Source organism: Taudactylus pleione, unplaced genomic scaffold (genome assembly GCF_031769625.1).
Source record: "Taudactylus pleione unplaced genomic scaffold, aTauple2 ptg000121l, whole genome shotgun sequence".
Classification (NCBI taxonomy): domain Eukaryota; kingdom Metazoa; phylum Chordata; class Amphibia; order Anura; family Myobatrachidae; genus Taudactylus; species Taudactylus pleione.
In genome coordinates, this window is record NW_028284523.1 from 14,290,772 (window position 1) to 14,434,950 (window position 144,179).

The following is a 144,179-nucleotide window of genomic DNA, read 5'->3' on the forward strand; positions in this document are numbered from 1 at the left end:
GGGGGGCCCCACCTCCCCAGGGATCCCCAGCATGGGATGACTAGGCATGTTAGGTGTCAATGCTTTGGCCTGGGGACCCGGTGAGAGAGTCCCCTGGCTGTGGCATTACACCCCTGCTAGATAGAGTGTGGTGCTGGTAGCGGAGAATACGAGGGACATTTACTAATTTTGTCCCCCGTATTTCCACAACCAGGACCAGCTCACTGACCATACATGGTCCCAGTTGATGACCCCAACGTCATTTTTCCCCCCTATTTTCTCGCCCAGGACCACCTCAACGGAGCCTGGTGCTGGTTTTTAAAATACATTGGAACCCTATGCATTTTTTTCCCTGTATTTTAAAAACCGGGATAGGCTCAAAAGAGCCTAGGGCTGGTTATGCTCTTGGGGGGCACACAGAATTTTTTTTTACAGTTTACTATTTTTTTAAACACAGGAGCCTTTATGGATCTCACTGATCTGTGAAGGCTTCTGTATAACTCGGACTTTGTAATGAAAGTCACAAGTTTTCATAAAAGAAACTTGCTTAATGTAATAGTCTCAAACTTACAAGTTCACAGGCTATTACATTTGCTGAGTTGTGAGACATACTCATACCTTTAAATGTGTGAGAAGGTCTGAGTTCGTGTTGCTAACAAAACTCGGACCCTATTTCATCTCGCCCAATGTTTATGAGGGAGATGCAATCTCCTTGGTGTGCCCTGATTTGTAACAGTGTTGTGTTTTCGAGTGGGACACTAAAGGCAGAGGTCACTCTCAATAATTAATCACAACACAGTCTGAATCCATACATACTTCACTATTGGGTGCCTCTATTTTTGTTTTCACAGATTTATTACTTAGAAGAGGAATTTACCAAGGAATGGGTATGTAATACCGGCAGTTGGGATGCCTCCTGTCAAAATGCCGACAGCAGCATCCCAAGGGTCGGTATCCCGACAGGGGTTGGGTAAGTATACTTACCCTCCCCTTTCTCCCCCTAACCCTCCCTTCTTGTAGCCTAACACTAACCCTACCGACCCCACACCCTAACCCTCCCTGCTAGTCCCTAAACTTAAGTCTCTTCCTGCCTAAACCTAACCCTTCCCCCTTAGTGCCTAGCCCCCCTCCCAGTGGTGCCTAACACCCTCCCCCCTAGGGGTTGCCTAACCCTAACCTCCCACCCAAAACCTAATGCCAATCACGCTATGCTGCCTACACCTAACACCCCCCCCGCGACTAATAGCTAAGACACCCCCGGCTTACCTCATTTCGGCTGGCGTCTGTCTGTATTCTGGCATCAGGATTAAGATATTCATCAGTATTTCGATGCGTATCTTAAGTCACATGTCGGGCTTCCACCATCGAGATTCAGACCGGTGGCATTCCGTCTGCCAGACTGCTAACTACATCCCGTTTACCAAGGGTGGCTATCACCCTTCCATGATAAGGGGGTGAGATTTAATTTTGGTATATTGTATGAATACTCTTATTTTTGATCAATGAAATAATAGTGCCCATACCACTTTTCCTTCTCTCTTTGTACTCAGAAATAAAGATATCAGTACTCACCTAAGGCTACAAGTTGATTCAACATTTACAGTAGCTTGCATACTCTGGACATGCCTTTAGACTTTCGCTATTTTTTACCTTATTCCCAACTCAGAATCAGGCCATGTATGTGGAAGTCTCACCACAATCAATACCTGATCATTTAAAAAAAAAAAAACTTTATTAATTGAATAAATAACTTTTGTATAATCTCTAAAGATTTTTGAAAATGTTTTATTCGATTTAATATTTTCATTTATTTCATAACTTTTCTATTTTATATTATGTGTGTGTATAAGTGTATATACAGGACCCTTTCTAGGGGTGGGCGACCAGTGCAATCGTTCGGGGCGCTCCGCCTTTGACCCCTACTGTCGCTTACAGTCAGTCACAGTATATACGCTGGGACCGGCTGGTTGACATGCTGTGGCTGCACTCGCTGCTCCCCCTCCTTTCACATGACGTCATGATGTCACTTTGAGCAGCCACACAGAGGACAAAGTTATTTAAGGCACAGCCAGACGCCAAGGAGCTGGTGCGCCATTTCAGAGAGTGGGGACTGGGTGGGACAGACCCTGTAGCTGAGAGCAGCGCAGAGTGGGAAGGCAGCAATAAGCTGCAAGACCACGACCCTTATTGTGAGACCACGCCTCCAAATGCCTATACTTTGCTTGTAAGCGGATAGGGCGCGCATTTTCACTGTTCGCACTGGGAGCCCCCACCCCTAGAAACGGCACTGTGTATAAATATTACAAATGTGAGAAGATCCCCATGTTTTGGCTTTGCTTTTAAATTATTGTTGTGTTTTAGTTTTGGCAAAACTACACTCAAGTGTTTTAGTTTGGTTTTGGTTTTAGATTTTTTTTACAAAACTGCTAAACTTGGACCTGATTTTGTTCTATAGTATTATTATGATCAGTGAGTCATTTCCAGTCATTTCGAGTGAACTTATGATCACCTCACAGCACCTGAAATCACTAGGGAGGGACTTGAATACAATCCAAAATATGCAAGATCCAGTTTTTAGATCCGAGCTTTGAACTTGGAGAGAAGACACAAGTCGGGACTCGGTTCGACTCGCAACCCCAAAGTTCGGGTTTGTTTTGTTTTCATCAAAACCGAATCACTCATCTATAATATAATATATAAGTCTGATAAAAGTGGCAAGATATTGCAGCTATCATCATCATTATTGCGTATAATTGCTTCAGCCCTCCTGTGTTTTACTGTGTATCTGTGGATATGTCTATATGTCTCATTGTGTCACGTGATCATAGCCTTACTGTAAGCAGCCTATTCTTAACTCCAATACCTCAGTGTTCCCCTTGCCCCTGCACAGACAGTGTCTCTCTTCTTTGCCATTTAGACAAGAAGCTCCTCAGTGGTCTTGGGATATCTTAGAAGGATGGGCTGTGGTTTTGGGCTATTAACATTCCAAAGTATTTCTGCTCCTTACATCATATATCATGTGAGTATAGATGATATCTGCATAATACTTAAATTCAGCTGCAGCTCCTACCTTTCACAGGTGGCTGCAGGGCTGCAGTCCAGACTCCCTATGTAGCGGCACACCGTCCATATTCAATACGCATGCGTAGAAAAAGAACAGAAAAAAATAGCACATGTGCAGAAAAACGACATTGTCTAGGGGCTGCCGAATACCTCTGCCATAAAAAAAAAGCAGAAGCGGCATCCCATTGGAAGGGCTTTCTGCTAATGACAGTCCAGACTGGCAGTCCCAGGGGGAGGAAATACCTCCTCTGGGACTGCCTGTCTGACGTACGATTCCTATGGGAAGCCACTGATGCTATTTCACATACAGGAAGACTCGGAGATCACAGGGGAGTGGCAGATTTTACCTTGGTAAAATCCACCACTGCAAAAACTATACATTAATTATTATAATTAATAGAATCTTAAATCATAACTAGGGTGGTGTGGCCGGTGCAACCGCACAGAGCGCAGGATGTTCTAGGGGCAGCCCTAGCCGTCGCTGTAATCTCTATGTGCCGGGCGCCTGCTGTGATGTATATTAGCAGAGGTGCTCCTGACTGCCCTGACTGCTGTGAGCCTGTGAACTCCGCCTCCCCCAGCTCCCACACAGCACACTGGCTGTAGGGAGAGAAGTCATGACGTCTCTCCAGTGATCCAGTGTGAAGATCGAGGAGGAGCTGTTGGGCATGGGAAGCGGTGGCTAGCTACGGCACTGAGAGACCAGAATCTCTTGTCAGTGTTAGCTGGGTGAGTGCTGTGCACTTCATCTGTAATGTGAATGTGTGTGATGCGACAGAAGTCCCGGAAGGCAGGATGAGACATTGTCAATGTGGTCACATTGGCCAGGTGGGTGCTGTGCTCTGAACCGCATCTGGAATGTGTATGTGTGTGACATAGAAGTCCCGGGAGGGGAAGGGGGGTGGAATATAGAAATATGAAATAATAACAGCACAGCAATTGATGGAGCTTTTTTTTCTCTATCCCTATTTCCCTTTGTATTTGTTTAACGTGAATATTAATTGATGTATATATGTATATAAAAATGGCAGGGGGGAGGGACACCAAATCTTTTTCTCACACAGGGCACCAAAATGTCTAGTTATGGCACGTTAAAATCTGATTCTTTTTGTTTGCTGTATTACGTAAAATTGGTGATCTTTGCAGTTTGTAATAGAAAATGTTGTATGGTTTTGATATCTATTGCATCCAGACTTTTAAACAGACACTGCTGCTGGTGCTTCTATCTTTTAAGATTAAATTAAATTAAATATTTGCATATTGTAAGTAGCTTTTAAATGGGGTATCATTTAAGTAGTCAGCATAAGGAAAAAAATACATCACAAAAAACACATTGGTGACAAAAAGTCCAGAGATACAAAAGTTAACACTAAATTCTATTAAAAGATTGTAAGCACAGTAAATCATTCCCTCTCAATCCGTACTTTTTATGGTGACCTATACAAATCAATCAATGCATTTTAATGTACAATTAAATAGGAACATCTACATTTGGGAGCTCCTTCTCCTGTTTGTGTTTTAGTGTCAGTGGGTAAAAAAAAATGTCTTCAACAAGTTTTTCTAGTTTTAACTACTTTACTCTGGTACCTGACCAGTATTCCAGATGGCCCGATGAGATAAACGTCCAATAGATATGATGTGCCTTTTACCAGACCACTTATTCTTTCTGTAGTTACTGATCTTTGCACATTGATATCATGGAAGTATTTACACAAAACTTTCTCTGATTTTGGCCTAGATTCAGGTCCTGAGCAATTGTCAACACTGGACATTTCTCTCCAAACTTGGCTTTCTTGAAGTTTCTTCTTGTAGACACAGTACATGTTCCTTTCCTGTGTACCAAGCCAGGCGATAGTTATCGAGTTACATGTTCTCAGTTTGTTGAAAGACTTGATTTTCAGACTATTTGGAAAAAATGGGAATAAAGACTTGTGGATGTGAGATGATGCCTGAATCATTGCAGAGGTATTTGACAACGGTTCCCCTGGCTTTAGAACAGCCAAGTATTTATCCATCACTTTCCCTTTCAGAGTAATATGTCTTAAACCTTGAATAAATTCTGAAACTAAGAATTTACCATTTTTTGATATTTGAGCACGCATTTGGCCATTACATGTTTGTAGCGTAAATTGGACCTTTTTATGCAATGCCTGATATTGAAAGCTATATACTTTTTGTCTTCTGCCGTCAAACTTAATTTGAATTATTTTACCATCTTTTAGCAAGGTAACCTTAGGCTTTGGCTCCAACCAAGTCTTTGAAAATGTACCTGTGTAGGCCACACTGGCATTGGTTAAAAGATTAACTACAAATACATCAAAGTAATATTGGGTGTTTGAAGTCAGATTAGATACTGTGTAGGTATTCTTGTTGCCGATACACATCTGCCTCAGATCCATATTGCTGGATTTGTGAATAATCCTAAAATCAGTGTTTGAAAAGAGCATAACCCTTTGATGGTCATCAAGATGCTGCAAGATGGGGAAACTTGCTAACTCTGGCCATTTTCTGCCTGCGGATCGAATAGCAGTGTTAGCAGCGCACAAGCTTTTATAGTTATGTTTTTCATTGACCAGGAGGCAATATTCTATGTTCTCCTTCTGCTTCACTGCAGATGGACTTGGTTTCCAGACCAATGAAACAGAGTTATGGCTGACTGTGGTGACATCAATGCGAGGATCTCCTGGAAGCTCGGGGAATAGATTACCATGTGCTAAATCAGTTGAGAGGTATACTGATATGTGAGTGTCTCTTTCAGTTGAAAGAAATTCAAGAACAAAAAGTGAAGAATATGCTGAAGTGCCAACATAACTTTCAACAGAGTTTCCTTTGTAGTGGAAAAGCGTAGAGACAGTCTTGTAGTACGTTCGAGTTTTCAGGTCATCAAAGGTTTGATACTTTTCTAGAATAGAAATAGAAAAATATTATGTTAAATGAAGAGTAAAAATGGTTATTACAGTATGCAAATATTTTTTTTCATTCAACTGTTTTTTTACAGCAGTTAAATTGCAGTTTATAATGAGCCTTGAAATTAAATGGCCCAACATCGCGCTGTGCTCATCACATTGTGAAAGCTTGAGGTTTTCAAGGACATCTCTCTCCTGCCGCAGTGGGAATGGGTAAATGTTGATTAATTTTTAAAAGGTTATTTTTAATAGTGGAAATTACCTTACAATTGGAAGCGACACTTTAGTCATGTTGTATTTGTAACATTTCAGAGGGTTAAAATATCTCTCAGATAATGTCTTTAAGGAACTGAAAGTTGGGACTTGGAGACATCAGCTCTGGTTTGAATCATTCATTTGTTTGATCTATTATATGTGCCAATACAAATAAATAAGCCATTGCCATATCACGATTCTGGTAAATTAATACCTGCTGTTTTTCTGTAGAATGCATGTGATGCCTTATAGTGTAGAATACTCCATTCAATTGGTACATCACAGGGAGTCACAGTGATTGAGAAGTGTGGGGTAGAATTTTCTTCCATTGTAAAATAGTACCTGAAAAGAATACACAATTCCAGAATAATATTTCAGCCTTTGCAAACAGTAATATAAAAAGATATATCTACAGAATATACTCTTTTGTGATAGCTAATTTTTTGTATAATGCATATATAATTGGTCTCCGAATCAATGTAAACACACATAAAACATTCATTTTTTTTATGTAAGGATACTGAATTAAACTATTTAGTATTTTCTGAAGCACAGAGGCATTGTTTTAATATACTGCAGGCTTACCCGTGATACGCAATAAGAAAATAGATCATACTATGCAACTCATTATTTATTTAAATAAGTTAATAAATGATAGCTGTTTGCCCTCGAGATATAAGCCAGCCCAACACCAAATGCAAATGACCATAATTGGTATTGAAAATGCAAAGGATGTGATTTATAATAAGCATAAATTATAGGGTTCATGTTTCATCCAGTAACACACAGTTGAACATGTACAGTACAGAGGTTTGAAATTGGTGCAAATCGATGGTTGTTTTTGCCATTTCCAAAAATGGCAGCGGGTTAGTCAATATCAACAGAAGAACTGCTTCACAACATATAACAAATTGCCAGGAAAAACACCATAGCCGCATGGCCAATCAGCACATGAGAAGGCTCAATAGATTTAAGAAGGGCAATTATGTATTGATTAAGGCAAAACATATCATTAATATTTTGAAATATTTAGTGCACTATTGCGCTGCCTCCATAAATGCTCCATAACTGAAACATTCTTCTTTACCAAGATGGCAGCAGCTTGGTCTTCTGCACATGTGTAGCACCATCTTGCCACTGTGTTACACAGGTACAGTTAAACACGAACACGAAACCCTGTGTATTACCAGTAAATAATACACCTGTGCAGGGCCGCCATCAGGGGGGGACGTCCGGATCTGGAGTCCCGGGCCCGGGCAGGGAGGGGGCCTGCCCGCCCATGTACGGACCTACCAGCATAGCATCAGATTTCCCTTAGAATTATGGGCCTGCCGGTATCCAGCACATAGCGGATCTTTAAACTGAGGAACGATCCACGCTGCAGTCGTCACTGACTTTCTGAAGTTCCTGTGCTGGTGGTGAGTAGTGACTGTCGGTTGGCCCCCCTCCCCCGGATCAGCCACCTGACAAGGAGATGCGCTCAGAGCTGCTGATCAGCCCAGCATATGCCTGACTCCTGAGCAGCAGTGCAGCACACTCCTGTCTCCATCAGCTCATTTCATTACTCGGACAGTGGAACTCTCCTACCAAGGCGGCAAAAGATGGCAGTGAGGGCCCCACAGCAGCGCTGACAGAAGTAAATGGGGAGGCGAGGTGGGGGGGGGCACCACTGATAGACAGAATGGGGGGGTAAGTGTTTCTGACATACAGAGGTACAATAAAGGTTTTTTTTTTATTGAGGCAAGGCACTTGTGACATCATTACATCACACCACTGACAGATGATCCGGCCACAGCCCGAAGAGGAGCAGCCAGAAGACACAGGAGAAGGTAAATGTCTGTAGGGGACTGAAGGGGTGTTGGCGGGGGAGACGCTGACGGGCCGGAGTTGCAAAAACACAGGGGGGGAGCCTGCATATTTAGTCAGTCGTGGGCCCCACGATTTCTGGTGGCAGCCCTGTACCTGAGTATCCTGCATAGATCCGGCATATACATGTACCACTCCCATCATACATAATGGTCTAGTCCTCTGTATGCTCCACTCAAGGTCCATCCAGATCCACTAAGTGCGTAACTGTGAGTATGGGAGCATGGCCTCTACTACACTCCAATAAACCAAGCACATGGTTAGTTAAGTACTAAGGCTGCTTGCTGTATCTGGATTCTGCTGGTATCTACTATTATAACCTGCATGCCACCTCAAATACAGTAGTACACACATTTCAGCATAATAAACCTTTTATGGGGCAAGATTATTTTTTAAATATATTAGGAAGACAAAATGAATGTACAGTAAATTTATGATATTTACTAGCATATGCTGGGTGACCTCACCCACTGTACCCCACCCTGCCCCCTATTTGTCTGCTGCTACGACCTGCCCACCCCCTCTCTGTATGCTGCTCTGTCCAAACACACCCTCCATTTTGAGACTATTTTGAGTCTCAGCACCTACTGTATTCTTAGTGTGCAACTGTGCATGCGTGTTTTTCTGAGATCCGCGTGTTTTTCTTCTGTCTCAAGTCTGACTAGGGACCTTCTGCGACTATGGGTTTGGAATGGGCAGGAAATAGAGGGAAGTGGGAAAGAATGGGAATGCAGTGGGCATGCAATAGAATGAAAGTACAGTAAGTGTGCGTTCTGGGCATGTAGTCAGAAGTGAAAATGAACATGGCCACTGAAAAGTCTAAAACTCAGCATCTGGAGAAGTCAGATTTGCGACAGTTATGACCCTGGTGTAAAGTTGATAGTGATGACTGCATTCAATTGGCCGCAAACAGTGAAAACGGATGTAGTTGTGTTTTAAAAATGATTTTGCACTGCAGTGCACACTTGTTTTACACAAATATATAATTACTTTGACTCATTTGGGCATGGGGACACCTGCACATACAGTATATTCTAAAGCAGGTGTGGGGAACCTCCGGCCCGCGGGCTGTATACGGCCCACAAGGTGAAATCATCCGGCCCGGCCGGCTGTCAGTGGCAGCAGCAGAATCAGCGTAGTGTAGCATCTGTCAGCGGCGGCAGGTAGCGCTGCGGGAGAGCGGGGATGTCAGGATTGTTATCGGCAGCAGGTTGCGCAGCGGGGGAGAGGGGATGTCAGGACTGTCATCGGCGGCTGGTAGCCAATGACCGCCCTAACACACTCCTTCCTCCCGCTGCGCTATCAGCGGCAGCAGGTAGCACAGTTGGGGGATGGTGTGCGTGTCAGGGCTGTCATCAGCTATCAGCGGCGGGAGGTAGCGCAGCGTTGGAGGGTGTCAGAGCTGTCATCGGGCGGATTAGTGCAGGGGCTCTCTCCCTATCAGCGGCGGCAGGTAGCACAGGGGGGGGGGAATCAGGGCTGTAATTGAGTGGCATGCAGGGCTCTCTCCCCATCAGCGGTGACAGGCAGGCAGCGCACAAGGGGAGGGGGGGAATCAGGGCTGTCATATGGCTGCCATTGAGCTGGTTAGTGCAGAGGCGTGCAGGGTCTCACCCTAACAGCGTGGGTAAGCAGGCAGTGGTGGCAAAGCAGGGGGTGTGTACAGTCAGTGCTGTCAGGCTGGTTAGGACTGAGAGGACCCCAGGGCTGCCTTATCAATCTGCCTGTCACACATCCATAGGGACTGCCCCTCCAGACTCTGCCTGGCAACACACCAAAGAGAAGCAGTTACTTACAGCCATCGCATTAAGGGTGAGTTAATAACGTTTTTAACCAAATATAGGAGGCAAATTTTAAATTAATAATTTTGTATGGCCCCCGAATGATTTTCTAAAAATCAATATGGCCCTTGGCAGAAAAAAGGTTCCCCACCCCTGTTCTAAAGTGTTTAAAGTGTAATTAAAAAAATACAATTTTATATTTGCATATGCTTCGCTAAACATTGCAGATTAATTAATCCACTTAGATACTTCTGCTCTATCCAGCCATTAACTATAATGTGTTTCTCTGTGTACTGAGATTTTCAGTATTTTCTGTACCAACAGTGAATCTACACCTACAGTCACAATCTAGTCTCATATCAACCAGGTACAACAATGGGAGGGAGCTGCAGCCCAAGATTTACACCTAAGAATGAATCTATAAAGGTTGCAGAGATGCAACTTATAATTCAGACACAGGGCCTGATTCATCACGGATCGCAACTGCAACGGCGTATGCAGATTGGTCGATGGTGCATATAGCACATGCGTATGCTTCGCAGTGCTCGTGTGCGGGTTAGCATTGTGGTAGTTCTGCAAGTACTCACGCAGAAAGACAGCCATCGAAGAGTGAGTGATGGGAGGTCAGAGTTTGGGGGTGGTGATGGCTGGGTGGCCGATGACACACAGGCATGCCCGTCCGTTTGAACGCCGTTACATGGGCATGCATAAATTAGCCACTGTGACGGCATACGCAGCTTGAGTACTCACTGCGTGCAACGAGGTTAGCAATTTCTGAGTAAGGTCAGAGCTGCTGTAATTCTGCGGGAGCGGACGATTTTACCGATGTATAGACTACTGCAATGCCCTCTACCTTGGACTCCCAGCAAAAGAATTGTACCGCTTGCAGATGGTACAAAACGCAGCTGCCAGGCTATTAACCAACCAGCCCCGTTCCAGCCACATAACACCCACTCTCTACTTCCGTCACTGGCTGCCTGTCAGATGGCGAATTGTTTTCAAGATTGGATTACTAACTTACAAAGCTCTACATGACCATGACTGTCGACAAATGACTATTAACAGTACCTAGAATCTCCCGGAATTCGTCTAGGGGTCGAACTTTCAGTTTTGGGGCTCCAACCTTATGGAACTCACTTCCCCGCACAGTTTGAGAGGTCTCCACTCTAGAATCCTTCCAAAATAGACTCAAGACTCACCTATTCCCCCAAGCATTTCACTAATGTCCCTTGTTTAAGCTTATTTTGTATTTTGCACTATAAATGTAAAGCACTTTGAGTCCTTTAGTAGAAAAGCGCTATATAAATAAAATTATTATTATTATTATTATTATTATATGCAAGACTGCAAGGTATTACGGATGTGAGATAGTGGTAGTGAATTAGGCCCACATTTTGAGAGTCTGTTTGCGTCTAAAGCTCGATACACACTGTAATGTAAGGGAGCAAATGACAATTGACCATTTGTTCCCAAACACTGACAAAAATGGTAGTTCAGAGAAATTGGTTTAAACCATTTGATTTAACTAATTTGTGTAATGATCGTTTTTTCTCCATTTTCCGGCGTTTGGAAGCAAATGGTCGATTGACATTTGCTCCTGTACATTAACAGATTTTCATTTCAACCAGTCAGATTGAACATATAGGGGTCTATTTGCTAAGATTTGTTAGGAGATAAAGTGAACGGAGATAAAGTACCAGTCAATCAGCTCCTAACTGCCATTTTTTCAAACACAGACTGTGACATTGTAGTTAGCAGTTGATTGTCTGGTACCTTTTCACTGTTCACTTTATCTCCTAACAAAGCTTAGTAAATAGACCCCTTAATCTTATAGTGTGTACCTATCTTAACTCTGAATAAAGCTCATGATGAAACTGTTTCTGTCACATGCAGTCCAGTCCCTTCTTACACACTTAGATGACCAGGTCCTTGTTTCCATAAATGTCAGAACACTCATATCCTGAATTATTCTGTGTTGCAGTGTGCACTGATAATGTGTACATACAAAAAACGGGAGGTGTAAGTTTTTGTGACTCCATTTAAAATGCATTTTAGGTGTAGAGTTATAAGGGACCTACAAAGGGGATGTAGTTAGTATCACAGCTGTCAGGATGCCGGCGCTCAGAATACAGGTGCCGGAATCCCGACACTAGTCATAATCCTGGTGGCAGCATCCCGACCGCTGACATCCCGATGGTAAGTATTGGGGTTAGGAGGAGGGTTAAGGTTAGGGATAGGCACTAAGAGGGGGGTTACAGTTAGACTGCGGGAGAAAAGGTTAAGGGTAGGCTGCGAGGGGGGGGTAGGTTTAGGCTGCGGGAGGTGAGGGTTAGGTTAGGATGCAGGGAGAGAGGGTTAGGGGTAGGGTTAGGGTATTTATCGGCAGGTATCGTTATCCTTCCTAACACTGTTGGGATGCTGACGTCAGAATTCTGACTGCCGGGATCCAGAGCACCGGCATCCCATACCCATCGCCTACAAAGAATCCTGTGCAAATCCAAGGGACCCTCTGAAGATGGGCACACAAATCCAAGGGACCCTCATGAGCAGGGCACACATGTGCCCTGCTCATGAATGAACACTGATGCAGAATAGGAAAAGGTATTAATCTAGGTGACCGGGTTTAAAATATCCCAGGCATGACTCCCACCTCAGTACTTCCTACATTATTAAGAAGATGAATAACAGATTTCCTCATATAATATCAAATGTAATATCAAATGTGCATTACACAAAGCAATCACATGCACATTGCAGACCTGCTGGGGTGTAACACACAAATTCACACATCTATATGTCTTCATCGGGTGCAGATGGACAAAATTGAAACGGTTCTCCAACTATAATTCTAGAACAAGGTTTATGTGTACCTGACAGAAATCAAATCCCTTCAAAATCCAGCTGATTTCTGCTTTTATGGGAATAAAGGAGAAAAATAATAGTGCAAATGGAATGATGAATCTGAATTTCATTACATATATTATTAACAGGTAATTGGTAAGGAAGACATATGGCAAAATTTATATGAAACAATAAATATCCATCCTATAATAATGGGGGGCTTTTACTTTGATGTTTACTATTAAAACATTTTTCCATCCTGTGGAATTTATCTTGTGTGTTTAGTGTAATGATCACATCGCTGCTACAGAATAAGAAAAATCATATATTTCTTTCTGCTATATGCCCTTTTTATAAGGGAGTGCTAGTGACTGACTGTGTGTTACATAGATAATGCTTGTTCCTTGTGCATTACTGAAATTCGGAACAGAACAAGATGGGACCTAGTGTCAGGGCTGTAAGGAGGGTGGTGCGGCCAGTGCCATCACACATGGCTGGATGCCCTGGGGTGGTACCAGCCATGCTTACCTTAGGCAGCAACTAGCTCCCTGCTCTTGCTCACAGCTCCTGCACTGGACTGTGAGGGGAAAGACATTATGGGGTATATTTATTAAGGTGCAGGTTTTTAGAAGTGGAGCTGTTGCCCATAGCAACCAATCAGATTCCACTTAACTTTTATCTAGCGCCTTCTAGAAGATAATAGCTAGAATCTGATTGGTTACTATGGGCAACATCTCCAATTCTAAAAACCTGCATTTTTAGTAAATATACCCCTATGTCTTCTCCCACAGTGCCATGGGAACTGTCCTGCCACTCGGAGTGTTTGTAGGATGCTCTAAGCAGCAGGCTGGTGGTCCAGAGAAGGTGTTCCCACCTAACCACTCCTTGGGGAGATCAGTTATGACAACTTGAGAGCTATTTAGTGGGCAGGTGCAGCACAGGGCCAGTGGTATCCTGTTACGGTGAGACCTAGGCCTAGGGTAGAGAATAAGATTGGGACTCCTTAAACTAGTGAACCCTTATATACAAATTAATAATACATACAGAGAATGGAAACTGTTTGTCCAACTAAAATGTCTGTACAATGGTTTCCTCCCACACTCCAAAAATATACTGGTAGGTTAATTGGCTCCCAACACAAATTAACCCTAGTGTGTATGTGTGTGAGCATGTGTTAGGGAATATAGACTGTAAGCTCCACTGGGGCAGGGACTGATGTGAATGGCCAAATATTCTTTGTAAAGCACTGCGGAATATGTGTGTGCTATATAAATAACTGGTAATAAATAAATAAATACAATGGAGCTATAAGCAGACGTACAAAAGAGAAGCCACAATGTCCATGATTGTGACTTCTAATTGGGCCCCTGCTTACACATCTCTACAAATGTCACAGCCCCAGTTTTCAGCTGGGACTGTGACACAAACTATTGAGCTTTGGGAAAAGCATCTATTTGGAACTTTGCCCTGCTCCATGGGAAGAGCCATAATGCCTAGTGCAGCTTAAAAGTTGTGCAACACTGAATAATAAGGCATCGTTATAGCACAAGATAAATAATACTAGTTACTTTTGGCTAGTGTATGAAGCTTATTATTGTAGATGGAGATCCCATTCTGTTGGCTAGTATAAAAAGTTGTTACTATTGTGGCTGTAAGTATACGGAACAGATTCTGATGCAATGGGACCTATTTATCAAATAATTTGCATCTGCATCTACATTGAATGCTTGAAAATAGCTGCAGAATTCCACCAGATTTAGCTGGATCTATGTGACTGCAATACCCCATTACATCTGCTTTTTAGAGCAGCCATTATCACTAACAGTGTGATTTGCAAATAGAACTCCTATAGACTTCCATGCTATTTGTATAGCCCGCAGACTGACAGAGACACATACTTTAAGTACACCTTGAGGGCTCATGAGCATGTGCAGTGCAAAAAAAATTCAAATTCTGACATTTTGCGCTAGAGTCTGAATCAGACTCACAGACAGGGACAAAAATATTGAAGGCCCCTATCCCCTCCCAGTAGGTACATGCAGGTTGGCCATTGGCTTATTCCCAACTGTCTGTCCAGCCTCATTCCCAACTGTGTCTCTCAACCTTATCCCCTCCTGTGTCTCTCCAGCCTCATCCTCACCTGTGTTGTACAAACATCAGCCCTTGTCTCTCCAGCCTCATCCTCACCTGTGTTGTACAAACCTCAGCCCTTGTCTCTCCAGCCTCATCCTCACCTGTGTTGTACAAACCTCAGCCCTTGTCTCTCCAGCCTCATCCTTGCCTGTGTTGCTCCAGCACCATCCATATGTTTCCAGCCACTACCCCTTCACCCCTTCACTCCATCTCCAGCCTTCCACTCCTCTCCCTTTTGTCTCTGAGCATCATTATCCTCCCACCCATGACTCAGCTTCACTCCCCTCCAGTGGAGGCTCCAGAGGCGGGGCTGCAAAATTCAAACCAACTGCCACCACACTGGCAAATATTGCCTGGATTGGACTTACTGGCAGTTGGTGTGGTCCCCTGTTTGAATTTTGGATTGCGCTGCAGCCCCACCTCTGAAGTCACCACTTCTCCCCACCACACCCAGCTTCACTTCCCACCCTTCTCTCAGCTTCATTCCTCCATGTATCATAGCTTCATTCCGCCACCCTGTGTCTCTCAGCTTCATCCCTCCACCCTGTGTCCACCCTGTGTCTTTCAGCCTCATTCACTCTACTGTGTCTGTCAGCTTCATTCCCCACTCTATGTCTCTCAGCCTCACCCCAGCCCTGCATCTCTCAGCCTCACCCCACCCCATGTCTCACAGCCCCAGCCCGTATCTTCATCTCCACCCCCCCCTGCAACTTCCTTTCCAGCCCCCCCAACTACAGATCAAACTATGTCTCTCCAGCCCCCTAACCATCACCCGACCCATGTCTCTTCAAACCAGCAAGCACTTACCTTCTTCCTGCCGTTCCTCGTCCCTGATGGCTCAGGCCCAGCTCAGTGACGTCAAGCGTTGTGCCGGCACAAACAAAAACAACTTTATTCTGATGGGCTGATGGCCTCCCTCTTTCACTCTGACTGTGCCCTGCTGAATACAGCAGAGGGACACATGAACTATGCTCCAAAGATTACTGACGAGCCAGGGCCAGTACAAGTGCCCCTTTGGACCCCCCTCTCACCAGGCCTGCTCACAGACTACATTTCTGCTGATGATAAACTGCACAATGACTTAAGGACCATTAATACCTAGTCCAGAACAAATGTATCACTTTACACTATAATGCAATTGGAATGCTTTTTGAAGCCTTCGCTTACAAGCTGTGTTTAGCCTGCACTACAGTATAGTGTGAATGTGGCAGGTCACTGTGTGTTTTACAATTAGCATAGATGCAGTCAGCACATATTTGCAGTAAATCCTACAAAAGCAGAAGATTACTGCATTTTTTATTATAGTGGCCATTTACCATCAGAGTCTCTCTTTTTTCGATCACATAAGCAGTCCTCATAGCTTTATATGGAGTCTGGAAATATGGCCAATTTACCAAGCTCCAATAAAACTTTTTATAGATGCCATATAGTAGATTATGCCATGGTGCAAAATAGGCAGAACTATAACTTGGATGGGGTGTCGCTACCCCCGGTCCACAGTACCTGCATTTGGTTTAGAGCGTTCCTGGAATGTCACGTTTCAGCCATTAGAGCTGCTGCAGAGTGACCTGAAGCATCCAAATGACGCTCCAGCACTAAGCCTGTCATCCAGAGCGTCCTTAGGACACTCCGAGCAGTAATCTTCTTTCTATTGCCAGTGGCACTATCCCGTCAGTGTGACATCATGATGTCACATTTGGGGGCGGGGCCAGCACAGGGTGGAAAATCACCCTGCTCCAGCATTGCCTGGAGGCTACTTCTGCAGAAAGATTAAGGCAGGTTCTTATCGATTTTCTGCCCTGGACAGAAAATTATAATAAATAGGCACTCAAAATAATTACTTATTGTTGCAATATAAAAGTATAGTTAACACAAACATTTGAAGAAGACTGATAAATAAGTAAATTAGTATGTATTATTGTTTTGCAAACATGTATTCCCTGCTATTTGGTAAGAAATCCTATGAACTGTTTACCACCAATATCAATCCACTCCATAAGAGCATAATTATATATTGGTGTTGTTCAACAGCAGGAACTGAGAGGCTGCATCTGTAGTCAATGAGGAAGGAAACCAAACGCCTCTATTTGATATGAGTTCCCAGCTGATCACTGTGCATAGCACTTACAGTATATCCATGTTAGCATTGTTGTCCTTTCCCCTTCCTCTATGACGCAGGTTCTCAGGACCCCAAACAGTGCATGTTTTCCAAGTCTCCTCACAGAATCAAAAGTGACTTAATTATATGCACCTGTGGATCTTTTAAAATGTTGCAGTGAGTAATTAATACACCTGTGCACCTGCTGGGTGACCTAAAAACTGTGAACTGTGTGGGGTCCTGGGGACCGAGTTTGAGAACCTGTAGTCACAAATATGCTTGTAACTGAAATTCTCCCGTACAATATTGCAGGACTGTAACTAGGGTGGTGCGAGCTGTGCCATGGCACAGGGCACCGCAGGGCATGGGGCACTTTTTGGACCTGTCAATTAACCTGTTTATTGTCATTCTCACTTGTAGCTTCCTCTTCTTTTATCCCCAGCATCTCCTGGCCTCCCGTCTCTTCTCTGGCCCTTCCCCATGAGGCCATGGCCCTTTTTCAGGTGCACTGTGTCCCTATTTAAAAAATGGGGGGGCGCCAATGCTCTGTAATATTGGTTCTCTAGACAAGTACAAGTATATACATGAAGAAGGCCATATACAGTCAGGTCCATAAATATTGGGACATTGACAGAATTTTCAGATTTTGGCCTCTATTCACCACCACAATGGTTTTGAAATGAAACAAACAAGATGTGCTTTAACTGCAGACTTTCAGATTTAATTTAAGGGTAATTACATCCAAATCGGGTGAACGGTGTAGGAATTACATCAGTTTCAATATGTGCCTCCAATTTTTTAAGGGGCCAAAAGTAATGGGACTATCAACTCAAAAGCTATTTCATGGACAGGTGTGGGCTATTCCCTCGTTATTTCATTATCAATTAAGCAGGTAAAAGGTCTGGAGTTGATTCTAGGTGTGCCATTTGCATTTGGAATCAGTTGCTGTCAACTCTCAATATGAGATCCAAAGAGCTGTCACTATCAGTGAAGCAAGCCATCATTAGGCTGAAAAATCAAAACAAACCCATCAGAGAGATAGCAAAAACAATAGGTGTGGCCAAATCAACTGTTTGGAACATTCTTAAAAAGAAAGAACGCACCGGAGAGCTCAGCAACACCAAAAGACCCGGAAGACCACGGAAAACAACTGTGGTGGATTACAAAAGAATTATTTCCCTGGTGAAGAAAAACCCCTTCACAACAGTTGGCCAAATCAAGAACACTCTCCAGGAGGTAGATGTATATGTGTCAAAGTCAACAATCAAGAGAAGACTTCACAAGAGTGAATATAGAGGGTTCACCACAAGATGCAAACCATTGGTGAGCCACAAAAACAGGAAGACCAGATTAGAGTTTGCCAAACAACATCTAAAAAAGCCATTACAGTTCTGGAACAACATCCTATTGACAGATGAGACAAAGATCAACTTGTACCAGAGTGATGGGAAGAGAAGAGAAGGAAAGTAACTGTTCATGATACAAAACATACCACCTCATCAGTGAAGCATGGTGGTGGTAGTGTCATGGCGTGGGCATGTATGGCTTCCAATGGAACTGGTTCCCTTGTATTTATTGATGATGTGACTGTTGACAAAAGCAGCAGAATGAATTCTGAAGTGTTTCGGGCAATATTATATGCTCATATTCAGTCAAATGCTTCAGAACTCATTGGACGGCGCTTCACAGTGCAGATGGACAATGACCCGAAGCATACTGCAAAAGCAACCAAAGAGTTTTTTAAGGCTAAAATGTGGAATGTTATGCAATGGCCAAGTCAATCCCCTGACCTGAATCCGATTGAGCATGCATTTCACTTGATGAAGACAAAACTGAAGGGAAAATGCCCCCAAAACAAGCAGGAACTGAAGACATTTGCAGTAGAGGCCTGGCAGAGCATCACCAGGGATGAAACCCAGCGTCTGGTGATGTCTATGCATTCCAGACTTCAGGCTGTAATTGCCTGCAAAGGATTTGCAACAAAGTATTAAAAAGTGAAAGTTAAATTTAGGATTGTTTAGTTTGTCCCATTACTTTTGGCCCCTTAAAAAGTGGGAGGCACATATAGAAACCGTTGTAATTCCTACATCGTTCACCTGATTTGGAAGTAATTGCCCTCAAATTAAATCTGAAAGTCTGCAGTTAAATCACATCTTGTTTGTTTCATTTCAAAGCCATTGTGGTGGTGAGTAGAGGCCAAAATATGAAAATTCTGTCAATGTCCCAATATTTATGGACCTGACTGTACATATAATATAGATGAGAACTTATTTGCTGACAGGCTAAATACTATTAATAAATGATATCAGACATAAACTTTAATCTTTAGAGATCTCCAGAAATACAGATTTGTCCTCAGGCACCTAGCGTCTATGCACCATACGGCCCGAGATGCCCGGGGAGACTGAAGCTGTAGAGCATGCCATCTAAATATATTTTGTATCTTATTCACATTGTAGACTCAGCAAAACACAACTCAAAGTGTACTAGAGATGCTGGGCTGCAAATTTAACTGCACAGGAACTAGTTTTGAACACGTATAAAGGCATAGCTGAAGCACAACAGAACTTGTTGTGGGAAAAAGACGCAGCTGCTGCATCAGTATACAAAGTGCTACACTTTGTATACAGATTCCGACTCAGATTTCACACACAGATGTACGAATGTTACACATCAAATTGATCAGTGCAAGTCAGCAACTACGTTTTTTTGCTTCCTGTTGTTTCACTTATGCGAATAAGACTCGCATCTTGAGCGAGAAAGATGCTTGGCACGGCCAAGTTGCCCCGAACCTGGTGCACCGACAATGATTAATTGGCACACCTGAAGCCACAGTGTATGAGGACACATCTGTAGATGGGGACACAGATAATCCTTGGAGAAACACATCTGACCTTCAGATTAATGAGTCGCCATTTGGATAGTTCTCATATATACCGTTTCCATACCTTCTTATTTAATTCTATCTAGCCACTCTCTTCCCATCTCTAAGGCCTTTACTCCAACCTTTTCTGTACCCTTTATATTAAATTGCAGATAAGTTTTTCTACATGAGATGGAGATATCGAAAATAGGCATGGTTTTATTTGTGAAGAAGAACATCAGTATACTACATATACTGTTATTAACAACGCATTGAGGTTGCACCATATCTTTCTATTTTCTGTATGCTATTTCAAGTGCGGTGCTACTTTGTGTGCACTAGCCGAAGAGTCAAGATGTTTGGGTGCTTCTGTGAGTGCAAATCTTTATATATTATGACAGAGGTTCCCAAACTCGGTCCTCAAGGCACCCTAACAGTCGAGGCTGTAAGGATATCCATGCTTGACCACAGGTGACTTAATTAGAACTCAGCTAATTTGATTTTACCACCTGTGCTCAACCACTGATATCTTTAAAACCTGAACTGTTGGGGTGCCTTGAGGACCACGTTTGGGAACCTCTGTATTATGAGATGAAAAATTCTACCTGCCATAATAAAGTTTTATTAAAACCTAATAGTGAATGCTTATTTCATAGAAAAATGAATGGTTGACAACACAAGTACATGTGTATATGATGTATGTCTGATGTAAAACGTGTACATCTTTCATCCAATTTGCGCCCAGCTCATCATAGAGAGGGGGTGGCACACATATGCACACAGCTGATTATGTGGTTGGTACTTGAAATATTAGCTGGAAAATTTATGTCATGGGATTACATCCAAGAGAAACCAAAGCAAGCTGTGATTAGTAGAAAAATAACTCAATGATTAACTGAACTGGCAATAAAACAAATATGCTGAAAACCTTGCTAAAGACCTTGGTTCAAATCCCAGTGTTAGTTTCTTGCATTGGTGAAATTACTTTGGGACTTATTTAGAAATATGTTACTAGTTGATCAGCAACAATCAGATGCTTTATTTCATCTAAACTCTATTAGGCAGAATCTACTTAGTTTCTATGGCACCAGCACATATTGCACATAGTACCATTCTATTAAATAAGCACCTTTGTTTCCCTTGTTCACAGGGATCAACAATAATAATGTAAGTTCCTTATGTACTGTCCTTTCTCTCTCTCTCTCTCTCTCTCTCTCTCTCTCTCTCTCTCTCTCTCTCTCCCTCTCTCTCTCTATATATATATATATATACACACACACACACAACTCTCCTCTTGATGGTGATATTCATTGATTTCTGTCTTGTGCGAGATCAGTCGATTTGCCCCATTTATAATACACTCTGCTGAAAAATTAAAGCAAGAATCATCTGACAGCCGGAAGCGATTCAAACACTGCATAAGTATGATCTGTGCAGGCTTTGGTGTTTGAAAGATTAAATAAATGGTTAATTTATTTTAAAGTGTGTGGGATTCCCCTCCCCCGAAAAAAAAAAAAAAAGCATAACCAGCCCCAGACCTCTGAGCCCGGTCTGTAGTGGAACATTGTGAGAAAAACCGGTGTGGGGTCCCACATATTTTCCAGTAACTAGCACCTGGCTACACTAACACTGTGCTGAAATAGCCAGGGGGCATACACTACAGCGGGGAGACACGCAGCGTGGGGTTCCCCTGCCATATTGTAAAACCAGCCTCAAACTGGTCAGCTCAAAGCAGGAAATCATTGGAAAGATAGGTGATGGCTACTGGAAAATAGGGGGGGCACACCAGTTTTCCCCCAGACTTTCCAGTACCAGATCGGGTTCAGAGGTCCTTTGCTGGTTATGTTTGTTTGTTTGTTTGTTTGTTTTTTTTGGGGGGGGGCAAGCACCTTTTAAAAAAATATTAACCTTTATTTCATTCTTTAAACACCAATGCCTGTACAGATCAAACAGTTCAGTGCTTTGGTCAAACACGCTGCTCACAGGTAGGTCTATTGATTTTGTGCATTGTGCCACGATTTTGATCGTTTTGACAAACCCGATTATAAGTAAATTCCTGATTTCTATCTGAGTCTATGTAAATGATATGATGTTTGGTCCAGTGGTATCTTGTGCCGAATTTACCATTAAGTGGCAGCACTGAGACTTGTACCCTGTGATTAGGAGAAATATGAAGCAATAGTGACATTAAGGAGACTTTTATATAAAGGTAATACATATAGTATAATAATGTTTATAAAGTCCAAAACTTTTGAAGGCCAATTCTGTGCTTGAAGGTTCCCACATATATATAAAGTCAGAAATCCACTGCACTCACCACTCACAGATTTGGGGTGCAAACCTGCACTTGCCATTCCCAGGACTGGGGTACAAGTGGCTTGTCACCTGCAGAGAAATGGGGTCCCGTGATGAGGGCTGCAGTCTTAAATGCATTGATCAATCCATGAACCAAAACCCCAGTATTTATTCATTATTGTGAGCGATTTAACAATGGTGAGTGCTGAATTTTCTGGTTTTATTTATATATATATATATATATATATATATATATATATATATATATATAATCTCCAAAAGAAATGAGGGTGCACTCACTAGACTTCATAGAAATATCAAAAAGTGATGTTTATTTGCGTCATCATAAAAGTACAGCCATCGACGTTTCGGTCCAGTCCATGGACCATTGTCAAGATGCTAGTACATATAACACTGAACACATATAAGTACACACACTAATCACATAGTTAATGCAATTACCTTAATCAAACACCTCCCACTTAAAACACCAGCGTGGTATCTATCCCTTATTACAAATGCAATCAGCAGCCAGAGAGGCAACAAATGGGCTTAGATGATGAATATGATGGGCACATATTAAAGGGCACATATTAAATAGACATCCAAAAAACACTCACCAATCATGAAATAAACAAACATGAAAATGATCACTTAAATCAATCCCATAGATCAATAAACAATATATATACTGAAATATACTAAAAAAATACAGAGTGGAGAATTGCAATGACCACAGACCGACCTAGTCGCAAAATGCAAACTGCAAAAATGTAAATCATTGCAGTCAACAAAGACAAACTGTGACATCGATGGTGACATCGATGGTACCGCAACAAAGCATAATTTAGCAAAAACAATGTAACCCCAGACTCTCATTAAGACTACGGGGAACCATGGTATCTAATCTGATAATCCAGTTAGCTTCACACTGTAACAGCTTTTTACTCCGACTGCCAACTCTACTAAGAGGAGGCACATGGTCAATAATGCGGTAACGCAAAGAAGCAATGCTATGTTTAAACTCAGCGAAGTGTCTTGCTACTGGTTGCTCGCTAGAGCCCGTGGCAATCGCCGCCCTGATAGCGGAACGATGTTGAGCCATACGGACTCTAAGAGCCAAATGTAATAGGGTGAGAGTTTAGAAAATGTGAGAGTTTAGCAGTAAACTGTCACATTGGTTGAGTTTTATCTTCAAAATGGGAAAACATCTGAATGAGATTTTAAATCGTGAGAGTTTTTTAAGTCTGAAAAAACATGCACGTTCACTCTGTTACTTTGTAAAATGTAAATCATTGTAGTCAACAAAGACAAACTGTGACATCGATGGTGACATCGATTGTACCGCATCAAAGCATAATTTAGCAAAAACAATGTAGCGATCATTTTCATGTTTGTTTATTTCCACTTACGCACAGTTGTTTTTATTTTAGCTATAGCATTTCTATATGCGTTATTGGGTTTGCAGCTAGATGCACCTCTATTGACAGTTTGGATATTTACTGCCATTGATTATGTCATTTTAATGTATGTATGTATTTGTGTCATGTTTGTCATATGTACCAAAATGTTGTTTGGGTATGTTGCACATGCAGTTACCTGTTACATGGTGATATGCGATGTCTAATTCGTGTTGTGATCTCTGTATTCTTGACATTTATATTTATATTTACAATTGATTTTGTTTGTTGGGGTATCACCATGGTAACACGGGGCGGGCGTGACGCAGCTTCCTGTGCGACCGCTTTGCGGCATGGCACACGTGGCTGATTAATCACCGTGCACATGGGAGGCTGGCTATTTAAGGTTAGTCATTTGTTTATTGGTTTATTGTAAGCTTGACAAAAGCGCTTATGAAAGGCGCTGAAACGTTGCTAAACACAGCTCTACTTGTCTGAAGTTTTTTATCCGGAGTGCCGCCAGAGGGATTACTATGTGACAGTGTACTTGAGGACATCAGGCTCATTGAGGAGGGCACCCGGTGAAGTATACATTTTTACCATTGAGTGCCGGAATGTGGTTGGATATTTGTGACAGCATGTTGTAGCGGTGGGGTGTTGCCCTTCAGTTCTGACTGACTGTTACTTATCATGGCACCGTCGCTTTTAAGCAAGCTTTTCCATGAAATATTCACGCTGGTTTCCTAAAACAAAGTTCAAGTTACTGATGCAAGATAACATTTGTGCCACGTCAAGGATGGAGTGCCTGTAGACCCATCACTTTATTTTAACACAGTTGTGACATTTGGCTTGAAAGTGTGTTTGACTATGCTATAAAGTGGCCATCATTGTTGTTTCTAGACTGTAATTATGGCTGATGCAGCTGCAGAAGGTATACACCAGCGTATTATTCTTGAGCAGGGAGCAGTATTCAGTTTCTCTGAATCAGAGGCGGAGTCCATATTGTTTACTGAAAATCTGACTGATCATGTGTCTGTACCTTCTACAGTTGAGCTGTATTACGATTGGTTACGTCTCAAGAAGAAAGAGACAGATTTTTTCTACCATGGGCTCACATTATCTAATTATTATAAAGACAAGAAAATTCCACGGGGATTCAAAATAAAGAATGTGCCCACCATTGGCCGCTACAACATTGAGTTCTGCAAAAAATGGACTTCGGTCTTTAATAAATGTTCATTTGATCTTTTATTATTGGTCATTGATGAGTCCAAAAGAGAAATTTTGAACATTAAAGAGAAAACTAAGACCTTTGAGTCCAAACATCTAGTTACAATACAGGTTGATAAGCAATGTGATTGGGTGGCGAAATTAACGATGCAGGTGGAAACCTATAAGAACGAGCTAATTAAGTTCAAAGCTGAGAAAAGGGGAAAGGTCGATTTGGACTATGAACAGCAACGTGTTTACAATTGGCTGACGGGAGCTCATCCAACCATTGATAAAAGGCCACTGTTCAGACGTACTTACAACAGAGCTCGATTTGATACACCTGAAGATACAGTAACCACGGAAAGTGACACTGATACTTCTGCTAAATATAAATCCAGACAACGTAATTTATCTCCGGTTGGCAATTGCACTAGAGCTCGTTTTTTAGACTTAGGCCCAAGCGTACCCGCAGAGGCCAACAAGACAAGAGGGAGAGGAAGACCCCCAAAGGGTCGCAGGAACTGATTTTTAATTTGTCCAAAAGGTCTCTATCTCCTATGGAACTTTCTGTTTTAGTAAAAGGTCTCTCGTTTGTACCCACTGTTCCATTTAATCATACTCAGTGGAAGAAAGAATTATACCTGCTCAACAGGAGTTTGAAGATCAAAGAGTTTTTGCTGATAAACCCAGTGTTTCCTCTGATGTACCACCACAGCTGCTTAAATTACAAGAAAAATCTTCTTTTGATCCGATCAGTAGTAATGCGTCTATTAAAACGTATACGCGGTTACTTGATTGAGCAATTTGCGAGGATCCTAACAACAAGATGCCTAAGTTTTGGAATTTAAGCAAAGATGAACGGATGGCCCTCAAAAAGCTTGCTTCTTATGATGACATTGTATTTCGTCAGGCGGATAAGGGGGGCGCCATCGTCATCTTAAATTTAGTTGATTATAAAGAGGAAGCCTACAGACAACTTAGTGATCAGCACACGTATAAGAAATTGTCACAAGATCCAACTTTCATTTTCAAAAAAGAACTGGATCAACTACTGGAGACAGCTTGTTCTTCGGGTGCTCTTTCTGCCTCTATTAAAAAGGCTTGGTAGTAGCTTTTCCTATTAAACCTTTACTTATTTGATTCCAAAGATTCACAAGGACTCGGTCAAGCCTCCGGGTCGACCCATCATTGCCGCTCGCGTTTCCCTTTACCAGCCTATTTCCACTTACCTTGACGCTTTGCTTCAACCCTGTGTTCAGGCGAAACCAACCTATCTAAAAGATACCAATAGTCTACTGTTGACCCTTGCTGGTCTTCCAGATATGACTGATGGTTGTGTATTATGCTCTGTTGATGTGTGCAGCTTGTACACTTGTATGCCCCATGAGGAGGGGTTACAGGCGACCAAGAGGCTCATTTCAGATAATCCTTTGTTTAAGGGCACAAGTGTTGATGTATTTATGCAATTACTTGAGTTAACCTTGACACGTAATTACTTCATGTTCGATGGGTCCTATTTTCTACAGCTATCTGGTTGTGCGATGGGGTCCAATGTGGCCCCATCGTATGCCAACATGTTTGCCATCGAACAAGAAGTATTTTTCAGTGATCCTGATATTGCTAAAAATGTGCTGCCATTTTTTCGTTATATTGACGATTTGTTTATTGTATGGTATAGCAGCGTGCAGTCTTTTGTAGAGGTCATTGAGAGTTACAATTCATTAGGGAAACCAGTGAGGTTTACTTACACCACCAGTATCACTAATGTCAATTTTCTTGATGTGACTATCACTAAGCGGGAGGGGAGGTTGGTACCCTCGCTGTTTATTAAGGATACTGACAGGAACAATTTGCTACTGGCTAGTAGTGCACACCCAGGTCCATTGAAAAACGCTTTGCCTTTCTCGCAATTTTTGAGGGCATTGAGAATATCCAAAGATAGAGAGGAAGGTATTAAACAACTTGACACTATGTTGATCAAGTTTACTGAGAGAGGATACAGCGTGTTGGATTTGGAACGTGCCAAACAGAAAGCATTATCGGTCCCCATAGATAGGCTTTTGCGTGGAAATACTGTTAGTGCGGTTGAAAAACCTAATAGGCATATTTGGGTTAAAAAATTCAATCATATGAGCACCACTATTAACAGACATGCTAAAAAACTTTGGCCCATTGTTAGCACCGACAAGGAGTTACATCCACTCAAACATACATCTGTGATGTCTTGTTGTCGGAGGGGTAAAAACCTTTGTGATCTTTTAGTACGGAATGACATCTCGCAATTAGGCAAAACTAAGTCGAGTACGTTTTTAGGCACCCCTAAATTGGGCTGTTTTAAGTGCTCTAGTTGTACGACATGTAGTTTTTTGCAGACTGGTGCAGTGTTTTTTCATCCCTTTACAGGGGCGAAATATAATATTCGTTACCATTTGACTTGCACTAGCACATTTATTGTTTATGCGATTACTTGCCCGTGTTCAAAAATGTATGTTGGCAAAACTGAATGCACACTTAGGGCCAAATGTAATAGGGTGAGAATTTAGAAAAGTGAGAGTTTCTGACACTTTTTAAACTTTGCCAATGTATTAGAGTCCAAAATCAAAGTAACAGAGTGAACGTGCATGTTTTTTCAGACTTAAAAAACTCTCACGATTTAAAATCTCATTCAGATGTTTTCCCATTTTGAAGATAAAACTCAACCAATGTGACAGTTTACTGCTAAACTCTCACATTTTCTAAACTCTCACCCTATTACATTTGGCTCTTAGAGTCCGTATGGCTCAACATCGTTCCGCTATCAGGGCGGCGATTGCCACGGGCTCTAGCGAGCAACCAGTAGCAAGACACTTCGCTGAGTTTAAACATAGCATTGCTTCTTTGCGTTACCGCATTATTGACCATGTGCCTCCTCTTAGTAGAGTTGGCAGTCGGAGTAAAAAGCTGTTACAGTGTGAAGCTAACTGGATTATCAGATTAGATACCATGGTTCCCCGTGGTCTTAATGAGAGTCTGGGGTTACATTGTTTTTGCTAAATTATGCTTTGTTGCGGTACCATCGATGTCACCATCGATGTCACAGTTTGTCTTTGTTGACTGCAATGATTTACATTTTTGCAGTTTGCATTTTGCGACTAGGTCGGTCTGTGGTCATTGCAATTCTCCACTCTGTATTTTTTTAGTATATTTCAGTATATATATTGTTTATTGATCTATGGGATTGATTTAAGCGATCATTTTCATGTTTGTTTATTTCCACTTACGCACAGTTGTTTTTATTTTAGCTATAGCATTTGTATAAGCGTTATTGGGTTTGCATCTAGATGCACCTCTATTGACAGTTTGGATATTTACTGCCATTGATTATGTAATTTTTAATGTATGTATTTGTGTCATGTTTGTCATATGTACCAAGATGTTGTTTGGGTATGTTGCACATGCAGTTACCTGTTACATGGTGATATGCGATGTCTAATTCGTGTTGTGATCTCTGTATTCTTGACATTTATTTTAATATTTACAATTGATTTTGTTTGTTGGTGTATCACCATGGTAACACGGGGGCGGGCGTGACGCAGCTTCCTGTGCGACCGCTTTGCGGCGTGGCACATGTGGCTGATTGATCGCCGTGCACATGGGAGGCTGACTATTTAAGGTTAGTCATTTGTTTATTGGTTTATTGTAAGCTTGACAAAAGCGCTTATTAAAGGCGCTGAAACGTTGCTAAACACAGCTCTGCTTGTCTGAAGTTTTTTATCCGGAGTGCTATGTGACAGTGTGCTTGAGGACATCAGGCTCATTGAGGAGGGCACGCAGTGAAGTATACATTTTTACCATTGAGTGCCGGATTGTGGTTGGATATATATATATATATATATATAATATACATATATATAAAGTCAGAAATCTACTGCCCTCACCACTCACAGATTTGGGGTGCAAACCTGCACTCTCCATTCCCAGGATTGGGGTACAAGTAGCTTGTCACCTGCAGAGAAATGGGGTCCCGTGATGAGGGCTGCAGTCTTAAATGCATTGATCAATCCATGAACCAAAACCCCAGTATTTATTTATTATTGTGAGCGATTTAACAATGGTGAGTGCTGAGTTTTCTGTTTATATATATATATATATATATATATATATATACACACACACAGACGCAGTACTGGCCAACACCACTCTTTACCCCCTGTGTCCAGTGGGTACCCGCCCCTCTCCCAGCTAGAGTTTCAGTAGCTAAACACTGCATATGACTGGACCCTCACTCACCTGCCTGCCATAAATGTGCACTGCAGCACAGGTAATGCCACCTGGTCCGATGCTGGGCGGCTAGAAGGGAGGCGGAGCCGTGAGTTGTCATGGCTCTGCTCAGCAAAGGCCCACGGGAGGGGTGGCCGCGTCTGGGCATGTGCAGCATGCCCTCCCACGGCCATCTTAGTTCTGTAGTCAGAATGAGCTTCTGAGCAGAAGCTCATTCTGACCTGGCCGGGTGATCACGCACACAGTCACGTGACCGGCCAATCACTGCACTACCCTATCGGAACGGCAGCAGGCGGGATAGTTAGGCAGAGGGAGGTACTGGGAGTAGGGGGGGCAGCGTCAGAGAGCTGTTGAATGCCCCTAGGCATTTCAGTCGCCCCTAGGCATTTGCTTATTATGCCTATGCCTAGGGCCGGCTCTGCACTGCACAGTGCTGTGTATTATACTGGGTACACAGTGGCCGATATATTTGCCAATCAATTGTTCGGCCAATATATCGTGGCCCCTGTCGGCCAGTGTGTATAGACGATATGTCGTTCACAGACATATCGCATTGGCTGTACTGCACAGCTGATGAACAGATATGTCTACAGATCAGTCGATTGCCCATACACACACAGTGGCAGCCGCGGAGAGGGGGGTGGGACACGCACCCTATCCGCCCCCGGGCCGGTCGGACCAGCTGCAGCATGCAAATGATGGTTGTTCAGTATATATCACTCGATCTGCAGATATATCGCGATAGTGTGTCACATTAATTAGCAGTCACATCATATCAGGATGCCAGGGCTCTTGCACCAAGGTCAACCTGCGGAGACTATCAGGAGTTCACAAGTGACTATTCCTCTAATGGATTGGCCATACCAATGGACTACACTTGGGAACAGCAATCACATCTGTGATGCAACAGAAAGCACTTCAGAGCAGGGGCAGAACTATGGAAATGGAGGCACCTGCCACCGGGCTCCTGCTCTGAAAGAGCAACCGCTCCATTGTCCACAACATATTCACTCCACTTAGGACTGTAATTATGTACCCGGAGTATACCATCATGGCCGCCCAATACATGGCACCCCTTCCTTGCACCTGAGAAGCCACCATACATTAGTGGAGAGCTCCATGTCAGACCATCAGCTGCCGTCTTCCTCTATCTATAGCTTGTCTACATGCAAATTGCTACATTACATTGTCAGCGGCTGTGACGGGGAAGGGGCAACAAATTATAACTTGACTCCGGGCGTCTGGGATGAACTTACGCCACTGCTTCAGATGCCTTCTGTTGTGTTAGCATATTTAAGCATTGCTGCGCTAACTCTGGATCAGGTCATTGTTAGTAAATAATAAGCCTAGTTTTAAAATGGTATGCCTAGGTATAACAAACACACCCATAATCACAAGAATGGAAAAAAAATCATAAAAGGAGAAACCATAATTCCATCCATTGCTATTTCCATAAAGTTAGCAATATACTAAAAGTATTGCCTTACACTTGTTATGTGGCTTCATATTTATAGCAATGTTTGTTGGCTTCTCTGCTTCCTATGTAATAATGTAAGTATGGCTATTAGGTCTTTGTAATAAAGCCAGAAAGTCACTCCCAGAGGGTGAACTCACTCTGGTCTCTCTCAAGATATGGACCAATGTGGTAACAGGAGAATTTACTGGCTCAGAGAGTAACAGACTGACCAGAAGACTGTCCTGTCACTCCCAGGATATGAAGTACCTTTATAAAGATGCTCAGAGGCCAGGAACAGAGCCCACGAAAGAGATTGTGCTAAAACACTTTTGGGCTCACTAAACTCATAACTAAAGATAAGAAGAGTCACAATCACACTATGAGCAATCAGTCAGCTTCAAAATGTAGCAGCATCTGAGATGTGACTCTGGCAGTCACGGAATCCTGCACTGGTATTGAGTGAGCCAAGCAGCTATGCCCCTGACAGTGAAAGGTTTAGCTTTGATTTGACTAGTTTCAGAATTTGTTTGTGTATTTGTCTGTAGCAAATTTCAAGCTTCACCTTGTTTTAAGTCGTTCATGCAGTGATATACCTAATTTCCCATTCTTATTGACGCAATGTGTAGGAGAAAATGCCAATTGCCTCTGGACATCATCTTCTTGGCATCTATGTACTTCAGCCAGTTGTGAAATGCTTACTATATTAATAAATGTGGAGTGAATATAAAAGTGTCTATTACTGTTGTTATATGCTCACATGTGATCTATAGAAGGACCCCTGAAGAGTAGAATTCTGATTGATCTGAAGTGAAAACACTTCTGAGGCTGAGTATACAGCAGGGGATATTTACTTTGTTGATCAAGCAGAGAGGCAAGCCTTGATAGAAGCTATTCATAATGTAGAGGAATGTCAATCATCTCTATTGACATAGGCCAAACATTTGAACAATTTATTTTAGAAACATGAAAATTCTATGTCACAGGAGACCTACTTCCAGTATGCTGGTACATAAATGGCATTAAACAATAATAACCATAGGTGTATTAGATTCTCATTGATTTGTCTGGACATTCTGCCCAGATAATTTTGTTTCATAGTTAGTACAGAGCATTGTCAGTTTATTACTTTTCTTTTCATTTTATTCTTCCAGAAAGGAGTAATTTAGTATTAACAAGAGAACTTTTTGTTTCTTTACTTGATAACTAAGTGAAATATATTGCTGAGACAAACAGGGAATATTGATCAATTATAACATAGATTATGATCAGTGGCGGAACTTGTGAGTGGTGGGCTCAGGTGCAAAAATTTGCTTTGGGTCCCCCTCTTCCTCCATACTCCAACTTCAAAGTGCAGTGGGTGACAGAGAGAGGTAGAGGGTGACAGGGAGAGACAATAGGTAGACAAAGAGAGGCAAGAAGGTGACAAGGAGAGGGTGACAGAGAGAAGCAGTGGGTGATGGGGAGAGATAACAGGCAGTGGTTGACAGGGAGAGGGAAGAGGCAGTAGGTGAGAGGTAGTGGATTGCAGGGAGAAGTAGTGTGTGACAGGGAAAGGTGACAGGCAGTGGGTGACAGGGAGAGGGAAGAGGCAGTGGGTGACAGGAGAGAGGGTGAGAGATGACAGGGAGAAGCAATGGGTGACAGAGAGGGTGAAAGGGAGAGGGGATAGGCAGTGGATGACAGGGAGAGAGTGATAGGCAGTAGTTACAGGGAATAACAGTGGGTGAGAGGGAGAGGGTAGAGGCAGTGGGTGACAGGGAGATGCAGATGCAGTGGGTACCCGACACATTATACCACACTGTAGTACCCCCCACATTGTCACACTGTAGTGCCCCACACATTATGCTACACTGTAGTACCCTCCACATTTTGCCACCTGTAGTGCCCACACATAATGCTACACTGTAGTGCCCACACATTATGCCACCTCTAATGCCCACACATTATGTTACACTGTAGTCCCCACAGATTATGCCACCTGTAGTCCCCACACATTATGCCACCTCTAGTGCCCACACATTATGCTACACTGTAGTACCCTCCACATTATACCACCTGTAGTGCCCACACATAATGCTACACTGTAGTGCCCACACATTATGCCACCCGTAGTCCCCACACACACATTATACCACCTGTAGTGCCCACACATTATGCTACACTGTAGTGCCCACACATTATGCCACCTGTAGTGCCCACACATTATGCTACACTGTAGTCCCCACACATTATGCTACACTGTAGTCCCCACACATTATGCTGTGCTGCAGTGGTGTCACAAGGTGGGAGCGGGGGGTGTGGGCCGCACCCGGGTGTCACCCGCCGAGTGCAGACCCACAGTGAAAGGAGCCGGGTGCTGCACTGTAGTATTAAGTGCAGCACCCGGCTCCTGACACTGTGAGAGAGCTGGCATTGCAACACAAGCAGTCAGCACCCCCTGCACCCCCCCAGTAATATATAAAAAGGGACCACGGGGGATCGGGATCAGGCTGCGTGCTCAAAATATCCCTCCCCCCACTGGGTGACACCGCGGGGAGGGACAACACTGCTGTGCTGTAGTCCCAACACATTATGCCACCTGTAGTGCCCACAAATTATCTACACTGTAGTCCCCACACATTTTGCCACCTAAAGTTTTTTTTTTACTTTAAAAAATACATAATTCCATTATTTGTCAATTATCACCTTTTACACAATTTGTAAACATGATTAAACATTTCTATTCAAATTGTATCCTGCAACTTCAAATATTATAGACATAACTTGGAGGACAAATAGAGTTTAACATAAAATATACAAATTTTTGCATGCACAAATAAGTATCTGGACACTTATGATTCATCATCTGTATCTTGCGCTACATGCATCTTACAATACATGCAACATTAAATATAGCACCTGCATACATTCATACACTGTTGCTAGTTGTGTGCATGAGCAGTGTAATACCCTTTTCACACATATACTATAAACTCAGTTTTTGCCATGACTAGCGGCTAGACCCAGGTCTTGGCTTACATGTGAGCAGGAACAACCCGGGTCCATGTACCAGGTCTCCAACCCTGCTTGGTTATTCCTGGGATTGACCCGGGTCACCTGCAGTGTGAATGGCATGACCCAGGTCTTGATGACCCAGGTCATGCCTAAAAGGAGTTAATTGGTGGACACAGTAGCACTTGGAGATTATATAATTTCTGATTGTCCACTGTTAGACGGAAGACCCGGGTCACTGGAAGACCCGGGAATGGAGTGAAGGGTGATGACCAGGGAACTAACCCGGGACCATCATCCAGGTGTAATAGGAGGCAAGTGATGAAGCCTAGGATTCAACCTGCATTCAGTGTACAGGGTCGGTCCGAGCTGGGTTAGAGCCAGAGTTTATGTGTGAAAGGGGTATTAATAAAATATACATGTGCATAATTATATATATATATATATATATATAATATATATATAAACTATATCAAATTTGCAAAATAATAATTTGTCTAAAGTACATGCTTGTGTTGAAGCTACAGTATAGATGCCATTTCCTTACCTTTTTGTCATATCCTTCAGCAAATAGACTGTGGTTTCTCTGCCATCTGGTAGAACAAGCGAGTGATATGGGTTGAAAAAATTTCTTCTATAATAGTCAGATGGTGATACGTTTGAATAGCACATACAGCCAAACAGAAGAAAACTCTGGCAAACACTCCACAGAAGCCAATATGTTTTTATACCTATTAGAAGTGTAAGATAGGTTATTTTTAGATTAACTGTATTCTTAGAGTCGCTACTATATCAACATAGAAATATTATTAACTGAAAAATGCAAAACGTTTTTCTCTAACTGAAAATTACTGTTCTCTGTCTATAAGGTAGATCTAATAATGATTGATGTGACATCACTTGCATTTTATAGTTTATACTTTTATATTACATGTTTATGTTGATTTATATATTGTCAGATCAAAGATTACTTGTTATCTAATAAAAGTAAAATATCCTAGTCTATAAAAGAAACAGAAATTGTAAAAATAAAGGCATGATAAAAGTAGTACAAGCAATAGCGAATGAAAAAAAATCAAAATGTATCTCAGCTTGTATAGATAATAAACAGTATTCACATATTACATCACCTAGTAGTTTCAGTGCACTATGCAACAAAAATAATCTCTGATTTTCTGCAAATATGAATTAAAAATGTTATTACAACAATAGTTACATTGAAATGGGAACTTTTCACTACACCTTTAAAGTACTGTGTCTAGTAGGGTGGGTCGAAAAAAAACAAAATTGCGAGTTCGAAATTCAAATAGTTCGGAAAATTTGTGGGTACATAACAGTAACTCGTGTGCAAAATTTTAGCTCGATTGGATAATTTTTACTATCCCCAGTGGGCTTGAAGTTTTGAAAATTTTACACAAATTAGGATATTTGTAATCAGGTGAAGGCATGGTTTTGGGGCATATATTTTGGCAAAGAAGTTGTTTTTAGGTCAAAACTTCAATTGAACTCTGTTAGATACAAACCTTAATGGTAGACGTTTCAGACTGGGTCTGTGCTCCCCTGAAAAAAAGGTCAAAATATTGCAATTTTCCATGAAATGCCATCTTTGTCGCGTGTGTTCCTGAGATCGACTGGCACTATTTTCAGGCATTCTGACTAGACACAGGTGAAGGCACAGTTTTGGGTCACATATTTTGGCAATTAAGTTGTTTTTAGTTGAAAACTCTTCAATTGAACTCAGTTAGATACAAACCTTAATGGTTGATGTTTAAGAGGGGGTCTGTGCCCCTCTGAAAAAAAGGTCAAACTATTGCAATTTTCCACCAAATGCCATCTTTGCAGCATGTGCTCCGGAGATCAACTGGCACTATTTTCAGGTATTCTGACTTGTAAAATATTATTTTCTAGGAGGTAAGGAGTAGGGATGGACATCTGAAGCCCACTATCAAATGCTGGCTGGACTTCCACCATTAAAACTTTTGATACAATGGTAACTAACCATCGCATCAAAAGTATTCGATGGTAAAAACTATTTATATGTGGCGTGTTTAGGAGCGGGGCCTGGAGCAACATACATACATACTGTATCCTGTAGCTAGCAGCATTTCTGTGCTATGGGGACTGGAGGATACACTATATTTACATATACAGTCCAGCTCCAGAGTCCATCATGCCCGGCACTGGTGGGGAGGCCACTGAAGTTAGTCTAGTGTGTTACAGCCAGGCAGTGAGAAGCAGAGACACACCTGACACTGAAAGCGTGAGAGTGTGTCTCGTGCTGTGTGAGTGACTGCTGCTGGGCAAGGGCTGCACTCTGATTGGCTCTCTGAGACAGTATTGAAGTTTTCTTCACTTTGGAGTATCAATGACTGATCAGATATCATTGGGAGTGATGAGACCTAAGTCTTGCAAAACTGCAGTTGATATGGCAGCAGTTTCCTTATTTGACATACCATATCGATCACTAACGAGAGCAGTGTTTGGAAGACTAATGCGCATTTGCAATGAGGAGCTTTCAAGATTTTATGGCTTTAAATAATCTTCGCCAGTGTCTGAATCACTTTTAGATTCACTAGAAGAATGTTATTTGATATTGCAGCTTGCAAGTGCCAGCCCGTGGAATCTTGCACTTGCGATAAGACAAGGAATGTTCCTCCTTTTGAATGAGATTTTTTAATGACCAACGATCTTCCAGGCTTATGTCTATAGGAGGAATAGATGTTAAGGAGACTGAAGCACTGTGAAAGCATCTAAACAGGAAAGACACACATGTGCCAGCACAGACTGATGACTTAGCTCCTAGTCCTTTGCCTCGTTCTTCTGTTCTTGAACCTGCATGTGCATATATAGGCTATGTCACACAACATTCTTCTAGTGAATCTAGAAGTGATTCAGACACCGGAAAAGATGATTTTAAGCCATCAAAGCTTGAACACTCCTCATAGAAAATGCGCATTAGTCTTCCAAACACTGCTCTCGTTAGTGGTCAATATGTGGCCTCCCCACCAGTGCCGTGCATGATGGATTCTGGAGCCGAATGCTATATGTACATATAGTGTACCCTTCAGTCCCCATAGCACAGCAGGGCTGCTATCTACACTAGAGCGGACATAGTATGTATGTTGCTCTGGGCCCCGCTCCTAGCCACGCCCCGATCCCACACCCTGCCAACTGCGCTGCAGGGTTTTTACTGCATGCACAAATCATGTCAATAGTTTTTACCATCAAGTTCTTTTGATGCGATAGTTACCATTGCATCGAAGGCTTCAATGGTGGAAGTACTGCCAGCATTTGATGGTGGGCTTCCAATGTCCATCCCTACTCCCTACCTTCTAGAAAATAATATTTTACAAGCCAGAATACCTGAAAAAAGGGTCAGTTAATCTCAGGAACACACGCTGCAAACATGGCGTTTCCTGGAAATTTGCAATATTTTGACCTTTTTTTAGGGGGGTACAGACCCCGTCTGAACCGTCTACCCCAAAGGTTTGCATCTGAGGGCCTGATTCAGAGCCGGACGCTCTTTCAGAGTGCTCGCTCTGAATCAGGGCCGTCCTTCTTCATTTGTAGAGCGGCCTCCTGGCCGCTTGTATAGCTGTGGGTGACCACCCACAGCTATAGCGAGCGACCAGGAAGATGGTCGCGATGGTCAAGACCATCGCGACCATTGGGCTTGCGACGAGACCCTTGTGGTAGGGTCTCGTTGCCGCAAGCCCTGGAGTGCTTTTGGCTCTATCAGAGCCGAAAGCACTCCCACTGACATCACTTGCATGCGCACTGGGCCAACATCGACCCACTTGCGAGTGCTTAGCGCTCGCGAGCGGGTCTGAATTAGGCCCTGAGTTCAATTGAAGAGTTTTCACTTAAAAACAACTTAATTGCCAAAATATGTGCCCCAAAACCGTGCTTTCACCTAATTACAAAATATCCTAATTTGTGTCAAATTTTCTAAACTTCAAGCGCCCGCTGGGGATAGTAAAAATTATCCGACCGAGCTGAAATTTTGCACACAAGTTACTGTTATGGAGCCACAACTTTTACGCATTATTCGAATTTCAAACTCACAACTTAGTTTCTTTCGATAAGCCCTAGTGTCTAATCGTTCCACAACAGATCATCCATTTCTATCAAACAAAGTAAAGGATTTTAAAAAAAATTAAGAAGTCTTTTTGACCATACAAAGTGCTTATTACAGGTGCTCTCAAAGAAAATACATTATATTTGAGCAGGTGTCTGACCCAGAGCATGTTTTAAGTGCTCATTATTTGCTGTTCACTTTAAAAATTTAATATTTTTCCAGCTCCTCCTCTAAATCACATTGTCCTCAAATGATTGGTAGAAGAAGTACCCAGTCAATTAGTTATACAAAGCTATTGAAGGAAACTGCTTGTGATAGAATGATTGGCTATTGACTCTCCCAGTCCATTGAGTGCAATGTTATTGAAAGGTTCCTTAAGAAGCAGTTTTTTAATTTTATTTACAATTGAACTATGTCATGAATAAAGGCTCATATTGTACTACAATAGGAAAGAACATTTTGAAGTTGAATAAAATGGTGAAAAGAGGTTTTGGGTTGTCTTGATTTAACCACTTAAAAAAAAACTGCTCAGAAAATTTTGTGTTTGTAAAAAAAAAAAAAATTAGAACATATTTTAAAAAATATATTTATTTTTTATATTGAACAAAAATATGCCAAGAGGGTTCCCCCCTGCACCCCGAGGGCCTGATTCAGAGATGCCCACTAGATCGCTTGCACGATGTGTATGCAAATTGCGTAGGAAGTGCTATCGCACAGCAATGCATTAACACACCCAGTATTTCTTAGAGAGTGATCACATAGTGTATGCAGACACCCACCAGCCTGTTTTAAGATGCCCACTTGTAAACGTCATGTCCAGGAAGTGTATGCAACCATTGGTACATTGGATGCTATCGCAGCGCTTGAGGTTGACCATACCCTGCCGCAAGCACTGCGAGCATTTCAGTGTAAAACAAGTTAGGTGGCGTGTACTATTATGTTGTCTTATAATTATGCACAGCTCTAAAATGCCGTTGAGATGCTCAGGCACGACTGCGTTTGCACCTCCACTCCCCCGTTTTTAATGGCCAGCCCCTGTTATCACCTACAAACGGCTTCCCCTGTCTCTCACTCTGCTGGGCTGTCTATGCATTGTGAACTTTCGCAAAGGTATGCGCATGCGCACTTCGATGCATACACACTGCATACCATCGGCAGCAGCGAGAGTATGCATCTTAATGAGTGGCTCTGAATGAGCTCCTGAGTCCCTAGGACCTTACCTCCCACCACACATGTCTTCATCCTCCAGCAGCAACAGATTTCCAGTGGCATTACACCTTACCCCCTCACCCATGTGGAGTGATAGATCCCACCACCAGTGTCACTGGGTACAAACTGTTTGTACTTTTGAAGGTGCCACTAAGCATTGCGTAACCCCCCCCCCCCAGAGTAAATAAAACTTTGGGGGGGGCATCTCCCATTCCCTGCCCCCCCACCATGGCAATATATCATCCCTACCTTCATTACCCCGCCCTGATGTGGCATTGCCTCTCCCCCACCCCTAATACAGAGCGAAATGGAATGTGGGTCAAGGGGGACTTATCATTTGTCCCTTCTGCTGCAGCTGATCTCTGCATGTGTTAAGTTATAAGAGAAACAAAGTTGCCCTTCAGGCACTTTTAGAATTTGGCGCTGCGTCCCTGAGTGTCATTTGCACAGCTTTCTGGGGTGAAATTTTCGGAATGATGTCAGCAGTCACAGACCACTACATTACTGCTGGGGAGCCACATACTGTATGCAGAATAGACTTTCACATTCACAGTCAGGGATTGCAGCAGGACTACATGGTTACATGGGAAGTGACCGTGTCAGTGACAGCCCAGTTGGCTGCAGTCATATCTCATGTGACCATGCCAGGCAAGGAGTTATCAAAATATTATGTGTATCTTTATTTTTTTCTATCACAGCTATAATGCAAATACTTGCTCAGTGGCCTCTGCCAGTCAGCGAATGCAGGTACTAGTAAATAACCAGCTCTAGTATGCACAAGAGATGTGCACTGGCCCCCATGTTTTGGTTTTGGATCTTGATTAACTTTCGTGCTTTGGTTTTGCTTTTGCAAAACCACCCTCACGTGTTTTGTTTTTGGATCTGTATTTTTTTTTTATTATAACATCTTAAATCGTATAATTTTTGCCTGTTTTTGTTCCTACAGTATTATTAACCTTTTTTTAATCAAGTGTATTTTATTGTTTTTTCAATAAAGAAAAATACGTATAAACAACATATACAAGAACATAACATACTGTATGTGCGGTTATGCAGCAGTATACACACACACACATATATATATATATATATATATATATACAGTGGCGTCCTCACCTTTAGTTGCACCCGGTGCGGGTGTACAAGCAGGAGCGCGGCGTAGTCGCATGCGCCGGGGAAAGGGGTGGGGCCTCAGGACAAGTGGGCAGGGCCTCACATGTGGGGGCGGGGCCGCGCACCCGAACCCTGGTTTTAGTGTCTCCGGGGGGTCCAGGAGGTGCGGGCTGCCCCCGGGGACCAGTATGTTTGTAGTGCTGGCTCCTTCACTGTGACAGGAGCCGAGTGCTGCACGTAATTCTACAGTGCAGCACCCGGCTCCTGTCACCAGAGGCGGAGTCTGCACTTTGGTGTCACCCCTCGGACCCCCCTTGTGACGCAACTGTGTATATATATATGTATATATATATATAAAAATAAATATATATATACACACATACGGTACATACATACATACACAGACATATATATATATATATGCAAACCATATCAGTAGCAAAATAATAGTAAAGCAGTGTGGCAGCAAATAAAACAATACAAGAACAAGTGCCCCCCCTCCCCCCTCCCAATCAGCCAGTGTCAGATGATAACCTTTGATCATAGGTAGATGTGTACCATGGTGACCATATTTTGTGGAGAGATCATCTAGCTGTATAAAGAAATCTCTCATGGTTACCAGTATCATTGACCAGGGAGATCCAGCTATGAAAAAAAAGAGGATCTAACCCCAGCCATGCCCATGCTATAATAACCTTGGCCAGAGATAACAGTTTAAAAACATACTTATAGATTATAATATTAAACGATTCTTCAAGGCAGAAACCAAAAACACAAATAAATGGGTCAAGGGGGAGCAGAACAGGTAAAGTAATATAGACAATGTCCCACATCTGATTCCAAAAAAAGAGCACAACCTGGCATTCCTAAAGGAGATGCCAGAAAGTTGCCTTATTAGGGTCACATTTACAGCACGAGGAATCTTCTCGAAGCCCCATATTATGTATATTAACATTAAGTATATTAACATTAAGTTCCACTCATTTCCAGTAAATTTTTACCACCTCACAGCTCACAATATTGTTTTCACTAATTTTTACCAATACAGGCCAAAGGCTACAGTGAGCTGGCTAGGTAAAGTAAGCGACAGAGCAGCGGCACAAACACACAGCAGTTATTTCTGTTTAAAAATGTTCAGCAAATTATTCATGGATTAGCAATAACCAATCAAACTAATGTCAGGGTTCGGCCTATGATCGGCCATTACTCACCCCAGCACCGGCTTCCCCTGACTTCTCATGCGGTCAGACATCAGTGGCGGCGGGTGACGCACTGAGGATTCTGCCTTAGGTGCTTTCTGGACTTCCATGTGTGGCTCCATGTCTTGCTTTCCAAAGTTGTCGTCATGGGTGCCGCCATTATAGTCTTTCTCACCAGACTGTTCCCTTAACCAATGGTAGCGTAGTCTCGGTCAGCTGACGCCATCATCCAATGAACTGCTACTGTAGGTTATATAACTGGGCTCTGGACACCAGGAAGTTGCCTGTGCAACGTCATCACTTCCAGTGTATGCTGATCGTTATTCTGTTCCAGGTTCCTGTTCCTCATTCTCTAAGTTATTGCTATTGCATTCCGTTACTATCTTCCAGTGTGTCTGGAGTCGCACATTGTGTACACAGTACACACCACGGTGTACAATTACCAACTATCTTCCAGTGCGTCTGGAGTCGCACATTGTGTACACAGTACACACCACAGTGTACAATTACCCACTATCTTCTGGTGCGTCTGGAGTCGCACATTATGTACACAGCACACACCATGGTGTACAATTACCAACCATCTTCCGGTGCGTCTGAAGTCGCACATTGTGTACATAGTACACACCAAGGTGTACAATTGCCAACCATCTTCCGGTGTGTCTGGAGTCGCACATTGTGTACACAGGGCCTGATTCAGACCGGGACTCTATTTGCGGCCGCTCGCTGGCTAAAAGGGGCCGGCTATTTAAATCATGTGCTCGCACTGCGTCGCGTAAAGCCGCCCACTAAGTAATAGCGAGTGACCGCACTATGCACTCGCACCTGTATAAAGACGCCCCTTTGCCACTCGCAACACATGTCATCTCCGGCAGTTGTAGGATTAATCGGGAACATCGAGAGCCATCGGAGCTGCTCGCATCGCTTGTGGTAGCCTTTTCCCACCACAACATTGCGAGCAGTTCAGGCTAAAATACAACCCAGTCACGTGTGTAATGTCGCTACTTTGCTAATTATGCACACCCATTAAACGCCGTTCTGACGGTTGCGCATGCATGCGTTAGCACATCCACACCCCCGTTTTCAAGCACCTTCCCCTGTTACCACCCACAAATGGCACTATCTGTCATTCAAAATAGCGGCCCGACTGCGGGCTGTGGGCGAGCACTTTCCCATCGCAATGACTGGTTTGCGCATTGACTGTGCATTGCGACTCATACGCATGCGCAGATTGTGAAAAATCGCTCAATGCAAGCGATCGCAGCATAGCATCCGGGTCTGAATCAGGCCCACAGTACACACATCTGTGTACAAATTTACCCAACCATCCTCTGGTGTGTCTGGAGTCGCACCTCATGTACTCTGTACTCACCACAGAGTACAGTCACTGAACCACCTTATGTACCAAAGGGTATACAGTATTATACACATTAGTACTTCTCCCAAGTACTTCTCTCTGGGCCATAGTGGTGTATTTCTCTCCGTTTCCCACTTGTATCGGGTACCTGACCAAAGCACTGCGACCTGCTTGTCGGGAGCAGCTAAACCCATATCCCGCTTGAAGGGGTCATTGGTGAACACCTTCCGGCAGGTTAGACTCCGCGCCTTTGGTCAGGTCTCGCCAACACCCAATACTTGTGGATGGGGAGAAATTATATTCAGGCCCCTCACCTCTGATTCCTTCCTCAACACAGGACCTCAGCTTTCAACCCCTCTGAAAGGTATTCCTCAGAACCGAGTATGAAAATGTTATTTCTGCCTTCAAAAGAATCTTTGATGAGCCGGGTCGCACTGCCTCGGCCTCCTCTGATCTCCTTTGAGTCCGACAAGGGACCCGTACTGTAGGACAGTACGTGGTCCAATTCCAAATGATTTCCTCCAAACTGAAATGGAATGAAGAAGCCCTCAAGGCTGACTTCCTTCATGGTCTTTCTGAGAAAATGAAAGATGAATTAGCCTCTCAGGATCTTCCTGAATCTTTCACGGAAAAAATTTCTTTGTGTATCAAGATTGATTTACACCATATAGAGCAGTTGACAAGTAGAGGTCGAGAGGACTGCTTTCGGGACCATTTTTTTCCAGAGGCACATCCGCTTTCTGCTGCTACAAAGTAAAGAAGAGCCCATGCAGATCAACAAGTTTTGGTTAACTGTGGCTGAATGTACATGTCAGTTTCAGAACAAGCTCTGGGCCTGATTCAGACCCGGTCGCAAGCGCTGAGCGCTCGCAACTGGGTCGATAGTGGCCCAGAGCGCATGATGGAGCCGGCTCCATCGTGCGCATACGTGAGACCCAGATAGCGACGGGCAATCCGTCGCTCCGGGTCTTGTACCAAAGGGGACGTGCGGTCAATGTTGAGTGACAGCATGCCCCCTTTGGTGGGCGGGCCGGGGGGGTGGCTCCCCAGACGGAGGCATTCCCTTGAGAATGCCTACCATCTGGGGGCGGCCCCAGTGACATAACAAGTGATGTCAGTGGGAGAGCTTTTGGCTCTGTTTGAGCCAAAAGCTCTCTGGGGCTTGCGGCAATGAGACCCTACCACAAGGGTCTCGTGGCAAACCCGATGGTCGCGATGGTCTTGACCATCATGACCATCTTCCTGGCTGCTCGCTATAGCTGTGGGTGGTCACCCACAGCTATGCAAGTGGCCAGGAGGCCATTCTAAAAAAAAACAAAAAGCCGACCCTGATTCAGAGCCAGAGCTCTGTCAGAGTGTCCGGCTCTGAATCAGGGCCTCTGTCTTTACTGTGCAGCTCCAGATCATAACCTCAAAACTTTTCCTCTTCTTGTGGGAAATGCCAGACCCAAACTGGTCCTAGGGGTGTCTGCTATGCAAATCCTAGCTTGGGGTCCTGGCTGCTTTCATCGATGTCTGACTCGTGTACTTCCGGTGCATATCCATCAAGTGGATCAACCTCTCCTTGATTGATCAAGTGTCATCTCAGACTCCTGTTTACCTGCACCTTATCAATATTTTACTGATGTTTTTAATGAACAAGCAGCGGACCAGCTACTTCACCATCACTGCTGGGATTGTGTAATTGATCTCCTTCCTGGAAAATGCCACCCTGGGGTCGTATTTACCCGTTGTCTGTCCCAGAGACTGCGGAAATGTCCAACTACATCTAAGAAAACCTGGCTAAAGGCTTCATCAGACCATCCTCCTCTCCTGCTGGAGCTGGGTTCTTTTTTGTTGAAAAGAAGGACGGCGGGCTCAGACCCTGTATAGACTACCATGGTCTCAATTTGATCACCATCAAGAACTGTAACCTGCTTCCACTCATCTCTGAACTTTTTGATAAAGTAGGTGGTGCCCACTTTTTCATCAAGTTGGACCTCCAAGGTGCTTACAATTTAATTCACACTAAAGCTGGAGATAAATGGAAGACTGCATTCAACACCCAGGAGGGTCATTTTGAATATTTGGTCATGCCTGTCACAAGCCACCGCGCTGCAAATGCTATGCGGAGTGAACGCTGGACAAGCATTCGCTGAAGTCTCCTCCTTCCTCCTGTTAGGATCTGTGGTTGTAGCATACTGTTGGCAGTTCCAGCTTTAGTTGCCACTGAGGCTCTACAGTAATTGCTGCCTGTCTGTGTGCAGTATCAGGTGCAAACTAATTGATTCTATTGTCTATGCAAAGCCCAGATGCACACTAGTCTATCATTAAGGAGGCTCGTTCTGGTTGGGCTCTGTTTTTGTTACATTCCAGCCAGCCCTTCACTCCATGCTGGTGATAGCATTTCTCAAGTTCCCAGTTGTGCCCTGTCTCCTCAGTCGAGTTCCAGAATCCTGTTTTGCTGTGTTTAGCCATTTGTTCCATCCAGGCGGTCCGACTCACGCGCTATCTGCTAGTGTTGCTTGTATCATCTATGCGGCATGGCATGCATTCTCATCCTGGGGCGCATGCCAGGGTCCGGCGACTAGTGTCAACCCGGCGACATTGGCCGCACCTCAGTGTCCAAAGTGTGCAGTCCGGCACACCATCGCCAGTGTCAACACGGCGACATTGGCCGCACCTCAGAGTACAAAATGCACAGTCCGCACACCATTGCAATTGTCAACTCGGCGACATTGGACGCACCTCAGCATCCAAAGTGTGCAGTTCGGGGCACCATCCCCAGTGTCAACCCGGCGACATTGGCCGCACCTCAGTGTCCAAAGTGTGCAATCTGGTTCACCATCGCCAGTTTTAACCCAGCAGCATTGGTCTCATCTCAGCATCTAAAGTGCGCAATCCAGCGCATCACCATCACTGTTGACCCAGCAACACTGGTCTCACCTCCACACCCTTGGGCATATTACACCAGAGACTAACCAGCCCTCAAGGCTGTCTCCACAGCCCAAATTCTGCATCCATCCCTCAAGGCTGCCTCCACAGCCCAAAAGCTGCATCACACCCTTGGCTTTCAGGCCACAGCTAGTCAAGGCATATAAGCCCTCAAGGCTGCTCCCACAGCCCAAAGGCTGCATCTCACCATTGGCTTTTGGGCCACGACTAGCCAAGACATACCCAGCCCTCAAGGCTGCTGCATGGCCGCATCCAGCCAAGGTATACCAGCCCTCAAGGCTGTTGCAGGACTAATTCCTTATGGTCAAGCCTTAACAATGCCATTTGGGTTATGAAACGCACCAGCGATTTTTCTGGGATATGTGAACGAGATCTTCAGGGACATCCTTTACAAATTCGTCATGGTCTATCTAGACGACATCTTAATCTTTTGAAAGGACTTACAGTCTCACCAACTTCATGTCAGGGAGGTCCTTTCTCACCTTCAAGCTCACCATCTGCACGAGAAGATCTCCAAATGCCTCTTTGAATGATCCTCCAGTGTCATAGTACACGTCACCAGCTTTTTTTTCCCCTCTGTTTTCCTTGCAATGCTTTTATTGGTTAATAAAGTTTTCCCTATATAAGGAAGTAACCAGAGAGAAGGAAACTATCCTTGAAAAAGTACCTAGGCAGGTACGAAACGCGTTGGACCCCTGAGATAGTGTGGAGGAAGAACAGTGGAGCATTACTGGACTACAACTTGACGATCTTCCTGACTTGTTGACGTCATCCTGTGCCGCTGCTCACAACCACCGCTACCCCACTTACACTTCGTGCAGCTTCCTGTGCAGTGCAGGCAATTCAACATGCTGCCAGCACTAGAAGCCACAGATTAAGGTAGGGACAGCTAGGTCGCATTGGATTTAACATACCACTGCACGCTTGCTTGGACCTGCCATCAATTTTTCCTAAAAGAGCTTAAACATATGGTTTCAGTGTTTTATATTTGTTCATTTGTTTGTTTGTTTGTCCATATAATTTTTTTTTTTTTTATTGTTTCATTTTTTTTGTTCTCCCTGATCTAGTTTTAACAAGCGCTCGTTTTCCCTTTCCATTACTTGATGTTTTTTAATTGAGCAGCTGTATAGACATACCTAGCGCAGTTCATTTATTTTTATTCTTTCCTCGCAATGCTTGCGGTAAAAAAATGCTACAAGCACTGCATTCACATCCGATAGTGGTCGATGTACCAATGTTTTCATAAAATTCCAGGAGATGACGTGGGGCAGTGGGCGTCTCTGCATACACTAAGGGGAGTCTGCATACACAAAGTGAATGCTCGTACAGGTACGATGGGCGTGCTTATGCCTTGGCGAGCGATCGCTCCCCGCCGCGTCACTTTCAAATATTTGCATACGCATCATGCGAGCGTACGCTCATAGGTACCAGGTCTGAATCAGGCCCACAGTGTGGGTTGGATAGAGTATGGGTCAGATACAGTCGGGTTGGATACAGTGCGGAATACAGTGTGGGTTGGATACAGTGCAGGTCGGATACAGTGAGGGATACAGTGTGGGTTAGATACACTACAGGTCAGATACAGTGTGGGTTGCATACAGTGCAGGTTGGATACAGTGTTGGATGGATACAGTGCAGGTTGGATATAGTGTGGGTGACAGTGCAGGTCAGATACAGTGTGGGTTGGATACATCAATAGTGCACTTGCTGTGCAGGTGATGTTGGCAGTGTCGGTGGTGTCCTCAGTGCGGGGGTGCCAGCAGTGTACTCAGTTCGGGGGTGCTGGTGTTGTAGGCAGTGTGGTGGTGCCAGCAGTGCCCTCAGTGTGTGGGTTGCTGGGGGTGCCGGCGGTGTCCTCAGTGTGGGGGATGGCAGCGGTGTTGGCAGAGTGGGGGTGCTGATAGTGTCCTCAGTGCCATCGGTGTCCTCAGTGCAGGGGTGTCGGCAGTGTCCTCAGTGCAAGTGTGCCTGTGGTGTCCTCAGTGCAAGGGTGCTGGTGGATTCATGAGCGGGGGTTCCGGCAGTGGGTTAGCAAGTGCAGGCGGTGGTGTCCTCAGTGCAGTGGGGGCCGCCATCTTGCATACATCTTCCCCATTGAAGTCTATGAGGAAGCACTGATTGGCTGAGAGCTGTGACAGATGGCTCTCTCAGCCACCAGCAGTCAACCCATTGATTTTAATGGGACTTTTGAAATTGGCACCCCAGGCAAAACTGCAAGATCTGACAGCAGGATCTGGTGATTTTGCCTTGGATAGGGTTCCGGGGCAGGATTGGAGATCCGAGCTGTGTCTCAACTCCCCCCAGATTCTGGAAGTTAAGGTGAACTTGGTTCTATGAGAACTGAGCCCACTCATCTCTAGTATTCACAAACAGCCAATGGCTGCCAGGGCTTTCTGGAACATATAGTCATACTATATCAGAGGCCCCTGAGGTGATACTGTTTGCTTAAAATTGCTATTACCATGACACCTGTTGGTTCTCAGCACATAATTTGTTGTTTCTAGGGTAGGATCCCTATTTCTGTCTCCCTGCTAAATCATATATGGATCATAGGTAGGCTTACCATACTATCCCTAAACCAGGACACTCAAGAATTACACAGGTTCTGTGGCTTACTAAAACCAGACTTGAAATTGGGCGTGGTATAAGAGTAACGATACTGCCTTTGAACCTCTATACACCCCTGCCTATACCTTCTGATATCCTGCCTATAAACCTCTAAGGATAACGCTATTTTGCGTACGCAGTGATACAGTAAATAAAGACTCCAGACCTAGAACCTGTGGTTCCAAAGCACAAAGTATTATTCAAGTAAAAGTACAGTCAGTTACATGCTAGTTATAAGTACAATTTAGCGCAAAGGAATTATACAGACCCAAGTACAGTTATACATACACAGCGCTCTGGACCAGTTGTAGGCATCAGCAAGAAACCCCTCGTCAATCAGCATTCAGCACGAAGACTAGAAACCCAGGGTCAGAGCACACATATTTTTACCCCCCCAGAGATAGACAACACAATAGAGAAGTTTGTTGCTAATACCATTGGTCCTAAAAGAGTGGGCATATGTTACAAGGCATCTAACAGGTTGGTTCAAATAGACACAGTCCAGCCTCTAACAACTGGTGGTCTATGGTTTCCCACCTCATGCAAATCCTAACAGTTGGTCATATAATGTACATTTTGTTGCTTGAAGTCTCTGCGGTCCATAAGTTGAGAATGCATGTTGCGATCTCTACATCGATGTTACCGGAATACTGTTGAGAGAGTACGCATCAGTACAATACCAAACATGGCTTATTTATCACGTATAAAACCTTAGTTACAAAATAATCTTTATTTCATAGCAATTATAGTAAATGTGCATACTTGAATCTTATACCTTAAAGCTTATGGAACCTTGTATGTGAATATGTAATGTGTGAGTATGTGGGGTTTGATGTAAAGACGCTAGTTAACTTGGGGCAGATGCGTGTGCATGAAGCTAATATTCAGCGTTTTCATACAGGATCTTATGTATTCGCTAATATGCAACTAGTTAACTGCGCAATTGTGCGTATTAATGTGTGTATGAGAAATGGTGTAAAATGCAATCGCATGATGCTAATAGTAATATCGCCACATGTACTAAAGTGTGAGTTTATCTAAAATGGCGCTTGGGTGGCCATTCGCAAAATGTCGTCTTGAGATTTCATTTCCAAGATGGCGTCTTGCGGCCAGTCGCAAGATGGCATCGCTGTGATTAAATTTTAAACTGATCTTGTCTCAGCCAATAATCCAGTTTCGACCATCCACCCTTTGATAGCGAACAACATGCTATCACTATCTGATTTTAAAATATAATCTTTAGGCTTACATTTATATACTATTTAGTGTTATTATGGGATGGCACAAGGTGGTTCTTAATCCATCAATAATGTATCTCTGAGTAGGGACATAAAACTACTATTATACGCACACCGCGGATCTTGGAAGATCAAGTGAAAGGTGTGGGGATACACCAGTCCTATAAAGGCAGTCTTGAAGGGGAAATTTGAGACTTTACATTATCTGAGGTATTTTAAAAAATAACATTTCAATAATACATTCTATGCAGGTCTAAATATAATACATTAAATGATGGTATTTCCTAGTTCAGGGTTGTAATGCAGTTCTGTATTTACCTCAGTATTCATACTGACCACCATCATAATTTCATTCTTTCGTTTTACTCTATTTTAAAATTTTCCACACTTCAACACAATAGGAATATGCCGGACACATATGCCAATTATTATGATGACAATCAGTATAAGGATTAAGAATTTGCCTATGCTGGCGATCACTTCCTGGACCCATTCCCCTAGACCTGAGAACCATTTCACTGGGTTCAGCCATGAAACCCATCCTTCTATCTTCTCCCCTACTTCAGCCACTGAAGCATTATGGTTCTTACGAAATTCCCATTTTAGCTGCAGAATTTCATCCATCTTTCGGTCTATCACCTCCTTGGGGTCGCTGGTATCATTGGTGACATAGGTGCAGCATTTTACTCCAAATTGGGCGGCCAAGGTTACGCAGTACCCTCCAGTAACAGCAGTTAAATAATTTAACACTAGCCTGTGTTGCACCAGTTCTTTCTTGTATGCTTGCAATTCTCTTCCTGTATACCTGAATGTGTCATCGTACATCTGGGTGATATTATCTATCAATTTAGCAAGTTCCTGAATATATCTAAAGTTTAATGTACGCCAAGCGATCCTGGTGGGATCCAATGTGACTAAAACTTGAAAGCCAGTTGTCTCACTAATTAACTGAGTGGCTTTGTGCACGTCACCAGGTATCATATTTAGTTTGCCTCTGTGTTCATATTGTGTGTGAAGATATGGTGATGGTGTGTTTTTATGTATACCAAGCATTTCAACATGTGTGAAGGTCATAACTTCTGGGACTACTCTTCCCAGGTAACACAAACCTTCGGAACTCGGGCAGAGCCACTTATATGCTTTTCTCCCACATATAAAATATACATTATCAGGGAGAACATAAGGAATGGTATGCATCATTATCATTAAGCACATTTCCCTTACAAACAATCCTATTTCTGGGTCTTCCATCTGGTACATGCAAGTTTCTGGCTGTATTATTTTAGCACAATAACCATCTGGCACCTTACCAATAATTTCTTTGATGGAACTCAATGCATACCGGTACCTAAAATGTCTCCCACTAGATTTAATTGAGCGTAACAGATAATGGTTTATGGACTCATTATCAGCTCTTTGTGAGAAGTTCATCGTCTGATTATTCCGTGTCACTTCCCAACTCCCGGGTTTATTGGGGTTGGTTATGTTTAAACACAAAAGTGATCTATCTACTTGGAATTGATAGAGTTTGAAATGAGGTGGTTTGGATGAGAGGAATTTTCCATCCAATGTTTTCCCTTTTTGTAATTCTAAAATTTCCGTGATATTCAGCTGAAATGGCACCAACCCTACATTATGCTGTCCCTGTGGCACATGTGAACACACCCAGCAATCAGTTTGATTTAACACTTTGCCTACCATGCCATGATAATCCTCTAAAGGATACCCACCCCAGTACGGGTTATATTTAGGCTTGCACTGTTGGATACAGTTCTCATCAACTAGGGACCCACAAAGCTCACAAATACAGGAATCTTCAGACGATAAACCTCCACACCGTCCCCGAGTATCCGGAATAACAGCTCTCTTAACAATAACAGTACAAAGATTGGTCAGACACTCCCCTGATTGTCATTGCACTCCTCCTGATTCCACTCCATCAGCACTGCCATCAACTCCCCTCTCCACAATCGGTCCCCCTTCACAGAAACCGGACATTCCCGAACCAACCAGGATGGTGAACACTCTAAAAGAGAACATGAAAATGAACACAGCAGGCCCGTCCATTGCCACAACAAGACCTGCAGATTTCTTTTAATTCAGGTATCTCACTACAACCTTTTCAATCCTCCCGGAACAAGTTCGCGAGCGACAGGTCCACGCTATCAGCATTGTCTCCGACTTGTTTCTCCACCGGTTGATTGACCTTTTTGCAGTGAGTGGAATGGACCCAGGTATCTCTCTCAGCCACCTTCAAAGATGTAGTACTTGTCAGCACCACCTGGTATGGACCTTCCCATTGATCAGTCAAACAACCTGAACGCAAGAAATTTCTGATCATAACATATTCTCCTGGTTCAACATCATGACAGTTAGTTTCAGACATATCATTGGACAACAATTTCAGTTTCTGTTACTGTTGTTTTAACTGCTTACTCATTGATATAAAATACTTTACAGTTACCTCATTGTTACCCTTCAAGTCTTCCTGTGGACTTATAATCACATGAGGTTGTCTACCGAACAGTATTTCAAATGGGGACAGATTTAGAGGGGGTCTAGGAGTGGTCCTTATACTATGTAGGACCAAAGGTAACACTTCTGGCCATCCTAGTCCAGTCTCTGCCATGATTTTACTCAACTTATTTTTAATAGTCCCTTTCATCCTCTCTACCTTGGCACTGGCTTGCGGTCGGTAGGGGGTGTGAAGTCGACTATTAATACCCATCAGCTTACACATATTTTGAAAAACATCACCTGTGAAATGAGTACCCCTGTCACTCTCAATGATTTTAGGGAAACCATATCTGCATACAAATTCCTGAACTATTTTCCTGGCAGTAAACACAGCAGTATTAGTGGCCACTGGGTAGGCCTCAATCCAATTAGAAAATACATCAGTGCACACTAATACATACTTAAGATTCCTGCAGAGTGGTAATTGGATTAAATCAATTTGTATCACCTGGAAAGGTCCATCAGTCGGTGGAATGTGGGACAGTTCGGTAGGGATCGCTTTCCCTATGTTCTTCCTCAAGCAGGTCAGATAGGACATTGCTATCTTTTCTGCTTGTGAAGAAAAACCTGGTGCGCACCAGTATGCTCTCACCAACTTGCACATACCTTGCTTTCCCAGATGAGTCAGACCGTGTGCTGCCTCAGCCAGGCTGGGGTAATATGCCTTGGGGGCTACTGGCTTACCTTGTCCATCCCTGCAGAGCCCGGAGGACTCTTGCCCACATCTCTTGGACTTCCAAATGTACTTTTCTTGAATTGAACACAAATTTTGCATCTCAATTAATTTCGGCATATCAATTGTTTGGAAATACATCATTTTTAACCCTGCTGCCCATTTTTCAGCTTCATCGGCTCTGTTGTTGCCCAGTGACACCGGGTCATCCTCACATGTATGGGCTTTACACTTGATTACTGCCACCGCTTTGGGCAGTTGGATTGCTTCTAAAAGATGTTTTATGTGTCGGGAATGTGCAACTGGTGTGCCTGCTGCTGTCATAAAATTTCTCAGACGCCATAGAGCCCCGAAATCATGCACCACCCCGAACGCGTACCTCGAGTCAGTGTAAATGTTTTGCCTGCTGCCAGTTCACATGCTCTAGTTAGTGCTACTAATTGTGCCACCTGGGCTGAGTGAGGAGGACTAAGAGGTTTAGCTTCTATGATGTCTGTGTCATTTACAACAGCATAACCTGTACATAATTCACCTGTGTCTGTTTGTCTATGACAACTCCCATTAATATAAAAAGTCACATCTACATTCTCTAAAGGTGTGTCGTGTATTTTATTATCATTATTATTATTATCGTTTATTTATATGGCCCAACAAGTGTTCCGCAGTGCCTTACAAAGTACATAAACAAATAGATTGATTTACAGTGACTTACAGTACAGTACAATACAATACATTACAGGACATGGATAATATAATTTGCTACATTCATGACCATAACACCAGGTAAGCAACAATGCAAAGCAATCAAGTGTTAGGTGCCCTGGTAGAGAGTAAGAAGTAGATGAAGGTATAGTAAGGAGATGCACAAGAGGGTAGAGGGCCCTGCTCATAGGAGCTTACATTCTAAGGGGGAGGGACAGACAAACAGGGGTGAAAGATGGGGAAGGCAGGGAGGAAGGAGTATGTAGCAGCAAGTTAAGATGAGAGCTGGAAGGCTTTGATGAAATAGTGGGTCTTGAGAGCCCGTTTGAAGGATTGTAGAGAGGTGGAGAGTCTGATGGGAAGCGGGAGAGAGTTCCAAAGGTGGGGAGCAGTGCAGGCAAAATCTTGGAGGTGGGAGTGGGAGGAAGTAATCAATTGGCATGAGATGCGGCGTGCAATTGTTGAACGAAGAGGGCGGATGAGATGAGATCAGAGATGTAAATGGGAGAGGAATGGCTGAGGGCTTTGTAAGTGAGTGTGAGAACCTTAAATTGGGTTCTAAAGGGGAAGGGGAGCCAGTGGAGGGCTTGTAGGAGAGAGGAGGCAGATGCAGAGCATTTTGAGAGGAAGATGAGCCTAGTAGCAGCATTGAGGACAGACTGGAGAGGGGAGAGAAGGGATTTGGGGAGGCCAGATAGGAGAAGGTTACAGTAGTCCAATCTGGAGATGACCAATGAGTGTATGAGGGTTTTAGTGGCATCCTGGGTGAGAAAGGGTCTAATCTTGGAAATATTTTTAAGATGAAAGCGACAGGACTGTGAGAGATTCTGGATATGTGGTTTGAAGGAGAGGGAGGAGTCCCGGATAACTCCAAGACAGCGCACTTTGGGGCTAGAGGAGATAGTTGTGCCATCAATTGATAAAGAAATGGTGGGAAGTGTGGTTATGTAGGGGGGAGGGAAGATGATTAGCTCAGTTGTTAGACATATTAAGTTTAAGAAATCGCTGGGACATCCAAGAAGAAATGGCAGAGAGACAGTTGGAGACACGAGTGAGGAGAGAGGTAGAGAGGTCAGCGGAGTAAAGGCAGATCTGAGTATCATCAGCACAGAGATGATATTGGAGGTCAAAAGAGCTGATGAGTTCTCCTAGTGAGGATGTATAGAGTGAGAAAAGGAGAGGTCCAAGAACAGAACCTTGGGGAACACCCACTGCAAAAGACTGTGGGGGAGAAGAGGAGTCATGAGAGGAGACAGAGAAGGATCGGTCAGAGAGGTAGGAGGATAGCCAGGAGAGGGCAGTGTCACGCAGACCAAGGGAGTGAAGGATTTGCAGAAGGAGAGGGTGGTCCACAGTGTCAAAAGCAGTAGAAAGGTCAAGGAGAATGAGCAGAGAGTAGTGGCCCTTGGATTTAGCAGCAAGGAGGTCATTGCTGACTTTTGTGAGGGCAGTTTCAGTGGAGTGGAGAGAACGGAAGCCAGACTGAAAAGGGTCAAGGAGGGAATGAGAGGAAATAAATGTGGTAAGGCGCTTGAAAACAGCACGCTCAAGGAGCTTGGAAGCAAAAGGGAGGAGAGAGATGAGACGGTAGTTGGAGAGAGTGTTAGAATCAAGGGTTGTTTTTTTTAGTATGGGGGAGACAAGGGCATGTTTGAATGCAGACGGGACAGTGCCTGATAGGGAGAGATTAAGGAGGTGGGCAAGATGGGAGCAGGCAGAAGGAGAGAGGTAGCAGAGGAGATGTGAAGGGATAGGGTCAAGGGGGGAGGTGGAAGGGGGGGAGGACTGGTTGAGGGACATGACTTCCTTTCCAGATACGGGGGAGAAGAAAGTTAGAGTCGGTAAAATTGAAGGAGAGGGGTGATCTGGGAAGAGAGGAGATGGATAGCAGGGGGACTGGTGGGATATGATGTCCTGACATATGGAGTCAATTTTAGATGTAAAGTAGGTAGCAAAATCAAGGGCAGAGAGCGAGGAGGGGAGGTGAGGAGGGGGTGGGCGGAGGAGGGAGTTGAAGGTGGTGAAGAGATGTTGTGGATTTGAGGACTGAGAGGAGATGAGGTTCTTGAAATATGACTGTTTAGAGAGGGAAAGGGCAGCACTGTATGATGAGAGCATAAATTTGAAATGGAGAAAATCAGCCTTAGAGCGTGATCTTCTCCGCTGTTGCTCGGCAGTTCGCGAACACTTTTGCAGGTATCTGGTGCATTTGGAATGCCAGGGTTGAGGTCTAAATCTGCGAGGGTGAATAGTGATCGCCGGAGCAACAGAGTCCAGAGCAGAAGTAAGGGAGGTATTGTATAGAGAAATGGCTTGTTCAGGGCAGGAGAGAGAGAGGATAGGGGAGAGAAGTGAGTCAAGCTGGGAAGAAAAAGAAACGATGTCAATAGCGTCAATGTTACGCTTAGTGATAGTGGCCTTAGGAGGTAGAGGAAGGGAAGGAGAGAGGGATAGGTTAAATGAGAGAAGGTGATGGTCTGAGAGGGGGAATGGGGAATTGTAGTAATCAGAAATATCACAACGGTGAGTGAAGACCAGGTCAAGCGAATGCCCACTCACATGGGAGGGTGAGGAGGTCCATTGGGAGAGACCAAATGAAGACATGAGGGTGAGGAGTTTGGAGGCAGAGGCTTCTGTGGGGATATCAATAGGAATATTGAAGTCACCTAGGATAATAGAGGGAAGTTCAGAGGAGAGAAAGTGAGGAAGCCAGGAAGTGAAGTTGTTAATGAATTTGGAAGGACGGTAAATGACAGCTACTCTAAGGTGAACTGGTTGGAAGAGGCGTATAGCATGAACCTCAAATGTAGAGAAAGTAAGAGATAGTTCAGAGGGTAGGAGTTATTAGGAGTAACCGGGGGATAGAAGGACCCCTACCCCACCACCATGGCGACCCCCAGGCCGAGGGGTATGAGAGAAGATGAGGCCCCCAGAGGAGAGAGCAGCAGGGGAAGTGGTGTCAGAGGGTGAAATCCAGGTTTCAGTAATGGCTAGGAGATGCAAGTTTTTAGAGATGAAAAGAACATGGGTGGGTACGAGTTTGTTACATACTGATCTGGCATTCCAGAGGATAGAGGATAGAGGGACAGTGTTTGTGGGAGAAATGTGAATTAGATTATTTGGGTTGCTGTAGCGAGAAGGTGAGTTTAATATGGGTGGCCGAGATGAATGTAGTGGAGAGATTATGCGGGGACCAGTGCTGGGAAGGGAACCTGTAGGTGGTTGGCAGGGAGGGAGTTTAATATGATGGGGGTGGTATGGGGTGACATGGAGAGGAGGTTTGGAGGAAGGATTATCAGTGGGGTAGTAGGAAAAACACTGTGTTAGGCAGTGTCCTAAATATTTTATTCTGGATTGGCATGGCTGTAGTTTGTCCTTAGCCACCTTGTGTCCTGTATGCAAGAGATGAAGCAACAAAAGTTTAGTATCATTCAAACATGACATAAATGAATCAGAACACAGCAATAAATCGTCCACATATTGAATTAGAACAGATCCATTGGCAGGTTGAAAAGATTGTAAACAGTCATGCAATGCCTGGGAAAAGATACTGGGGCTGTCTATGAAACCTTGGGGCAACCGTGTCCATGTATATTGCACACCTCTGTATGTAAATGCGAATAGATACTGACAGTCAGGGTGGAGAGGCACAGAGAAGAAAGCAGAACAGAGGTCAATGACAGTGAAATGGGTTGCATTTGGTAGGATCTGCATCAGGATGACAGCTGGATTTGGCACTACGGGGAATTGGCTCTCTACGACCTTAATAACACCACTAAGGTCTTGTACCAGCCTATAACCCCTCCCACCACTCTTATTCACCGGAAAGATGGGACTGTTGGCTACACTAGCTGTACAGACTAAAATTCCCTGTTGCAATAATCATTCAATTATTGGAAAAACCCCTAATTCTACCTCCTGTTTTAGTGGGTACTGGGGAATTTTTGGAGCTTGCCTACCACTTTTCAAATTTACCATTATGGGGCTTACATTTGCCATTAATCCAGTGTCCTGTCCATCCTTAGTCCAAAGGGAATCTGGAATTTGGGACAACATTTGATCTATCTGGGATGGATTTTCATTTAAACTTGTAGAGTGATACATTATCCTTTGGGGAGTGTCCAACATATCCCGCACCTCGTGCGCAACCCTCTCGGGGATATCTAAAAATATACCATCAGGATTGCAATATATAACACATCTCATCTTACATAACAAGTCTCTGCCCAGCAGGATAGTAGGAGCCGCAGCAGCCAATAGAAAAGAATGCCTGGTATGCAACGGCCCAATAGTAACCTCTGTGGACTTTGTTAAAGGATAATGTTCCACTTTACCTGTTACACCCATTGTTGGTACTGTCTCGTTGGTCACCTGTAAATTAACGGGAGATTTTATCACTGACCTGGTCGCCCCTGTGTCTACAAGAAAAGGATATTCAGTACCAGCTACATCAACCATCATGACCGGTTCTTCCCTAGTACTTCCCGTTAACCTGGCTATCTGTAGACTACAGGTATGAGCTGACCCCTAGCGTTGGCTACCATTCTCCAATAAAGCATTAATGGCCACAATTGGAGCTGGTGCCTTCTGGACATTTGCTGTTCTCTGTGCATATCCCTTATGGGGATATCCAGGTACTCTCTGGTTTGGGGGTCCTACCCTTTTTACTCTGCAGTTTTTAATTAAATGTCCTTGCTGGTTACAATTAAAACATATTCGTGGATCGGATGAAGACACAGGGCCTGATTCAGAGCCGGACGCTCTGAATGAGCGCCCGCTCTGAATCAGGGCGTTTTTTTTTTTTTTGTGCATCCTCACCCACAGCTTATGCGAGCGTCCATGATGATGGTTGCGATGGTCAAGACCATCACGACCATCGGGCTTGTGACGATACCCTTGCGGTAGGGTCTCGTTGCCACAAGCCCTGGAGTGATTTTGGCCAAAATCACTCCCAATGACATCACTAGTGATGTCAGTGGGGCCGGACCCAGATGGTAGGCTTTCCCATGGGAACGCCTCCGTCTGGGCAGCCATGCCACCAGCACGCCCACCAAAGGGGGTGTGCTGTCACTCACCATCAACAGCACGCCCCCTTTGGTACAAGTCCCATAACGACGGCTTGTCCGTCGCTATGTGGGTCTCGCGCATGCAAACTAGGGCACCATTGACCCGCTTGTGAGTGCTCAGCGCTCGCAAGCGGGTCTGAATCAGGCCCACAGGTTGTTGTAAGGTTTGAGCAGGGGGAAAAGGTGGTGGATATGGGTAGGGATATGTAGGATAAGGGTATTGTGGGGGATATGAAGATTGTGAGTAGTGTGGGACCTGTGGTTGTGTAGGGTTAGTAGAATAGAGCTGTGTTTACTGTTGCGTGGGATTAGTGAGGGCATATAACTGTTCAGGTGTAGGTGTGTGTGTAGATGCAAGTGTGTCTGTTGGCTGTGATGTTACTGTCATTCCTTCCAGAGCTTGAATACTGACAGCCATTAGTTTTTCACTCTGGGTCTCTCTCTTCTTTGAGATGTTCTTATCATGTTCTATGGCAGATTCTATGAGTGTATCTATTGTGACTCCCCTCCAGCCAGGTTGTGAGGTCTGAACCCGAGTCTTTAAGTTTTCCTTAAGACCGTCCATCAGTACCGTGACTATCATTCCCCTGTGGTGAGTGCTATCTTTAATATCTTCTATCCCAGTGTACTGGGTGATAGCCTGCAGAGCCCGGTCGCAATACTCTTCTGCAGATTCACTCTCCTTTTGCTTTATGGTGAAAATTTTGTTCCAGTTAACTACTACCAGAAAATATATATCCAATTGAGTTACAATGCGAGAAATGTTACCTTGGTTTCCTTGGTCTGTTAAGGGAATGTCACCATCCAATACACAATCCATGATAAATTTTGTCACGTCGATATTGCGTGGTAGAATGGCCCTTAACACCACACGCCAATCTTATTAGCTGGCTCATGAGAACTACCCAAATTCCTCAAAAATCTCTGACATTTGGCTAGTTCCTTTTTGGGATCGGTGAAATCTTTTATGATGGAATTTAGTTCTGCTCTTGTCCAAGGACAATGCATTACAACTTCCCTCGTGGGCACTACACCATTCGCATCTGCATTTCCATTCGGAACAGTTATTGTCCGAATGGGATGCAGACTGGTAGCGCTGCTACCTTTGACCTTGTTTCCTTGCTGGGTGTTTAATCTGTTGCTGCTACGTATGGTATTAACAACTTCCTCTATGGGCGCAGAGGGTGTTAGCACTTCCCTTGCTGTCACCGATGGAGATGGCGGCACCACTCGTGATTGTCGTGGTGTAGCATCTATCATTTGTACAGCATGGGAAATGGCAGACATTACATTAGGCTCATCATCCACATCATGAACATTTTCTTTATAGTTGCTTAAGAGAGGGTACAAATTGCTTTTTACATTTTTATGGGTATTTTTGATAACTGTACTTGCACCTCCATCCACATAAGGTGGGGGTGGTGCGCGTGAACTGCTGGCAATACCTTCCGCAATGCTACCTTGCTGCACGTGCGCGCCATTTTGCGGCTCGCCCGCATTGCAATTCAGCATCGCAGATGTATTCTCTGGCAATGCACTCGCAACGCTAGTTTGCGTCGCTTGCGCATTTTTAAGCCACGCATCCCCTTCCTGCTGCCACAATTTTAAACATTCATAATATTTGACATTTTTCTCTCGGGAGCGCATCAGACTGATGTGATCCCTGACATTATCTAATACATCTTTATCAATACTACCAATTCTGGGAAACGGTCTAACACTCTTCATCGTCATTTTAAACCATACATCACAATACCTTATTGCATAAGTACCGTACTTAGTATGCATAATACGACGGGCCGATCCAAGTGGCGCTTCCATTAGCAGCACATCATTGTCTAACATCTCTATTGTTTGCGTGGCTCCCATTCTGAGACAACTCCTATGTTTTTCAATAAAGATTTAAACTGGTGAAAGACAGTCAAGATACTTTCACTTACCTGCGAACGTCTTGGAAAAAAGGCTTATGGAGGACTTCTAGAAGCTTCCACTCACCTACGGAAGTAAAGGCCGCTTCCACTCAGCAATCACTTTTTGACTACCTTTCAACTGCTAGGGGGCAGCAAAGTACCCATTGTGTTCCAGTTGATTTCGTCCACTCTCCCACCAGCTCCCAAACACAATCTAGCCAAGATTATGTGGTTCAATTATAGTGTTCAAATAAGCCTAACAGATCACACACATTAATTACTGAACGCTATAATCAAACTGGGGGCTGAACCCTAACAAAAATAACACACCATACACCTGCTTTGTGTAAAGTAAACGGTAAGCTGCTACCGAGTTACTAGGCCAACTCCTGCGCCTAGCACTTAAGGGTCCTACGATATCCTTTACATTTAGGTCCCGTGTTACACCCTAAACAAACACAGTTACACACTTTTTTCCTGCGCAGAAAAATACACGTTAACCCAGATATTTAGCAACAATTGGTAATGTAAACTCAATGGCTTTGTTTAAACACGTGGCAGCACAACCGGAAGTACGTATACGCTATTGTGCGACCAGTCGCATACACAATAATGCGACTACCACACAACCGTATGACAACCATTAGCAGCGTACACAAAATTGCGTCTTTACTGTGCGCAAAACTGCGACTCAGCCGCATGTTCAATACTGCGGCACCCCTTTAAATGTTAGGTTCTATCAACAAAGGAAAACAAACTTTTTCCTCTCTTGTCCCTGGATTCTAGTCAGCGTCCCTGGCCCTGCCTATACCTTCTGATATCCTGCCTATAAACCTCTAAGGATGACGCTATTTTGTGTACGCAGTTATACAGTAAATAAAGACTCCAGACCTAGAACCTGTGGTTCCAAAGCACAAAGTATTATTCAAGTAAAAGTACAGTCAGTTACATGCTAGTTATAAGTACAATTTAGCGCAAAGGAATTATACAGACCCAAGTACAGTTATACATACGCAGCACTCTGGACAGATGTAGGCATCAGCAAGAAACCCCTCGTCAATCAGCATTCAGCACGAAGACTAGAAACCCAGGGTCAGAGCACACATATTTATACCCCCCAGAGATAGACAACACAATAGAGAAGTTTGTTGCTAATACCATTGGTCCTAAAGGAGAGGGCATATGTTACAAGGCATCTAACAGGTTGGTTCAAATAGACACAGTCCAGCCTCTAACAACTGGTGGTCTCTGGTTTCCCACCTCATGCAAATCCTAACAGTTGGTCATATAATGTACATTTTGTTGCTTGAAGTCTCTGCGGTCCATAAGTTGAGAATGCATGTTGCGATCTCTACATCGATGTTACCGGAATACTGTTGAGAGAGTACACATCAGTGCAATACCAAACATGGCTTATTTATCACGTATAAAACCTTAGTTACAAAATAATCTTTATTTCATAGCAATTATAGTAAATGTGCATACTTGAATCTTATACCTTAAAGCTTATGGAACCTTGTATGTGAATATGTAATGTGTGAGTATGTGGGGTTTGATGTAAAGACGCTAGTTAACTTGGGGCAGATGCGTGTGCATGAAGCTAATATTCAGCGTTTTCATACAGGATCTTATGTATTCGCTAATATGCAACTAGTTAACTGCGCAATTGTGCGTATTAATGTGTGTATGAGAAATGGTGTAAGATGCAATCGCATAATGCTAATAGTAATATCACCACATGTACTAAAGTGTGAGTTTATCTAAAATGGCGCATGGGCATCCATTCACAAAATGGCGTCTTGCGATTTCATTTCCAAGATGGCGTCTTGCGGCCAGTCGCAAGATGGCGTCGCTGCGATTAAATTTTAAACTGATCTTGTCTCAGCCAATAATCCAGCTTCGACAAGAGATAGACAGTACTAATTAGTTATACAATGTCTAGATAGACACCAGATGTTAGACAGTCAATAGTTAGACAGGGAAAAAAGTTCTACATAAACAAATGTCAGACACATTAAAGTTAGACATGTAAAAAGATCGACAGGTACAAAAGGTCGACTGGGTCAAAAGTTCGACACTTTACATTGATATTTATTATTTCTGCAACTTTGAGATGTCTGGAGATTTTGTTTTTCGGAAGAAAATTGCCATAAAAAAATATTGTAAATAGATTTCCCCAATAATTTACTGCCACAATGCTTTGAGCATCATTCAAAATATGAACTGCTGTGAACTGTTGAAAAAAATTAGAGTTTAACACCTGATCCGGTGAAACAAATGCATGAATTGCAGCTGCTCATTTAACACAAAGCAATCAAAATCATGGAGATTCTTGTCCTTGATGCTAAATTGTGTTTATTCGTATTTGAAAAACATCAGTACAGCTCCCTTTTAAAGTTACTCTTCTGTCTTATATGATGCACAGCATTACAACCATCTTGTGTTGTCATTTGATTAATTTCTGCACTAATTACATCTGTCACTGCCCCAGCTTTGTGTATACTTTAGGCATTTCCTTAACGAGATTACAAAGTGTTGATTTGCCACCTTCAGGATGTATGTGCAAGTATTTTACCATACAATTCAACTACTCAAATGAATGTTACCAATTTAATCATGTTGACTCTTGAAAACTCTCCAAATACAAGTATATGCAAACCTAAGGTTTTTGGACCTCTCATTTATTATTTATATATATATATTATCAAATGTCCTGACTAACTGACTGACTGACTCATCAATGCCCAGCCCAAACCCATGGGCTTAGAAACATAAATATCAGGGAGTATATGCCATCCATGACACAGGTGCTCACTAAGACGGGATTTTTCAAAATTCGACTCCTAAGGGGTGAAAAGGGCTAAAATGTTTCTTCCCCCTGTGCAATGTCCTGACTGACTGTCTCATCGTGGCTGTAGCACATTTCAATATTCAAACATCAACTGTCATCAAAAGTGGTGCCAAACATCACTGGCAGTTGGTGTGGCTCCCCTATTTAAATACTGAGGGAAGGGAATATGTTACTACAGGGGTGAAAGGAAAATGTGTTACAACAGCAGTGAGAGGGGAATGTGTTACTATAGAGGTGAGAGAGGGGAATGCATTACTACACAGATGAGGAAGGGGAATATGTTACTATAGAGGTGAGGGAGGGGAGCGTGTTACTACACAGATGAGGGAGGGAAATGTGTAACTATAAAGGTGAGGGAGGGGAATGTGATACTATAGAGGTGAGGGAAGGTAATGTGTTGCTACACAGTTATGGGAGGGGAATGTGTTACTACACAGTTGAGGGAGGGAAATGTCAAATGTCTTACTATAGGGTGAGAGAAGGGAATGTGTTACAACACGAGCTAGGGAGGGGAATTTGCAGCTACAGGAGTGAGCGGGTGTAATGTGTTACTTCAGAGGTGATGGAGGGGAATAAGTTATTACAGGTGTGAGTGAGGGTAATGTGTTACTACATATGTGAGGGAAGGATTGTATTTCTACACATGTGAGGGAGGGGAATGTCGAAAGTGCTACAACATGATTGAGGAAGGGAAACGCATTACTACTAGAGATGAGCGGATCCAGTTCTCCGAGAACCGGATCCACCCGAATATCCAGAGGCGAGATCCAAGTCCGGCTTGGGTTTTCCCATCTGACTCGGATCTCAAAGCAAGGCAAAACATCATCATCCCACTGTATTGGATTCTTACGGGTTTTGAATTGTATAAAAGTCCCTCCCCCACTGTGATTGGCGCCATTTGCTTGCAAAGTCCCAGGTTGTCAGGACTGTGCTTCATCCAAGAGGGTCTTCTATGTCCATCCATGGGCTGCTGCTTCATCGAGGGCAGGGGCTACTGTGTCCATCCAGGGGCAGGGTCTGCTGTGTCCATCCAGGGGTTTCTGTGTCCATCCAGGGGCAGGGGCTGCTGTGTCCATCCAGGGCAGGGGCTGCTGTGTCCACCTAGGGGCAGGGGCTGCTGTGTTCACCTAGGGGCAGGGGCTGCTGTGACCATCCAGGGCAGGGGTTGTTGTGTCAATCCAGGAGTTTCTGTGTCCATCCAGGGGCAGGGGCTGTAGAGGTGCACTCGTAAGTAATACTGTCGCACTGTAAGTGGAAAACGCAGAACACAGTGTATTCATAAAAAATATTGTCACACTGTAAGTGGAAAACGCAGTGAATGAGTAAAAAATATTATCACACTGTCAGTGGAAAATGCAGTTTATTCGTAAAAAATATTGTGACACGGTAAGTGGAAAATGCAGTGAATTCGTAAAAAATATAGTCACACTGTAAGTGTAAAACTCAGTGAATTCGTAAAAAATATTGTCACACTGTAAGTGGAAAACGTAGTGTATGCGTAAAAAAATATTGTGACACTGTAAGTGGAAACGCAGTGTATTCGTAAAAAATATAGTCACACTAAGTGGAAAACAGTGTGTATTTGTAAAAAATGTTGTCACACTGTAAGTGAAAATGCAGTGTATTTGTAAAAAATATTGTCACACACTAAGTAGAAAAAAACAGCGTATTTGTAAATAATATTATCACACTGTAAGTGGAAAATGCAGTGTATTCGTTAAAAAAATATTGTCACACTGTAAGTGGAAAACAGTGTATTTGTAAAAAATATTGTGACACTAAGTGAAACGCAGTGTATTTGAAAAAAATATCACACTGTAAAAGTGGAAAACGCAGTGAATTGGTAAAATTTTTGTCACACTGTAAGTGGAAAACAGTGTATTCGTAAAAAATATTGTCACACTGTTAGTGGAGAACGCAGTGTATTCATAAAAAATATTGTCACACTGTTAGTGGAAAGAAATGCAGTGTATTCGTAAAAAATATTGTCACACTGTTAGTGGAAAATGCTGTGTTTTCATTAAAAATATTGTCACACTGTTAGTGGAAAGAAATGCCGTGTATTCGTTAAAAATATTGTCACACTGTTAGTGGAAACCCAGTGTATTCGTAAAAAATATTGCTAGACTGTAAGTGGAAAACACAGTGTATTCGTAAAAAATATTGTCACACCGTAAGTAGAAAATACAGTGTATTCGTAAATAATATTGTCACACTATAAGTGGAAAATGCAGTTTATTCGTAAAAAATATTGACACGGTTAGTGGAAACGCAGTGTATTTGTAAAAAATGTTGACACTGTTAGTGGAAATGCAGTGTATTCGTAAAAAATATTGTCACACTGTAAGTGGAGAACGCAGTGTATTCGTAAAAAATATTGTCACACTGTAAGTGGAAAACAGTGTATTTGTAAAAAATATTGTCACACTGTAGGTCATTGTTACCGCAGTGTAATATTTAAAATTGGTACAAATTGACGTAGGTGCTGTACCCCACTTCATTCGTGTTCGTGTTTGTTATGAAGAACGATCACTTGAGACTGCAGGAACCACATACTAGTGGTGTAGCTGCTGCCAAGTGCCACCAAGTCATGATGATACTAGTCCATCTACATTATCTACTAAAGTCGATGCCCAAGGGCATACAGGGCTTAAGTCAATGCATCTAAAATCAAGCAAGCAATGTTTTACAGTGTTAAAGAAAAAAATTATTGAAAGCTAAGTTAGCTGCAGAGAAAGAAAAAGTTGGCAATATGCCATTTACTACACAAATAGGCAAGGAAAGGATAAGGCGTTGGCCTTTATTTATGACTGGTGGTTCTGCATCTTATGATGATGTATTCCCTTCTCCCTGTATAAGTGTCAAAAAACTTAAGATCGCTAAGGCACATGAACCAGCTGTGTGCTCAGAAAACTCACAGATCCCGAGGAGAGTCCAAGTATATCCGCAGTTGCCATGTGTGAGCCTGACCTTTCTAATACTTTACTTGAAAATGATCCTCCTTCCACCATTTGTGTGCCCTCTGCAAATGTGGGGATGAGCAGCACAAGTCAACATGCTGACATAGAAATTGAGGATGCTTCTGTGGAATTTCACCAGGAGGATGAGGAGGATATTTCTGTAATTGGCGCTAACAAGGGTGATGAGGATGTTGATGATCATGAGGATGTTGATGAAAAACTAAATCAGGCAACAGTTGTTGCCCATGGTGGGAAAAAGCCCACTGTTGTCATGTCTGGGCAAAGGACCAAAAAATCCACTTTTCATGTGGGGAATTATTTCCACCCGGACAACAGCTGTCAAGCCATCTTTAACCATTGCCAAGTAACAGTGAGTAGAGGTAAGGACCTTAACCATCTAGGAACTTCCTCCATGTTACTTCACTTGCAGCACATTCATCAAATTGAAAAGGGTTTTTCAAGTTCAGAAACTTTGGCTAAAATTTTTTTAACAACAATCAGTCCATTATCACCTAGCTGCTCTCTTCTCTCTGGATCCAAGTGCCTGCAATCTCCACCACCAACATCTGCATCATCCTCAACATCCTCAATCGTGATTGGAAGTAGTCCTGCATCCAGTTTCATAAGAATGACTGACTCCTCTTCTATCCATGGTTCCTCAGAAGGATCCTTAACTTCTATGCCTGTTGCTGCTGCTGCTGCTGAGAGTGGATCTTTATCCCAGAAGGGGACCAGGAAGAAGTCTACTTTTAGTTTACCCAAACAATTGACTGACAAACAATCCTTTGCAATGGGGAAAAAGTATGACATCATACACCCAGTTGCAAAGCGGATTACTGATGCCGTAACAGCTATGCTGGTACTAGATGTGCATCCAGTATCCTCCGTTAATGCAGTGGGTTTTAGACAGTTAATTGAGGTCATGTGTCCCCATACCATGTCTCTTCTAGATTCCACTCCTCTAGAATAGCAATTCCCAATATGTATAAAGGACATTAAAAAAAACCTTATTAATGTGCTCCGTAAATGCCATTGTGCCCATTGTCTACTTAACCACAGATATATGGACAAGTGGGAGAGGGCAAACAAAAGATTACATGACTGTGACAGCCCACTGGGTAGGTGTATTGCCTTCAACAGTGTAAACAGCAGCAACATCTAACAAATGCCAGCTCATTCAGAGGCAGGCTACTCTATGTATCACTGGTTTCACTAAGAGGCATACCGCTGGTAACCTCTTAGAAAACTCAGGGAAATCATTGCAAAATGGCTTACCCCACTTCAACTCTCCTCAGGATTTGTGATTTCTGACAATGCCAACAATATTGTGGGAGCATTACATGTGGGCAAATTCAAACACATCCCATGTTTTGGTCACACAATTAATTTGGTGATGCAACATTTTTTTAAAAATGACAGGGGTGTGCAGGAGATGCACTCGGTTGCCAAAAAGATTTTGGGACATTTTCAACATTCAGCAACTATTTGTTGAAGATTGCAGCACCAGCAAGTACTATTGAATTTGCCCTACCATCAGCTGAAGCAAGAGTTAGTAACTAGGTGGAATTCTACTCTATATGCTTCAGCAGATGGAGGAGCAGTTAAAGGCCATCGAAGGCTACACTATTGCCTTTGACATAGGGAAAGGAGTGGGAATGCACCTTAGTCAAGGGCAGTGGAGAATAATATTTGTGTTGTGCAGGGTCTTCAAACCCTTTGAACTTGCCACATGTGAAGTTAGTTCAGACACTGCCAGCTTGAGTCAGGTCATTCCCCTAATCAGACTTTTGCAAAAGCAGCTGGAGAACCTGACGGAGGAGCTGAAACTGAGTGATTCCACTAAGTATGTCGGACTTGTAGATCAAGCCCTTCATTTGCTTCACCAGGATCCAAGGGTTGTCAATCTCTTGAAATCAGATCACTATATTTTGGCGATCATACTTGATACATAAATCTGAATAGATGCAAAGAGCTGTTGGTGAAAAAATTGTCAGCTCAAGCAGCACGTGACACAGCAGCATCTCCTCCTTCAGTTCCTGCGGCTGCCAGGAAAAAAAAAATTCCTAAGAGACCCACTGCTGGTGGTGATGCAGATCAGTCAGCAAAACCTAATGATATCTGGTTGGGTCTAAAAGAACTGCCTACAATGAGTGACATGTCTACCAAGACTTTGTCTGACACTGTCACCATTCAGAGAATGGTGGATGATTATTTTAGGGATAGCATCCAAATAGGCATGTCAGACAGTCTGTTTCAGTACTGGCAGGAAAAAGAAACAAACAAACCAATCATTTCAGCCATAAGTTGCACACGCTGAAGTGATTGGTTTGTTAAACTCTGAATGTCCTGTTTCATATATACAACATAAGGGTGGGTTGGAGGGCCCAAGGACAATTCCATCTTGCACCTCTTTTCTTTGCATTATGTGCTGTTTGGGGCATTGCTGCCTGCCTTTTTTAATTTTATGGTTTATGAATATCCAGAAATTGAATTGGCCACAGACAGCATCTCCTGCATGCCCCTTTAATATTTTTAAAGAAAATTCTGAACCACCAAATTGATGGGGTGGGCAAATATGAGCAGCAGCACAGAGCATCTTCCTGCCAGGATGTGTGGAATAAAGTGCACTGCAAATAAGTTTAATACAATAATTACTTGTGTTTATTGTTCACATACAAATATATTTACTAGAGATGTGCGCCGACCCTCGTGTTTTGGTTTTGGATCTGGATCTCCCCTGGTTTTGGATCTGAATCTGGTTTGGGATTTTTTTCCTTGGTGTTTTGTTTTCATGTTTTGGTTTTGGATCTGGATTTTTTTCTTAAAAAATTAACAAAAACAGCTAAAATCACATAAAATGGGCCTTTTTTTGTTCCTACAGTATTAATAACCTCAATAACATTTATTTCCACTCACTTCCAGTCAATTTTCGTTACCTCACAGCTCACAATATTGATTTTTTTCATCTAGTTAAAGGGCCAAAAGGTTGCATCCAGCTTGTTGGTTCAAAACTGATTGATATAATTATTAATAGAGTTGAGGACTGTGCAAAGATAATGGTTGGGATACCCTTGAGGATTGAAGGCATGGGCCTTCATAGAGGACAAGGAAGTTGACGGCCTTGCATTATCATGATGACTGCTGGCGGTAGCTACAACATGTGGTTCTTGGCCTTGCTCTCCTGTCATGTGACAGCCCTCCATATTTTCTGCGGTCTTGAAGCAGTGTCACAAGAACCAATAGTGTAGCCAAGGTGCGGTTACAAAATTCACACACATGCAGTCGTGCGCACACAGAAAATAAATATACAAAAGACACTTTTATTTTTCGGGTCCAGAACTTGGGCCCAGAGCACAGATTGGTGACGACTGGAGTCGGGCAGCACTAGGTTGCGTTGCTGTATCTTGTGTGGCTAAGCCTAACACGCATACACACACAGAAAATAAATAGACAAAATACATTATTTTTTTTGGGGGGGGTTCGGGTCCAGAACTTGGGCCCAGAGCACAGATTGATGACGGCTGGAGTCGGGCAGCACTAGCATGCAACTTGCGTTGCTGGCTGGATCTTGTGCGGTACTGCGGTTAAGCCTAACATACACGCACACACACACAGAAAAATATAAAAGACACTTTGATTTTTTTTGTTTTTAGCAGAACTGGAGTTGGGCTGGATCTTGTGCGGTACTGCGGTTAAGCCTAACACGCACACACACACAGAAAAATATAAAAGACACTTTGATTGATTTTTTTTGTTCATAGCATGACTGGAGTTGGGCTGGATCTTGTGCGGTACTGTGGTTAAGCCTAACACGCACACACACACAGAAAAATATAACAGACACTTTGATTTTTTTTTTTTTTACTTTTTTTCTCTTTTTGGAGTCCAGAACTTGGGCCCAGAGATGGACACAGCACAAGCCCAGGACACAGCAGACAGCACAGTGACAGTGACAGCACCGTGACCAGAGACCAGAATGGATCAGCAGTCACCAGCTCAGGACACAGCAGACAGCCCAGATGGATCAGCAGACAGCACAGTGACAGTGACAGCACCGTGACCAGAGACCAGAACGGATCAGCAGTCACCAGCCCAGAACACAGCAGACAGCCCAGATGGATCAGAAGACAGCACAATGACAGCGACAGCACTGTGACCAGAGACCAGAATGGATCAGCAGTCACCAGCCCAGGACACAGCAGATAGCACCAGCACCTCTCCCAGCCCTACACTACCCACCCTCCCTGTTCAGTCTCCACAGCCAGAGTGAAATGGCGTCCGTCGCGTGGTCCCTTATATACTACATTGATCATAGAGACGAAAGCTTGAGAACTGCGAGATTTAAGACTCTATCATTTTGTCTCAGTTTCGAGATCCGACCAGGTGGGAAAGTGGGAAAGCCTGCATGGATCAAACTCGGTTATGCTAAATTCGGGTGGGTTTGGCTCTCTGGAATCCGAAGCCGCTCATCTCTAACATTTACATTGTACATATAGTGCATAAAGCAGGCTGAGGTAACCTGAAGCACGCCACCTGTTGACAAATCACTTCCAGTAGGCCCAGCAAACATCACAGATGCTGGGAGTTCTAATCAGCCTGAGAACTACATGCTGCTTTCCTCTGATGTAAACAGCAAGTCTTGGTCCTATTATCCCTAACAACCTCCCTGAGTACAAACCAGTAAACGTCTGTTTACAGTATGTTCGAGCAGCACCTCCACAAGCAAGGCCACCTCATTTTTTTTATTAGATCATGATGTATAAGAAAAATTAAAAAACCTCCTCCAGATCAAAGATGTCTTTTAGGAACAGAAGAACTTGATCTTAGATTGATCTTCCCTCATAATTTTTTTTGAGAATCAAAATATTACATTGAATAAATTAAAAACGAATCAATCCTTCCGTCCTTTCCCTGTCTTCAGTCCATAAACATTCCAACTCCGTCGGGCCTCTGACCTAGTTAAGGAAAACATTCTTGGTTTTTAAAATTCCTAGGGGTCATATAGTTTATTAAACTGCCATGCTGTCTACCACTGCAATGCCACTCTGTGCCATGTTCGAAGTTGAACTGCCATATGTTAGTGACGGTCACTGCTGTCGCTTAGCTTAGTCAGCCAGCTAGTTGGATGCAACCTTTTGGCCCTTAACTAGATGAAAAAATCAATATTGTGACCTGTGAGGTGGTAAAAATTGACTGCAAACAAGTGGAAATAAATGTTATTGAGGTTAATAATACTGTAGGAACAAAAACAGGCCCAAATTATGTGATTTTAGCTGTTTTTATGATTTTTTAGTAAATAATACAGATCCAAAATCAAAAACCAAAACATGCAAGGGCGGTTTTGGCAAAACCAATCCAGATCCAAAACAAGAGGAGATACAGATCCAAAACCAAAACACGAGGGTCGGAGCATATCTCTAGTTACTACAGAGGTGAGGGAGTGAAATGTGCTAGTACACAGGTGAGGGAGGATAATGTCTTACTATAGCAGTGAGTATATATATATATATATATATATACATACATACACACACACATACACATCACCATTTATAACCAATACATATAATAATTGGGATTCATTTAAAAAAAAACAAAAGAAAAAATATTTGGGCCATCCTATGTTGCATAAGGCAGTGGTTCCCAAACTGTGCGCCGTGGAACCCTGGGGTGCCTCGGGACACTTACAGGGGTGCCTCAGGATGTTGGTCTAGCACCAAATCAAATTATTTATGATCAATATAATGTAAATATGTTGTCAAACAAAAGCACAAACCTGTCCACCAACACATAACTGAACCTAAGGATGACAGGTAAGCACTTTACAACATTTTTTTTTATTTCTCAATAACAAGCTTTTGGCTTAGGGGTGACTTGAAAACAATGCTGATACTCTAGGGCGCTGTTATTCTAAAAAGTTTGGGAACCACTGACATAAGGGACATAATTGTTAATTCATCTCAATTCTTTGTATTAAGAGCCTGTGTTAGTTTTTTAAGATAATATATCAGAGAGTTTAACTTGTCAAAACTCAAAAAAACTCAAAAGATACACAGCTACAGATTTCTTTTACAGTGTCATGTATGGGACATTTCATGGAATAGCCCATTTGTACATTTTAAATAAAGGTGAAATACAATTATTTTGTAGTGAAATATTTTATTATTACATGATAAATCAATAAATTCATTCAAAATATCATGCTAGCATTGGGATCATTGATCCTTGTGCCTGCATGCCCCTGCTGTTCAGATTCACAGTGGGTGAAGAAGTTGGAGATCAATATTCTGAAAAGTTTGTGAGTCTGATTCTGAGTTAGGAGCAAAACAAAACAGAAAAAAGTAACTTTGTACCAGAACCAAGGTGCGCAAATACTCTTTTTGTATGCATGATCAACACTGGCTACTTCATGTATACCACAAATGCTGAACAGCTTTATTTTTACAAATTTAGATTTGATCTAGGATAGACCCATCCTAAATCTAAGGTCTATATTACATTTAAAGCAACCCTCACATTCAGTGCAAAGCACACCTGACTTTACACTGAATTCGAGTGGCAATTACATTTTTAGATCCAACACGTTGAGTAATGGCGGCTTACAAAGCCGTTGCTTCATTATAATAGCCCAAAATCTCTCTGTGCATTTTAAATCTGCCCCTCCTGCTGTACAAAAATGTTTTTGCCAAGGTGCAAAGTTGCTCCTTTTTATCTTTGCTCCCAACTCATAATGTAAGCAAGGCCCTCTTACCTGTCTGTCTGTTTGTCAATACCCAGTTTATTTTTGGTACTGTGTTTAATCCCAAATGTAAAGCCCTGTGGATCATGCTGAATCTATATAAATAGATTAATAATAATAATAATAATAATAATAATAATAATAATAATAATAATAATCTGAACAGCAGGGGCATGCAGGTGATTCCGATACCTATGTGATACTGAGAGTTAATAAACACCCATGTATTGCTATTCCGAATAAGTCCTTAGACTTCTTATAAACAATCAGCTTCATAGAACAAACATTATGCAAACGTCTTAAACCAAATGATTGTTTGACTCAATCTGCCACTTATTTAAAGAGACAGTGCATGTTTCCTCTTTGTAGGGTGTATATGTATAAGATCATCAGTGTTATATCCCTACAGTCAGTTATAAATGATGCATGCATAACATTATTATATTATATTGATCCATATAACATGCTGTATATTTTATGACAGAAAATGTACTTACCTTCCATCATCTTATGATTGCTGTCAGACTTTATTTCTCTCCTCAGTAAATTAGAAGTACTTTATTCTTCTAGGAGTAGGTAACAGGAAGACACATACTTTTTCATGGTGATAATGCTGTTATGCTTCCTCCTGATCGAAAGATGTCTATTTTTATATATGAAGCTTTGTTCACTGTACCATGAAAGGATCCTGAGATTCATCTGTTGTGTAACTAAGACTCCGTATCCCCTGTTACTTTGTGACTAGCCTGCTCTCCTCTACACTGCATTAAAGAGTTGGTTGTTGGCAGATTTGCAGATGGATAAGGTTTTGAATGAGAGACAGCGAGGGAGAGAGAGGGGACACCCATTTAACTCTTCTAGAGTCCTGCACAATAGGGATGAAGGGTGTCTGGCCTCAAAATATCAATAATCTGGTATTACTGTGCAGTAAGACATTGTAGATCATGTGTAATACCCTAGAGTGATGCGATTGACCCCCCTCCTCTCTGTGCAATCTCATTAAAATGTGATATCTAAAAAGGAATGTGCTGGCTGAATACATTGAAGCAAATGGGGGCTGTCAGAAGAGGCGCTTAGAATATATTTACATTATATGGAAGGCATTCAGAATACAGTGTCTTAACAATTTATGTTTGTGGCAGCTCACAACTTGCCTCCAGTAAACAATGTAAAGCTATGTTATGGTGGGATAACTTTAACCCAACAACAATAAACTGTCCTCAAATTGCGACTAGTAGAGGGTTAATTTTGAACATAGCATTTGTAACTTTCTAGTTTATGTCATCTGACTTGTAATTGTAATACATTTTGATGTTAAAAATGCTTTTATTTTTTCTTCTACTCTTTTGGAATTTATAGACTTATTGATCCCATAAGAAGTACTTTGTAGGTCATGATACCTTTTAGTGGACTGGCATTTGAGTCATATGATTCATTATACTGCACAGGTGTTTTTAGTTGACCTTCAACTACTATGTCACTGCATAATATGCATTTCCATCTCCTTAAATTGAAATCATAATAAGCTATACGTTGATCCTATGCAGAAGAGCACTTTACAACATTCACTTAATTGTTACTGTACTCAAAGGTTCCCACATTTATGACATTTTAGATTTGTCAGAGAATTGTATTCATTGGGTAAAGTTAAGGGAAACTGAAAACACAGCTATGTCTAATTTTTATCTGTTTTAAGAAGTGCATAATCTTTAGCTGTTACCTTTGGGAACAGTTTTGCATAAATATTGAGGTCTAACTGATGTGCACGGATCTTCTAGAGTAGGAGTGGGGAACCTTTTTTCTGCCAAGGGCCATTTTGATATATTTTAACATTATTCGTGGGCCTTATCCAGGCCACGCCCCCTCTGTGTGACATCACAAGGGATGGGGTCACAATCGTTGGTGATTACAGTATTGCCCGTAGCATCCTGAGGATGCTCCGGGGAGCTGTAAGAGCAGCGGTGTGACCATCTGAAGCGTCCTAAGGACTACTGCATATATTCTGGCTGCAGGGTTCCATTCTAGGCACCGTGCTAGCCAGATGAGGCTAGACGAAAAAAAGCTCAGAGGGCCAGACCAAATTATTCCGCGGGCCTTATATGGCCCCCGGGCCTGAGGTTCCCCATCCCTGTTCTAGAGGTATATTGTACTGCACACAGTCATCCATAACATTATTTAACACAATCAACTGGGAGACTTGGCAGCAGTGGATTGTTACAGATGTGTCTTTAAACACCTCATACAGGGGTGGGCAATAAGTAGCCCTCCAGCTGCTGTTGAACTACACATCCCAGCATGTCCTGAAACAGTTTCATCATCACTAAATAGCAAAACTGTGTCAGGGCATAAGCTGGAGGGCCGCTTAATGCCACCCCAGACCTAGGGTCTATACGCAAATTATATGCTCCAAGAGGAGTAGTGTACCATATGTTTCTTTAAATGTTGTGTCTTATATGCATTGCAGAAACAGCAAAAAAGCCACTCATTGCGCTTTAGAGATGCGAGGCTGTGTCATTTACCTTGTGCGGTACTGCGGTTAAGCCTAACACGCACAAACACACACACACACACAGAAAAATATAAAAGACACTTTGATTTTTTTTGTTTTTAGCACAACTGTTGTTTTTAGCACAACACCCATGAGTACACACAGAAGAAAAAAATTTAAAAACGTATTGTTTTTTTTTGGAGAACGACTGGAATCAGGCAGCACAAGGTTGCAACTTGCGTTGCTGGCTGGATCTTGTGCGGTACTGCGGTTAAGCCTAACACACACGAGCATGCACACACAGAAAAATATTAAAGACACTTTGATTGATTTTTTTTGTTTTTAGCACAACTGGAGTTGGGCTGGATCTTGTGCGGTACTGCGGTTAAGCCTAACACGCACGCACATACAGAAAAATATAAAGGACACTTTGATTAATTTTTTTTGTTTTTAGCACGACTGCTAAAAGTGCAGATTAAGCACAACAGAACTTGGTGTGAGAAAAAGCCACAGTTGCTCACTTCTGAGCCCTTTTTAGAGACATTCAGAACCAATTGTTTTGGAGTTCTGTAAAATGTACAAAAACACCTAAATCATGTAATTTTGACCTTTTTCTGTTCCTACAATATTATTAACATCTTTAATATTAAATTCCAGTCATTTTCAGTCAATTTTGACCACCTCACTATATTTTTTCACCAATATTGGCCAAAGGCTGCAGCTAAGCGACAGAATGAGGCACAAACACATGGCAGTTTAAATAAAAGAATATCACACATCTATGAAACAAAGTGGCACAGTAATTGCAGACAGCATGGCAGTTAATACACTATACAACCCTATAGAAGCAAGAACTAATAGCCTAAAGTAAAAGCATAGTAGAAAATATAATATATTACCAACACACTTCTCCAAACAGCAAATCACATGCCTCAGGCCAATACATGTGATTGCTGCCAGAGAAAAGTTTAGTAGAAAACTAGATCACCATCAAACTTACTCTAAACAGCAAAACACAGGCCGGAGGCTGGTAAAGGTGATTGTATGTGGAGGATTTATGGGAGAGTTATGCATTTATTTCCAGGAAAAGTAAATTGGAAACATGGAACAAAGTAATAAAAGCCAAGCTTCCAAGTGTGAGTTTTCAAATGCAAACTGAATCCAAGCAGAAAATTACAGGCCCATACAGGTAATTTAAGCCAGAGTAATAGCCTAATAGAATTGAGAAAAATAAACTTCTCCAACCAGCAAATCACAGGCCTCAGGCCAGTACAGGTAAATAGAGACAGAGTAACAGACTTGTAGTCTTTACACCGAAATAGCAACGTGGGCAAAGCCCATATTAAAAAGTGGTGCATGAAGGCATTGTTATTGACCCACCCACCCTTACGTTGTATATTAAATAGCACCTATACAGTTTAACAAGCCAAGCATTTTAGCAATTGGGACTGCCACTTTTGTGAATGAAATGCTTAGTATGTTTGTACAGCACAAAAAAAAACACTTTGGTGGTTTGGTTAAACCAGGTAACAATGGGCTTAAGGCTACAGCAGTGTTGATCAAACTCAATGTTAAAGATGTTATCACCCTCATAACTGTTATTAATATCATATTTACATAATATTAACTAATCCTCACTGGACTCCGCCATTACAGTCTCTGTATTTGGCAGCAAAGGTAGATCACTTTGTATTTAATTTTTATGAACATCAGTTTTCTTAATTTTTTGGCTGTAGCCTCCTACACCGATTGCTAACAAGGTTTCCGGCTGTGCTAAATACTCCTTCAGAGTGCACACTGGAGGGTGGGCAGCTTAAATACACCAAATGTATTGAATATAACAATATGGTGCACAAAAAATAATGTCTATTAAATAATGAATTAATTAAATAAGCACTTAATGATAACCTTCAACCAACATACAGTATGCAGCTTCCATTATAGAGCACTGGATTGCTCATAAATTGCAACACTTTAAATATTGATAAGCACAGGGGCGGATTGGGCCGCCGGGACACTGGGCCATTTCCCGCTGGGCCGGTCCCTTTTTTCCCTGTAGTGGCTGGTGGCCCTCCTTTACTCACCCCTCCTGCCGGCTGCCACGATCGGAGCTCAGCTCAGCTCCAATCGGGCAGAAATAGTACACTTTAAATAAAAAAAAATGGCCGTCGGGGGAGCTACTGCGCATGCCCAGCCGCAGCATCTCCTCCCATAAACCTTTGCGGAGCCAGTCAGTCACCACTGATGGCTCCGCCTCCAGCCCGACCGAGGGCCCGTCTCCAGGACATCTCCATTTGCACTGCAGTGTGGTGTGACTGATCTGCAAGCAGCCGTCCCAGAAGCGCAGCCTAGACAGAAGGTTGGTACTCAAAATATACTGAATATGTTGAAATAATACCCAGCTCTCTCCCCCTATCCCACACAGCTCCAAAAACAACCCCCCCCAATCGCGGCACCCCCTCCCCCCACATACACACAGGTCTTCTTTCCTGCTCCTCATAGCTCCAGACACTTCCCCTACCCCAATAACGGCACCCCCGACCCCCCCCACACAGGACCTCTTACCTGCTCCTCACCTTATTGCTCCAGACACTTCCCCCCCACCAATCGCGGCACCCCCGACCCCCCCCTCCCCCACATACAGGACCTCTTACCTGCTCGTCACCTTATTGCTCCAGACACTTCCCCCACCCCCATTCGCGGCACCACCGACCCCCCTTCCCCCACACACCGGTCTCCTTTCCTTCTCCTCATAGCTCCAGACACTTCCCCTACCCCCAATAGCAGCAAGTGTGTACAGTATGTCTGTCAGTGAGGCGGTGATGTGCTGTTATTTTGTCAGTAGTGTCTCTCTGGGGGCGATTCAATTCAGCGTGATGTTGAATAGCCCGGAAAGGAGCTCTTCAATTGACCGTTCTGTTAAGTCCGACTGAGAGGATTTCTGCTTGCACCCTCCTGAGGTGAAAGCAGAAATCCTACAGCATTGTGGCTGTTACTTTGGTCGGAGGATGCCGGTTAGCGCGATTAAATACCCAGCTTAAGGCGCGGTCACTGGCATTCCCGACTTAAGTGGTTTTAGTGAGACTTAACAGTGCAGTCAATTGAATAGCTCCTGTAACTCCTTCCCGGGGCTATTCAACATCGCACTGAATTGAATCGCCCCCTGTGCTAGTGTATACAGGTGGATCTGTTAACAGGTTATGCTGGAAACTGCGGTCGGGGAATAATGTGCAGTCATGTGATCTAGCATTCCTACTAGACTGTTTCAGCGGTGCTCTGTGCCCTGCCCTATTTCTAAACGGCAGAAAGCACCCTGCCCTCCGGCGCAGCGCCCTTCTGAAACAAGCCTGGGGGTTCTGTCACTGCTGCCCGTGGGTGGGGTAAATGGTGGTGCAGCAATCAGTGTCGGTGAGTGGATGCCGGGCGCATGCTCACGGCATCCATTCACAGTGACCGCAGCGCTTGGGGGCACGCCCCAAAGACTGACATAAAGGGGATGTGTCATAAAGCCACCCCCTTTTCCTTGACCATGGCTCTTTTCAGACGCGCGCCTTAGGCACGCGCAAAAGTGCCCTTTCTCTAGGTCCGGCACCGGATCTAGGGCCTGATTCAGACCCGGTCGCAAGCACTGTGTGCTTGCAAGCGGCCCAATGTTTAGGCACTGCGCATGTGCCGCGTCCGGCGTGCGTGAGCCCCGCCGAGCGACTGAAGTTCAGTCGCTACCGGGCTCACAACAACACGGGGCGGCTGTCGATGGTGAGTGACAGCTCGCCCCATTTTGTGGGCGGTTAGGGGGGGTGGCTGGACAAACTAAGGCATTCCCTTAGGAACACCTGGCATTTGTAGGGAGCCTTACTGACATCACTACTGATGTCAATAGTGGACTTCCTGCTCTATTAGAGCAGGTAGTCCACTCAGCCTTGCGGAAGCCTAGACCCCACCGTAGGGTCTCGTCACAAGGTCGATGGTCGCGATTATTGCGATTGTCTCCTGGCCGATCGCACAAGGCTGTGTAGGAATTGGTATGATATCCCGGCTGCCGCATGACTGACAGTTTGATTCCCGGCTGCGGCAGCCCGACAGCGCTGGAAATCTCGATCGTCCTAAGGTAAGTATCTACTAACCTAACCTCCCTAACCCTCCTTAGGGGTGCCTAACCCTAACCTCCCCCCCTGTGCCTAACCCTAATCCCCCCCTTCCCCGCTGAATAAACCTAAGTCCCCCATGGGGGTGCCTAACCCTAACCTCCCCACGGGGGTGCCTAACCCTAACCCTCCCTCCCCCTAGCCTGTCCCTAACCCTCCCGGGGAGGTGCCTAACCCTAAGTCCCTCCCGGGTGCCCTAAACCTAACCCTCCCCCCCCCACGCGGCTGTCCGCTCGCGGCGCCCGGCATCCCTTTGATCGGGATGCCGGGCGCCTGTCTCCTGGCATCGGGGAAATGACAGGCGTCTAGATATAGACGCCCGGCATTTCACCCTCGCCGGGATATGATAGGCGGGAATTCGGCTGCCGGTATTAAGGCAGCTGGCTTCCCGATTGTATACAGCGTGCGGGCAGCAGCAGAGAGCGGGCCTGAATCAGGCCCTTAGAGTGAACACAGGGTCTGATTCAGACCCGCTCGCAAGCGCTTTTATGTTTGGCCACTGCGCATGCGCACGCTGGAGCCGGCTCCAACGTGCACATGCGCGAGACACGGCTAGCAACGGGCCCTCTGTCGCTCCAGATCTCGCACCAAAAGGGGGCGGCTGTCAATTTTGATCGACAGCTCGCGCCATTTTGGAGGCGGGTAGGAGGGGCGGCTGGCCAAACTGGGGCGTTCCCGACGGAACGCCTGCCATTTGGGGACGGCCCCACTGACATCACGAGTGATGTCAGTGGTGAGCTTCCGACTCTATTAAGAGCCAGAAGCTCACTGGGGCTTGCTGGAACGAGACACTACCGCAAGAATCTTGTCGCAAGCCCCGATGGTTGCGATGGTCGAGTGACCAGGAGGCCGCACAAAAAAAAAAATGCCCTGATTCAGAGCGAGCGCTCTTTCAGAGTGTCCGGCTCCGAATCAGGGCCACTATGATCTATGGTGTCCAACCATGTTAGTGAGTATTAGTAAATATGAATGTCCCTTTTGTAGTTATGTAATATAGCAAGCACCAGTATGACATAGTATACAGCATTATGGGCCTTATTCTGAGTCAGACGCAGCAGCAATGTTGGACGCAGTGGAGTGGTGTTTGTTGTCTGAGTTACACCACACATACATACTGAAGGTATTTGTACAGATATGCAGTACAGATTTGGACACACACAAAGAAGTGCATCAGAAATGTGTTGACCGTTCCTGTTTGCTTACACAGGATTGGCTAATCAGACGCAAATGTAACGATGGGCATGTTATTGGAGTGACACAGGAGTGCTGAGGAAAGTGGTTGTGTACAGGGACGCTGAATCGCTCACATTGGAGGCCATACTTATTTGGATCATCTGCCCCAAGCATAGGGCTGGTGCAAGTTTCAATGGCGCGACTGTCGTTGGCGTCTGAAGCTGCACAAAGCATGATTGCAGCATCCGTGCACACTGACAGTGGGTGTCTTTGTCCTTGCACATTCAGATGCATGGATGTACACCAGGGAAGGGCTTTGTTGGCATTGGCATTAAGTCGCAGACGCAACAGCATCAAAAGATGCATGGATGGCCTTTACGGGAGGGAGTATCCCGCTCCCCTCAACAGTCCCCGCCCTCAGCAGACCCGCCCCCATTAGGGCTGCTACCAGAATTTTCCCGGGCTGGTTTTTCATCCCAATCCGCCCCTGGATAAGCATATCAAAGAGAGTACATATTTAAAGATTTGCATTCATTTATTAATTCACATTAAAATACATATAAACGATATTAAAACCAATTATAAAGGCACATCAAATTAATAAGCTGTAAATGATCTAATAACAGGAAATCCAGAATAGTCAGTTCATATCCAAAGGAAACAGCCGCAGCTAGCAGATATTAATTAAGACCGTGTAGAGCTACATATTTCAATGTGAGATACCTCCCTGTGGTAATTTGCCCAATGTTAGCAATTGATTAATCTAAAATGTGAAGTTGGTGCAATTCTGAGGTCACTAATATATGGGCAGTGCTGTCATCGATCTCCCCTACAGCTCACAGCAGATCTCTCACCAGCAAGTGGCTCCAAACAGCAGGCTGATCGCTGACATGTAATTACCCCAGCTGGTGACCGACAGCACAGTCGAGTCTCCTGTTATTTGATGGGGGAGGGAGATCGCTTCCATCTTTAGTAATAGAAACAGCTGGACAGTGTCCGATACTGAGCCCTGACGTATCTCTCCTGATGGTTTCTTCAGAGGGTTGTCAGTGGTCAGGAATCTGTGTAGTGAACACAAAGTTTTTTCTTCAGCATAGTGTTCTCTTTGGGCAGATTCAATCCGGATTGTCTTTGCGATCGCAGCTGCGATTACGCATGCAGTTCTGCTGCAAAAATATGCCAATATGCCCACTACCGCTTTCCCACATCCGTAATACCTCGCAGGCCTCCATATACTTTGGTAACATCGAGTAACATCGGCCCCTCATGCAGAATTACAGCAGGTCTGACCTGTCTCAGAATTTGCAAGTCTCATCGCACGCAGTGAGTACTCAAGCTGCGAATGCCATTGCAGTGGCTAATTTATGCACGCACAGGAAACAGCTTTCAAATGGACAGGCACGCCTGCATTTCTGCAACCACTACCCCATTACCAACCCCAAACGATGACGTTCTATCACTCACTCTGCGATGGCTTTGTATCTGTGTACGTGATCGCAGCGCGATCCAATACTGTCCTGCACACGCACACTGCGTTACATATGCATGCGCAGTACGCACCATCAGCCGATCTGTGTATGCTGTTGCATTTGAAAATTCGTGTTGAATCAGGCCCTTTGTGCACTAATTTGCCTGTTTTAAAAGTAACACAACTAGTATCAGATTGAGAAGATGGTGCATGCGAGGTTACAGAAGATGAATGACTGTGTTTGGCCCTGACTTTAGAAATAGGCATTCTAGTGCATGAATTTGAAAACACAGAAGCAGAACCACATGCAAATTAGAGATATGTGCAAACCCTGTGTTTTGGTTTTGGTACTAATTCATTGTTGTGTTTTGGTTTTGCCAAAACCACCCTCACATGTTTGGTTTGGGATTTGGATTTTTTTTTTTAATTTATAAAAACACCTAAAATCATGTAATTTTAGTCTGTTTTTGTTCCTTCAGGATTATTAACCCCAATAACATTTATTTCTTGTCATTTCCAGTCAATTATGACCACATCACAGCTCACAATATTGTTCACCAATATTAGTCATGGGCTGAACAGAGCAGCAGCACAAACACGCAACATTTTAAAAGAATATAGCACATCTATGAAACATTGCGGCACAGCAGTGGCAGAAAGGATGGCAGTTTAATAAACTATACAACCCTATAGAAAGAATGTTTTCATTGATCAAAAACTAGATCAGGCAGCGGCCTGAGGGCAGTATAGGGAAATTGAGATGGAGTATGTATTGGAAGGCAGGTAAAGCATTTATTGATTGATTAATTGATTAAGAAAATTAAATTTGAGATGTGGCTTTACTAGAGCTGTTTGCAACATCTAAGAAGAGAAAAAGCCATGATGATGTATGCAGTGGAAGGCAGGTAAAAAAGAATGATCGATTGATTAATTAAAAAAAATTACAATTGAAATGTGGCCTTGTGAGAGCTGTTTTGCAGAAACTGAGAAGAGAAAAGGCCATAAAAGAATTCAATGTTAATGGTCAAGGATTCCTGACAAGGGTTGCAAGAGAAGCTGGCCATACAACCCCCCTCTTCCTTCCTTCCTAAATTGGTAACACATACCTGTAGTACATTTTTGAAGTGCACCAGAGAGTCTGAGTATGAAGTGAACTAGCTAAAAAGCCAGAGGGCAGTACAGGGAAATGGAAGTGGAGTATGTAGTGGAAGGCAGGTAAAAGAATGATCAACTGATTGATTAATTTAAAAAAAAAAATTAAATTGAGACATGACCTTGAATCTTCTTGTTCATATTGCCAAACAATACTAAAAATGCTCCATAACTCTGTTAGTTTGATTTTATATACTGTTATTATTTCTGGTTAAAATGTGTTGCAAATAAGTTATCTGTTAGCGCAGTAACCAATAAAAATGTTTGTCTATGTAAAAAATACCATCACGGATGCCCTAAGTTGCCCATAATGAAAAGAAAAGTGGTCCATGATGGAATTGACCTTGGGCCCTCCCTCCCACTCTTATGTTGTATATTAAAAAGGAAATACACAGTTTAACAAACATTGAGTGACAGGGACTGCCACTTTTGTGGCTGAAGTGCTTGGTTTTTTTGGACCCTCACAAAGCAAGCTACCAATGGGCTTAAAGTGGCTAACAGCATTGTTAAAAATCTCTATACTGGGAAGATGTCATTGTCATCCTCATCCTCCTCACCCTCATCAGTGTTAACATCATCACACAATTTTAACTCACCCTCACTGGAATCCACCATTAGAGAAGTCTCTGTACTTTGTTGCAATTGGCAGCAAAGGTTTTCCTCGCATAATTTGTTGTTTATTTTTATGGACATGATTTTTTATAATAGGAGACACTGAAGCAGGAGACATCATTTGAGCTAACATCTTGCTGGCAAGGAGGTCTTTCCATCTCTTAGGATCTGTGTCAGTTAGAAAGAAAGACATTATGTACAACTTAAATCTAGGATTATGCATGGCTATTAAAATGTAGTGATCCAATTGCAAGCTCTTGACAATACTTTGGTGCTGGTGAAACAAATAAAGAGGTTGATCTACAAGTCCAACATATGTAGCAGAATAACTTTGTTTTATCTCCATCTTCAGTTTCTCTAGCTGCTTTACAAGTACTTTTATTAAGGGAATCACCTGACTCAAGTTGGAAGTGTCTGAACTCACTTCATTACAGTAGTTACTACTTCAAATGGTTTCAATAGCTTGCATAATATAGAGAGTATTCTCCAGTGTGCTGGACTAAGGTACATTCCCCCTCCTCACCCTATGTCATGGCTTGTTGCTATTCCTCCATTTGCTGAAGCATATATGGGGTGGAATACCACCTGGTCACTACCTCTTGCTTCAGTTGGTGGCATGGCAAACTGAACTGTTCTTGCAGCTACTGTAATCTTCTACATGCAGTTGCTGAATGCTGAATATGTCCAAAAATTGTCCTGACCACAGACAGCATCTCCTGCATGCCCATTTAATTTTTTTAAAAACATTGAACCACCAAGCTTATAGAGTTGGCAAAACATGGGACATGTTTAAAACCACCAAATTTATTGTGTGGACAAGGCATGGGAAGTATAACATTTTGGGATTTGTTCACAATGTTACATGCATTATCGGAAATGACAAATCTTTAGGAGAGTCCTAGCAGGATAAGCCATTTTGTTATGACATCTCTATGAGTTTTTCTAACAGGTTGACACTGATATGTCTCTTAGTGAAGCTGGTGAGTAGCCTGTCTGGGAATGAGCTGGCATTTTGTCTTATTTGCGGCTGCTGCTGAAGGTGATACACCCAACCAGTGGACTGGCACGGTCATGTAATCTTTCTTTTGACCAGTACCACTTCTCCATATATCTGTGGTTAAGTGGATAGTGGGTACAATGACATTTTCTAGGCAAAGAACTAGTTTTTTTATTGTCAGAATACAGGATAGTAACTGCTGTTCTTGTAAAATGGAATCGAGATTAAATTTGGTAGTAATGACACAGAACTTCAGTGAACTGAACAACATGCATTGATGCTGGATATTGGACACAGATCTAATGCTAGCATAGCTGTCATGGCAACAGTAATCTGCTGTGCAACTGGATAGCTTCTTTGATACTTGCTTCCTCTTACAAACAATTGTGTCACAGTCAATTGTTCTTTAAAACTAGTCATCTTGGTCCCCTACTGGGATGAAGATTCTCCCTCAGCAGCAGCAGCCCTGGCGCAAGGATTCTTCCGGGAAATCCCAGATAGAGGAGGAGTCAGCCTTTGCAAATTGGTCACAGGAGGACTACCTCTGATCATTAATGAAGTGATTGATGATAAGGGTGTTGGAGGTGGAGATTTCATGTTATGGGATCTAGCTGAGAGCTGGAAGCTATCTGATCCTGGCTTGCTTGTTATTATTTTACCAGATTTTCCAAAAACTTTGCATGAAGAGGTTCCTAGATTATTTACATCCCTACCTCTACTTTGATTTCACAAATGGTACAGATGGCTTGTCAATTATTGTCAGGATTTAGGTAAAAATAATTACACACAAAAGAGGTGGCTTTTTTTGGTCTTTGCCCAGCATGACAATGGCCTCCTTTTTATCACAGACATGAACTGCTGCCACTGGTAGCTGATTTACTTTGACACAAAAACATCCTCATCAGCATCAGACATACAAATGTGCCCTCACCATGTTGAACTTCCACAGTAGCATACTCAATTTATATGTCACCATCTCTACTTGTGCTGGTCATCCCCACATTTGCAGCGAGTGCAGAAATTGTGGAAGGAGACTTGTCTAAGATTACAGTGTCAGAAATGTCAGACTCACACATAGCATTCGTGGAGACACTTAGGGGTATATTTACTAAAGTGCGGGTTTTTAGAAGTGGGTATGTTGCCCATAGCAACCAATCAGATTCTAGCTATTATCCTCTAGTAGGTGCTACATAAATGTTAAGTAGAATCTGATTGGTTGCTGTGGGCAACATCTCCACTTCTAAAAACTACAGTTTAGTATATATACCCCTTAGACTCTAATGAGGGAGTTATGAAGTTTGTGAACACACAGTTTGTTCTTCAGCCTTAGTTTTGTTTTGGTGAACTGATTTGCCTGGTTTAAAAGTGGCCCATCTAGTTTCAAAGTGGGAAGGTTTTACATGTGAGGTTTAAGAAGATGCTATTGTGATCGCAGCTCCGTAATTGCACGCAGGTCAGCTTTGATAATATGCTAATTAATGCTTTCGCAAAGCCGTTGCACTGCCAGCATAGAGACACCCGCTATCTCACATCTGTAATACTTTGCAATCCTCCACAATCACCGGTAACATTGACTACCATCGGCCCCTCATGCAGAATTACATCAGGCCTGACCTTACTTAGAAATTGCTAACCTCGTTGCACAGAGTAAGTACTTAAGCTATGTATGCAATCACACTGGCTAATTTATGCATGCCCATGCAACAGGGTTCAAACGGACAGGCACGTATGCATCGTGCTGTCCACCCTCCCGTCACCACAAAAAAAGTTTTACATTACATTTTTTTAACAGTACCTGAAGGTTCTGAACACACAACAAACTGCCTCACAGTGCTCCTAGTATAAGGATTGCACCCTAATAGTAATGATGGTAGTGATGTTGTTATATAATAGTTTTTTTTTAAGTGCCCCAGTAGGCTTTTGTTTATCTAGTGGCAGATTCATCATTGATTTACACCAAGATAAGAGTAAAGCTACTATACTTAAAATTGTAACTGCCATCACACAAAGTGAACGTGCAATGAGATAAGTAAATGAGGGTCCATGCAGTTTAATTAAGAGACTTGAAAAACAGAGAAAAATATCTTTTTAGTCTTATTATTTTGGGGTGCAGCTTACAGGGCCAACACACTCAGTTATTACAGTAATAAACACTGCCCCTCAAACACACACAATCACTTAAGTATATAGTATAAAGGTTAATTAAGAGCCTTAAGGTTTTTTTTTTAAAACAGAACAAAATGTCTTCTTTGGAGTGCAGCTCACTCAGACACAGCACAGTAGTTTTTGGTCAGCTAAACTTGCAATCATAGTACTGTCTATCCCTCTAATGCATAAGATATATATGCATTAAATGTGTACAAACTACACAGAAAGTGTAGCTAACTCTTTCATATACAAACCTCTGCAGATTTCTAGCTATAGTGTATTTCCCTTTCACAAGTACATACAGTTTGAAAGACTATGGGGGTGATTGAGTAGTGGATGGAATTGCAAAGCTGCATGCAAGCAGCTTTGCAATCCTGTCCTTGCAATTATGTTAATGCAGCAGGAGGTTACATGCCTCTTGCATGCATTACTTATCCAAACTGCATCCAAGGATGCAGCATCTGATAATCTGCAATAACATCAGCTGGCTGAGTGACCCAAGGGGTCATGCAAGCTGACTGCTGCAGTTACAACAAAGAGGCCAGGACACCTCTATCAGCCGTCGAAGATCCTGGCCTCTTGGCTCCCCCCCCAATGGTGGTGATACGCCTCTATTTCAGGAAAATCAGGCCGTCGCCACCCCCTCTGGCCCCCAAATATCTGCAGACTGTCAATCACTGACAGTCTGCTGCTGGACTGCATGTGAACATGCAGGACCCATACTGCACATGCGCAGTATGGATCCGGCACCTGCGCAGATTCCCAACCATTGGGAATCTGCATTCAGCAGTGCACTAGCGTGCATGGCTGAATAAGGCCCCATGCTTTTTTCCACCAAGACACAATACTGAATAAACTAGATCTTTGTTCAGCTAAGCTTGAAATCACAATATTGTCTCTGCCCTCATACACAATATATACTGTAGATACCAGGGCCGCAACTAGGGGGGGCTGGAGGTGCGCGTGCACTGGGTGCCAGATTATTCAGGTGCCGATGTTCGGTTCCGATATTATGGGCGAGTGCAAGCGGCATAAGTGGTCACTGCTATGGCCACCAAACCCACTATGCACATCCCCGCAGGGCCGGTGCAAACCACTCAGCGGATCCTGCACAGCAGGATGGCACCAGACTGGAGAGGCGCTGGGTCCATTGATGCTACTGCAGGCTTCCACTGCACCTGTCAAGCTGTATTACATGCAGCGACAGCCTGGAGCAGGGAAGTGCGGCTGAGCCTGCCTGAGAGGCTCTTCGCACAGTCCCACCCCCTGCTGTTTTAACTTCCCCATCCCTTCCTTTCTCCCCTCTCCTCTGCTTCCCGCTCATCCACCTGCGCTGCACTTGACTGGTGACCACCTGGCTGCAAGGGCCTTGACATTAGGCACATATCAGCGGGAGTCGGAGTGCCTGTCACTGCAAAGGTGCTGTGCGGATAGCGGGTGGCAGCCAGGCAGTGGGACTCCAGAGAAGATGCGTCAGCTGCCCCCAGTGGCTGTCAGTGTGCCGGGAAAGAAAGGATATTGGAGGTAAGTCTCCTGGCAAGGGTGGAGGGATTCTAAGTTTGTCCAGGAAGGGGGAGGGGGGTTGTAAGTGCCCAGTATGGAGGAGTGGGTGGGGGGCTAACTGTATTTAATAATGGAAGGGGAGGGGGGTGTTAAATGTGGCCATTGAGAGAGGGGTTGCTATGTGTGCCCAGATTGGGGGGGAAAGTGTACCCAGGGGAAAAATTTATAGTATATATATATTAGGGATGTGCAGGATCGGATTAGTTTGGATTCTCCCGACAAATTCAGATTTTTCCTTCCAAAGATCGGGTCTCAGAGAGAGGCAAAACGTCATCTTTCATGGACAAACATCATCATTCCTGGACTTTTGTCCAGAAACAAACTGTAGATTAAGATACAGAATGTAAAAGATTATGCATACTTATCTAAAAGTATGTTCTTCAGTTTATATATGGTCTATCTATCTATCTATCTATCTATCTATCTATCTATCTATCTATCTATCTATCTATCTATCTATCTACTTACGGTTAATGAAAAACTATTTTAACTATGGTCATTGCAATGATCATGGTGCATTTTAGTCACAGATATCTTTGAAACTTTGAAATCAATCAATGTAATATTATTAAATATGATCTTTTTTTTTTAAGACACCTAAATTTTTTTAATCGTATAATTTAATTGGCTGGACTTGTGGGAAACTCACATTGTGGGGCCAAATGTCATAGGCAAACGCAGGTGGGGTTTCTGTCTGCCTGGAAACCCCCCTCCCCAGCCCACACCATGACCACAATAGAAATAGTAATATAATAGATTGTTACTAGTGCTGCATGTTCTTCTCAGTATCACAAATGAAATAATTAGCACCACCTGTGGATCTTTTAACATGTATCAGTCAGTAATAAATAACCTGTGCACCAACCAGAAGATCTGGAAAACATGCACTGTTAGAGATGCACTGCTATAGAGCCCAATATATACATATACAGTATGTCCAGGGCAGTGCTAGGTTCTTCTGCTGCTCCTCCAGGCTCTCGGACTTGCTCCAATAGTCTGTAATGGTGCCCACATCAAAAATAAATACGTTCAGCTCAGGCAGGATGGCCTACTGGCGCATCTAATGGCTTACTGTGATCACTGGTCCTCTATATGCTGGAATTTGTATGATCCTTATTAAAGCTGGTTAAGTACTAATTCTGCCCTATTCATTGACAGGCCACAATCGCTCTAAATTTAAGCCTTTGGAAACCCCCCTCTGGAAATCCTGCATTTGCCACTGAATGTAATAGGCTGAGAGTTTAGAAAATGTGAGAGGTTAGCAGGAAACTCTCACTTTGGTTGAGTTTTATCTTCAAAATAGGAAAACGTCTGGATGAGATTTTAAATCATGAGAGTTTTCTGAGTCTAAAACCATGTGAGTTTGCATGTTATCAGACTCTATTACATTGGTCGAGTTTAAAAAGTGTGAGAGTGCTACTGCTAATCTCTCACATTTTCTAAACTCTTACCCTATTACATTTGGCCCTATAAATCTAACCCTAAATTCCAAATGCAACATTTCTTTGTAATAACAATAATATATGTGATGTGGGTTGTTTTACTGACATGGAGCATATGCCAGCTGATTATGTTCAGGCTCCATTGCTATTTGAGGATCTCTGCTACTATCAGTGGTACATTTATTATGGGTGCAGGGTGTGCAGTGCAGGGGTGACCCGCACCGCACACCCTGCACCCCTCCTTTTTTTTCATACTTACCTTTCCACAGTCCCATGATGTAGCTCTACACAAAACGCCAAAAATGACCGCCGTGGCAAATTTCCCAGCGTTTTTAGCATACGCAGTAGGATATTACTGGGAAAATGGCTGCTGCACCATTTTCTGGGTGACCTGCGCGTTCGTAGTAGACTCCGGGCACAGACTTGTGCCCGGAGTCTGCTACTGCTGTCGGCAGCTGGGGAGAGAGGAGGGCACTCCAGACAGTGAGTGAACACGGGCCCCCTCCTCTCTTAATATGTCTCTGGCTACTGTATATATATTGCATTTTGTCAAAGACATAAGGCTCCACATGCCAACTAATTAACAGGATTGGAATGACTGCTGCTCATCATCTGTGTAATAGTAACTGCTGGGAGTTTTTAGTAGGGAATGAGGCCTAAATTTAGTTTTGCTACTAAATGAGGGCAGCAGACAAGTCTCCACTGAGGTACAGTCCTATTATTATTATTATTATTATTATTATTATTATCCTGTATTTAAATGCGTTACAAAGTACAGTACATGAACAAATGAGCGAACAAGAAAACAGTGACTTACAGTATGAAACAATGCAGGACAAGGACATAGTTTATAAACATTGCTGCATTAAAGATCACAACACTCAACAAGCAGTAACCAAATGTTAGGTGTCCATGTGGGGAGTTAGGAGTAGATAAGAGTATGAGTAAGGGAAGGAGAAGCACATGAGGGAGGAGGGCCCTGATTGTGAGTGCTTACATTCTAAAGGGGAGGGGCAGATGGACAAGGGTGACGCAGAAGGGGTATACAGTGAGCAAGGAGAATGGAGCAGCAGGCTAGGATGAGAGGTGGAAGGCTATGATGAAGTAGTGGGTCTTGAAAGCCCATTTGAAGATTTGTAGAGAGGTGGAGAGCCTGATAGGGAGAGGGAAAGAGAGCCTGATTCAGAGCCGGACACTCTGACCAGAGCGCTCGCTCTGAATCAGGGCCCTCCTACATGAAAATGGAGCGGCCTCTTGGACGCTCGCATAGCTGTGGGTGACCACTCACAGCTATAGCGAGCGTCCATGATGATGGACGCGATGGTCAATACCATCGCGACCATCGGGCTTGCGATGGAGACCCTGCGGTAGGGTCTCGCTGCCGCAAGCCCTAGAGTGATTTTGGCTCTATCAGAGCCAAAATCACTCTCACTGACATCACTACTGATGTCAGTGGGGCCGGCTTCAGATGGTAGGCGTTCCCATGGGAATGCCTCCGTCTGGCAGCCACACCCCCGGCACACCCACCAAAGGGGGCGTGCTGTCAATCAACATCGACAGCACACCCCCTTTGGTGCAAGCCCCGGAGCGACGGCTACCCCGTCGCTATCCGGGTCTCGCGCATGCGCACGACGGAGCTCCCTCCGTCGTGCACATGCGCAGCAGGGCACCATCGAACCGCTTGCGAGCGTCCTGCGCTCGTGAGTGGGTATGAATCAGGCCCAGAGTTACAAAGGTAGGGAGCAACACCAGGCAAAATCTTGGATGCGGGAGTGGGAGGAAGTAATCAGATGGCAGGAGAGGTGGCGTGCATTTGTTGTGGGCAGGCAGAAGTGATTAGTCCTAAGATGTAAATAGGAGAGGATTAGGTGACAAATAGGGGTATTCAATATGGGAGCGAAAACCTATCGCACCTATGACGTCATTATCGCAGGTTTTAGTTTTACACCATATTCAAATTCAAAGACTTTTCGCAGATTCGAAAAGTCTTTGATAAAAAACGGGGATAACTTTTCACCATTGAATAGGTGTCGAAAAAAAGTGCAGAATTGGGGTTTAGGGGTGCAGGCTTAAAAAAAATAGCCTGCACCCCTGGGAATGACATTTAAAAAAGAACTGTGTCAAAAAAAGAAAAAAAAAAAATAGGGACACCCCAAAAAATTTATTTAAAAATTGGGGTGAAAAATAAAAAATGGAAAAAAATTGTTTAACAATAGGGAAATAGGTTCAGGGCTATTCTGCATGTATGCGGCTGGTGGTTTCTAGAATAGATTTATAGCGGCAGGTGCCCAATTGCAGAATTTTTATAAACTTACTTTAGGGACATCAAAATATGCTAGTACCCATTTTCATGTACCCCAAATTTGATGGGACCACTTAAAAAAATGAAAAAAATAACCTAGGTTCTCTTCTGCAACACTTCTTCAATGTCGGGAAAAAACACCTGCTGCGGCTATTTAAATCCCCGACTTTCATTTACAGGCTAAAACGGGGGTACCCATGGTGATCCCCCATGTTTTTACAACTTTACAAATTTTTTAAGGAAAATTTCGTAACTTTACGCAAATCCCACTTCGCAGGCTCCCGTTTTCGTTAGTTTCATATTGAGTACGGGGATAAGCGGGCGCGCGCCCGATACTTTATCCCAGGTAAAAGCTCCGATATGAAACGTAAACTTCGACAGCGAAGTTTACGTTTCATATTGAATTCCCCTCATAGGGTCTGATCCTGGCAATATTTTTGAGATGGAAATGGCAGGACTGCGAGAGGTTCAGAATGTGTGGTTTGAAGGAGAGGAAGGAGTCAAGGATAACTCTAAAACAGCGCACTTTGGGGCTAGAGGAGATGGCTGTGACGTCAATAGATAATGAAATTGTGGGAAACTAGATAATGCGGGAAGGTGGGAAGATGTTCAGCTCAGAGCTAGACATGTTAAGTTTAAGAAAGTGCTAGGACATCCAGTAAGAGATAGCAGAGAGACAGTTGGAGACACGAGTGAGGAGAGAGGGGTAGAGGTCAGGGGAGGAAAGGTAGATCTGAGTATCATCAGCATAGAGATGATATAGGAGGCCAAAAGAGCTGATGACTTCTCCTAGAAGATATATAGAAGGAGAATAGAAGAGGTACAACAACAGAAACATGAGGAATACCTACCTTTAGGGACTCAAACCTGGTGACCCCTATAGCATGGAGGGTGCAGCAATAACCATGCTTCTATATTCTATTTTAAATGACTGATCAATCATGCTATTTGTCTGCATATGTATATATTGTACCAAACTATTTATATGCCACACAACAAATTACTACTTGGACATAATACAGTAGGTTCATTTTGTTGTGACATTAGAGGGCATAGAAATAGTCACTTTCCCCATCTTTTTCACTTTTGAAAATGCTATAGACCTGGAGGCCTCTGAAAGATCATCTGGTAACTTTAATTGCCAGCCAGAGCCTGTCTCATTGTATGCATGTAATTACATTATGCTTATAGCACATATCAGGTAACCGAAGAATATTTATTTCACTTTACAGATGTGTATTAGCATTACTACTACAGCATATAATTGGATATTTGATATCAATTCGTACTATAAAAATAAATTATTCAGCAGAAAAACATTTTGGTTTTCTGATTACAAGATACATTTCCTACTCAGCTAAGGCAAAGTACCGTGAATAAATGAATGTTCTATTTGATATTATACCCAGATAGCCTGTGAAAAAATGAGCATTGGTTTCTGGAATAGTCCTTACACTCACAACTGTTTGCAAAACAATGAGGTAATAATAACTCAGAGATGATTTGGATACTTCCCCAAACATCACGCTGCTGTTACCAGTTAGTCTTTGTGGTGGGATTAGAACTAGGTTGAGGGAAATTTAAAGGTTAAAGTATGGGGCAATTTAGGGTTAGGATTAGTGTGCCAAAACCAAATTAGTGTAAAATTAAAAGCCTAATAAAGTTGGTAAAATAAAAAAAATTGGTAAACTAAAATTGGTTGAGGATCCATGTTTTTACATATAGGGTGAGCTTGAATAGGTATGCAGCACAGTCCTCCACTAGTCTTCAAGCAGTTGCTCACTGATAAATTGCTGGTATTTAAATGAGTCCTTGGACATATTCTACGTTGTGTACAGCATCGATATCGGATGCAGTGGAGCAATGTCTTTGTCTGCGTATGCTGGCAGTGGACGTGCCAGGCGCACAGCTGTACACCAGGGAAAGACACTGTAGTGGCATTTGCATAAAGACACAGATGTGATGGTCTCAAAAGCTGCACCAGAATCACCCCCCTGAACAATTACCAGTAAGCGATTGTATGATATCTTCCGAAACTGTGAAATCTAAGGACTGTGAAATGCTTTATATTTTACTGCAAACTGCTTTTCTACAATCTTAGGTCAGTTGCATATTTTGAATAAGCCTAAATTGTAACAACCATTGTTTTTGGCTGAAATGGTTAATAAAAGTACATTAAACAGAAAAGCTCAAAATTCTAGGAGGTTAATAGCTAATAGAATTACAGCTGCTTATAATTCAGTGAATGTTAATAGATGCTAACGGTTATCAGTTAGAGAATCTTGTATTTAGCTTAGTAACCATTAAAGTGTAAGGTGTATGAGTGTAATATTTTTGCTGGGGACAGAGCTTACCATGTCATGAGCTAACTCACCAATTTGTTATGTGGGATCATATAAGATGGTTGGAACATATCAAAGATGTGTAGCATAAGTATATGATACCACAGATATAAAGCCATCTTACAGAGCCTTAACAAGACTTTTTGGTGCCCTGAGTCAAAAAGAGCATTGTCGACCCCTCCCCATCTGTCTGATAAATAGGAACATAAGACACGTGCCTGATAAAGGGAAGGGTCATGACAAATAATGATTTTCCCGTACGATGATGAGGGTGTACCAATCTCTTTGTACAACTGTTATCCAGGTGTCACTGATAAATACAGTGTGAATCCAATGGCTGCAGTGGTGATACACAATCAGGGCCAGATTACAGGGAGGGCGACAGGGGCAGTCATCCCGGGGCCCCCACACATAGTGGGCCCCCCACACTGTCCCCATCCCCAAGATGAACTGTTTGTTTTTTCCTTTTATCGGAGCCGCCTGCCGAGCCCCATGATTAAGCCCCGCCTCCGGTATTTGTCTCTGCCTCTTCTGCTGCTGGCCAATATGCCTTTCCCTGCCTCTGAAGTAAGCAGTAAGTAATATGTATATGTGTACTGTGTCTATGTCTGTGTGTGTGTCTATATAGGTATATATGTGTGTCTATATATGTGTGTGTCTATATAATATAGACACACACATATATAGACACACAAACATATATATATATATATATATATATATATATGGCATTTGCATGTATATAGGCATATATATAGGCCCCACACATTATATATATAGGCATTTGAATATATATAGGCCCCACACAATTGTTGCCGAGGGGCCCTCACGGACCATAATCCGGTCCTGTATACAATTACATAATAACAAATACATAATTATGCAAAGGTGATAGATTCGAATCCTGGGAATGACAGTATTTTGAAATGTGTGTGTTAAATAAAGGAGAATATGACTGAAGGTTCTTGGGGAGGTGGCTAGATGGAGGGGGAGTCAGCCAGGGGGGAGATGGGGGCAGCCAAGAGGAAGCTACAAGGAAGAATGATTATATACAAAAAATTGACAGGCACCACCAAACAGCGCCCCCTGCCCTGAGGTGCCCTGTGCCGAGGCACATGTCGCACCACCCTAGTTACGGCCCTGCCGTCTTACACGTGCCTAACTCACAGTACTATAGGAGCCTAATCAAGTGGCGGCAATGCCCAAACTTATGTGTTTACATTTACAAATCATTCTCAAATATAAGTTCAATGGCAACCATAATTGTGTGGTACCCTCGGTCTATACCCCAAAGCTATTAAAAATCCAAAAAACCTGATGCCTGTCTCATCTGCTCATTTTAAATAAAGTATATAAACCAACATGTTTATTTTAATGCTTCTTTTAAAATAATTCCTAAAAATGATGACACTGATTTTATTGATAAATTAATATATTTTAGCGAATATGTTACAGGATATTAATGAGTTAAGCATTATGTCATTAACTCCTCCTAAATCTAAGAAATTGTTGTCCCATCTGTTACACAGTTTTTTTTTTTCAATTATTCCTGAAAATCTCCTGGGAAAATGTATAAAATCCCAGAGTTATAACAATAGTAAGTAGATTGCTGGCCACATGTGGACAGAAAACATTAGCTGATTGGAAATATAATCCTTGCTGGTATAAAGGCCATATGCATTGTAATATATGAACTACAGTTCACATCTTTTTTCAATGTAAATCATTCTCAGTTTAGTTTTGAAAATAAACAGTATACCAAATGTTTCATGCTAAGTGTGCATGTGTAACAAAGTGAATATTTTATAAATGTATATCACTTTATTGAATTTAAAAAATTGCATTATTTGTAACAGGTAACAGTATTGTTCTGGCTATAGATTGTTGCACCATATAATGCACAGTGGAACTTTAGAAACATTTATTTAGAGTACAATATTTAAACTAAATGTATTGGTAATAAGGAAACATTGCAGTTTTGTGTATGTTTGGACATAGTATGATGCAATGCTCACAAGCTACTGTGCACTAAAATGGTCCTATAAGCATTGAACGCTAGCAGAACACAATAATATGGATTGTAGGACAATATATAAAAAGTGAAATAAGAAAAGACTCTAAGAACATGAATAAAATGGGACATGACAAATATCCCAACCGCGGGTATTCCGGCGGTCAGAATGCTGGTGCAAGAATCCCAACACCTGTCAGAATCCCAGTGCCAGCATCCCGACCGTTGCATGCCAATGGTAGGTAGCGAGGTTAGGGGGAGGGTTAGGTGTAGGGACAGGGAGAGGGGGAGGGTTAGGATACAGACCGACAAGTGTCAGTATCCAAACCCTGGTGTAATTTATATTTATGAGCAAAAGCACATGAATGTAAACAGAAATCTGTTGAGAAAGACAACTGATAGATGAAACGCGTCGGTATGCGGTTGTGAGCACACCATACTTTTCCTGGCATACACTACACTTGTAAATTGGGTGGCAGGTGTTTTTAATACCCGCTGTGACCCACAAAGGAGTTCTCCCGTTCACAAGACAGTTACCAACGTCTCGGTTCCGGCTACTGAGTACACGCTGCAGGACGGCGTACCTTTATGGTACACCGTGACTTCACAACATCACAGCGGAGCAAGAGAGAGAGATGGAGGGAGAGGAGCTGCATCTATAGGGTAAGATAGGTAAAGTGTGTCTTCCATGGACCCTATGAAGTATGGGACTTTATCAAATACTCCACAAACAGCTATAAACAGTAAATACTGTCGTAAGCCACTGTGCTTTTCTCTGGTTTTTCATACATGTTGGTTTTTATGTGCGTGCTTCTACATGTTTTTATCTTATTTTATCCCACTCTATTTTTAGACTGGTGGTGCTTACATTCATGTGCTGTTGCTCATAAATATAAATTACACTGTACTTGTAGGTTTACATCTATCTTAATCATCGGCAGACTTATTCTGTAAGAAAGCAGCTCGCTAGGAAAGGGAGCGCTTGTGTTACATCTTGGGAGTTTCCTAACCCTGTCGGGATGCCAACGTCGGGATTCTGACAGGCTGGGATCCCGAGCACTGGCATAACGTACCCATCCCGAATAAAACAATCAAAACCTTATTCAAAATAGCCGCAGTCTAGATTTGCTTCATAGTGAGTATCCATCCACTTTACTCTATTTCAACTCAATTCATGATAATCGGTCCACAATTTTACAGGACATACTGAAGTTGAATGTGATTATGGAAATGATTGTATATTCTCATGGAAAACTTAAGTTAAAGTTTCTGATGCAGAGCTTTGAAAAGTGCAATTGCAAACAGGAATGAAAATGTACTTTATTAAAGCATTCTAGCTCTCATCCTAACCCACTGCTCCATGCTACAGTACTTGTTCACTGTCTCTCCCCTCTGTGTCACACTTGTCTGTCTGCTTTAGACTGTAAGCTCTCACGAGCAGGACCCTCTTCTATACTTATAACATTTCCTGCTCCCCAATGCCAGGACCATCTTAACAGCATTGTAGACCCTGGGCAAAGCAATGCACTGGTGCCCCTACCCACGCATTCTTGAAAATAAAAATGTAAATGGTCAATAAAATTAAACCATAAGATTTATTGGTACTGTTAACAAAATCAATGATTGAACAAAAAAAAAACATGTTGTAAAACGAGGATTATGGACACTACCACCCTATTCTCTTCTTAAGCTTACAGTGCAATTCAAGCTCTGTACTGCCGCTGTTATTAAAGTATGGGGGCCAACCTGAGAAAGGGGGGCCTTGGGGGATGTGCCCCAACCTTAATCTGGCTTTGTAGCTGCAGGCTGGGAGACAGGTAGGAAATGCTGCCTGGGCGTTCTCATTGTGTGTAAATTACCGGGGAACATCTTTCTCTTTCTGTGCACGAAGCGAGTGGCCAAATATTCCTTGTAAATGTCCCCTGGCTCAGCCTACCCCTACTCAAAGGCCCCCTAGAATCATGGGACCCTGGGCAACTGGCCAGAGTGCCTATACATTACGATGGCCCTGCCCACAGCCTACAATGGAACTAAACCATTGGTTTCTGCCATCTTGCTACTTATTTGGGTATTATGATTGCTGATGCAGCAATGTTTATAGATCTTGCCCATGTCCTGCAATGTTCTCTACTATAAATCACTTTGTTCTTGTTTTATTCTTATTGTTTCTGTACCTTGCAAGGCACTGCAGACCCCTCTTGGCACCATATAAATAAAGGATAATAATAATAATAATAATAATAATAATAATAATAATAATAATAATAATAATAATACTATGTGCCCTATCTTTGGCGACTTGAATGTAGGAAACCATTGCTATTATCCAAAATCACAACTACAGAAAATGACAATGGTGTTTAAATGATAGTATCTTAGTAACATTGTGATACAGTGAAACAACATACTGTCGCCCCAAAGTAAATATTTTCATGTTACTAAATACCACTCCAATAAAAGTACTCAAATGACTTAAATTGACATTTAAAAACAAGATGTCATAGTGTGAGATGTCAATTTGCAGCATATGGTAACACAGGTCTCATACAAGTAGAATATCTAAATTTGGGATCCCCAAAGTGCACCAAAACTATAAAGTTGCACAAAGATGTGGCAGATTTGTGATGTTATGCATCTATGGTGGTGGCAGATTGGTCATAGGCCTTACAAGGACTTTTCCTGGTGGTTATCGGCAGTGGCGGCTCCAGAGGTGGAGTTTTAGCGCAGTCCAAAATTTAAATAGGGGAGCCACACCAACTGCCATTTCAAATGCTGCCAAACATAGATGACTGGGACTCACTGGTAGTTGGTGTGACTCCCCTATTTGAATTTTGGACTGCACTGCAGTCCCACCTTTGGAGCCGCCACTGGTCATTGGGCTTAATTGGGCTGCCTGAGGTCTTTTTTTTTTTTTTTAACTTAACATTTGTTTTGGATTTTCTTTAATCATCCATCAGGGAAGAGGGTAGGACCATGAGGAGTTTGCTTGGCTCTCTGAATTCAATGGGTCTGGTGCATTATAAAAGGGGAGGTCCCTACAGTGTGCAGTGATTTCCATGCTTCTAATCTGTGGACTGATCATAGGGAGAGATGTATCAAGCAGGAATGAAAAAATGGACAAGTGGAGAAGTTATTTCTCCAGTTGCCCACTTTTCCACTCTTTATACTGCTTTACTTGATAGCTTTCCCCCCTTAGGGGGAGATGTACTAAGCTCTGGAAAGTGATAAATTGGAAAGTGATAAACTACCAGCCACTCAGCCAATAATTGTCATCTGACAGGTTGTGTTTGAAAAATAATAGGAGCTGATTGGTTGGTCATTTGTTACTCTCCAATTTATCAATTTCCAGAGCTTAGTACATCTGCCTTTAAAATGTATTGTGTATGCCCAGCATTAGACAACATTTAAATGCATATTTAATAATAAAGCACAAAGGGCTCTATTTACTACAATCCGCATATTGAATGCAGATTGTAGTGTGATATTATCGACTAAATTTGCATTGCGAATTCAGGCAATATCACAGGGATTTACTACAAATCCCCTGCAGGGACAGAGCTTGCGATAAAGCTCTGTCCCTGCGAATCCCCTCCGCACACTAGTCATGGTAGTTTCACCAAAAATACCATGACAAAGTGCCCGTGCATGCGCCGACTGGCTGACGCTGCTACCCCCCGGCGCTAAGCACTGCCCCCGGCACTAAGCCCCACCCCCCACGATCACAGACCCCCCGCAACCCCCCTCCCTTAATAGCACTTACCTGCATGATCTGAGCCTCCGGTAATGCCCTCCATGCATCCGGTCAGGTGATATCCCATACTGCACTGGAACACTATCACCTGATGACCAGGCTGCTTTGCACTATGGGAGACCAGCCTACCGGAGGGGAGACATCACCAGAGGCCCGATCACCGGTCCACGGAGTCAGGTAAGTAAAAAAAAATTTTTACAATTTTTTTTTCTTTTTTTTACAGTAATCAGCTTTGCGGTCTGTTTAGACCACACAGCTGATTACTGGGACCGACTCCCGGCTCTGCTCTCCCCGTTAGAGCAGGAGTCCGATAACCGGGAGAGACTCTAGATACTGCCACCTCTAGGTGGCGTTATTATCACAGGGCCTCCCTAGGTATTTTTTTCACAATTTATTTTTAGTAACTTTGGCCAGATCACATTTCCCATTACAATTATGGGAAATGCGATGGGTTGGAGTAGAATTTTATGAATTCTACTCCAATTGCCCTGTAATAACTATAGGTGATACTAAAATAATGTGAAAAGGGTGTGAAAACACCCTTTTTCACTTTATTTTAGTCAAAATAACGTTAATAAATAGAGCCCAAAAGGTGAAACAGGATTTAAGCTGTAATTCAGCAATGTGGCTGTGAACAGGGATGTACTAAGCTCTGGAAAGTGATAAATTGGAGAGTGAAAAACTTCCAGCCAATCAGCTCCTAACTGTCATGTTACAGGCTGTGTTTGAAAAATAACAGTTAGGAGCTGATTGGTTGGCAGTTTATCACTTTCCAATTTATCACTTTCCAGAGCTTAGTACATCTGGCCCTTAGTCTCATCATGAGACTCTCATGAGACTAATGGTGCGTACACACGGGACGATTTTTTGAACGATTTGTTGTTAACGACAAATAGTTCAGTTTCTGAGGTATAACGATGAACGAAAACTACAAATGCGCGCTCCCGTCTGTAGTTTGTAGTTTTCGTTCATCGTCCGAACTTCCTGTCCAACCTGACGATATTGTCAGGTTGGACATGTTCGGTAATGAGGGAGGGAGCCCGGCACTGAACGATTTAGTTCATGAAATCGTTCAGTGTTTTGTGCTCTGTGTCGTTAACGACACTGAGCACAAACTGCCTGGGACACACAGGTCGATGTTCATTCAGGGAGCATCATCCCGTGTGTACGCACCTTAAGAATTTTTCTTCAAGGTGTACAACTGCTGCAACTGTGCCACAACTGTGTGTCATGTCTGCACTGCAGTACGAGTAAGTATAACCCTGTTAAAACCTCTAAGTAGAGAAGAGTTCCCACACACTCCCAGTATAGTAAAGCACCATAATTAGAGTTATGCTTACGGTATGATTTTCTGATAGTACTGTACGTGGAAGGGGCAAAGTGCTTGTACAATAATTCTAAGCCACAGGTAATACTGCTAATATGATACAGTATCAAAAGTGGACCAATGACAGTTTTTCATTGTCTGTTATTTTATTATTCTATTTGCAAGCTTTGCCTTTTGCTCCTACAGTAGCTATATCTCTGTCTTCTGCTGCTTTTAGCCTCAAGAAGACTTGTTTTGCTGACATTGCCTCTTCCTCGCTTGCTATGGCCTTGCTGACAAACCACCTGCTTCCAATATGTTACCAGGATACCACTAGCCACTAAGCAGAAGGGTACTAGTGCATGCTGCCTTCTTATAAATAAGCCTATGATAAAAGTTAAGTTCAAAGAACACAACATAATCCCACAAACCCAATATGCAGCTATTTGCCCCACAAATTGCACTTTTTTCAATTGTTCTTGTGCACCACAAATTCTTATGCATACATCGTCATGCTGACTGAGACACATTTTGCATTTATGTCTAAGGGGATGGGGCCAGGAATGTTGGGGTTGTTGGGACGTGTGAGCATCGCCAAAGGAAAGTAAGAGCATATCTGCACAAAACACGTTCCATGTTGTCCGAGTGCTCGACTCCAGGTGCAAAATACTAACCGATAGCTGATGACAATCAGCGGCTGCTTCTGATAAAGGTAATGTTTCTGCCACAATGTATTAATATGATTACAGTGATATATGAAATTGGCCTGCAGCAATAACGCATATTTTTGTTTGGTCTTTTAAAGGGCAAGACGAAGATGTGTGTACTGATTTGAACTTAATACTTTCATGTTGTCTTTGCATCTTGGTCTAATTTACTTTTACATGGTAAATGTGACTTTATTAGTTATTAATAAAATTGCCCAGTCATGTACTGTGTTACTGAATTGTGTACTGTTATGTTAGCATTTACCACTACCAAGCAGCATCACCTGGTATAAACCGGGCACACATACTTCTGTACTCTCCAGCCCTGCAAATTAAGCTGTAACCTTTTGCAAGCTGATTCACCAGCCATAAAACTCTGATATCTATAGAAACTTTACATTTTCTATATTCACTATAATTTTCCATGGTTAAACCCTTGCCTTTCTTTCTAAGGAAAGTATTAAGACTTTAATTTGGGGCATGTACAACTTAAGAATATATACGGGTCTGCATCTATCATACATACACATATGGACACAGAACTACATCAGCAACATCCAGAAAGCAGCATGCATATGGCTTTATGCTCATTGCAAGGAAGTGCAGGGAAATGTACATCCAAATCCATGCATTGGCGCTAGCAAATTGATAATTTAGTGTAGATTTATCAAAGCTTGGAGAAAGGTAAATTGGAGAGAGATAAAGTACCAATCAATCAGCTCCTAACTGTCATTTTTCAAACACAGCCTGTAAAGTGGCAGTTAGGAGCTGATTGGTTTGTACGTTACATCTCTCCCCTTTATCTCTTTCCAAGCTTTGATAAATCTCCCCCAAATGAAATCTGCAATCTTTAATTCATTCCTCCAGGACCCTGGATCTTATATTGATAAAGAATCCAGCCCTTATCCTGTGAAATGTCATTGTGAATGTTAAACGTTTTCCTATTGTTGTAAATTGTGCTTCCTTAAGTCCTGCTTATCAAAATGGCAGAAAACCAATGTACCCAGTGTCATCTGCCTTGGCTAACATTCATAGCTCCTTTATTACATGCATTTATTTTTCATGAAATCATTAGAAGTTGGTCTTGTCTTGAATCAATATTGCTTGGCATTAAGATCTCATAGGAAATGCATAACTTGGACTTAATTCCACTGTTAGACTGAGTGAAGCTATTTAACAAAGTAGTAAACACAATATTTCTGTGTTTGTAAAAAGAAAAGCACTGAGAATATATAGAATACTCACTCTGACATTCTTGGCAGGAGTAAAAAAAAAATTTCTGTTTGGGAAAAGAAATATATCTAAACTTTAGCCCCTTTTCTATTGCAAATCCTTTCTCTCCCCCAGAGGGAACATCATGTCATGATTATAAATATATAATACTTCAAATCAATTCAAGAGACTATAATTGAAGAAGAATGTTTATGTACTGTTAGAGAATTATAGACAGATGTATGTTCAAAGTAATATCCGTGTAATATAGTCAGGCCATGGGATGTCAGTCTAGTTTTCACTTACTGTATTTAATGGAAAAAATAAATAAATAAATAATATTAAAAAATATATATATATATGTATATATATATATATATATATATATATATATATATATATATATATATATGTGGAATGCAAACCATTCTTCTACCACACAAACAAAATAGTGTAGATACAGAGGCCCTGATTCAGAGCCGGTCGCTCTGACAGAGTGCTCGCTCTGAATCAGGGCCGGTGTTTTTTTTTTTAGAACGGCCTCCTGGCCGCTCGCATAGCTGTGGGTGACCACCCACAGCTATAGCGAGCGGCCAGGAAGATGGTCGCGCTGGTCAAGACCAACGCGACCATCGGGCTTGCGACGAGACCCTTGTGGTAGGGTCTCGTTGCCGCAAGCCCCAGAGAGATTTCGGCTCTAACAGAGCCGAAATCTCTCCCACTGACATCACTCGTGATGTCAGTGGGGCCGCCCCCAAACGGAGGCGTTCACTTGGGAATGCCTCCATTTGGGCAGCCACTCCCCCCAGCCCGCCCACCAAATGGGCGTGCTGTCACTCAACATCGACAGCATGCCCCCTTTGGTGCGAGACCCGGAGCGATGCATTGCCCGTCGCTATCCGGGTCTCGCGCATGCGCACGATGGAGCCACCATCGACCCGGTTGTGAGCGCTCAGCGCTTGCGACCGGGTCTGAATCAGGCCCAGATTTCAGTGTGTTCACTGTGGGGATTATTGGCACTTATGGCTTCAGGTTTTTATTCTCTTGCATTGGATTGCTGAAAATGTACCTTTCAAAAATCTGTCAAAAGCTAATATATTACTATTACTTTTAGGGAAAAGTGTACTTTGTAGACCTATTTCTGCTCCGTGGAACAAACATAATTCAGTAGCTGTAAAATGAATCAGTCAAGATGTTATGACAAAATAAAACAGCATTTCGGAGGAACAGATTGTTATAGTCTATTTTACTGATTTCTTTAAAAATTGCTTTCTATGACAGATCTTGATGTTTACAGCAAGACATGTACTGTTTAATAGTATAAAAAAATGGTTATCCACAGAGATACACAAAGATATGTAGTTAGTAACTATACCCAGTTGCATCCTGGGCAAAGCCCTGGATGGCCATGACTGAACGGGAAAATCTTTAATCAAGAAAGAGACCAGTGTAATTTCTTATATTGTGATGTAAATCTGGAATGACAGACATTTGGAATGACAGCAGAACACTCAGCTAAGGTAACTTTTCTTTTAGGTGTTGTTTTTATTTGTTTTTATTTACTTGTTATTAACAGTTACTTATATAGTGCCAGCATATTCTGTTGCTCTTTACAATTGGGAACACAAAGTAATAAAACAAGACTGAGTAACAACATACAGACAAAGAGACCCTGCTCACAAGCTTACAACCTACAAATATTCTTATTTAAGAGTCCATGGGATTTATTTACAAAGCAATAGGCCGCTTATTGGCAGGTTGCCATAGAAAATTTAAAGCGGCACTAACATTCAGTGTAAGCAAGCCTGACTTTACACTGAATATTATTGTCGCTTTAACTTTTCAACTCCAAGATACGGAAAAGCGTCATCGTTTAAAAGCCATGTGTCCTAAGAATTGCACAAAATGCTTCCGGCGGTTCAAATCCTGACAGCGGCTGCCCAACATGGGTGAAAATCCCGTTCGTCCCCAGGTAAGTATTTACTAACCTAACCTCCCCCCCTAACCCTAACCATCCTTAGGGGTGCCTAACCCTAACCTTCCTCCCAGTGCTTAACCCTAATCCCCCCTCTAAGTGCCTAAACCTAACCCACCTTCCCCGCCGCCTAAACCTAAGTCCCCCCCGGGGGTGCCTAACCCTAACCCTCCCTTCCCCTAGCCTAACCCTAACCTCCCTGGGGTGTGCCTAACTCTAAGAACCCCCCCCCGCGGGAGCCCTAAACCTAACCCTTCCCCCCTGCGGCTGTCCGCAGCGGCGCCCGGCATCACTTCGATCGAGATGCCGGGGGCGCCGGTCTCCCGGCATCGGTAAAATGACCGTCGTCTAGATGTAGACACCGGTCAGTTAACCCTCACCGGGATAAAGCAGTCGGGAAGCCGTCCGTCGGGATTACGTCCGCCGGCTTCCCGACTGCATTCCAAATGATTATCTAATTAAAGAGTTTAATCAAATATATTTAGTTACTAACCAATTACTACTGAAGAAAAAAGAGAAACTGTATGCCCTTAACATATGGCAAGCAAATGTGTCTGAAGGGCAAGGCTACAGCTCCAGGTCCCAATGCCTTTAACACCAAAACTAGCATATCAATTCATTAAATGATAGCCCAAGTTATTATTTGAGACATACAGTATCTATTATTATCTAATCTAGTGCTGTTTACAGTTTTGTTCCCACCCCCCAGCAATCAAGAGGTGTTAGCAATGACGTTTCATACCTGTATGTGTGTGTGTGCGTATGTTTGTCTATGTGTGTGTAATATGTGTGTTCTCCCTGCAGCACTATACTTCAAAGTAGGGATGTGCAGGCTCGGTTCTACTCGGTTCCGTTCGGTTCTTTTTACCGGATCTTATTGGGTTTCAGCTGTCACGAGTTTTGGATAGCCAATAAGATTCGGTAAAAAGAACCGAACGGAACCGAGTAGAACCGAGCCTGCACATCCCTACTTCAAAGGTCTTTGGCTGTTTATGACCTCAATGCTTTATGCAGTGAAAGGTGCCTGCATAATTTTAATAGTTACCCAGCTCGGTTTCAAGTTACTTGTTTGTATAATGTAAAGGATTAAAACAAAAAAATTTAAAATGTAAAACTTTGACCATACTGTTTAAATATTCAATCTGTTACCCATTGTTTGTCCACTATGTCAGTGATAATCTAGTGGAATAAAATAATTTGTGTATTCTGAGGTCAGTTCGATGTTGAAACTATTATAAGTTTCTTGTCCTTGATTACAAGTATTACTTTGGACTTTCTCCCCTAACACTAATGTACATTTGTTTTTTATTTAGTTTTTTGCTATACAAATCCAGTAGTAGTTGAACTTATTTGCTTCCTTTAAATAAAATGTACATTGTATACATGTAAACGATGTCCAATGCCACTTTTCAACACAACCAAGTCTAGGGCTGGTAGACTGGTCAGCTAAAAACACGATTGCTAATTAATTTCCTTTCTCTTTCTCCTGTAGAGGAAAGTCTAATGAAAACAAGAAAAGGAAGCAAGTAGCGAGAGCTAATGTGACAAGCACAGCTCGCATCAATCTCCTAGCACAAGAAATTAGTCTGAAAGGCTGCTCGATGCTATAGGCACTTTCAGAAAGAAATGTTGTTGGTTACATATTAATGGGAAGCATGACCTGCTACATTGTAGGAGACTGATGCTTATTGAACCAGAAGGAAATACATGGTCATTTTAACTTGTTTCTAACCGTGGAGTTACAGATCCCACCCAGCAGCAAAGCATTAAGTGGGCTATCTGGACTTCAAAGAAATTCCCAGAATGAAATTACTGCTAAAATATGAGACAGGTTTTTAATTAGTCACTGAGCGCTATGGTAATGTGGTCGCTTGGAAAGGCCAGTAGGAAATTTGATCACTATTTGACATTTTAAAGCAGCACTTAAATTTCCCAGATTAACCTCACAATTGAGCTGCCTAAGAATTTTACATGCAATAGACTTTATGTATGAGCTTTTTCTGTCATATTCACTAATTATTCTTTCATGTGCAATTTACAACTTCCTCAGAAAGCTGGGCACGGTTTACTAAACCTACTTATTTGTTTATCTGACAGGAAACGTTAAAAAAACAGTTGGTTTGATTAAAGATATGTGTTTTAGATTTATTTTGCAATAAGCCCTACAAACTAGACTGCACATATATATTTAATTTAATAATTTGTGCATAGAGTAATGACATACTGTATAGTGAGCTTGGGACCAATAGAAGCTTATTGGATAACTAGTTTTAGGAGACTAGTGTTCTCAGGATAATGGAAGCTGCTTTGTGACCCGATTTGTGTTTTACTAAATATGCTCCCTTGAATACGACTTGTACTCTGCTCATTAGAGCCTCATGTAGAATAAAAAGCAAATGCAACTAAATGGTGCAAATAATGTTGCATGCAAATAATAAGCAACTTGTACATCCTCTCAACTCTAAGGCCCAGGTTTATCAATGAGTGATATTCTTGTTATCACTCGATACTAATCTTACATGGTGCTCCAACCAATCAGCTCTTACTATAACTGTCATGTGTTTGAAAATTGACAGTTAGGAGCTGATTGGTTGGAGCACCATTAAGTTTAGTAATGAGTTACAACTAGAATATCACTTGTTACAAAAAATTTGGACCTAAATTTAAACCTGTATTTTAAATCTCTGCCCCGCCATGCAACTGCAACTACACATGTTTTGCTGAGGAACAAACAACATCTTGTAGCTGGACTTACTCATAACTCTAAGGGCTCATACACACTAGACGATGTGTGTTGTGAAAGATCTTGGTGAAAGATTTCTCTTGAACTTTCCGTAGTGCAGGACAAATGATATTGGGTGTACACACTGAACGATATTGTTAACAATATCGTTCAGCTACGTTATCCTGCCACATCCCTGAACAGGCAGTTTCTGACGATATCGTCAGATTGGCCTGCATGTTTGCCCGACAGAAAACATCGTAAACGACCCGCGGGAGCGCGCATCATTGGTCTTTGGTGCATAGACAATGGACGAGAATTGGAAGTAAGTAGCGAGAGCTAATGTATCATTCAATTTTATCGTCTAGTGTGTATGCCCCTTATATGACACTTTTAATGTACTAGAATAGAAATGAAGCTGCTACAAATTGTGAACTAGTTTGTAGAATGTAGTGTAAAATCCATACAGTATACAGTATATGCAAAGAGTAAGAAAATGGAATGATGCAATGCATGAAGGCATATAGCACTGTGCTATGCGTATTTAAAGATGACATGGAACTCACTGGTGACTAGTAAATATTGTAACTGCAATGATTGTTAAGGATGAAACAGGTTTATTATTTCTACAATCATTATAGAAAGATGACATTTTGTAGCACACTAGTCTTCTTCATTAAAACAAATAATGTTATGCGCAAGATTGTCGAAGCTGGATTAGTGGCTGAGACGGAATCAGTGTAAAAATTAGCATGCGTGACGCCATCTTGCGAATGGCAGCTAGACTCCATTTTAGAAACAAGAATCTGCAAGACGCCATTTTGCGACCAGCGCCATTTTAAGTTACAACTCATGAGATAAGTACAGATGGCAATGTTTTTGATAATCTTTTTAGAAGCCATGACAGGCCCATTCTGGGAACAACCTTGCATAGAGAAATACCAAAACAACTAGAAAAACAGCCTCCTGAGAAAAGTAAATAGAATAGACAATACACCAGAATACTGTGAGTATTTTACATACAAATTGGGAATCCCTGTATATAGACAAGTATAGTTGTGGCAATTGTAATATAACCCAGACATTGATCTACACAATTGAATTTGTCTGAATCCTAAACAAGTTCTAGTTTCACTCTCAGACAGAATGGCCCCAGCTTCACAGCTGGGGGTCTCCACCTTGTTTGAGAAGTGAAGCTCACTGCCCATAACACATTTGCATTGCAGTTTGAAACTGTTAGTAAGGAACAAGATATGTGTGTGTGTGTATATATATATATATATATATATATATAAATATGTGTATTAAATCCATCATAAATAGAATCTCATGCATAAACACCGTACATTACGCACAGTAGCGAATGCACAATGTCCTGCATGCGAACGCTGTTTATTAGCTGCATGCGTGCACATCTGCCCCAAATCAGATAAACCTAACTAGTGTCTTTTCCCATATCCCTAATACTTACATAATGCACACTTACACAAAAGGTTCCATAGCTATAAAGTAAAAGATCCAAGTTTTATTCATTTATTACAAATGCTGTGAAATAAAGACTATTTTGGTATCTAAGGTTTAATACGTGATAAGTAAGCTGTGTTTGATATTATACTGATCCGCACTTTATCCACAGCTTTCCGGTATCATCGGTGTGAAGATCGGAACATGCGTTCACAACTTATGGACCGTAAAGACATAAAGAACCAAAATGTACTTTGTAAAACCAACAGTCTAGATTTGCATGAGGTGGGAAAACGAAGGCAACCAGCTGTTGGAGGCTGGACTGTGGCCATTTGAATCAACCTGTTAAATGCCCAGTAACAAATGCACCCCACTGGGAACCAATGGGATCAGCAACAAACTCCTCTATTGTGTTGTCTATTTCTGGGGGCGTATAAATATGTGTGCTCTGACCCTGGGTTTCTAGTCTTCTTGCTGATTGCTGATTGACGGAGGTTTCTTGCTGATGCCGGTATCTGGTCCAGAGCGCGAGTGTATGTATGACTGTATCTTGGGTCTGTATAATTCTTTGCGCAAAATTGTACTTAGATCACAGCGTGTAACTGACTGTACTTTACTTGAAAAATACTTTGTGCTTTGCAACACATGTTCAAGGTCTAAAGTCTTTATTTTACTGTATGACTGCGTACGCAAATAGCGTCAATTTCAGAGGTTTATAGGCAGGGTTTAGAAGGTATAGGTAGGTGCGTATAGAGGTTGAAATCCAGTATCCTTAGATGGGGGCTCATAGTGTGAAGTCACTTACCTGTTCACACGATAAAATACGGTTATCGATATCTCACCAAAGGGTGGATAGTGGCCACACACAGTTTTCCTTGCAACCACTCTATGCTGAGAGATCGCTATCCGTTATCGTGTGAGTCAAGGTACGCTGACTAGAATCCAGGGACAAGAAAGGAAGAAGTTTATTTTCCTTTGTTGATAGTATTTTGCGTTTAAAAGGGGTGTCGCAGTATTGCGCACGCTGCTAAGTCGCATTTTTGCGCGCAATAGGGATGCACTTTTGCGTACGCAGCTAAGGGTACGTCATATGGTTGTGTGGTAGTCACATCATTATGTATGCGACTAGTCGCACAATAGCGTATACGCATTTTCCGGTTGTGCTGTCACGTGTTTAAACAAAGCCATTGAGTTTGCATTATCAATTGTTGCTAATATCTGGGTTAATGTGTATTTTTCTGCGCAGGAAAAAAGTGTGTATCACTGAGTATTTGTTTAGGGTGTAACACGGGACCTAAATGTTAAGGGTATCATAGGACCCTTAAGTGCTAGGCGCAGGAGTTGGCCTAGTGACTCGGTTGCAGCTTACCTTTTACTTTACACAAAGCAGGTGTATGAGTTGTTATTTTTGTTAGGGTTCGGCCCCCAGCGTGATTATAGCATTCAGTAATCAATGTGTGTGATCTGTTAGGCTTATTTGAACACTATAATTGAACCACATAATTTTGGTTAAATTGTGATTGTGAGCTGGTGGGAGGGTGGACGAAATCAACTGGAACACAATGGGTACTTTGCTGCCCCCTAGCAGTTGAAAGGTAGTCAAAAAGGGATTGCTGAGCGGAAGCGGCCTTTACTTCCGTAGGTGAGTGGAAGCGTCTAGAAGTCCTCCATAGGGTTTGCGGATACACCCTTTTTCAAAGGCGTCCGCAGGTAAGTGAAAGTATCTTAATTGTCTTTCACCAGTTTAAATTTTTATTGAAAAACGTAGGAGTTGTCCCAAGATGGGAGCCACGCAAACAATAGAAATGTTAGACAATGATGTGCTGCTAATCGAAGCGCCACTTGGATCGGCCCGTCGTATTATGCATACTAAGTACGGTTCTTATGCAATAAGGTATTGTGACGTATGGTTTAAAATAACGATGAAGAGTGTTAGACCGTTTCCCAGGATTGGTAGTTTTGATAAAGATATATTGGATAATGTCCGGGATCACATCAGTCTGATGCGTTCTCAAGAGAAAAAAGTAAAATATTATGAATGTTTAAAATTGTGGCAGCATGAAGGGGATGTGTGGCTTAAAAATGTGCAAGCGACACAAACTAGCGTTGCGAGCGCATTGCCAGCAAATACACCAGCGGCGCTGGATTGCAATGCATGCGAGCCGCAAAATGTCGCGCACGTGCGGCAAGGTAGCATTGCGGAAGGTATTGCCAGTAGTTCACGCGCACCACCGCCACCTTATGTGGATGGAGGTGCAGATACAGTCATGAAAAAAAACTCATAAAAATGTAACAAGCAACCTGTACCATCTCTTAAGTAACCATAAAGAAAATGTTTATGATGTGGATGATGAGCCTATTGTTTTGTCTGCCATTTCCCATGCTGTGTACATGTTAGATGCGACACCACGACAAGCTCAAGTGGTGCCACCACCTCTATCTGTAACAGCACGGGAGGTGTTAAACTACTAAACCCACAGCCAGGTAATAAGGTCAAAGGTAGCACTGCAGCCGGTCTGCATCCCATTTGGACAACCACTGTTCCGAATGGGAATGCGGATGCGAATGGAGTTGTACCTACAAGGGATGTGGTAATGCATTGTCCTTGGACAAGAGCAGAGCTAAATTCCATCATAAATGATTTCCCCGATCCTAAAAACTAATTAGCCAAATGTCAAAGATTTTTGAGAAATTTGGGTAGTTCTCATGAGCCCACCAATAAAGATTGGCGGGTGGTGTTAAGGGCCTGTCTACCACGCAATATCGACATGACAAAATTTATCACGGATTGTGTATTGGATGGTGACGTTCCCATAAAAGACCAAGTAAACCAAGGTAACATTACCCGTATTATAACTCAATTGGGTGTATATTTTCCAGTAGTAATTAACTGGAACAAAATTTTCACCATAAAGTAAAAGGAGAGTGAATCTGCAGAAGATTATTGAGACCGGGCTCTGCAGGCTATCACCCAGTACACTGGGTTAGAGGATATTAAAGAGAATCTAAAAACCCGGGTTCAGACCTCACAGCCTGGCTGGAGGGGAGTCACAATAGATACCCTCATAGAATCCGCCATTGAACATGATAAAAACATCTCAAAGAAAAGAGAGACACAGAGCGAGAAACTAATGGCTGTCAGTATTCAAGCTCTGGAAGGAATGACGGTAACATCACAGCCAGCAGACACACCTGCACCCACACCTGCACCTGAACAGTTAAACGCCCTCACTAATCCTACACCACAGCAAACAGAGCCTTATCCCACTTATCCTACACAACCACAAGTCCCATACTACTCACAAGCTCCATACCTTCCACAATATCCTTTTCCTCAATATCCTTACCCATACCCAGCACCTTTCTCTCCTGCTCAACCCACACAACAATCCTTCCCGTGGAAGTGTTTTAATTGCAACCAACCAGGACACATAAGTAAGAGCTGCACGGCAAAGAGGGTAGGACCCCCAAACCAGGGAGTACCTGGATATCCCCATAAGGGATATGCACAGAGACCAGCAAATGTCTAACAGGCACCAGCTCCAATTGTGGCCATTAATGCTTTATTGGAGAGTGGGAGCCAAAGCTAGGAGTCGGGTCATACTTGTGGTCTGCAGATAGACAGGTTGATGGGAAGTACTAGAGAAAAAACTGGTAATGGTAATTGATGTAACTGATACCCAATCTCTGTTCTGCTTTCTTCCCTGTGCCCTAACACCCTGACTGTCAGTATTTTTCTTTTCCCACCTAGGGGGAGGTGTACACTACACATAGACACGAGTGTCCCATGGGTTCATAGACAACCCCAGTATCTTCTCCCAGGCCTAATATGACTGTTTACAATCTTTTCAACCTGCCAATGGATCTGTTCTAATGTAAAATGTGGACGATTTATTGTTGTATTTAGGTCATGTTTAAATGATATTAAACTGTTGTGCTTTATCTCTCACACACAGGACACAAGGTTGCTAAGGACAACTGGCAGCCATGCCAGGGTAAGGTCAAATACTCGGAATACTGTCCAACCAAGGGGCCCAGGCAATATTTAGAGCAGTAGATATTGATAACAGAATTTAAATTGCAGGAATTTGTGTACAAATACAGTATCCCTAGAATAATTGAATATAGGAGGGATACTCATTTCACAAGTAATGTCTTTTATAACCTGTGTAAGATGATGGGTATTAATATCAAGATCATCCCAGACCATCTGTCTACCTGTCCCCCTTTGAGATACTGTTTAACAGGCAGCCTCATGTGAAAATATGATAATGAGGTTACTGTGCAGTGTCTCACAAAGATGAGTAAGAACAACTGAAATTGAAAATGTTATTTTCCAACATGTCTGATGCAAACTGTCATGATGTCAAACCTGGGGAATTTGTTATGATCCAATTTTTTTTTAGCTGAGGTTGTTTGACTGATCGTTGGGAAGGTCTGAATCAGGTGTTGCTGAAGGTGGCCGAGAGAGATACCTGGGTCCATTCCACTCACTGTAGAAAGGTTAACCAACTGGTGGAGATATGGGGCGGAGTCGAGGCAGATAATGTGAACCTGTCAATTGCGAGCCTGTTTTGGGAGGGTTAAAAGGTGCGGTGAGATACCTGAGCTAAAGAAATGTGTAGATCAGTGCTTCCAGCAATGGAGTGGTCTGCTGTGGTCATCCTAGTTCTTTCTTCCAGAGTTTCTGTCGTGATGATCTGTTTGGGGATACCCAGTTTCTGTGATGAAGGACCGATAGAGGAGATGGGAGCTGATGGCAGTGCTCATGGAGTGGAGTCAGGAGGAGGAGTGCTATGCCAAATCAGGGGAGTGTCTGACCAATCTTAGGGCCTGATTCAGAGCCGCTCATAAGCGGCCGCTCGCTCGCTCCGAGCGACGTTTGCACATCTGCGCATGCATATGGGTTGTAATGCACATGCGCCAACCAGTCAGTGCGGTCGGAAATCGTGTGTTCGCAAAATAGCGAGTGCCTGCTAATTTGAGTGACAGGATGAGGCATTTGTGGGTGGTAACAGGGGAAGGTGCTTGAAAACTGGGAGTGGAGATCCGAACGCAGGTGTGCCAAACGGTCAAAACGGGCGTTTAATGGGAGTGCATAATTAACAAAGCAGCATCATCGGCCACGTCACTTGGTTGTCTCTTAGCCTGAACTATTCGCATGATTGCGGTAGGAAAATCCAACCACAAGCACTGCGAGCAGTTCAGACGCCTTTCGATGTACTCGATTAAACTAATAAATAGCGGAGATGACGTATGATGCGAACGGCCAGGGGGCGTCTTTACAAAATAGCGAGCGCATGTTTCGTTTGCTCGCTCAGATATAGAGGCGTCAACAGACCGCAAAGAGCGAGCACTCTATTTAAATATCCGGCCCCTTTTTCTGAATGAGCGAGCGCAAATAGCGTCCGGCTCTGTATCAGGCCCTTAGTACCATAATTGTTATGTTATTTGGGAAGACTGCTTCCGGAAATTATGACCCTTACACATTGTGAAATGCTTGGTAGTCATAAAAACACACCATCACCATATCTTCACACATGGTATGAACACAGAGACCAAAGAAATATGATACCTGGTGACGTGCATAAAGCCACTCAGTTAATTAGTGAGACAACTGACTTTCAAGTTTTAGTCGCATTGGATCCCACCAGGATCGCTCAGAGTACGTTAAATTTTAGATATATCCAAGATCTTACTAAATTGATAGATAATATCACCGAGATGTATGATGACACCTTCAGGTATACAGGTAGGGAATTGCAAGCGTACAAGAAAGAACTGGTGCAACACAGACTAGTGCTAAATTATTTAACAGCTGTCACTGGAGGGTATTGCGTATCTTTGGCCACCCAGTTTGGAGTAAAGTGTTGCACATATATTACTAATAACACCAGTGACCCCAAGGAGGTGATAGACCGGAAGATGGATGAAATTCTGCAGTTAAAATGGGAATTTCGGAAGAACCATAACACTTCAGTGGGTGAAGTATAGAAAAAGGTAGAGGAATGGATGTCATGGTTGAACCCCGTGAAGTGGTTCTCAGGTCTAGGGGAGTGGGTCCAGGAAATGATCACAAGCATAGGTAAACTCCTGATCCTTATAATGGTTGTCATCATAGTAATTGGCATATGTGTCAAGTGTGTTCCTAATGTGTTGAAGTGTGGAAAATGTAAAAATAAGGTAAATCAGAAGAGCGAAATTATGATGATGGTTAGTAGTACCCATATGAATACTGCGGTATATGTAGAACTGCATTACAACCCTGAACTAGAAATACCATAATATAATGTATTATATTTAGATGTGCATAAAATGTATTATCAAAATGTTATTTTAAAAACACCTCAAATAATGTAAGTCCCTAATTCCGCATCAAAACTTCCTTTATAGGACTGGTGCATCCCCACATCTTTCACATGATCTCCCAAGGTCCGTGGTGTGCGTATAATGGTAGTTTTATGTCCCCTCCTAGAGACACATTATTGATGGATTAAGAATCACCTTGTGCCATCCCCTAATAACATTAAGTAATATATAAATGTATGCCTAAATTAATTTTAAATCAGAGTGTGATAGCATGTTGTTCGCTATCAAAGGGTGGACTGTCGAAGCTGGATTAGTGGCTGAGATGGAATCAGCGTAAAAATTAGCGTGCATGACGCCATCTTGCGAATGGCAGCTAGACTCCATTTTAGAAACAAGAATCTGCAAGACGCCATTTTGCGACCAGCGCCATTTTAAGTTACAACTCATGAGATAAGTACAGATGGCAATATTTTTGATAATCTTTTTATAAGCCATGACAGGCCCATTCTGGGGACAACCTTGCATAGAGAAATACCAAAACAACTAGAAAAACAGCCTCCTGAGAAAAGTAAATAGAATAGACAATACACCAGAATACTGTGAGTGTTTTACATACAAATTGGGAATCCCTGTATATAGACAAGTATAGTTGTGGCAATTGTAATATAACCCAGACATTGATCTACACAATTGAATTTGTCTGAATCCTAAACAAGTTCTAGTTTCACTCTCAGACAGAATGGCACCAGCTTCACAGCTGGGGGTCTCCACCTTGTTTGAGAAGTGAAGCTCACTGCCCATAACACATTTGCATTGCAGTTTGAAACTGTTAGTAAGGAATGAGATATGTGTGTGTATATATATATATATATATATATATATGTTAAATCCATCATAAATAGAATCTCATGCATAAACACCGTACATTACGCACAGTAGCGAATGCACAATGTCCTGCATGCGAACGCTGTTTATTAGCTGCATGCATGCACATCTGCCCCAAATCAGATAAACCTAACTAGTGTCTTTTCCCATATCCCTAATACTTACATAATGCACACTTACACAAAAGGTTCCATAGCTATAAAGTAAAAGATACAAGTTTTATTCATTTATTACAAATGCTGTGAAATAAAGACTATTTTGGTATCTAAGGTTTAATACGTGATATGTAAGCCGTGTTTGATATTATACTGATCAGCACTTTATCCACAGCTTTCTGGTATCATCGGTGTGCAGATCGGAATATGCGTTCGCAACTTATGGACCGTAAAGACATAAAGAAACAAAATGTACTTTGTAAAACTAACAGTCTAGATTTGCATGAGGTGGGAAAACGAAGGCAACCAGCTGTTGGAGGCTGGACTGTGGCCATTTGAATCAACCTGTTAAATGCCCTGTAACAAATGCGCCCGCACTGGGAACCAATGGGATCAGCAACAAACTCCTCTATTGTGTAGTCTATTTCTGGGGGGGGGTATAAATATGTTTGCTCTGACCCTGGGTTTCTAGCCTTCTTGCTGATTGCTGATTGACGGAAGTTTCTTGCTGATGCCGGTATCTGGTCCAGAGCGCGTGCGTATGTATGACTGTATCTTGGGTCTGTATAATTCTTTGCACTAAATTGTACTTAGATCACAGCATGTAACTGACTGTACTTTACTTGAATAATACTTTGTGCTTTGGAACACATGTTCAAGGTCTAAAGTCTTTATTTTACTGTGTGACTGCGTACACAAATAGCATCAATTTTAGAGATTAATAGGCAGGGTTTAGAAGGTATAGGTAGGTGCGTATAGAGGTTGAAATCCAGTATCCTTAAGATGGACAGGTAAAAAATAACAAGGTTCCATAAATGTTTGCTATTTGATTATATCATTATATAAAATTATATACAATTATATAAGGCAAAATTGGGATGGGGAAAATGGAGATAAATGTAGGAGACGTTGGTAAGAAGTTGATCAGTGTAATGCAAGGAAGTTGATGCACGAGATTGGTTTCCAATCAAGCTACATGCTTTTAAATGGAGAGTGTTCACATCTGTCCTTTTACAGGACAAATCTTTTATTTGTCAATACACTGTATGGCATAATGCAGGACCGACTGTTATTTATGATGTGATAAATCACTAAGGAATTTTGTGACTATATACAGGCACAATGCCACAGGCTGAATGTTTTTACAGGTCACAGATATATGAGATTACTTTTATTTCATATAATATTTTTTTGTAATGATCACTAAAGTGTTATATTCAGAGCTCTGATCTTAAAGGTGATGTAATCAAAGCTTGTCATTTATAGACATTAAGCATGTGCTTAGGTGTGCCACTTGCTGGGGCTGGCACTCAGATGCTTGTTTCATTTATATCAGTCTGAAATTTCCCAGAAACTACAAGATATTTCCACTGTACCATATGCTAACTTTAGTGGAGTGTGGATGAGCAGGACATGAGCAGACTACCCCATTAATTTGTCCTATTTAGTAAATATATATACACATCCTGATGAAGTCGAGCAAGTTGGTTGCATAAATTACAAAATATGTTGAGGCATTGATTGCACTTGGGACACTCTCCAAACCTTTGATGATGTCCAGGTAAGAACCATTTCTGTTTTAATTGTGTGTCTATTTGGTGTGTTGTCAATAAATGTCCAAATTTCTAAAAAGGGTGCATAAGGATACATTGAGTAACAATTCCTGAAGCTTCCAAAAGTCCTTCTTTTATATGCTTGCTTAGTAATTTGTTCTGATACGTATATTATTTATCTTTTACCAGTGATAATTCTGGATTTACTACACTAGAAGGCACTTGTTTCTCACTCTTTTCTAATATATATACTGTATATATATTAGAAAAGAGTGACAAAAATGCAACACATAAAGGATTGAAACATTGGTATCCGTGCCTACCTGCATATTCTTTCCGAGTGCCGCCTTTATGGACTTTTTGCATGCAGCTTGACTCATGGAGTTAGCTTATGGAGGGCACCGGCTCATGTAATGTATTTGCACTTAATTATGTGTATTGAGGAGTGTCACTTTTTCAGTTTAGATATATATATATATTGTGATAGGAGCACTGGAGAAGTTAGGGATGGCGTGTATATGTGTCATAGATTACTATAATATGTATTTTAATCCCAAGGAAAAGGTTGTTTTACAAACAGATCTGAGTGTCGGCTTTTGGTAAAAGTCAGAGAATGGAACCTGGAAGTGTGGGTGTGAGAGAGAAGGATGGGCTCCATCCACAGGGCCGTTTCAGGTGTTTGACCTTCCACCCTGATTGCAGGCTAATTAGAGATTACACCTAGAAGTGGCCCAATATAGCTGTGTAAGAGTTTAGATGTAGGGTCTCACACACCCTGGGGAGAACAGACACAGAGGTTTGTTCAGAGACACTGTGACCTTTTGAAAGTGCTGTGTTTGTGGTGAGGTAGTAGGCCTTGCCACTTGTAGAGAGGAAATTACCTGTCTAGTTAGTGCCCAGTCTGGCTAGGAGTTATTTTATGTTTGGTTTATTAGTCTATTGGTGTTGCACAATAAAAACTGGTGCCGACCAGCTTGCACGAAAACCCGCGACTGGAGTGCTGTTTCCTGGCTGCTGTGTGTAAGGAGGTGTCCACCTACCCCAGAAGAGGGACCCCTACCCCAATCATATCACTATATATATATATATATAAATTGTGATGACTTGGGGTATTTAGCTCGGCAGAGGGTGGATGGGTGCAGTGTTTAGGTGCTTATTGAGGGTCCACACACGGTTTTCAAGTAAACAAACAATGCTTTTACTTCCAGCTTGTGAAATTCAGTATACAGAAAATAACAAAACACAATCCTGGTGGCCTTCCCTGTATCACACAGATATAGGCCCTGGCTTTCTCAGCCCGCAGCTTTACTGCTTCAATGTCCCACGTCAGAGAGTTTTGTGGTCCCCCCTTGCCTTCTGCAAGGTCCGGACACCGGTCTCCTGGCCCCCAATGGCTCGCTCAGCTTCACTGGGCTCTCTGACTGTTACAGTCCCAACTAGACTGTCTCTCCCGGCCTGACTGCTCGGCCTTCTCACTAGCTCAGACCTGAGCTCTCTCCACCTCACAGGTGTATCACCACTCAGTATTTCAACCCTGTGTGGGAGGATCTCTCCAATCCCACACAGAATCTGCTGCTCACCAACGCCATCTCTGGTGATACTCCACAATATATATATATATATGTATATATATATATATATATATACTAGCTGAAGTACCATTGCCCGGGTTTAAATTTTCAAGTTAAAAAGTTTTTGATGATGATGTCATCCAAATCCATCCAGTGGAAGGCCCAGAACAGGTTCTCTGGGTCATATTTCTGCCATAGGTCCGATCAGGACCCCAACCACTCCATTAGGACTCCCAGACCAAATGCCACCCCTTTGTGAAGCTTTCATCCAAATCCTTCCAGTAGAAGGCACAGAACAGGCTCCCTGGGTCCCAGTTCTGACTAGCATACACCAACAGGAGGTCCAACAGGGACCTCCAGCCCCTAGTATGTCTTCTGATATCCAATGTTAAGACTCTGTGAAGTTTTCATCCAAATCCATAAGTGAAAGGCTCAGAACAGGCTCCCCGGTTCAAAGTCCAGCCTGCATCCTACACCACCCGGAGGTTTGACTGGGACTCTAACACCCCCTAAAACTGGCCAGAATCCAACTGGACCACCTTGCATTGGTTTCATCCCAATTGCTGCAGCGGAGTCCGAAATGCTTAACTGGACAGACAAACAAACAAACGGACCAATTAATTTTGTATATAAGATTTAATTAAAAACAAAATGTCATAGTGCAGGACCTGTTTTTTGTTATATTTTATTAAACTACCAATGAATAAATGAGGGCTAATAACCAACAATAAAAATAATAAAATTGGGTGACGTTGAGTGGCGATTATTGTTGGGCCTAGGGGTGTCCTCATACCTTATTCCACTCCTGCCTCCTACCGTAAATTCTAAAGGTATTAGGGAGACAATCAAAGTACAAATGGCCACCAGTATTTGTTAATAAACACAAGTTACGGTATCAGAATTCTTAGCAATGACATCAGAATGCAACAAATACATGAACAACAATACTATACATAACAGTAGGGGTGAGCGGGTTCGGATTTCTGAAATCCGAACCCCCCTGAGCCCCCCCGATCCGAGGCCGATCCGAGTCAGGCTCGACTTTTCCCGCCTGACTCGGATCTGAAATCGAGGCAAAACGTCATCATCCCGCCTTCCGGTCTCGCGGGTTTTGGATTCTATATAAGGTACCCGCGTCGGCGCCATTTTCTCACTCAGCTGTGGACAGTGAAGACGGAGGGTGGGAGTTAGGGCTGGCTGGGCTGTGTAGTGTAGTGTTGTGCTGTGCTGTGCTGTGCTGCGCTGTGCTGCTGTTGTCCATAGGGGCTGTGTCCACTCCTCCAAAGTCCATAGGGGCTAGCTGTGTTGTGCTGTGCTCCTAAAGTCCATAGGGGCTGGCTGGACTGTATTGTGCAGTCAGTTGTCCATAGGGGCTGTGTCCACTCCAAAGTCCTGTGCAGTGTCCCAGTCCTAAAGGGGTGCTGTAGTGTTGTCCAGGGGGTGCTCTGTCCATCAGGGGTGCTCCCCCCAAGTGCAAAAAAAATAAATATTTTTTCTGTGTTTGTGAATTGTGTGCGCAGTAGCCGCACGTGCATCAACAAAGTAGTGCCAAGCGTGCGCCTGTGTCATAAGTAAAGGGCCGGCTGGCTTGACCGTTAAAGGGTGCTGTAACCCCCAAAGCGCACTCCAAACCAAATAAAAAAATATTTTCTGTGTTTGTGAATTGTGTGCACTGTGGCTGCACGTGCATCAACAAAGGAGCAGCACCAAGCGTGCGCCTGTGTCCCATAAGTAAAGGGCTGGCTGGCTTGTCCGTTAAAGGGTGCTGTAACCCCCAAAGCGCACTCCAAAGCAAATAAAAAAATATTTTCTGTATTTGTGAATTGTGTCCCATAAGTAAAGGGCCGGCTGGCTCATTTCTTAAAGGGTGTTGTAACCCACAAAGTGCACTAGTCTCCAACAAAAATAAAAAAATATATATTTTTGTGTTTGTGAATTGTGTGCGCAGTAGCCACACGTGCATCAACAAAGTAGCGCCAAGCGTGCGCCTGTGTCATAAGTAAAGGGCCGGCTGGCTTGATCGTTAAAGGGTGCTGTAACCCCCAAAGCGCACTCCAAAGCAAATAAAAAAATATTTTCTGTGTTTGTGAATTGTGTCCCATAAGTAAAGGGCCGGCTTGATCATTTCTTAAAGGGTGGTGTAACCCACAAAGTGCACTAGTCTCCAACAAAAATAAAAAAATATTTTCTGTGTTTGTGTGCGCCTTAGCCGCACGTATATATCAATATAACATAAATGGAGGACCAAACTTTCTCCGATAAAAATAAAAAATAAAATAGGGAAAGATCAAGAACCACTTCCTCCTAGTGCTGTTGCTGCTGCTGGGAGTTGTTCATCATCCCAGAGAGGAAGTAGGAACACCACTACTTTTACTAAACAATTGACCCTCCAATAGTCCTTAGCGAGGAGGATGAAGTACGACAGCAGTCATCCTGAAGCAAAACGTATAACTGAGGCCTTGACTGCTATGTTGGTGTTAGACGTGCGTCCGGTATCCGCGATTAGTGCAGTGGGATTTAGACAATTGATGGAGGTAGTGTGTCCCCGGTTCCAAATCCTGTCTAGATTCCACTTCACTAGGCAGGCGATACCGAGACTGTACAGAACCGTCAGAAAAAGTGTCCTCAGTGTCCTGAAAAATGCAGTTGTACCCAATGTCCACTTAACCACGGACATGTGGACAAGTGCAACAGGGCAGACTAAGGACTATATGACTGTGACAGCCAACTGGGTAAATGTATCACCATACGCAGCAACAACAGCAGCGTCACCAGTAGCAGCATCTCAGAAATGCCAGCTCGTTCCAAGGCAGGCTACGCTGTGTATCACTGGTTTCAGTAAGAGGCACACTGCCGACAACCTCTTAGAGAAACTGAGGGAAATCATCGCCCAGTCCCCACTTAGACTCTCCTGGGGATTTGTGATATCTGACAACGCCACCAATATTGTGCGGGCATTACATCTGGGCAAATTCCAGCACATCCCATGTTTTGCTCACACAATAAACTTGGCGGTGCAGAATTTTCTGAAAAGCGACAGGGGCGTGCAGGAGACGCTTTGGGTGGCCCGAAAAATTTCTGCCCACTTTTGCCATTCAGCGACTGCGTGCGCCTGTGTCATAAGTAAAGGGCCGGCTGGCTTGTCCGTTAAAGGGTGCTGTAACCCCCAAAGTGCACTCCAAACAAAATAAAAAATTCTTCTTTTTTTTTCTGTCTTTGTGAAATGTGTGGGCTGTAGCCGCACCTGCATCCTCAAAGCAGCAGCGACAAGCGTGCATCTGTCTGTTAAAGGGTGGTGTAACCCTCAAAGTGCGCTCCACAAACAAATAAAAAATTCTTATTTTTTTTCCTGTCTTTGTGAATTGTGTGGGATGTAGCCGCACCTGCATCCTCAAAGCAGCAGCGACAAGTGTGCGTCTGTCTGTTAAAGGGTGGTGTAACCCTCAAAGTGTTCTCCACAAACAATAAAAAAAGTCTTCTTTTTTTTTCTGTCTTTGTGAAATGTGTGGGCTGTAGCCGCACCTGCATCCTCAAAGCAGCAGCGACAAGTGCGCGTCTGTCTGTTAAAGGGTGGTGTAACCCCCAAAGTGCGCTCCACAAAAAATAAAAAATTCTTCTTTTTTTTCTGTCTTTGTGAATTGTGTGGGCTGTAGCCACACCTGCATCCTCAAAGCAGCAGCGACAAGCGTGCATCTGCCTGTTAAAGGATTACATCGGTGACAGCATCCAAGTAGGCATGTCAGACAGTCCATACCTGTACTGGCAGGAAAAAGAGGCAATTTGGAGGCCCCTGTTCAAACTGGCTCTATTTTACCTGAGTTGCCCCCCCTCCAATGTGTACTCCGAAAGAGTGTTTAGTGCAGCCTGGAACCTTGTTAGCGAAAGGCGTAGGAGGTTGCTTCCACAAAATGTGGAGAATATGATGTTCATAAAAATTAATTATCAACTCTTCCAGGGAGACCAGCCTCCAGAACATACAGAGGGACCTGTGGTGGTGGATTCCAGCGGGGACGAATTAATACTCTGTGAGGATGAGGATGTACACAACACTGAAGAGGGTGAGGAATCGGTGAATGAGGAGGATGAGGACGACATTTTGCCTCCGTAGAGCCAGTTTGTGCAGGGACAAATTATTTGCCAGCTTGTTTTGTGGGGGCCCAAATGAACTAATCATTTCAGCCACAGTCGTGTGGCAGACCCTGGCGCTGAAATGACTGGTTTGTTAAAGTGTGCATGTCCTGTTTATACAACATAAGGGTGAGTGGGAGGGCCCAAGGACAATTCCATCTTGCACCTCATTTTTTTCTTTGCATTATGTACTGTTTGCGGCCTAGTTGTTCAAACTGCCATCCTGTCTGCCACTGCAGTGTCACTCCTAGATGGGCCACGTGTTTGTGCCGCCCACTCGTGTCGCTTAGCATAGTCATCCATCTACCTCGGTGCAACCTTTTGGACATAAAAACACTATTGTGAGGTGTGAGGTGTTCAGAAGAGACTGGAAATTAGTGGAAATTAAGGTCTTTGAGGTTAATAATAGCATAGGAGCAGAAAAATCAACACATTCTGTGATTTTAGCTATTTTTATTTTTAAAAAAAAATACAGATCCAAAACACAAAACCCAGAACCCAAAACACCGAAGGGTGGTTTTGGCAAAACCAATCCAGATCCAAAACATGAAGAAAGATCCAGATCCAAAACCAAAACACAAAACACGAAAAGTGGCCGGTGCACACCCCTACATAACAGTAGATTATACAGCACTTAACAATCAGGGACCATCCCTACATAAAAAGCAAAATACATCAGTACAAAGGCTGCTCAAAATCTTAATGCAAAATCAGAATTCTACATTAATCTGTGTACATCAATAAAGTGTACTAAAAGCCTCTATCTGCTTTCAGTAATACAGTGCTTTTAACATAACCCCTGTTTGGCTTTCTCCTGACCTCTTCTATTCTATGCTTTATAATCCATCACTTCTTAATAAATGATTATTTACCCACACATATGTGTACAGATAATCCTTCTTTTAGAAAATGGGTAACTCAGTGGGCTCAAATCTGGATTTAGTAAAGTAGTGCACAATAAAATAGGGCCTAATCCCTGGATGACAGGGCTTGCAATTGGCAAAGGTGACCACATTATTTTGATTAAGGAGAAGAGCAACAATGATGGTATATATAGAAGAAGAAAAATATTTTTCAGATGTAGAACATTATGAGTTTAGACAATTCAGGAGGATGTAATATCCTCTCAGCTGCACAGATCTCCATGCTTTATAGAACCTGTGATGATTTCCTTTGGAAAGCAAGCTGTATGGTAATAATTGCCATCTAACCGTAATTTTACTGACAGACAAGAGCTTCCTGATTTAAATTCCCTTTCAACTCAGTTTCCGCATAATGCTTGCATCAATGTATTTACTTTACCTTTAAAAACAGCAATAGTTGTAAATAAATGGAGACAGTAGAAGTGACAAAAGTGTTGTTGATATTAGATTGACATTTCAAAATGACAATTGGGTCACTGTATAAAACTTAATATAAACCTAAAGGCACAGGTCTATCAAGAATAACCTGTCCTAAATAACAAGCGTGTTGACCCAGCAAATGGCAAAAAAAAACAACCCATAAGTGAGACACTTGCCAATTTAGCCCCACAATGGTAAACACAAAAAGTTATTTACTAACCCCATGAATGGAAATTGGATACATTTTCTGGATCAATCACCTGCATGATGTCCTCTTCTAGCTTTCACTATGGATAACATTTCTTTTGTCCAATCAATTGGCGTTTTCTTTTTTGGGGTATAAACACGTGAATGTAGATTCACTTCTCAGGATGTGTGGATGTGCACATCACCATGTATTACAGTAAGCAATCTTCACTGATATTCTTGCCCACCGGGAAAATTAGCAAAGATGGATGGTAACATGATGGATGGTCCGAAATCATTCTGGAGACACTGCACACCCACTGCTGAGAATTGCTGAGTATTGAATAGGAATTGAATATGATTTTGTTGCTGGATTAACTGAAAGAAAATTAAATACACACTGAAAATCTCTTGTTACTATGTAAGGAGTAATACTACTGTAGACAATTAGAAACTACCTTTATATGAATTTAAGATTTTTGTTATTTCACAAATATTTCAACTTGGAGCTTGTCCTTATGTATTCACTGTCACATCTATGAACGTGCTGTGATATTTATGCACTTTTAACCACAGTCACTTTTATCAGATAGACTAAATCAGTGTTGGCTAACCTTGACACTCCAGCTGTTGTGGAACTATATATCTCAGCATGCCCTGCCACAGTTTTAGCATGCCCTAATAGCAAAACTGTAGCAGTGCATGCTGGGTTATGTAGTTCCATAACAGCTGGAGTGTCAAGGTTAGCCAACACTGGACTAAATAGATGATTTCTCAATATTCAACCTTTGTCTTTATAGGCTTCTCAGCAGTAATGCTGGCCATACACTAGTGCGGTTTCGAGCAGATTGCCCGGTTTTCGAAGTGTCGTACGATTAATCCTGTGGAAATCGTGTATTTTTTATATAGGAACGACCTGATGCGTGCGCCTGCCACTCTTAAAATGTACCATATGATCAGATGTGCAGCCCATCATATCTATCGTTATCGTATGCAGATCGTGCCGTGTATTTGTGCATGCGATGCATCATACGTCCGACCGGCGTCATTTCAGTGACATTTTGAAGAACTGTGGGTTCTTTCAATGAACTTCCCTCCTAAACTGCAGATCGATTGTATCGTGTGTCAATCGTGTGGCTCGGACTGCCAGGGAGCTGCCAGAGAGTTCAAGGGAAATCGTAGATGAATCTTATCTTATGCTAGTCGTACTAGTGTATGGCCAGCATTAGTCGTACTAGTGTATGGCCAACATTAGTCGTACTAGTGTATGCCCAGCATTAGTCGTACTAGTGTCTGGCCAGCATTAGTCATACTAGTGTATGGCCAGCACTAGTCGTACTAGTATATGGCCAGCATTAGTCATATTAGTGTATGGCCAGCATTAGTCATACTAGTGTATGGCCAGCATTAGTCGTACTAGTATATGGCCAGCATTCCAGCATTAGTCATAGTAGTGTATGGCCAGCATTAGTCGTACTAGTGTATGGCCAGTATTAGTCGTACTAGTGTTTGGCCAGCATTAGTCGTACTAGTGTATGGCCAGCATTAGTCATACTAGTGTATGGCCAGCATTAATCGTACTACTGTATGGCCAGCATTAGTTGTACTAGTGTATGGCCAGCATTAATCGTACTAGTGTATGGCCAGCATTAATCGTACTACTGTATGGCCAGCATTAGTCGTACTAGTGTATGGCCAGCATTAGTCGTACTAGTGTATGGCCAGCATTAATCGTACTAGTGTATGGCCAGCATTAGTCGTACTAGTACAGTTAGTCGTACTAGTACAGTTTGACTGTGCTGATAAAAAAACTTTACACTGCTGCCATGATCTACGGTTTGTTACTGATTAACTTTCTCATTACAATAGCCATAACTTTTCTTTACCATAATATTTTATCACATGCCTTCCATTGCTCAGTTTATTGTTTGCATGTGAATGGTTGTACCGGTATATTAGTTACTTTCTCTACTCAAACAGTATTTTTCACAACAAAACTTAGTGTGAGATAAAATTTAGGGGGAAATTCAATTTGACGCAAAAACCTGAAGTTTTAACTTTTCGCACCCTTCAGCTGATTGTGTCACTTTTCGCCGCTATCACTTTTGCGGGTTTTCGTGCAATCCTATTACAAAAGACTAGATGCAGCATTCGCCAGAAAAAAACACATTGAAAAGTGCACCTGAAAATGGGGAAATGTGCCTGTACCCCCAAAAATGGGGAAATGTGCCTGTACCCCCCAAAAAAGGTAAACTAACATTGGGTAATAGTTTAGAAATGTATTATTTGGCAAAGTCAAAGGGCTTGGGGTTTTTAAATTGCGTCAAATGGGTGTTATATGCATTTTTCTTAAACAGTGGAAAAACGATAGAAAGCAACTTTATGGCCAAAAAAAAAGTTGCAGTTAAATTAGGGGTACATAAAATGGGTGCAACTATATTTTTGTGTCATTTTAGGGTACTTTTAAAAAAAGTAAAAAATACACCTGCTGCAGCCACCTGTAATCCTCAAGACACTTGTCCCATCCATACAGCCCCCAAAATACCTACCACACTACTTTAAAACCATTATCCAACACTTTTTACATTTTGACCCCAAAAATTACATGTCATTATTAGCGGGAATTAAGTTAAAAAAATGTTTTGCCTAATTAGTCATAATGGGGGTGTCCAGGGGATTCTGAACCAAGTCCCCACATTTTTAGCTAAAATAGGGTGTTTGCACATTTTTTCACCTGCTCTGAGATGGTGAAAACTATTCTCCGCCTTTAGCTGCGCAAATTTCTCATGTGTGAAAAGCCACAGCTAATAGGATAGCACGTAAAGTTTTAGAAAAAAATTATGCTTTTTGCGGTTAATTGAATCATGCTCAGTCAGTTTAATCGTTGGGTGGAGTGAGTGAGTGAGTGAGTGAGTGAGTGAGTGAGTGAGTGAGTGTGTGAGTATTACCGCTTTTATACCTAAATTCAGGGTCTGACCCGAAGGTTGGAAAAGGGTTCCAAACCGCATCAGACCCGGAATTTAGCCGGTGTCGTCCTAGGATATTCCAGAGTCGGCGCCGTTCACACCGGAGCTGGGTCTGCAGTGACCCGGCTCTTCCGTCATGGAAGTGGATGCTTGAAAATGGCGTCATCTCCAAGCGCCACTGAAGCCGGCCAATCAGCCGGCATGCTGCGCGCTCCAGGTCATCGTGACCTGGATCGCGCCACTTACACTGCAGGGTTTCACGGGTCATTCCCGTGTTAAACCCGGCAAGTTACCTGGGCTGGATTGCCGGGTCACTGAAATCCAACCCTGTCCCCTTTTACACCAAGAAGCTACGCAGGCTAACCCTGCAATAACCCAGGTTTTAGCTCTGGTGTAAAAGGGGTATAGTGAGTGAGTGTCTATTCCAATAAATAAATTGGTTTATTATAGCATGCAACTAATTTTCAATTTTATTTTTATTTTATTATAAGTGTCTATAATATATGTGCTTCATCAATCATATATACAACATTACTATAAATTGAGCTCTAGTCAATATTGATTGATCTAAAACATTTTCAATTCACTTTTTGCAGGCTTTATGTTTAGTATAAAAAAGGTACATCTATAAATTATTATTTTTCCTACATACAGTAACAAGGCACATTTTTGAGAGCAAATATATAAATGACAAAATAATTATACACATGTATGGATGCTTACAGCAGATGGTAACCACAGATGGCCTGTCCTGATGATATTAGGATAGTTCTCAAGTGCCATTTCAGTTCACTTAAGAAGCATCTTGGCAGTCTCCGTGAAAGCCTTCTCTATGTGATGGACCTAGAAAGGAACCAGTTATTTGTGGAAAGTTACACTTTTGTATTCTATTAAAGAAACCACATATCCCTGTTTTAAAAGCTGGACGTAGTGATAGTTTTGGAGGCATACACAGTTAGAATCATTGCATTCCACAGTCCAAATGTAATGGTCTGCAATTTGCATGCAGCCGCTGTGATTTTAGTAATATTGTCACTAGATTTAACGCTGCAATTAACTTTATGACAAAACCAACCTGGTGTTGCCTATATGCAGTTATGGAGGAGACTTTTCGTTAGTGACTGATGTGAATCTCTTCCGCCAGACATGTTTTAATTAATATTGATTTTATTTATTACATCAGGCAAAACAGAAATATAATGTCATTCCAGTGAATATATTAATTAATCAATAAATAAATATGTTTAGTTGTTCTTGGGACATCATACACATTTCTAGAAAGAAACATCTAATGTTAAATTGATTACATAGCTTTAAACTCGCACACAACAATAGCTCTCTATTAAAGTGACACGTTGTCCTTTTAACTTTTAGTATATCCATCAGCTGTCAGAAATGACTGCTGCCTTGCTGTAAATCTAGTATGTGAAATGTGGGTCAATTGAGACTAGAGGCAATGTTTCTTATGCTAGCAGCTTATAAGGTGTCACAATGAGTATGAGTAAAAACCAAAGGAATATAAGCTGAGGAATCAGAAGGACAGGAATGCTCTATTTTGTGTGTATTTCAGAAAGAGCAGTTTACCTATCATTAAAGCATTATTCAACATACCATATATTCGTTCCATTAATGCCAAGTGCTTTGTCTCATTTTGCGGTCATCAGATTAGGGAACACGTACTTTGTTGCTAGATTAAAACTCTGATCTTTAATTATTTGAAGTTGTTTTATGAACCAAAACACACATTGTTAATCTATTTTTGTATTGAGAAAACATTGAAATTATTTTAATGCTATCATTCCCTTGCAATCAATTGCAGTGTATGCAAATTGCAATGCTGCTTATCATGTTTTGTAGTAATATACAGTATACATACAAGTCAGGGCCGGCTCCAGGGGGTCTGAGCACCCTGTGCCAGCCCGTTAGGATGCACCCTGTCATCGCGAAATTGGGGGCATGGCCTCATTACCATCAGCCACGCCCCCTAAGTGACATTTTTAGGAGGCGTGCCTGCATGGCACGCCTCCAAATAACGTCAGGCTGGGGGTAAAGCCAAGCCCTCCGTCACTAGCTGGGCTTACCCAGCCCTCTCCCGTCAGTGAATGGATGCCACGCACATGTGCGCGCTGCACCCATTCACACTCCGGAGGTCTGGCACCGCCACACAGCTGCGGCGGTGGGGGTCCCCATCCTCCCGATTTGACCGAAGTGGCCCGCGGGTGGAACAGCAGGACCGTACTGTCCCACTAAAATCGGGATGTTGGGGAGGGGTGCGCCCTCTATGGGTGGCGCCCCTGTGAGACCGTACTGGTCGAACACCCCTAGAGCCGGCCCTGATATAAGTGACAGTCTGTCCTCAGTGACATTTATAGTGAAGTATATTGTGCACCATTGGAATATACCTTACAAGCTATAGCATGACCACGATGCAACATGCCCGTAAAGACACAGTTTGTCTAGTGACATTGTACAAACACAATGGAATTTGCACTAATGGTGTTAGATATACTATGCCACTGAATATACCCAATAAAATATAATACATGTAACTACCTGTTACTTTGTAGCTGGTGGTATGCTGTCATTACTGTACAGTATGTTGACATCAGAATATTGACATGGTCTGAATGTCGACATTCACAATGTCAACATGATGGTAATGTTGACTCTCTCTAATGGCGACCAGTATGTAGTATTGCAACATGAACTATAGCCCATAACCTCTCTATACACTCTCCTGTGTGAAATGGCACCTGAAATCACGAGGGAGGGACAGGACTTACATGCAATCCAAAACATGCAAGATCCGGTTTTAAGATCCAAGTTCTGAACTGGGCGAGTCAGACTCAATTCTACTCGGAACCCCAAAGTGATTTGATCTGGGACTTGATTCATTCAGAACCTCAAAGTTCCGGTGTGTTCAGGTTTCAGCAAAACCAAACTGCTCATCCCTACTGCTCAACCAAACTCTCTTATTTCTTAAGACAGCTTTGCTTCTCTTTATTTATCACAGCTCTCATTCAGCCTTCACATCACTGCTCACTTCCCCTCAAACTAGGGGCTGCCAAACCTCTTTAACTCTATTATGGGGCTTCTATCTTCCTATTTAGTTTATCCACACTCCTCTGCAGTGATCCTCTTACTAGCTGCTGGGGTTTTTTGTATGTGTGGGCTACCCCCACATTAGCCATAATGGACCTGATTCAGTGATGTCTCCTATTCTGATGTTTAAGCAGTTGAGAGATAATCGGCAATCTGCATATGCTATTGAGTTGCACTGTGCAGGTGTCAAGGTACCATAGTCGATTGTAGGGATAATTTACTTACAGTGTGATTGACAGTTAGGGAGCGTTTATGGGAGGTAGCGGGGAGTGTTGGAAAAGAACGCAGACATCTCACCACCATTTTCGGGGCATGTCACAGTCTCCATCTGTGATCCTGTATGCTCCACCATCTCAGTACACATGGTCATTCTGCATGACAATAGGGCTACTCAGAACTACGATTAACGAAGGATCTGTGATCAATGCTGCGTTTCTGTATGCAGATGCTTGGATTTGCAAAGCTGCAGAAGGGGCGTCTCAATACATTCCTCGGCATCTGTAACATTTGCATATTTTCGCACAGCTGCTGCATATGGGATTGCTGCTCCAATGGCATTAGTGTACATTTCTGAATCAGGCTCTATGAGTACAATATAGCAAGTAACTGTGAACCTGGACAAACCATGTTGCAATGCAACGGGTGCAAATACATACATTGTTTTGCATGTGGGGTAAATACGGACTGCTTTTGCTTGTAGCCCACAAATGCTAAACAGCTTTATTTTTACACTGCAATTTAGATGTCAGTTTGGACACTCCCCTCCCAAATCAAAATCTCTCTATACTTGCCGACTTCTGACACTTCCTCCCCGGGAGAAAGCTGGGGAAGAGAAGCTGGTGGGCTGTTTCGGGGGCGGGGCCAGGCGATCTGTGTCATTAATCCCTGCTCACTCCTAGTAAAGTGCAGTGATTCTGTATATGAACATGGGGCGGGCTAAATGATGCCATTATCAAAGATTTATGTCATTTGACTCCGCCCCCTACTCGTGGACCCGTCGACCTGCGAGAAATTGTTTCTCATTCTGCCCACTTCACTAGGAAGTGGGTAGAATGCGGGAGAAGTGTCCACTTTCCTGGGGGTATGGGGGGGTTACCCGAAAAATCGGGAGCCTACCGCGACTTTCCGGAGAGTAGGCATGTATGAATCTCCCTGCACATTTTAAATCTGCCCCACCTGCAGTACAGCATGGTTTTATCAAGATGCACAGTTATTTGCTATGGGGGAGATGTATTAAGCTCTGGGAAGTGATAAACTACCAGTCATTCAGCAAATGTCATATTACACTCTGTGTTTGAAAAATGACAGGAGCTGATTGGTTGTCGTTTATCACTTTCCAGAGCTTAGTACATCTGCCCCTATATCTTACTCTATTCCCAAAGCTGAATCAGGCCCTATGTTCGGATCTGTCTCCTTCTCACCATAACTGAGCTCATGCCCTCTTTTCATGGACTATTTTCTCCTCTTCATCTACAGAATGGGTTCTTTGCACCTGCCCTATTTGGTATTTCCCCTAACTACATAATATCCTCTCTTCAACCATTTAGAATTCAGAGGAACCCTAGTAACTACACCCTGTGGCCCCGGCTGTGATACCCCCTCTGTTCTCACTGACAGGGATCACCACAGCCCTGTGTCTCACTCCACCCCTTTTTTGACAGAACAAATGACACAGAGCTGTATCACTGTGCCCCTCTATTCACTGACAAATCACACACAAAGCACTGTATCACTCTGTCTACAGTAACAGGGTTTATTACATATACCACTATTAATGTCCAGTTTAATAGTGTAATATGTCCAGAATAGAGTACCATACAAGTAATAATGCACAATAGCTGGTAATAACCCCTAGCACTTACCCTCCCCCCTGGTAATAATGCCTGCACCTTCTCTGTATAACAGGTACTGTGCATGTGCTATATATTTTATGACATAGGTGGCCCATATGGAGGTGGCAATGAGATTACATCATGCCATTTCAAATACTGAAAAATCACTATGATGGTGCTAACAGTGGATTTTTATGATATACTAGTAAAGGAACCCTATGCCAGGTTACTTTAGTCTGACTGCTGCTCTTCCCAACCCTGCCACCTCTCTCTGTAAGATGCTCTGTCATACTCTGCCTCCTGCTCTATACCACACACTCTATCTTACTCCACCCCCACTATCTAACTCCACCTCTCTGCTCCATCCAATGTTCTTCCATCCATGGCTATACTTAGTCTCCCCCTCCCTATCAGTGAGAGTCAGAGGAGAGGCAGCGTTCGCTCTGGTTCCCACTTCCAATGGAGATGGGACAGACATTAGGGGATTATTATATAGATAACAACTACCTACATGCAGTGAAGTCATAGCAACTGCATATATAAATTTATATATATATATATATATATATATACATATATATATATATATATATATATATGCTGCAGTTGGATGACTTTATCACTAGCCACAATATTCCAAAGTGGCCTACAATTTTTATAATAATAAAGTGATAGTGAACTGTTCTTACAAGTCTATTCACCCTTTATACATTTTTGCTGCCTAATTTCAGAAATAGAACAATGAAATCTATTCATCTTCTGTCACTATTCTGCTACACTTTAATCAGTATTGTCTTTATTGTTTGTGCTATAACAATTTAATAAAATAATTTTTCAGTTTATTAGAATAGAGAGGGTTATAGGAGTATAGGCCCGGATATATCAAAGAGTGATATCCTTGTTCTCGCTCCTTACTAATCTTACAAAATTTGCTCCAACCAATTAGCTCCAAACTGTCATTTTTCAATCACATTACAGTTGGGAGCTGATTGAATGGTTCAGTTAATACATATGATTAACTGGCAGTCGGAATACCGCCGGTCAGAAGACAGACAGCGGCATCCCGATGTTCAGGATCCCGACACAGGCTGGTAAGTAGCCTAATCCTCCTCCTCTCCCCTCTAACCCTCCACCGGTGGAGCCTAACCCTAAGCTCACTCCCGGTGGTGCCTAAACCTAACCCCCCATTCCCACACCCTAAACCTAACCCTCTCCTGGTGGTGCCTAACCCTAACCTCCCCACAGCCTAACCCTCCTCGGTCAGTACCTAACCCTAATCCACCCCGGGAGTCCCTAAACCTAACCCCCCATACCCAGCCTAACCGTAACCCATATACTTGGGATGCTGACGTAGGTATCTTCATCTCTTCTGGATGGTGGCATCGGCATTCTGATGGGTATCAGAATTCTGGTGTTGGTGTATTGACATCCGGCATCCCTTCGCCGGCATCCTGACCGCATCTTGATTGGAGCACCATTTAAGATTAGTAACGGGATATATGAAGAATATCACTCATTGATAACTCTGGCCCATAGTTTCTAAAACACAGATGTAGGAGAGCATAAGTACTTTTTTCATAAGCAATTTAAAACAACATATACAAACGCTCATTTGCTAAATGCTTGCAATACCTGAGGTAGAAGAAGTAACAAAGAATGAATGTGAAACGATGAAGTCATACATTTTTTTTTTTTTAAGGTATTCTTAAAGGACGAGGTGATGAAGGATTTACAGATGAATATTTTCTTTTGTTTCCTAACCTGTCTCTTAGAGCGAGCTGTTTTATCCCAAACTGTCATGACTTTTAGTGCCAAAGTATTTCTGCACAGATTAGGATGGAAATAAAACCACATGAGTGATGATCAGTAACTCTCACTAAACTTAGATGGACACTGATTAAAACCATTTTTCTTTCCGCAAGTAATGGGATAGCCCTTGCTGGCTGTCAGAATACACATGTACAATTATTGATTGATGGAATGTACCAGAAAATATCCAAAAATTATGCTAAGTTTTGTTGTCAACAAAAATGTAAGTATATACTATATATGCCTATTTTACTACCATAAATGAGAAACTTACAACTGTTCTGTATCAAGAGCAGATCTGTGAAAGAAGCCATATATATATATATATATATATATATATATATATATATAAAATTATGAAAATTATTTTAATTAATTTGCTAGCAGGGACCATATAAAGATTGCATCGCCACCATTTTTTGCATGTACAGATTATGTGAGTTTTGCTAAAAATACTTTGTATGTTTTTACTGTAACCACATAAATGTTATAGTGTTATTTGTCTTTCCAAATGTAATTTTCCATTGAGGGAATTTTAGGGGAGGGGGAAATGTATTTTTCAGAGGCCCTTTCCTTAGCTATACATCCTCCATTTTATTGTATGTGGTATATTTAAGAATCAATTGCAAGTTTTCAATGTTTTTACAGCTCGGAGATTTACTAAGGCAAACACAAGTGCAAAAACACGGTGCCGCACTGAAATAGATGGCAAAACACACAAATAGAAGTCAATAGACCATCAAATTAACATGTGAGTACTTTCCATAGAGAGAAATACATCTCACAGATTTACTAAGTTTCATATTCAAAAACATGGTAGAACATGAAGCAGAATAGAAGAAATTAATAGAAGTGTCTGTGAGCTGCATGTTATGCATAAGCACTGCACACAACAGTGTGATCTATGCAGACTGCTGGCACCTGTACCCCTACTATAAAGAAAATCTTAAAAAAAGACACACACACGAAGGATTTAACCCTTTATTACACACTTAGACTCAGTCTCACACTCAAACTACATACTTATCTCTACTTCATGGCACAGGTCATTCTCCTTATTCAGTAGGCATCCATGGGGCTTGGTAAAACAAAAAAATGAATACCCAAATCAGCGGACACAGAAGCACTGTATGTACACACTGTACATACAGTGCTTCCCCGAAACTGACAGGTCCCGGATTTGACTACACCTCGGGCCCGTTTCAGCTCTCGACAGCCTCAATACTACAACTACACTATTTCCTGGTAGTTTTTCATCCACTGTAATTACTAAAAGCCAAATTGCCAACAAGCAACCAGAAAATCGTTAGTTTAGAGCCCAGTTCTCAAACTCGGTCCTCAGGACCCCAAACAGTGCATGTTTTGCAGGTCTCCTCACATAATTACTAGTGAAATAGTTGGCTGCACCTGTAGATCTTTTAAAATGTGTCAGTGAGTAATGAATACACCTGTGCACCTGCTGGGTGACCTGCAAAAAGTGAACTGTGTGGGGTCCTGAGGACCAAGTTTGAGAACCACTGGTTTAGAGTATGCCATGATGCCATGAGAAACATCAACACCCAGAAAAAAATTACTTCTTTCTGAAAGGCGAGATTCATTTTATCGTAGCCAATTGGTCTCAGGTGGGTTGTAAAGTTTATAAAAATTTACATAAACATGTGCTCTGCTGTGATTATAGAATAATAGCAGTATTAGGCAATTGGATGCATAATTACTACTGCATATAAGCTGCATTACAAACTCAGCACAGCAGAAGGGTGGAGGAGGTAGAGGAGGAACACCAGCCATAGGTTCCATGGATTCTCCACAGGTCAAGACTATTCTGGGGATACGTAAACCTGAATTCCTTGGAGGATATGTATTATGCCTTACCCAAAGCAACCAATCAGCTTCTAGCACAGTCTATGACATAACAATTAGAAGCTAATTGGCTGCTTTGGGCAACTTCTCCAGTCTATCTCTTTCAAAAGCTTGATACATCTTCCCACTTGTCTAAAACCATGGTCTTGCACGTGTATTACCTTACTCATAACAACCTCATGTGTTTTTTTAACCAGTTTTAAGAGCATTTAGAGCCTGATATGGCATGCTCACAATCTGTCTTTGGCCTAAAACAAGCCGATGAGTGCTCTTCATTCCTTTGCCACTAATTTCTTCCAATCTGTGTCATACAGGGTTATGGGCATCACCCAGCCCATTAGGCATTTGAGCAATATACTAACTTCCCTGGAGAAACAGACTGTCTTCTTCCACAGCAGGAATCAAAATGTTATGGGCTCAAGGCAACATTATATAGTTTATTGTCCTGAGAGCTACAGACTGTGGACATATTGGGCTCAGACCACATCCATGCTCGCCAAGAGGCTCCACGGGACCAGGTACTGATTGGGGGAGTGGCCTAATTGTGGGAGGCATATTGTGGGAGGCATGGCCATGCCCCCTTAGGGGAAAAAATACCTTTTGCAGTGCTGTAAAGCAGCACTGTGCCTTCGTGGAGAAGGAAGCTGTGAGCCCCTCAGCCCTGCGCAAATACAGGGGGGGCGATTGCTCCCCCCAGAGGCAGAGAAGAGGAGACTGGTGCTGCTCCCACTGCAGCCCAGCACATAACAGCATGTGCTGAGCTGCTGACAGATAAGAGTAAGGTCATCAGCCCAGGGCCCCCACCTGGCCCCTCCAACAAACTCGGGCCCAGTTAATTATTACCCTTACCCTCTCTCTGAGCCCCTGACCACATCTACATAAGAGGTATTTAAGAACCAGTATCACTTTACTATGTTGGGCTATGCTGGTTCAGACCATGACACCTACTTATACAGACAGTCATGAATATATTATAAAAAGTATACAAATAATTAATGTCAGAGTAATGGCTCCTGGGTAGGTGCAGCTTATCATAACATATGAAATTTATTTTGTTTCCTATGCTTTGCACAAAATACCAGCTATGTTATTATTATTATTATTATTATTATTATTATTATTATTATAATTATTATTTACAGGTGATTCAGAATATGACTGAAACTCTAGGCTAATAACACCTCTGTTACACCCAAAGACTTCTGCTCATCACAAATATAATGGAGCCTTCACTGGACATCCCTCTGCTACTCTCTCCCCTGGTATAACCAGCACACCATAGAGGAGTAGCTGGAAGGGAGCCTTACAGGTTATTCAGAATATGACTGAAACTCTAGGCTAATTACACATCTGTTACACCCAAATACTCCTGCCCATCACAAATATAATGGGGCCTTCACTGGGCATCCCTCTGCTACTCTCTACTCTGGTATAACCAGCACACCATAGAGGGAATCAGTATGAAATACTGCCGGCCACATGGCAGGCGGTTCGATTCCCGGCAGCGCCTGGCCGACAAAAGCAGAGTTCCCATCAGCGAAAGCCCGACAGTGCTGGAATCCTGATCGTCACTAAGGTAAGTATAAACTAATCTAACCTAAACCCCTAACCCTAACCCTCCTTAGGGGTGCCTAACCCTAACCTCCCCCCAAGTGCCTAACCCTAATCCCCCCTCTAAGTGCCTAACCCTAACCCCCCCTTCCCAACTGCCTAAAACTAAGTCCCCCAGGGGGATGCCTAACCCTAAGTTCCCCCCGGGGGTACCTAACCCTAACCCTCCCTCCCCCTAGCCTAACCCTAACCCTCCCAGGGGGGTGCCTAAACCTAAGTACCCCCAAGGTGCCCTAAACCTAACCGCCCCGACTTGCAGTTGTCCGCTCGCGGCACCCGGCATCCCTTTGACCGGGATGCCAGGCGCCTGTCTCCCGGCGTCGGGGAAATGACAGGTGTCTAGATATAGACACCCGGCATTTCACCCTCGCCGGGATATGACAGTCGGGAAGCCGGCTGTCGGTATTAAGGCAGCCGGTTTCCCTATTGTATACCCCATAGAGGAGTACCTGGAAGGGAGCCTGATGGAGCTGCACCAGCACTGCATTCTTCTATTACAGATGGTACAGGTAAGTGGCCAACTATGTCAGCTAAGAGATATGACATTAGTGTCCAGCTCCCTTATTGAACTGTGGATATTTTTCAGTGCAGCAAACATGTGGATGTACAGTACTTCACATTAAGTTGCTCGAAAACTGCAGCAATTTAGTTCAAAGCAGCATTCCAACATGAAATTGCACAATATACTGTACTCAGCTATATTGTTGTAGAGACCTACAAAATTTGCTTCTTCAAAGTGATTTCAACACTATATGAAATCTATCATTTAAAGGCATAGGCTAAAAAAATGTCTAAAATAATACTTTAAAACATGTCAAAACTATGATGCATTGCAGAGTGGTGTGCCCTAAAGATGAGTACAGATGTGTTCTTATACACCTAATGCCTATAAGCCATAAAGTGCGAGACACTGGAGAGGATTAGTATACCATATTTTTCAGTAAACTTTTGTGTAAAGCCACTCACAGTGTACTAGTGATGCTAGGCTGTGACTTTAACCACACAGGAATTGGTTTTACACACGTACAAAGTTGCAGATGAAACATAACGGAACTTAGTGTGAGGAAAGCTGCAGCTTCTAGCATCGAAGCCCTTTGTGTACAGATTCAAGCTCAATTGCACACAGATGTACAAATGTTGCAAATCACAGTTGTCTGCATGTTGCTTTCAGTAGTTTTACTTGTGCAAATAAGCTGAGCCTCCAAGGATCGGACTTGCTGAAAAATTATATTTGGCGCTAATGAAGCCACAGTGTTAAATAACACATTTGTAGGCTATCTTTTCATATGGTAGGTGCCTTCAAGAACATAACCTGCACACTGGCGTTATATAATAGTTTAATTTCAATGGGGACAGCCCGTTTCTGGGAATGGTGACCAGTCACGCCACCGCTTCACTCCCAAACGCTGCAGCATATCAATCATGCTGCGGCTTGGGGGGGGGGTCTGTGAGCGCAATTGCAGGACCATTCTGCACATGCACAGAACATCTAAGCAGAGATGCAGACCCGAAAACATAATCAGATAAACGTACATCTATGAATCAGGCCCTTTGTTTATACAGTCACAATTGCAATTTCAGGGCCTGATTTAGCAAGGATCACAGTTGCTAATACGCACACAATCGGCTGATTGTTGCATTCTGCACATGCATATGCATCGCAGTGCGCGAACCAGGCACTGCAATCAGGACTGCAGAGGCTCCGCAGACCCATCGCAGAGTAATTGACAGGAAGTACCATTTGTGGGTGGTGACAGGGGGGTGGTCTGGGAAACACAGGTGTGTCGTTGCAGGGGCGTGCACAAATTAGCCACTGCAGTGCCATAAGCAGCCTGAGGTCTCATAGTGTGCATGGAAGTTAGCAATTTCTGAGTAAGGTCTGGGCTTGTGAAAGTATTGGTCCGAAGTTACTCGATATTACTGCTTATTTTGCTGTATTGCTAAAGTGGGATGTAGTTATAAAAGCCGCCGGTCTCAATCCCGACACTGTAATCCCGGCAAGGGATTTAACACAGGCGTAAAAAAACAACGCCTATGTTAACCCCGATGCCGGAACGCAGAGAGGATTCCGGACCGATCATCCTCTGCTGGGGGAGAGGATACATTTGGCTGGGGATGGGGGGTTAGGTTTAGGGACCCCAGGGGAATTTAGGGTTAGGCAACTCCCCACCCGGGCGAAGGCTAGGGTTAGGCACTAGGGAGCTTAGGGCTAGTCACCCCCCGTGAGGGTTAGGTTTAGGCTCTAATGTCTAATGGTGGGTGGTCAGGGTTAGGCACTAGGGGGGATGTTAGGGTTAGGCACCCCTAAGGGAGGGTTAGGGGAGGAGAGGGGTAGGGGTAGTATACTTACCTGCACTGTTGGGATTTTCACCCATTGGGCTGCTGGTGTTGGGTTTTGAATGGCCGAGCTGATGTCCGGTGGTCACTCATACTGATTCCGCTAAAGTATATGGATGTGAGTAAGGGGAAGTGGTCGTCTTTAGATTAGGCTGTGATCGCAATGCGAATGCAATCATTTGCATATGACCGCTGATATTAGCAACTGCATTGCATGCGTATTAGCAGAATATAGATCTTTGCTGAATTAGGCCCTCAGACACATGCTTGGAAAAGTGTATTGAAAATGTATTGAGCGTTCCAGGGCAGTGGCTTACTGCATGCATAGTGATGGTCCAATTTATGGACATTTTCTGGTAATGTCACGGGTGTGTTTGTGAAAGTGGTTGCATACAAAGATGTTCAATCGCTCACATAGGAGGCCTTCCTCTAACAGAGAAGCTGCACCTGCTATAGGGCTGGTGCAAGTTTTTATATTGTGACCAATGGTCCATCTAAATATGCACCAATCAGTATTTCTGCATCTACGAGCGCTGACAGTGTCCGTCTCAGTCCTTGCACATTCGGACACACAGATGTACACCAGGGAAGGGCTTTGCAGTGGCATTAGCATAAAGTCACGGACAGGCGACTCCCAGTGGACACGGGAGCAGCTGCATCCAACTCAGAATTAGCCCCTAAATATCTTCTCCCCTTCCCCCCACAATGTTTCAATCACCTTCTGAGTGGGCACACTTGTTGACAGCTGAGTTTTTGGCCATGAAGAAGCAGTGACTACAAGACTATAATAATCAGCGTTTGTTATGTTGCAAATCCAAAGTGTGCGCTGTTGCTTTTCAAACCTGTTTTAGCTATTTGATAATTATGCTGTGGGGATTCATTTTGTTAATAACAAAATAAATATACAATTGGGTGCGTGCATTTATTTATTTTAAATAGCAGATATATAGCTCAGCATCCTGTTACTACGACAGAGGGGTTTCTGAATTGTGGAAGTCAGTGTCCTCCACAAGTTCAGGGGGCAGTATCTGGTGTATGGTAACTCCTCCAATGTAGGCTTCCTTTCCTTTGCAATCTTTTCTTCATCATCTGTTTGATGCCTGAAAATAATTTTCTGCAGTGGGGCCTCTTTTGACATTCAGGAGTTTTGACCATCTGACTGCCATGTTTGAGGTCATAACATAACACAATGGAGGAAACCAGGGCGCATTTTCCTCATATCTAAATCTAGTGTTGCTCCTTGACTTAGATTTGGGTACTTTGCTCCCCTCTTCTGTCATTTTTACAGTCTCCACAGCCTCAACATTATCTTCCTGCAGTCTCCCCTCCCCCATACTTATCTTCTCTACTTTCAGCCGACAGGATATACACAAACAGACAACAACACAGAAAAAAGCCTAAACACAGCACAGTCACAAGTAAAATAAAAACCCCACACATGACGGACAATAATATACATAAAAGACTATAATCCGAATAGACATAAAATAGACTGATTTAAATAAAATACAAAAGGCTACCCTTCAGACACCATCTTTTTCACACCACAACAATACACTCCTCATAGCTCCTGCTCTAACAACTCCTCCAATAATATACCTCCCAATCGTTTTAATGGAATTGAAGGTGTTGCCAGTGGTGTAACCAGTGGGGTGCATGTTAGGCAGCTTGCCCTGGGCACCCCGGCAGAAGAAGGCACCACGGGTGCCCCCCTCTCGCAATATCCAGCACTGGGATAAAGCGTTGATCCCAGTGCTGGAAGTCCTGCAGTTTGGTGAGATGTGTCCCCGACGGGACACATCTCACCGGACTGTTCCTTGCGGCAGGTGACATTTGGCGCTGGCTGCAAACTGGTTGCAGCTCATGGACCCGTGGCCATTTGAATTTGGCACCAGCTGTGAACTAATTATGGCTTGCGTACTGGCAGCTGATAGAAAGCTGCCACGGCGAGCCAATCACAGCGAGCCGTGTCATGGCTGGCTCCGCTTGTGGTGTCTGATGTCAGATGCCACTAGGCAGAGAAGTCAGTTTGGTGGCAGCAGGCGGAGGAGGCAGACATTGTGTAAACAGGTCTGGTGACCCTGGAAGAGGCCAGAAGATGCCGGGCTCAAGATAGAAGAGCTCCGGCGGTGGTGCCGGGATGGACCAGCAGCAGAAGTCTCTGGCTGAGAACAGGTAAGCTATACCAATAATTCCTACCTAGTCCACCAGGTTGTCGGACACTAGGCCTGTAGGGTAATTATGGGGGGGGTGGGTGGGGGGGTGGGGGGGGTGCCATTTATTCCTTTGCCCTGGGTGCCAAATTCCCTAGATAGGCCACTGGATGTAGATAGGGTATTTATAGTGTTTTTGATTATGTCAAATGGTATGTCATTTTGGCTAACCAATTGAAATCCATCATAAAAAGAAAAAAGAACAACTCGACAGCTGTGGTTTTCAAAGAAACCTCTAGCTGATTCTAAACTGGCATTGGTAATTTGATACTTTCTGATCTGCCAAACATTGGTGGTGGTTTTACTCTTGAAATTTAAACCATCTTTAGTTAATTCAGTTATTTCAACCAATAAACCACTGTCGATCCTCAATAGTTTGTGACCGCCCCATAAAATCACGCCGTAGTAATATTATACCTTCGTTCCTTTCTCTGTTCTATATTCAAGAGTAATGTTTATTAACTAACTAATTAAACACATACTTTTTACACAATACAGATAGACAGTAGTCACATTGACAACTGGTAAAGATAGTTTCATACTTAAAGTACTGTATTATGTATTATATCGTAAAAACAATCCAAATGCTAATGTCTGTCATGATTACAGGTACTACTAATTGTTCTGAAATATTTCGTACTGTTGCAGTTAGATGGATAAGACTTTTATTCTACTTTGATAATGTTATTCTAAGTTTCTGAACCAAATATATTACTATTCTGAAAATGTATTGAGTGTAGAATATCCCTTTGTACCTCAGGCACTGGTCCATCAAATTCCTCTAAAA

At 42.8% G+C, this 144,179-nt stretch overlaps 1 protein-coding gene across 1 annotated transcript; it reads right to left on the reverse strand.

Moving 5' to 3' along the window:
• Positions 1-4,396: 4,396 nt before the first annotated feature.
• On the reverse strand, positions 4,397-73,296 carry LOC148524182 (protein NDNF-like). The gene is made up of 4 exons (XM_088472235.1): positions 73,050-73,296; positions 33,947-34,130; positions 6,418-6,545; positions 4,397-5,944 (listed from the first exon to the last, which is right to left on the reverse strand). The coding sequence occupies exons 1-4, from the start codon at positions 73,057-73,059 to the stop codon at positions 4,590-4,592; spliced, it is 1,677 nt and encodes a 558-aa protein (XP_088328361.1). The 5' UTR covers positions 73,060-73,296; the 3' UTR covers positions 4,397-4,589.
• Between the last annotated feature and the right edge of the window lie 70,883 nt (positions 73,297-144,179).

Coding starts and splice junctions, on each gene's coding strand:
- LOC148524182 (XM_088472235.1), bottom strand. Junction 6,546..33,946: donor CTGAAGGATATGACAAAAAG/GTAAGGAAATGG, acceptor TATTCTTTTCAG/GTACTATTTTACAATGGAAG. Junction 5,945..6,417: donor ATTCTACAGAAAAACAGCAG/GTATTAATTTAC, acceptor TTTCTATTCTAG/AAAAGTATCAAACCTTTGAT.